This window comes from Myotis lucifugus, unplaced genomic scaffold (genome assembly GCF_000147115.1).
Source record: "Myotis lucifugus unplaced genomic scaffold, Myoluc2.0 scaffold_108, whole genome shotgun sequence".
Classification (NCBI taxonomy): Eukaryota; Metazoa; Chordata; class Mammalia; order Chiroptera; family Vespertilionidae; genus Myotis; species Myotis lucifugus.
Window position 1 is genome coordinate 183,565 of NW_005871156.1, and position 144,179 is coordinate 327,743.

The 144,179-nt window shown below is 43.8% G+C and overlaps 1 protein-coding gene and 1 long non-coding RNA gene across 5 annotated transcripts; both read left to right on the forward strand.

The window, feature by feature from the left end:
- The first annotated feature begins 21,547 nt into the window (after nucleotides 1-21,547).
- TGFA (transforming growth factor alpha) lies at nucleotides 21,548-116,942 on the forward strand. 4 transcript variants are annotated; one of them, XM_014459371.2, is made up of 7 exons: nucleotides 21,548-21,805; nucleotides 25,165-25,249; nucleotides 53,265-53,318; nucleotides 95,574-95,694; nucleotides 108,368-108,517; nucleotides 110,939-111,048; nucleotides 113,195-116,942. In XM_014459371.2, exons 2-7 carry the CDS (start codon nucleotides 25,231-25,233, stop codon nucleotides 113,200-113,202), a joined length of 462 nt encoding a protein of 153 aa, XP_014314857.1. In that variant the 5' UTR covers nucleotides 21,548-21,805; nucleotides 25,165-25,230; the 3' UTR covers nucleotides 113,203-116,942. The 4 variants fall into 4 exon arrangements, with proteins under 4 accessions (XP_014314857.1, XP_006093011.1, XP_014314858.1 ...); XM_006092949.3 differs by lacking the exon at nucleotides 25,165-25,249 and having other exon boundaries at nucleotides 21,552-21,805; XM_014459370.2 differs by lacking the exons at nucleotides 21,548-21,805; nucleotides 25,165-25,249 and adding an exon at nucleotides 50,531-50,597.
- LOC111826878 lies at nucleotides 29,328-32,534 on the forward strand. Its single transcript, XR_002830313.1, has 3 exons — nucleotides 29,328-29,387; nucleotides 29,808-29,876; nucleotides 30,696-32,534. It is a non-coding gene; the product is annotated as an uncharacterized LOC111826878 (long non-coding RNA).
- Nucleotides 116,943-144,179: the final 27,237 nt, after the last annotated feature.

Below are 144,179 nucleotides of genomic sequence, written 5' to 3' on the forward strand. Positions count from 1 at the left end.
CCTGCCATTTGTGACAACATGATAGACTTGAGGACCTTAGGCAAGGTAAAATAAACCAGACACAGAAAGGCAAATAATGTATGACCTCACTTACAAGTAGAATGGTCAAACGCATACAAGCAGAGAATAGAATGGTGGTTTTGAGGGACTGGGGGAGGAGGAAATGGGGAAATGATGGTCAAAGTGTGCAAAGCCTATGTTACACAAGATAAATAAGTTCTAAAACTTTACTGCTCAGCACTGTTCCTATAACTAACAATACTGTGTATTTAAAAGTTGCTGAGAGTAGATTTATGTTAAGTGTTCTTAACACACACACACACACACACACACACACACAAATAAAGCATGTGTAAAGACACGTTAGGAGGTGATAGACATGTCTATGGCCTTGATGATGATGATGGTTTCTCGGTGCATAATTATCCCCAAACTCAAGTTGTATACATTAAATATGTGCAGCTCTTTACAGGTCAATTTTACCTTAATAGTTTTTTGGGGGGTGAGGGGGGAGCACAATGAACACAATGTAGTGACTTAAAACACACTCACAATCATTTTATCTCCCTTGGTGGTTTTTGTGAGTCAGCAATGCAGGAAGGGTTTCGCTCTATGCTTCTGAGGTCTTAAGCAATTGTAGTTGGATGATGGCTGGAGCTCGAACATAAGAGGACTAGAGCAGTGGGGGGCTGGCCAGGCATTCATATAGTCTTCTCTTCATATAGTCTTAGAGCCTCTCTATGTAATATCTTCATATAGGCTAGTTTTAGCTCCCTCACAACATGATACCTCAGTGCAGTTGGACTGCTTCCATGGCAACTGAAGTCTAAAAGAGTGAGTATTCCCGTAACCCAGTAATGCAGCAGGTTGAGGCTGCATTGCCATTTATGACCTGCCTAGGAAGACATGCAACATACAAGCCCATCTGAAATCAAAGAAAGGAAAATTAGACTCCATGTATTGCTGGGGCAGTGGCAAAGTCACATTGTTGAAGAGCATGTGGGATTGGAATTTGGATTGCAATCCATTTTGGAGAGAAATGTTACCTAAACAATATTATGTGTTTTAATCCATGAACATCGTACATTTCTCCATTTATTTTGATGTTTAAAATTATTTTTCTTTTCAATATTTTGTATTTTTTCAATGGAGAGATCTTGAACATCTGTTATATTTATTTTCAAATAAATAGTTGATAATTTTTGAGGCTGTTGCGCATAGTAGTTTTACTTCATTTTAAATTATTTATTGCTAGTACATAGACATTAAATTTTTATATTGACCTTGTATTCTGCATTCTCGCTAAATCACTTATTAATTCTAATTGTTTGTACATTCTGTTGAATTTCATACATGTGCAACCATGTCATTACAAATAATGAAAGTTTACTTCTTTCTTTCCAAGCTTTATACTCCACCCATACTTTTAGTATTATGTTGAATAAAAATGGTGACAGTGAACATCCTTTCCTTCTTCTTAGTCTCAGCGTTTCACCATCTACACTAATAAAAGAGAAACATGGTAATTAGCGTACGACCACTACCCTTCCCATTGGCTAATCAGCATATCCTTATGCAAATTAACTGTCAGCCAAGATGGCGGCCGGCAGCCATGCACTGAAGCGAACAGGGAGGCTTGCTTGCTCCAGTGATGGCAGACTCCAACGTTCCCCGCCTCACTTGCCAGCCTCTCAGCTGCAACTCTCAGCAACTATGTTGCAAATATAGAAGCTAAACAAAACCCTAGAAACTGGCTTTCAGTCAGCCGGGCTTCAGCCAGCCGGACCGCAACACTGTATCAAATACAGAAGGTAAAGGCCAGAAACCTGCTTTCAGCAGCGAGGCCTCAGAGCTAAAGCTGGCCCAGAATAGAAAAAAAGAAAAAGAAAAAAAGGATCGGTTGGGAGCTTCAGTCACCCGCCAGCCTGAAAACGGCCCTCAGCCCCTCACCCAGACTGGCCAGGCACCCCAGTGGGGACCCCCACCCTGATCCAGGACACCCTTCAGGGCAAACCAGCCAGCCCCCACCCGTGCACCAGGCCTCTATTCTATATAGTAAAAGGGTAATATGCCTCCCGGCACCGCGATCAGCGTGACAGGGGGCAGCGCCCAAACCCCCTGATCGCCCTGTGGCTCTGTGAGTGACAGGGGAAGGTGCCCCACCCCCTGATCAGCCCTGCTCTGTGCCTGATAGGGGGGAGCTCCCCAATCCCCTGATCGGCCTGCGGCTCTGTGTTTGACAGGGTGCGGTGCACCAACCCCCCTGATTGGCCCTGCTCTGTGTGTGACAGGGTGCGGCGCCCCCAACCTCCCCCCGCCCCACGGGGCCCCTGCTCTGTGTGTGACAGGGTAGAAGCCATAACCTCCCCATTGGCCCTGCCCTGAGTGTGACAGGGGTGCAGCGCCCCCAACCCCCCTGATCCGCCCTGCTCTGTGTGTGACAGGGGGCGGTGCCCCAACTCCCCTATCGGCCCTACTCTGTGAGTGACAGCGGGGAGCTCCTCAACCCCCTGATCGGCCCTGCTCTGTGCATGACAGGGGGGAGCTCCTCAACCCCCTGATGGGCCCTGCTCTGTGCGTGACAGGGGGGAGCTCCCCAACCCCCTGATCGACCCTGCTCTGTGTGTGACAGGGTACGGAACCCCAACCCCCCTGATGGGCCCTGCTCTGTGAGTGACAGGGGGCAGCGCCCCAACCCCCTGATCGGCCCTGCTCTGTGCATGACAGGGGGTGGCGCTGCAACCTCCCCATCGACCCTGCCTTGAGTGTGACAGGGGGTGGTGCCCCAACCCCCCAATCCGCCCTGCTCTGTGCGTGACAGAGGGAGGTGCCCCAACTCCCCAATCGACCCTGCTCTGAGCCTGACCAGGGGCTGCACCTAGGGAATGGGCGTGCCCTCTGCCACCCGGGAGCAGGCCTAAGCCAGCAGGTCGTTATCTCCCGAGGGGTCCCAGACTGCGAGAGGGCACAGGCCTGGCTGGGGGACCCCCCCTCCCCCATGAGTGCACAAATTTTTGTGCACTGGGCCTCTAGTTAATTATAATATAAGCTATAGGGTTTCTGAGTAATACTTTAACCAGATTAAGAAAGTTCTCTTCAATTTTTAGTCTTCTGAGAGTTTTATCATGAATGTGTGTTCAATTTTATCAAGTTTTTCCCTTAATCTATTGAAATGTTTTTTCTCTAGTCTGATAATACATAAATTACATTGATTTTTGCAATATTAAACCAAGCTTACATTTCTGGGATAAATCCCAATTTGTCATGATGGCTGATCTTTTAAAATACATTTACTGGGTTCTATTTGCTAAAATTTTATTTATAAATTTTAATCTATTTTTATGAGCGATATTGGCATAATTATTAATAGTGCTCTCTTTCACTCTAAATAGGATAAATTCAACCACCCTAATAAATACTATGTCTTTTTGCATTTCATTGAATTTGTAACCTTCCTAAAATTTTTTCCTGGTTCTACAATAAATTGTTTCAAAGAGTCTTTAAAATCATATTCTCTTTCCCTCATTCTATAGATTTTTTTATTTATACCCAGTTTTGAAGTGTGAACAGTAGGATTTGTGTGGGAGGGTTTTCCTCATCTTCAACTAAGATGAAGTCTTTCTAGTCGAGATATTGGTCATCAGTCAGTGTAAGTGTGTTGCCCATGGCTATACTGTCAGTCCAATGTGTGATGAGCATCTTTTCAGGTTCAGAGTACAAGTTGACATGCATCATGTCCAGACCAATTTTCAGTTTCTAGCAAGTGTGCACCTAACATGGCTCCATTCAGCTGAGGTTACATACTCTCCCACCTGGTTCTCTCTTCCTTTGACCCACGGAGTCACCTGCAAAACTGCAATTGATAGTGTGTACTGCTATTAGAGACCTTCCTGTCCCCACCCTGCCTGCAGTGTTTAACTTGTAAATACTCTACCTCCCAGGATATAGTACAAAATTGCTGGTTCTCCTTCCTCCCGCCCCTCCCCCACATATATACACACTTCCTGACTAGTTATTTCCTGGGAGGTGCTACCTCCAAATAGATAGAATATTAGCATCCTCAAAAAGCAGCACTGCCTTAATAATAGTGTATTGCATATTTGAAAGTTGCTAAGAGAGTAAGATTTTAGAAGTTCTCAACATAAAAAAAAATTTTGTAACTATAAAAGCTGACAATGTTAATTAGACTTACGGTGGTAATCATACTACAAGGTATACAAATTATCAAATCATTTTGTTTTACATCTGAAACTAATATAATGTTACATGTCGATTATACCTCAATAAATCAATATTTTTTTTCATTTTTAAAAAGCAGCACTTTGATGGCATATGGGTACCCACGTAGTGTTCTACTTCAGCGGTCACCAACCGGTGTTCCGTGGACCACTGGTGGTCCGTGAGATCCGAAAAGTTGCTGACCGCTGTGAGTTGATACAGACCTTGGATCTCTCTCTCTGTAACAAAAGGTAGGGGAACTGGCTTTCCATTGACTTTTATTACCTGAGACATAACCTGCATAGGTTTGTACCAATTCAATGTGTCCCACTTTATAATTAATGAAATGCCCTATTCCTGCTTTCATAAATGCCATAAGTTGTGAGAGTCTACCTCATACACTTTGAGCCAAATGGCATTGAAAGCTGGAAGTCATTTCTTTGTGACCTATTTTATTTGTGTGTTTAGATCTGTCATTAGAGAGAAAGGCGAGATTCCAGAAATCTGTGAAATAGGACTGTCCTTGGTTGGGTGTGAATGGCATAAAGAAATAGAATCCAGACATCAGAGAATGCTGTTGTCTTCTCACTTGTAATGAGCTATTTACACGGGAGATGTTATTGTATTGGTTTCAGCACAGAAGGACCCTCATTCCGGTCTCTCCTCCCCTGGTTTCCTCGTGACAGGTCCCCTTTCCTAACCATTGAGCCACTGTCTTTCCCATCAGTTGAAACCTCCTAGAATGCAAACCTCCACTCAGTGTGTTCTCTGCAAAGTGAAAACTCTAGTCTTGGCTGCTTGTTTTTCAAGTCTCCTTGCTGGGTTTATTCTTTTAAAAACATTTGATCAGGCAGTTAAAGCAGGGAAAACTCAAGACAAAGGGTGGTATGGTAGGGCCCAGAAGAGACTGAGGTGAGCACTTGATTAAGGTACCTAATCCATAGGGGCTGAGGCCCACTCCTGGTAAAAGTGCCTTTATTCTTTTTTTAAAAAAAAAATATTTTATTGATTCGAGCCCACAACCCAGGCATGTGCCCTTGACCGGAATTGAACCCGGGACCCTTCAGTCTGCAGGCTGACGCTCTATCCACTGAGCCAAACCAGCTAGGAAAAAGTGCCTTTATTCTTACCTTTTAAAAACAAAACTTTTTTTAAAAATTGAGATTTTAGGCTTGCAGGGCTGACATAGATTTTTCAAAAATATGTTGGGCAGTGGAAGTTTTATTTTATTTTGGTAAAAGTTTCTGACAAGAGGGTTTGGGATTATTGGAAGATTTAAGGAATTTTTGAAATATTAATTCACTCATCCATTGAATTAAAAATTACTGGGAATCAACTATATTCTAGACCAGTGATGGCGAACCTTTTGAGCTCGGCGTGCCAGCATTTTGAAAAACCCTAACTTAACTCTGGTGCCGTGTCACATATAGAAATTTTTTGATATTTGCAACCATAGTAAAACAAAGGCTTATATTTTTGATATTTATTTTATATATTTAAATGTCATTTAACAAAGAAAAATCAACCAAAAAAACGAGTTCGAGTGTCACCTCTGACACGCGTGTCATAGGTTCGCCATCACTGTTCTAGACTGTACTAGGCATATAAACTTCTAGCAGGGGAAGATAGACATAAAACCGACAATTTTGGAGTTCTTATGTAATTATAACTGTGGTATGGTATAATCGTTATAAATTTAGATGAAAGAAAAGACATTTTGCTTTTCCTAAGTCAAATTAAATATTGCTTAAGAAGCTACTTGCCCAGGTTAGTGAAGTTCAGCCGGATGATTCCTTGAGCTGATATCATCCAGGAAAACAGGATGGGGCCCCATTCCTCAGGCTGGATAACTAACACTTTGGCTGACCCTCTGTTGGCCCATGTTGCCCTGCTGTGGTAGCCCTTTATTCTGGAGGTTCCACTCTTTCTATCCAAGTTTGACCATTAGAGTCCCACTGAAGGGTCCAAGTTCGCAGATTTAGTGCCTGAACTCCACAGCACCTCAACAGTTGTCTCCTGGAGGCATTGCCACTAGAGATGATGTCTCATGATCAGGTTCACAGAATCAGCAACCTTCTCCTCCAGCCCCAATCCTTCATGGTTCCAATGCCTTTGACTCCCATTCCCACCCAGGAGGCCCAAGACCTCCACATCCTTCTGGGGGATCCTTCCACATAATACTCCAGGATACTTGTAAACTCCAGAGAACCTAGTGAGGGGTAGGTTGGGGTGGGGTAAAAGAGTGTCTTTATCTTTATTTTGGGGGTTAGACAAAACACCCTAAGATGGGGACAAAGGAAATGCTATGAGGCCCCTTGAGAAGCCTGCAGGGTACTATCAGAGTTCGCATCTCTGTGTCTGGGGAATCAGAGGAGGCTGCCTGGAGAAGAGATTTTTTGGCTGAGCTGTGAAGGGGACTAGGAGTTAACCGGGAAAATTTTAGACTCAATGGCATGGAAGGGTGCTGGAAGCCGATCCACCCTTGCTGCTTGACGCAGTCGCTGCAGGGATGTTTCAAGGGACCTGGCGTATATGGCATACTGTTCTTAATATGTTTGCTCCCACTCTTAACGCTATGTGTTTTAAACAGGACCACCTCTCTGAGAAAGGTTGTTTCCCCAGGTGAGGATTTTTATCAGTAAAACCCCTTAACTAAGTGCCAGGCAGGTAGTTAATTAACTACGAACAATCACGCTTAAGCTACATAATCTTTACTTAGAATAACCTCCTTCAGTTACTCCCTTGTAGCTTAATAGAACAATAGAGTAACTTTGGAATGGAGATAAGAAACGCCCTGACATTTGAAATAGAATGGATAGGGTTAAGATCAAATAGTATAAATATAGATATAAAAGGACAATAGAGAGAGGAACCTGGCTAGGAGGAACCTGGCTATGATGATCACCTGAACGCTGCCTCCGTGTCATTCCTTCTTCGCCAACTCCGTCCACACCTATGGGGAACCCCTGGACCTGTTGGGGCTGGACCCCAACAGAAGGGCACACGTGTGTGTGTGTGTGTGTGTGTGTGTGTGTGTGTGTGTGATCTGAGACTGTAGTAAAGGTAAGACGTTTATTAATAGAATTAGGAGGATGATATTTTGATTGTGAGTATAGTTTGCTAAGTAAGGCCACTTCACTCACATTTAAATATTTCTTACCTTCTTGGGACTTTTGGAGACATTCCCAAGGGAACAGGTGTTGGTTTTTACTTGCCAGATGAATTCTGCAAGAGCCAGAAAATTCAGAGATGTCTCTCAAATTTTAGATTGTTTAGAATGATCTACAGAAGCAAATCATTAAATATGTTCCAGACTCTTCTTTATTCTGACTGATTTCTTTCAAATCATTCACCACCAGCATACATGTGAGGACATGTTTGGTGTTAAGATTCCTGTGTTGTGTGAAGATCTGCACGGGTAGAACCCCTCCCAAAGGGAGGACATACTTGTCATTCCTCATTCCCTTAATCACTAAGTTCTCTAGCTCCTTTATAGCTTCTTTTGGTTTAATGGTTTCCATAACAGTTTTTAAAAAGTGTTCCTTTCTCTCTTTTTATTACAAGTTTTTAAAAATAAGAAATGGGCAAAGCCAGCTTTCTTTTCAGAATTAAAATGTAGAACAAATGAGGAAATGATGGTACTTAATCTTCCCAATTTTGAGTCTGCACAAATAATGCAGCCAAGTTTTACATTTCCAGCAGCCCTTCTGTAGATACTCCATCTTCTCTAACTTGGTTCCAAGTTTTATCTTCATTACCAATTATGCTAATTCCATTGTTATTGGAAAAGAAAAGGCCTTTTAAAAAGAAAAGAAAAGAAAAGAAAAGAAAAGAAAAGAAAAGAAAAGAAAAGAAAAGAAAAGAAAAGGAAGAAAAAGCCTTCAGGGTTATTGTCAGAAACTGCTCTTTAGCCTCCCCCCCCACCCCCACCCCTCCACTAGCTAGCAAACTACAGAGAGGGTGGAGTGGAACGTGAACAGCACAGAGTGGGGTACAATTCATGAGGACCACTTGATCCTTACCGGAATCTGGTTGCTAGCATTTCTATCATCTGTGACAATGACTCCTGACTGTTATTTCCTGTGAGAAATGGGGGAATTCCTTTCTTTTTCATGCAAGTTGTACATAAAAAAAGCAATCTCATCAGCTGAGCTGGCAGGGAGACTCCAAAGAGACCAAGGAGTTCTGAGATCTGAATAATTAAGAACACAACAGGACCCCTTTGCCAACGACCTACTTTGATGAGGTTTCTGGTGGTGTCCTCTCCTAAAAAGACAGCCCTACAAGAGGGAAGGAATGACTTCTGTTTCACTCGGGGCAGGTGCAACAGGAGGCAAATGTTTACTGAGCCACTGTGAGCCCGGCCCTGGATTTGGCCTTCAGAAGGCCAGAGTTCCGCTTCTTGCTCTGGCACTTCCTAGTTATGTGACCTTAGACTAATCACTTAGTCCCTCTGAGTCACAGTTTACTCATCTGTAAAATGGGGATACGTTAGTAGCTTCACCACATGTAATGTAAGGCTCAAATGATATAATGAATGATTCAGAAGTAGTACCAGAAGGAAACGTTGGTTATCTTATTCAGTGTGATCCAACAGCAATACCACTGAACCTGTCTTGCCTAAGCAGTTCCATTCAGGGGAATTCCAAGGTCTTGTCCAACTGGAGAAGCAGATCATGTGGCACCAGAAGGGCTGTGATAGCTGGCAGGCCAGATCGCTAGTGATACTTAAGTCAAGGACACCATAGGCAGGCACACTTGCTCTTAGATCTGGGGTGTAGTTTCAGGACACAGACAAAGGCTGGGTCATGAGCAGACACTGGATCATGCTGAGCTTTTACTACTATATTTATGACCATGCACCATCAAGTTTATATAAATGCTCACAAGGAAACATATTAAAAACCAGAGGTCCAGTTATATGAGAGTAAAAAATAAAATGACAGCATCAAGTATCTTTCAAACAAGGATAGAAGTCAAAGGATTTTTGTTGTTGTTAATTGAAAATGTCATACACATTAAAAGTGAAAAAATTATGTGAATCATATCTGGGCAAAGGCCAACTGGATTTAAATTTTTTATTAAAAGAAGATAAAATATTAATATAGTCTCTTAAAACTAAGGACAAAATGTAAAACCTCACTCATTTAAATGAAATTAAAAAATCATTCTCATATTGCTGGTAAACAGAGGGAGAAAAGGAGAGATGGAGAGAGAATAAGGAAAAGAGGGAGGCAGGTTAAGGGGCACCTGTGAGGCAGCAAGGAGAAGGAGCTGCAGTAGAGAGAGCACAGAGAAAGAGCACTCAATACAAGGTCCTAAAGTTAGCGTGGAGCCCAAGAAACTGCTCTTGTCACTTAAAGCATGGACCTCCACAGAAGTTATTACTGACTTCAGTTTCTGATTATCTGAGTCGTCACTTCTACTCTAGAAATAGCTTATCTACCTGATTTAGGAATAAATGCTTTCTATTGGAATTTTGGAAATTTTTGCTGTGTGACGGAATGGCTTAAGTTTTAAGAGTCTTCTTTGTGTAATCTTAGTTGTATCTTAAAATGCATTGGCTTACTCTTTTTTTATGTTCCTTCTGGTGACTAATAACTCAGTGGATAAAAAGTGGGAGTGTCTGGCCTCACAGGCCCAGACTGCTCTGTCTGATCCTCGGAGATTCAACTCTAAACAACATTCCTAGAAGAGATGACTCAGGAATCCTTAGGACTTGAAATATGTCAAGGAAATGTCACTTCAGATACTTGCTTCCAATACATGTTCATAACAGGTAAGATTTGACAGGACAGAGGGTGATAACATGGATATAAATTAGTGGTCTCACCTTTTCTCTTTCCATGCCATTCACATATACACTGCACCCCCGTTGGGACATCTCATCGTCATTTTCAGTCTCACAATGCAAGAAGAGTACATCAGACTCTGAGGGTAGAGTCAGATGTGGGGTGCAAAATCCCCTCCCAAAGTTTCCATGTCCACCCCTTTGAGAGTTACTGGTACTATGGTAGTCACTGAAGAGTAAGCCAGCATCAGATGAAAACTCACTGACCCTACAAGCTATGCCTTCCATCCAACAGGTCAGCCCCATCTTCCCAAGCTGGGCAAATGCTACAACTGCCTGTTCCTAGGAGATGACAACAGTCGCAAGTCACAGCAGTGACAGCCACCCTGCATTGAGTGGTTTCCATGCACCGGGCTCTGATTACACCCTGAACACACATTGTCTCATTTAATTTTTATTAGTGACTCTATGTGCTGAGTGTTATGATTATCCCCATTTTATAGGTAAGGTTATTAATAATAAGAAAGGTTCAGAAAGCTGTCCTTGGGTCATAAGTGCCAGAGCTAACTGAACCCAGAAGCCACAAAAGTCCATACAAATGTCACCATCCACGGTGGCCTTCCAGAGCACATCCCTATAGTCTCAGGCGCAGTCTTTCAATGTAGAACCACCTTGACTCTATGACGTAAAGACTCCTATGTCTGATAAAACTTTTATCCCTTTGTAGGCCTAATTTCCTAGTTTTGAACGAGCCTCTAAAAGGAAAAAGAGTAGTCCACTGTGTGGGAGGTTCGACAGAAGGGAGGGAGGAGGCAGCATGGCCATGAATATGTGTGTGCTTCCCGCCTATACTGAGCTTATTGCAAAAGGTCAAAGGTCATTTGTTCCAGCTGACCAAGGTACAGGGAATGCCCCATTTCCTGGGTAATGAATGGACAATTCAGGGGCCTAGTCAGTCAGTGCTACTTCTTAGACTTTAAGCCACAAATCTAAAAAAAAAAAAAAAGTAATAATAAACAAGGGAAGTTCTTTAAGACTCCCTCAGCAATCTAGTCTGATTGCTTTTTATTCAGGGAAGATGCCAAAAAATTTCCCAACAAACTACAATTTCATTTTTTGTAAGACACTGAAAAGAGGGAAAACTCAAATGTTTTTGCTGTCCTTCACTTGAACATTTCTAATCCAAAGTAAACAGGCGACCTCTGTCCTTTGTGTTGGACAGCAGCAGACACAGGGCCCTTGTTGGAGGAGCATGGTATCGGCCCATCACAGGCCCCAGTGCACACTGAGGCCCCTGTGTCCCGGCGAGTGAGATGGGCTCAGGCTGGCCTCTGATTCCTGCCTATGCTGGTGCGGCAGCGCAAACGGTTGATATTCAAACTTCATCCCTGCCCATCCCCCATAAGCATCTCTACCTCCATGAAAGAAGAGAAACCCTCTCATCTCTCATTCTCAGCAACTCTGAAACCCTCCAAACTGCACTCTGCCTTTCTTTCTGAAAGAAATCGGTTTGTTTCTTATTAAGAAAATGAAATAAATTCATTGTAGAATATTTAAATAGGAGAAGTAAAGAGAAGAATAAACAGAGAATCACTCTAAACCACCCAGACCAAAGTGTTAATCATTTTGGTATATCTATGGCGTTTATCTGTTTCTCTAAGCATATATATTAGAGACAACATTTGGATCATACTGTTCCTTAAAAAAATCAATTGGATTAAAAAATTAAATGTAAAAGATAGTGGGATAAATACAGATGAGTATAGAAGGGGCAAAAGCAGTTTACAGTAATTCATATGAAAAATACAAGAATAAATAATAATAAAGAATAAACTCTGTTTCATGTACTCACAACTGTAAACCTACTTTTGTCCACCCCTGTATTTATATCAGATGTTAACCTGGGGTCCATGCATAAGCATCAGAGAGCCTGTAAATGTATATAATAATATGCACAATTTGGGATATTGATATATAGATGTAGATATAGATATAGACATAGCTGTATGGGGAGAGAGGAGAAGATGGTTCATGGTTTTCATCAGATTCTCCAAGGCATATGTGCCCCAAAGAACCAATGAACCAACATGGCTGGGGGTAAAATAACCAAAGTGGAAAATTGCCTACCACACAGCTTGTAAGAATTTTAAACTTTTCTGTAGGGTAGTTTGAACACTCTTATGTGTGTGTGTGTGTGTGTGTGTGTGTGTGTGTGTGTGAAAGAGAGAGAGAGAGAGAGAGAGAGAGAGAGAGAGAGAGAGAGAGAGAGGAGAGATTTAAAATAGCCATAAGATATTATAAAGTTAAAATAATTTAATTTAAAAAGCCTGGGAATGAGTGGGACCAAGAATATAAAAGATCTATGATATGATAAAGCTATTATTTCAAATGGGTAGGGAAAGAATTGATAAAAATAATGAGCATCAAAAACCTTAAGATTCTTCACCATCAAATCAAATTTTATGGAGAAGGTTATGGAGCAGTGGTTAGATTGGTATTCTTGTTTGGTTCCTGCCTCTAATAGGAATGCTTCTAAAGTTTTCACATGAAGAATTTTATAGATGGTAATTTGACATAGTTATTTCCTATGTTAATGAAGTAGCCTATTTCTGGTTAACTAGGAACTTTTCCCACAACTATAGAGATAATTATGTTTTATCTTTCATTTTTAAATCTTTAAAAAAAACTGTAATTATGTGTGGGATGGACATTACTTAGATGTATTGTGATAATAATTTTGTAATATATACAATACAATAATCATTACATTGTACATTGAAAGCAATATGTTACATATGTCAATTATATTTTAATTATTAAATGTAATGATTTATGTTAATAAAATACTATCTGAATTAGCAGAAAATCTCAACTTGGTCATAATATATTCTTTTTAATAACATTTTTATTTGTCTTCTTAGCATTTTGTTTACTTTTTTTCCCCATCATATCTTTGGTTTTTAGTTTGGTATTTACTTTTTGTTCATTTTTGCTTCTTTTGTTAATTTTAGTGCTTTAGTTTGAAAAACTGAAATGGGATACTTTTTATCCTTTTTTAATGTTCAGGAACACTTTATTTTTTAAAAAATATTTTTTTTATTGATTTCAGAGGAAAGGAGAGGGAGAGAGAGATAGAAACTTCAATGATGAGAGAGAATCATTGATCAGCTGCCTCCTGCATGCCCCACACTGGGGATCAAGCCCACAACCCAGGTATGTGCCCTGACCAGGAATCAAACTGTGACCTCCTGGTTAATAGGTCGACACTCAACCACTGAACCACGCTGACAGAGCTGTTCTGGAACATTTTAAACAGCAGGAACATTAAATTCCTTAAGGACTAAAAAAAATATACTTCATAACTCTGTGGAATAAACATCTTTTGCAGAGTAATTATTTAACAACGTTTCCATTTCTTCTGTGATTATTAGTCTTTTCAAATTTCTACTTCTTCTTAAGTCAATTTGGCAAGTGTATTTTCTAGAAAATTTATTCATTTTAATAAGATTTTTCAGATTTTTTAACATTGAGTTAAATATACCACTTTCTTATAAAAAATATTTCCCACATGCTCTGTCCCACTTTCATTTCCAACACTGTGCACTTATAATTTTCTCTTCATTCTTCATGATTAGTCTTACCATTTATTATTTTTTTCAAAGACACTCTTGCATTTAATCTGATTATTGCCTTTTCTAAGCTATTCTTTTTTGCTTTAATTGTGATTCCACATTTCTGCTTTTCTTAGATTGATTTTTTCTTTCTATTTGAGTTAAATCATCACTTTACTTAGTCTTATTATTTCTAAGTAATAAAAAAAATTGTGGCTACAAATGTTTCTTTGAATACATTTGGCTGAATCCCAAACATTCTGATTTGAAAGAAATGTGTTTATATTTATAGGATAGAAAATCTTGATTTGTGCATATTGAGTTAATTATATTAGATAAATTTTCAAATTCATCATAACTTTACTGAATATTTATCCTTTGGAGGTGCCACCGAGAGAAATGCTCAGGTTCCACAAAGTGTATCCATTATCTATTGCTGAATAACAAAACATCCCAAAATTCAGTGGTTTAGAACAGTGACATTTTATTATTCCTCATGATTCTGTGAATTGGATGGATTCACTCTTATAGCCAAATTCAACTGGTGGATTGGATGAGGGCTGGGTTCAGGAACGGTGTCTTGTCTCTGCTTCATATGGCCTCCCTTCCTCTACTAGACTGAATCAGGCTTCTGCCCAAGATGGCAGAAACACTCCAGGAGGACAAGCCCCAATGCACAACAGTTAAGTCCCTGCTTGTATCTTTCGGTTTACTGAATCCCACTGAACTAAGCAAGATAACATGGCCAAACCCAGACTCAGTGTGGGAGGGAACGGCACAAGAGCTTGGTAACAGGAAGTATGCTTCATTGGGGACCATTAATGTGATAATCTACCACATAAAGAGATTATAATTTGACTTTGTACTTTTCCTCATATTTCTAACAGTTTTGACCAAAATGATCCTGTTTATATATTAATTCCTTTTTGCTACACATTTTCATTTTCTCATAATTATATTACCTCATCAGATTTATTTTGGTTTGCATTTCCAGAGCAATTGTGTTTGCTTTTTATATCACTGCCAGGTGTGTTTCCTAAAGTCTGTAGTTGGATTTTTAAAAAATATGTTTTTATTGACTTCAGAGACAGGAAGGGAGAGGGAAAGAAGGATAAAAACATAAATGATGAGAGAGAAGCATTGATTGGCTGCCTTTTGCATGTCCCCACCAGGAACTGAGCCCGTGCGACTCAGGCATGTGCCCTGACCAGGAACTGAACCGAGACCTTCTGTTTCATAGATGAATCAATGCTCAACCACTGAGCCACACCGGCCAGGCTGGAGATTGTATTTTTCAAGGGGAGTTAAAATTATGCACATTTAATGGGAACATAGTTATATTTGTATTTACTTCTACCATCTGATCATATATATGTATTCCAGCCTTCACATTTCCTGGATTTTTCCCCATTCTCTCCTTTTGCTATCTATCTATCTATCTATCTATCTATCTCTATCTCTATCCCCTCCATTTTTTCCTCAAGAAATATGGATATGTTCTATTTTTTCTATTACTGGTTATCTTTAAATTTTTTAAATAAATTTACATATCTATCAAAGAATAGAATTTTACAGTAGCTATTAATTCTCGTTAACGAAAGATGACAAAACAAGTACATTTTTTCTTTCCCTTCTCCTATGCCAGCCTGTGCTCCCAGTTTCTATAACAATAATCTGGACCTTTAGATTTATATTATTATTATGATTTAATCCCAGCTCCTCATTGCTGTATATATGTTTTCTTTCAAGAATTCTCTTCAATAGTTTTATTAACTACCCAACCACACCTTCCACCTCACCTATCAGACTACCTGACCAACAGTGGCTCAGTCATTAAGGACATTTCATTATACCATAAAGACAGGCGGGAGAAGGGAGGCAGGTCCAGGGTTGGCTCAGCAGCTCTTCAATAAGCTTCCCGGTCCTTGGTGGGCATCTCTCAGATTCTTTTGGCTTTCTCACAGCTATAAGATGAATGCCACATTCCAGGTATTTCATCCTTAGACAGCCATCTTCAAGGCAGGAAGAAAAGTCAGACCATCTCACGTCCTGTCTTTACCAAAAAGCAAACTCCTCCCCAAGAAGTCTAACAGGAGACTTTTCCTGGCAGTTCATTGGCCAGAACTTAGTCACATGCCCATCCCGAGGCCAATCATCAACAATGGTCAGGAAATTGTCTTGCTTTATCCTGTGGGTCAGGGCATGTTGTCAGCCACACATAACTGGAATTCTGTTAGCAGGAAGGAAAGGGAAATGTTCACCCTATTGGCATCCAATAGTGAGTGCCACAGTCTATACACAATCAGGAGTAAGGCTCAACATTCAGTTTTATTGCTTTCATCAGTTCACTGACATTTCTTTTACACTATTGTATTTATTTGCTTGACTGGAATATCTTCGGTAGAGTCTTTTTTTTTTCTTCCCCAGTTGGGCTGCTACATGAATTGTTTACTTTTTTAATAGCTGCTTGTCTAAAATATCTTAGTAGAAAACAGAATTTTAAGTCATAATCCTTCCTCCTCAAAATTTCATGGATATTGCTTTGTTGTCTTTGGCATTTATATGACAAATGTCAATATGGGTTTTTTTTCTTTCACAGGTAACCTGAGGCTTCTGTCTGAGTGGCTCCATGAAGCAAAGAACACTTTACCTGTACATTGTCGAATCCCTAGTGCCTAACCCAGTGCCTGGAACATAACAAGCTGGTCATGAGCCAGTTGTCTGTGGAGACACCAAAAGAGCAGAGTCTTGCCTTCGTATGAAAGCGTTTTTCCCCTGCATGGTGTGACCACAGAAAGCTAGCTGGGAGCTGGTGTGGCTGCCCTAACCATCTCTGCCCCCTTGGCAGATTCTGCCTACGCCAGACATCAAATGTGATCCCTTCCCTGTGTGCACCCCGTGCCTGGGCACTTCCTGGATGCTTCAAGATGGGCATTTGCCCTTCCTGACTTTTTTGTGATTAACTTTAGTCTACGGCCCTTGTCACAACCAACCTGGATCTGTTGGGGGTCCCTCCCTCAAGACACCTTTTTTTTTCTGTGAGGTAAATTGAAGTTTGCCTAACCCCTACTCTCAAACCGGTCTCATCTGCATTAAGTCGTACAGAAATTCCTTAAAAAGTCTGGTATGTGGGCGGCATCTTTTTTTTCCTGTTTTGAACAGTGACAGATTTCCCTATCATTATTTATTTCTTATTTTTGGCTGTTTCAATGGAACTTTGGAAGAGAGGCAGGAGGGGAAGTTTAATGTGATGGTCTGAATGTCACAGAATGGAAGTTTAGAAAAAGTCCCCTTCCTCTTACAGACCTATGAAATGTACAACCCTCTCCTTCTCATCACTAGTCCCTTCTGTTTGGGGAACAAGGACTTTTTCTCCTCTATCAGCTCTGTGCTCCTTCTCTGGGTACTATTAAAAATATTTTGGATATCCTGATTTTGTCTTTCTCTGTCTCATAATTTATCTCTCTCTCTCTCTCTTTTTCCTTTTCCTGTGAGCCTGGGAAGAATTTTTTCAGTTTATCAGACAGATTGACCCATCACTGAAAAACAAATTATTAAACCCCCTTTATAGCTCTCACTCTTTCTTTGATTTCTCCTTCCTCAATTCTTTATATTTTCCTTTTCCTGTCTATCCTTTGCTTCACTCCATCATCACTACCCTGTTTCTGTCAACATTATTAGTTTTACTTGCCTAGGGATTTCTAGGCATTTGACTTAGGACTTTCCCCTGAGCACTCGGGAGAATTCTGGTGGGCAATCTTCCCAGTCTTCAGAATGGTGTGGCTGTATGGTTGAGGCTGCTGGGAGGACAGCAGCAAAGACAGCATTGAGCAGAAGTGAATGCATAGCTCCTCCTCCTCCAAATGGAATGGTTTGACAGGAGCTATGCTGAATCCTCTGGGTACCTCTACTACATCCAGTCATCAATTAACGAGCTGTATGAGATGAAAATACCTTTAGTTGCAGCAGCCATCTGGTAACTCCAAGTCTTATAGACTCAGCCTAGTAACTTGATGTCTTGGAGCTGATTGGATCACCCATGGAACCATCAACTTCCAGACCTCAACTGGGCTTTAGAGCCATCCTGTGATATCCCTTGAGAAGGAAGGATTCAAGCTTAATACACAACTTCAATGTGCATCCCCAAGGCAGACCTGAAATCTGGAAGACAGAAGATGCTAAGCAGAAGATCATACCAGTCTTTGGACAACAATGGACGTGACTATCACCCCAGTAGCTGAGGACAAAGCAAATGTTTCTTATGGCTTCTTACCCCACCCATTATGCCAGTGATGTAAACTGTAAAAATCGACCAAGCATAAGGTTTCCCATTTTTCTTTCAGAGATAAGGAGTACACTGATAGCTAAGTCTTCACAGGGAGCTGATACTTGGACAGTCCCTTACCTTGGATTAGATTTCTTTTCCTAAATCCCTTAACACATTAAAATCTCTTCACTCTGACTAAACACAGTTCCCCAGAGTCCTTTATAAAGTCTCTTTCTCATACACAGATGACATCTGACTTTTGCTCTCCTACTGTGCCAGTAACCCTTTCCTGTTTTCCCCTCTGAGTTGCCCTGTCTGCTGCTGCCACCCCACAAGGTCCTGCAGTCCCCTGAAACCAACTGTAGTCATTGCCCTATGAGGCTTGTCTGCAGGAATTGCAATTCCTTCAGTGCTGTGGCCCATGGCTGTGCTTCCTCCCGAAGAATGTGTAGGCTATTTACTCACTAATGTCTTGGGCAATTGCCCATCTGAACAGGCCTGAATCATTCAGGGAAGACTCCGGTCCTGGTTGCCCACAATCACTTCTACAGATGAATCAGGACGGAGCGGGAGGCTGATTACAGTGGAGAAGGGGACTCTTTAAATGCACGCTCTGTAATAAGTATGTAGAAGAAAAGAAAGGGAAAACTGACAGTGGGATTTTACTGGCCTCTGAGTAGAACATAACATGGTTCTCGTTTGCACAGGGAGGAGAAACTGTGATTTCAGAGCCGGCTGAAGCAAGTGTGTGCAAAGGCAACCCAGGCGGATTCTTTGTGAAAAGAATACTATTCATTAGGTTCCATGTCCACAGAGAAACAGGACCTTCAGTGGCCAAGAGAGACAGCTACAGTGCCTATAGCAGAAGGAATGTAGCTTTCTTCAGTCCTACATAGCTTTCAGGGCTACAACTGGAATTTCACTCAGCTCGGACAGCACTGTATTCCATACTGCAAAATACAAAAGCCTCACACCACCCTTTAGAAAAAAAATGGTTTCTTGCTCTAAATCACATCCTGTAATTTTTCCCTCACTGTTACACCACAGACTGAGAAACAAATGCTTAGCTCCGGACTTACCTGTGAAACTATCCCCTGTGGGAAGGTGTGTTTTGTGCATGCAGAGAGATATAAGCATATGCAACAGTGAAGTTCTGATATGAAAGTGATAAAATAAAGATGATGGTAGGAAATTGAGAGAAGGGAAAAGTATGGCCACCGAGGGAGTTTTTCTTTAAAGCATAGCTATACTAGTATTTGTTGATATCAAATGCTGTGCTAAGCATGCAAAAAATTCTTGCAGTTAGTTCTCACAGTAACTCAGTGAGTTCAGTTATTATTCTTATTAAAATGAGGCAGCATTGCATAGAAGCCAACACACAGGCCTTTGAACCAGCTCGTTTTGCTTTCAAAATTGGACTCTGCCACTCACTGGCTTTGTAACTCTGGGTAAGTTACTAAATTCTTAGGTCTCAATTGTTTTTATATTAAAGGGAGATGGAATCCATCTCATAAATTTCAGGAGAATTTCCCCTGTGAGGATTAAATGAAATACACAAGGTGCCAAAGGCAGAGTGTTAACATTTTAGGATATTAGGTGTCCTTCTAATTCTATAAATAAATGTTCAAAATATTATTTCAGTTCAGTTTACAACAAATGCTGTAGATATTTTTTTTAAAAAAAACCCCAACCCTTCGTTATCTGTTTGACTTGAATAAATTGGAAGGTTTATAAAACTATAGGTATGGACTGACTCTTGAAAATGCTGGGGGATAATCAATAATTTCCAAGCATTAGAATGTAGTTTGATTTGAATATTCTTTCATTTAAAAGATGGCAAATTATCTCTTGATTTTCCAATCCTGACAGGGACACATGCTCATTGGCTTGATTCTGCTGCTACGTCCCTCCACCCTGACTTTGTGTGTAGGCAGAGGATAGAGAAGGAAGAACTGCTGAACCTGACTCTGACCGGCTTGGACAGCCAACCCTCAGACACAGTGAACCTGATGTGTGTGTCCCAGCAGGAAAGGTGACAGGTCCACTCTCCAGTCCTAATGAGGGTCCAGGAGAACACGAGAGCCTGAAAAACTCCTGATTTCTTCCCTCTTGTAGCCAAGACAGGTTAGTGTAGGAAGGAGACAGACAGACGGCAGAACAGGTCAAGACCAGTGTAAAGGAGGTGGACAGAGATGCTGCAAGGGAGTCAGGAACCACTTACCAAAGAAGGTGTGAATGTGCCCAGACATGCATGGGTGTGGACATAGGTACCCCGGGACTTATCAGGAAACCCTCAGCACAGATTGTTAAGGGTTGAGAGAACAGCAAAGTATCCTCTGACAAATGTATTGAACAGAATGGCTTCTCAAAGTTAATTTACACTGCTCCCAAAATCCCTTTCCACTCTGGTGTGTCCTGCTCAAACGTTGAGGCCAATGGCCTGATGCTTTCTTTTTGAAACTAGGTCTCTCAGCTCATATGAAACAATCTTAGCAAAAGTCAACTCAGAGTCTGATCCTTGGGCCAAGGAAACAGTAGATTTCCCCTTAGTCTCCACCCTCACCCCACCAAGGAGAAGGGGTCTACCCAGAGCAGCTAGGCTGGAGGGGTTAGGAGAAAAGAATTAGTCCCCGAGCTCGGGGTATCTCAAGAATACCACGGGTCACGGTCACGGCCTGTCGGGGGCATACTGTCCCCTATGGACAGACCCTATGGGTCGATCCCAAGGAACCTATGAACGGTCCCAAGGAACCTATGGTTCTTCCATTCTCTGCCCAGAATGTCTTCCTTTTGTCGCCTTCACTTTCCCAAATTCTAGCATCAAGGGCCAGCTCAAGGCCATACATCCCGAAAGGGCCACCCAGGTAGCTGCAGCCATACACACCCCTCTCAGGGCCCACTTGTCAGCATGCTACCCCACACCTGGCCTCAGCGCCTGTAGCGGGGTGGGCTGGGGGTAGTGGTAGCTAATCAGGTGCCCCATAAACAGAGGCCCATCGTCATTAGCCCCAGGCCCACATGTACGAAGACACATTGATCTTAACAACGCGCCTGCCTGTGAACGTGGGGTGACTGCTCCAGCGGCAAGCGTCCGGAGAATCAAGTGTTCTTCCCTGGGATGGGGGCACAGGTGAGCAACCTGGATTAACAACTTCTTCGCTGGCTTCTAGGGAGCACTTTCCTTAGGCCAAGTCTTAGCAGGCGGCCGGCGAAGCTCACAGGTCAGGTCTCCTTCAGGGCCTCGTCCCTGGTCCCTGGCAGCTGCAGTGGACACAGGTGACCCCCGCCTGCGGCTCTGCTCCGCCTCCTAGAGCCTAGAAGCTGCCACTGCGCCTGGGGACACTCGGGCTCCGCAGCAGGCACCGACCCTGGCGCAGGGGCCGGACTGCACTGAGCTACTACTACTCGTCTGAGGGTGGTGTCTGAAGTCGGGCGCTTCCTGCCTTTTGCTGGTCCTGGGTGCCAAGCTCCTGCGGTGGGGCTCCGAGTCCCAGATCGCCCCGCCCCACCGCCCGCGCCCTGCACGGTGCGTGCAACGTCCCCGCCCCCAGCCCCAAACCTCCACCTCCTATGCCCTTAGGGGGGCACCCCCATCGGGGCGGGAGAGTGGGCCGCTGTGCCGGTCCCCGAGTGGCAGAGAGGTGACGGTAACCGCCTTCCCATTTCCGCCTAGCCGTGCAGTGGAGTGCGGGCCAGCCGAGGCACTCGGGTAGCCGAGGCGCTGGGTCCTCCCTCCGCCCGCCCGCGCGGGGGCCGGCCTTGCCTCGCCGGCGCCTTTTTCCCCGGCACCGCAGCGCCGCTCCGCCACTCGGGCACCGCAGGTAGGGCAGGAGGCTGGAGCGCCTGCTGCCCGCCGCCCGCCGCCCGCCGCCCGTAAAATGGTCACCTCGGCTGGACAGCTCGCCCTGCTCGCGCTGGGTACGTATGCCGCCGGCTGCGCGCCCCCTCCCTGCGTCCCTTCGGCGACACCCCGCTCTCCCCTGTCCCCTTCATTTCTTTTTCCCGAGGGCTTTTCTCTGCCCGCCTATTAGAGTGGAGCCAGGTTAGTGCTTTTCAAGGGTTGGAGGCTGAGGGGTATGGGGAGTCCATCGGGCTTCCTGGGGATGGAGGGGAGCCCATTCCAAAGAGGGGGGCCGTCGAACACCCAGGCTTTCCCCGCGAAGTGGCCACCTGGACCGTGCGCGAGAACACCGGCCCGGGGAGGGAATCGGGGTGTGCTCGGCTTCCATCCGCCGCTGTGTGTTCGTACACTTGCCCTCACCTCCCTGCTTACCTGGCTGCCTCCAAGCCCTTCTTCACCCTGCGCGTCCGAGTGTGCAGACTCCCAGAGGGTGGCGAGCCCCGACCCTCCCGCCTACCTTGCCTGCTTCCCTTTGGGACCCCCTTCCCTTCCCTGAGCCCGAGCAGATGTTCACGGTCCGGAGAGGTGCCTTCGCTCTTCTGACTTACAGAGCTCTTGAGCTTTGGAGTAGATTTTGGATTTTTGTGCGGATTAATTGTTTTTTTAATTAACTTCCCTGGGAGACGTGGTTTAAGAGTCAGCCAAGGTAGGAGTGAAACCCTGAGAGTTGTCTATTTCCTTTGAGTTTGTTCTCGGAGGGGAACAAGGGATGGGGGAAGGGAAGGAAAGTTAAACCCGCAAACCCGGGTCAGGTCTGCAGAGCGGGTGCGTTCACAGGTCGGTCTGTAAGTGATGAGGGTGCTGCTCCGCGCACCGCCTGGCGGGCTCCGGGCTCTCGGGAGCCGGGTCTGTCCCGTGTGGAGATAGCAGATCAACAGCCCAGGTGTCCTGGCTATTGCGGCAGCTTCTGTGAACTGAATTGTTCCGTGAATATCCCCTGAGTTTAACCCTGTAAAGCAAGTTGCTCGCTACATCTGAGTCTGAGAGAAGCTATGGAACCCCTCCCCTCAAATGCCCTGAGCCGCAGCCTTACCCAGTTCCGGGTACAGTTTCAGGGGGTTCGCGGACCCCTCTGTAATCCTGCCCATGCTGGTTAGGAACCGCATTATCCCAGGGAATTAAGCGCAGTGTGGAGCGGATGCACCCAGCGAGGTCCTCACCTGAAACTCACCAATAGGTGGCATGCTTATGGATCGCTCCCCCTACACACCCCTTTTCCTAAGACCTTTTTGTTTATTTTTTTGGTATTGATTATTGTTCTGATTTTAGATGTTTTCAAAGCAATAAAACATTACCAATACACTAGAAGCCTCCTATATGCAGTTTTCCTGTTGTGATTTTCTCCGCAGATTCTAGTAGTAGCAAGAAGAGCTTGAGCGTTTTACTCTGTGTCAGGCACTGTGCTAAGTGCTTGCCATGTATCAACTCATTTAATTTAACACCAACCTAATGAAGAAGGAATTACCATCCCCAATTATAGAGGAGGAAAGCGAAGCACACAAGGCCCTCCATGAGTAAGTCGTTGGTCCCCAATTATTAGAGTGTGGAAGGAGTGTGGTTATGAAGAGTCACCTAACTGTGGTCTCTGTGGGCCCATCTCCCAGGTTTGGGACTTGGCCTTGAGGAGAGATTATGGGAAATACTCTGGAACTTGCTGTTAAATGTTGTTGAATTCCTAGGATCTCAAGGTGGGCTTAAGTTCTTTAGTGAAAATTAGGGGCAGGACATGATAAAGGGAAACAAATGTGAGCACCCTTTTTGAAAGTTGTCTCCGCCACCCCATCATAGTATAATTGGCCATGAAGACTGCATTCATTCATCATCTAATTCTTCTCTTTTGCATGTGGCACTGATGGGTATTTGGCAATCTAGCAGAAAGTGAGTTCAACTTGATCTTTGTTTTCTTCTTTCGGAAAAAGATGTATGACTAGAAGGGGTCAATGGGGGAAATTGGGGGACATTTGTAATACTTTCAACAATAAAGATTTTTAAAAAAGAAAACAATGTATAAACCTAAAAGATTGATTAATATGTAAAAGCTGGCTCATTACAATTCCAAAATGTGACAAGTTGGGGGGAAAGTCAAGGAAAAAGAAGGTAGGAGTAATTTACACCAGTGAGGATTCCTTTTTATTTCTATTTCTTTAAAAAAAAAAATCCCACAGACCAAAGGGTCTCAGGTTGGATTCCTGTCAAGGGCACATACCTGGGTTGCAGGTCCAACCCTTGTATGTGGGAGGTAACCAATCGATCAAATAAATAAATAAATAAATAAATATATTTACTAGAACTTCTGCCTTCCATCTCACTTTCTAGATTGCTAAATACTCATCAGGGCCACATGCATCTTTCATTTGCCCATTTCCTCGAGTTGCTTTTCTCTCTGATTTTCTTCACGTCGTTGAAGGCAGTCCCAGGCAAATCAGGCAGTGTGCCACTGCTCACCCAGATCTAGAAAACCAGTATCTCTCCTCTCCTTCCCATTTTCATGGAGACACTCTGAGAAAGAATCAGTTAATACTCCTGATTACTTAGAACCTGAGCACTGATTGAGGTTTTGGCAGAGAGAGTGTGGAGACTGATGATTAAATGGCAACCCTGGAAAAGTAATCCAGATTCCTGTGGTGGCTGCCCTCCCATGTCAGGTTTCCATCGCTGGCAGAGCAAACCTCACAGGGGCTTGGCATCTCCAGTCCCACATCCTCCTTTGCATCCAGGGAGCAAGATGTGTAATCTTGGGCAAGTTACTTAGCTTCTCTGTGCCTTGCTTTTCCCATCTCTGAAATGGTGATATTAATAGGGTTGTTGGATATTTGTAATGAACATAGAATAGTGCCTGGCATGTAGTAAGATCTTAATTAATCTTAGCACCATCAAGTTATCCTTGCTATTAAGTGAACCCCATAGAATTTCATTGCAGGTTATGTGGATTCCATAACTGGGAGAGTGTCTGTCTTACTCATCTCATCTCCCTGCTCCCCATCCTTCTTAAGCCAGAAAAATACCACCCAACTTCAAAACCTGCCTAATGATTTTTGTGAATATCATTTGGCAGATGACAAATTCAAGCAAGTTTGAGAGTTCTTTTGCACATTGTGAATTCTTTAATTTTTGATGCAAAATATTTGTATTTCCTCCATTACATTTCATGGTCGGTTGTTTACTGAATTCAGCACTAAGTTCCAGTTTTCTCAACTGTAAAGTGGAAATAAAACTGTGCCCAGCTCACAGGTTATTATGAGAATCAAATGAGATGGAAACGTGGAAGCTATTTATAAACTATAAAAAAGAAAGGGTTATACACAAATGAAAGTGATATTGTGATACAGAAGTAGGTTTTATAATCTAGAAATAAACATTATTATTTTTCTGGCAGCTCCCAGGAGGAGGACTGGATGTAGACCTAAAGAAGGACATCCTAGGATGCCAAGTGTCACTAAGGATGTGTAGAGATGAAACAGGTCAGCTTCCCTGTGGGTTTGGGACTGAGGCCAGTAGGAGGCATGAAGTAAGACGTTTCTCCATTGCATGGAAATTTTGTCTTTCAGTGTAGACAGTGGGGGTTGGCCCAGAACACAGGTTTTCCTTCCTGGGCAGCCATAATTAGGGAAAGTTCACTTAGAACATGGCTGTAAAGGTGTATCTGGAGCCTTAGAAGCTGCGTTTCCCATATTTGCTTTTCCAAAATTTGGTTTCCTCAGAATTTTTCTGTAATACGCCACATCCCCTGCAAAGGGGACCTTTCTTGTACGAATAAATGATGCTTCGTGCCGTTGTGTTGCTATGGTAACATACAAAAACTAGGTGACTTTTTCCATTAGCCCTATCTCTGAGAGCCTTTTGAAAGCGTGTTTGAACAGGGTCCTACTCTTTGGGCTGCCCACTAAAAGGGATGGGCAATGGGAAGTGGAGGTTGGGTCAACCAAAAAAGGGAACAGCCTGACACGCTGAATTTGGGCATTTTGTGCTTGGTTTCACAAGCACAACCTCTGTAGCATCTTCCACAGCAGTGCCCTCAAATCACAACCACCTGGAGGGTTTGGTAAACCAGATTGCCAGGTGGGAAACAGGAGAGTTTGCATGGCTAACAAGTTCCCTGGTGTGGCTTAGGCTGCTGCTGGGGAGACAGGGGGGAACCACTGCTCTTCAGTCAGTTGCTGTTAGGGAAGCTTCGGGCTTAACCAATTGCATTTTATCTATAAGTACATTCTGACATTTATAAATGCCACTGTGGATTTATGAGCAACTATTAAAAGTGCTTGCCTCGTTGGCCAGGGCAGTGAGAACTCTTGCTGAAGTCTCTTGTTCTAAGTGTTCTTGTACTTTACCCAGGGGAAATGTGAGAATCCAATGTTATTAGACTTAAGCTAGCCAATGCTAATCATGTCACTCCTTCTTTCTCTTTTTGGATTGCCAAAATTGACTGCTGTTCTGCTTACCATTTCAAATATGTATTTTTTTACCCTCACCCGATTATATATTTTATTGATTTGAGAAAGAGAGGAAGGGAGAGAGAGGAACACTGATAGGTTGCCTCCCATACATACTCCAACCAGAGATCGAACCCGTAGCCTTTTGGTGTACGGGACAATATTCCAATCGACTGAGTTACCGACCAAGGCCATTTCAAATATTTTTAATCACCTCATTTTTAAGTGTAAACTTCAAGTATAAACTAAACGCTAATATGTTTAAAATTGCATCTAGAGATTTGGGTACTTTTGCTTTTGTTTTGCCTCCCTCCCCTCCCCTGACCATGAAATGTCAAGTATAAAAAAGCCTGAAATAGGAAAGCCTGAAATCTGGGCTACCAGAACCATCTCTTAGGAACTCTTCATTTCAAATGCAAGGCACATTCCCTTTAGACCAGTGGTTCCCAGCCTTTTTTTGGCCATGCCCCACCTAAGCATCTCTAAAATCCTGATGCCCCCCTGTGACATATAATTCTTATTATTAAAAAAGTGAACTCCTGTTCACGTGGAGGAAACCTAGAAGGCCATTAACTTGTTCTAAACAAGCTTCCAAAGAACATGGCATCCATGAAAGAGAAAAATAAAGGAACGAAAGGACAGTTGAAGTACTGAGGAAGGAATCACTAAGAAATTGTTAAAAAAAATAATATGAAGTGATATGAAAAAATAGCAAATAAAGTTTCAAAACATATAATAGAGAACTGAAATGCATAAATGTCACAATATATATTTATGTACTATATATGAGGCCCCTAGAACCATAAGAAATGCAAAAAAATTCACTGTTAACAGCTCACTCTCTAATTGTCCCCCTTAAAAATCAAATTACCCCCTGTGGGGCGTGTGCCCTATGTTGGGAACCACTGCTTTATACCAAATCTAAAAATCTGGGTAAATTCTTTTGAAATAGTATGGATTGGTTGTATTGAATATGACTTAAATAAATCATTACCTAGGCTTAAAGAACAAGTTGGAAGTTTATTGAAATGGAATTTCATGTATTTGGTAGTGCTTTCTATTAAGTCGTAGGAAACCATTTTCTTTCATGTAGAGTCTCTCCCCTTGTCAAGTGAAATCTCAGTACCTTTGCCTTTAATTTTTCATTGTCCCCTTACCTTGCAAAGCTTTCCATTTTCCCCACCTTCTCCTTCTTGTACTTCTCAGGTACTTGTAGATGCTTAGGGCTTCCTGAAGAAGGCATGTACACATAACTGCGTGTGTAACAAGCTTGTACATATAACTTAGTGGAATTCCAGCCTGCTTTTGTTTTTGTTTTAATCTTTGAATATGTTAATGTTTCTGGCTAGGAACCTCAGCAGCAGAGTTCGGCCCCTCCATGTCCTGCCTTGGATTAACCTTGGTTGGTACTTGCCCTCTCTTTTCTACTTGTTTGAGGGCAGAGACTCAGTCTTCATCTCTGCCCTTGGCCACTGTGAGCACAGGTGGAGCCTCAGAAGTGACTACTAGATGCTACGATAGCATTTGAAGTAAGAGGACCCAGGTTTGTGTGGGAGATTTGTGTTGTTGTTGTTTGCTCACTTGCTCTTTGTTTGTCTTTTGTTTTGTTTTGAAGATCACTACTTTTAGGTCAAAAGATTGGATTCTTACAAAGAGGCCATATCTCCAGCTTGAGTTTGAATGAGGTCAGTCAGTAAACAAGTCTCCTGGGCACTTAGAGATAGATGTACCTTAACTGCTCCTCCAGCATCTCTTGCCAGGTCTGCGGCATTCTCTGTGTAATTAATGTACTTCCAAGAGGTACCGGAGATTAACTGGCTAAATGGTACACGTAATTTGGTGACACAAAAGCAGCCAACACTGATAAATGAGAGGTTTGCAATTACACACTCCGCTCCCTCCCTCCGCAGGCCTTGGCAACCAACTGGGAAAACACAAACTTAGGATCCTTTTCTTAGTTGAAAGAAACAGCGGGGGTGGGGGAGAGGCAGAAGAGAGGAAAGGGGGAATAAATGGTGATGGAAGGAGACTTGACTTGAAGTGGTGAACACACAATACAATATACATGTATTATAGAATTGTACACCTGAAGCCTGTATAATTTTATTAACCAGTATTACCCCAAAATTTTTTTAATTTAATTTTAAAAAATAAGACATGGACACGGACAATAGTGTAGTGAAGGCCTAGAGTGGGGTGGAAGGGGGCAAAGGGTGAGGGGTGATGGGGGACATACTGTCAACAATTAAAAAAAGAAGAAATAGCTCAAGGCCTCTAACTTTTGCCGTGTCAGTGGCTCTGAGGAATTGGCATATGAACTATGAAGGGACATAAACTGTTCACCTTGCTTAGCACCCAGCTCAGATGGAAACTCTGGGCTTGAGCACTTCTCACCTTGGATGGCTCCTGGGTTATTATTTTGCATTGGAGGAGCATGTCATTGGGCCAGTTTGCATGCTATCCACACCCCCTGCCAACAAATTGAAACAATGACAGATGTTTTTTTGCACATAGCAGACCTTGGGTGTTATAATTAGGGTTTCAGGGGATGAATCATAGGTCCCTGAACTAGAATGAAGAAAGCAAGCCTGGGGCCTGAGCATTTTTTTAGGGAGGTGAGGTCAACTCGGACAGTACCCAGTTGGGGAATCCTCCTGGATCTGGACTCTCTCTGAACCTCATCAACCACAACCCTGCCCCCCTCCAAAAACACACAAAACACACACACTTATGCTGGCCACGGTGCAGGCCACTTAGTGTTCACAGATGCACACCCTCTGGTTGCCACCTCTCCATGCAGGCCATTCAGAACACACTTCTTCTCTGCCAGCCTCAGTTATATCCTACTTATTCTTTTTCCAAAATGAAGCGGAAATCAGAATCTACAAACAAAAGAATCTAAAAAACATACCCAGCCCTAGCCAGGTTGGCTCAGCAGATAGAGCCTCGGCCTGCAGACCAAAGGGAACTGGGTTCAATTCCGGTCAAGGGCACATGCCTTGGTTGCAAACTCCTCCCCAGCCTGGTCAGGGCTCGTGCAGAAGGCAACCAATAGATTTGTTTCTCTCACATTGATGTTTCTCTCTCTCTTTCCCTCCCTCTTCCACTCAAAAAAAAAAGCCCAAATTTGACTCACCGGAGGCATCCTCTTACTAGGTTTAACCAGCAGGTAGGTATCCTACCAGATCTCATTATGGGTATGGATACAGATATTTGTATATTCACTTTTTTTCCTTCAAAATGCCATTTAGTAGATTATGTTTCTAAATCTGCCTTTTATTTACAGTACATAGGGAAACTATTTCTGTGGCAAACAATATAAATATATCTTATCAACCTATAATTTTTAATGACTATGACACATTCCATTATAGAATTATCATTGTTTATTTATGTATCCCTTATTGATTGAGATGTAGGTTGTTTCAAACTTTTAAATACCCAAACCTGAAATGAAAATTCTTGCAGCTAAATTATTACTAGCGTCTTTTAATTATCTTCTATGGACTATTCCCCAGAGCTGGATTACTAAGTTCCAAAGGTACACACTTTTTCACCTTTTAACATGTTTTGACCATCTGCCCTCCAGAACAGCTGTTCAAATTGATACTTCTACCACCTACGTGTCAATACCTATTTATCAGCAACCTTGCCTATGGTGAATATTATCATTTTCTAGACTTTTCTAATTATGTTGGTAAATGGTATCTAATTATTTTAATTTGTATTTCTTTGGGTAAGACCAAAGTTTGGTAGAATTTAAAGATTCTTCACGTTTGAGTATTTGAATTTACTTGCTTGTGAATTCCCTATTTCTGTCCTTAGACCATGATTTGAGTAGGTTGTTTTCGTGTTGATTTGTAAGCAGTTTTTAAAAAATTAAATTGAAAATATTTTCTTCATTTTGCCTTTTAAACTTAGATGTATTGTGTTTGGGTTTACAGACGTGTGGTTGTGTTTTTACTTTTAAGGACTTAAAATCTGTTCATTATTCCATTGTGATTTCTGCTTTTGCATAATACTTAGTCTTGGGGTAGGAAGGCATTTCAATGACTGATCTCTCATTTTCCCTTGTACTTTTAAGTTGTGACTTTTTGGGTTTAAATTTCAATTTCTTGGGACTGTATTTTGGTGTAAGATGTGAGATAAAAGTCTAACTTGCCTTTTGTTAAGTAATGATCCAGTTACTCTAAATACCATTTGTTGAATAATTTATTATCTACTCACTGAATTCAAATCCCACATTTGTCACCTGATACATTCTTAGGAGTACTGGGTCTGTTTGTGGAATTTCTGTTCTTTCCACTAATATGAGGCTCACCCTGTAATGAATCATTCTTTTGGATTGGGAACATGTCATTGCCCCAGAAAGTTGGGACAGAAAATATTGAGAACTGGGAAAGCAGACAATGCATTATAGTGAGCATCACTTCACTTCTCCCTCTCATGGCAAGACTTCTCCTTCCCTCTCACCCAGGGCATGTTGGAAGAAGAAACACTTGTGGTGGTGGAGGAAATGAACATTAATGTGGTGACAGAGAGAAGGATTACTTACATGTTCAATCCCTGGGGAGAAAGGATGCCTTACCTCACTCATCCTCAGCTTGGCCGAGGACTGATGAGCATTGGGTCTCTACTGAAAGGCATGATGAACCTGCCTATGCTCTCCTATTCTTTCTGGAATTTGTGCTTTGCAGGATTTGGGGGTCACGAGGCAGGCCTACAATCCACTATGTGATATTCTGGTTAACAGAGACTGTATATTTTCATCCCCCTTCTCAAATGGGAGTACTATGGAGAATGCCGTGGCATACCTGGATCCACAGACCAAAACCAGCACATCTCCCTGAAATGAGGAATAATTAAAGAATCCAAAAGGAACTTAGCTGGCAAGTTAGAACATTTTCTGTATTAAAACATACTCAGATATATTAGTGAATAGAATGGAAATTGAAATATCAAAATTAACTTTTAGAACGTAAAACCTCAAATAAATTAGGGTGTGTTTTTTTCCTTTGTTGTACACTGTGCCCCAGACTCTAAAGGAATGGGTATGAGCTCCTTCCTTTTGCCATTTCAGGGATTTTAATTAAAATGTTTGAGAAATACTGTCCCATGTGGGTGACTAATTTTCAGATATTTAGAGTAGAACAAGATGATAACTGAAATAAATAACTTTATCATAGTCTCCTTACTTTGAATTTAACTTGCTTTCCTTTTTCAAACTTTTCCTAAGGTAAAAACTTAAATTATTGATCTTAGTTCTTTCTTCTTTACTAATATATTTATTCAATGTTATAAATTTTCCTCTAAGTGCTGCTTTAGCCGCATCCCACACAGTTGGATGAGTTGTATTTCCATTTTTATTTAATTCAAAATACATTTTATTTCTGAGATTTCTTCTTTGATCCATGTATTATTTAGAAGTGTGTTGCCTAATCTTCAGTATTTAATTCCTTTGTAGTCTAAAAGCAAACATTGAATGATTTCTGGGCTTTTAAATTTATTAGTGTGTGTTTTATAGCCCAAAATGTGATCTGTTTTGATAAATGCTCATGTGAGCTTGAGAAAGAATGTGTATTTGGACAAAATAGTCCATTATATCCAGTTGGTTGATGGTGTTGTGGAGTTCAATTATGTCCTTACTGATTTTCTGCCTGCTGGATCTGCTTATTTCTGATAGAGGAGTGTTGAAGTCTCCAACTCTGATAATGGATTTATCTATTTTTCCTTGCAATTCAATTAATTTTTGCCTCATGTATTTTGACATTCTGTTGTTAGGTGCACACACGTTAAAGATTGTTATGTAACTTCATCATTCTTTAATGATTCAGAAGCTACTTCAGGGTCTCTCAGTGCCTGAAGGTCATCACTAGTAAACTCTGATCCCCATATGGTACCTGTAATTATTGCAGAACTTCCATTACTACCTGTGAATTGTAAGTTCCAGTGAGTAGTTTTCTCCCTGACTTAGTTAAGCAAAATTCTGCTCTATTTTAAATTTCCTTTGGGGAGAAAAAAAGTACAAAAGGCATAACTCCAAGTTCCTATATTGGGATCAAATGCTATATCAAGAGAATGGGACCTCTGATGAAGGCCATCATTTCAAGTAAGTTCTTATTTTGAACCTTCTGTAGTTGTAAAAGGTTTTGGTGAATGAACTGGTTATGCCCCAGTGAATAACTTAAAAGTTAGAGATTTACGCTTAGGAAAACAACATCAACTCACTGTGTAATGTGAGCTTATTTCTCGTGAAGTGCCTCTTTCCCTTACTGTGGAAGGGAGGGGAAAATAAACAAAAGTCCTTTCAACTAAATTGGATTTATCTTTTATTTCTGATAAAAGGCAGGACTTTTTTTTTTCTTTTAACAGTAATAACAGAGGCATTCGGAGTACCTCCACTGTCATCCCATGTAGACTGTCTCCAAGTGAGCAAACAGTTGTGATTTTTGTAAGCTGGGGCTAATGCAATGTGGTTCTTAATTCACCAATGGCAGCCACTTTATTCACTTGATGCTGTATTATAGAGCTAACGGGCTGAATAACAAAAATAAGATTCATCAGCTCAAAGTGAGGGATGCTATTTATTTGTTTGTTGAAGTTACTTATTTTCTACATGGATTGTGCAGATTCTCTGCAGGGTTTGGTGATATTGATGCAGAGGGCCGTGACCTAGCTCTTGTGTCCTGCCCCTGAATTTTTCATAGCTTGTAGCAGAAGCAGACACATAGTTTTTCACAATATGATGAGATACACAGCGGGCACCGAGGGCTCAGGAAGAGGGTTCTTGGTGTGACAGGGCAAGGTACTCTTTGAGGAGATAATGGCCACCACTTAGCACAGTGCCTATATATGGTAATTTCTTTAAGTGCTTTATGTATTTCACAAACTCCTTTAACCCATCTAGAAATCCTATGAGATATGATTATCCCTATTTTTGCAGATGAGCAAACGGAGGCACAAAATGTAAAGTAACTCACCCGAGCTCCCATAGTCGGCAAGTGACAGAATTAGGATTTGAACCCAGAATCCTTGCCCGCTGATCTAGCCATCTCACTAGTGTGCTTCTCTGTGTCGGTCATGGAAGGTTCTGGATGCTGAGGTGTCTGGAGTCACTCACATGGGTGAGTGCCATTTGCAGCAGACATTAGGCTCAACGTAATCAGATTTTCAGACAGCCACTCCCCTAAATATTTACCAGATTGAGAGTACTTTCCATGCATGGAAGTGTCATGCTGGCTGAAAAGAAATCTTATTACTTTCCAACACTGTGAAATATCATAAAGAAATGAGTGTGGTAGAGTTTTGTTTTGTTTTTTTCTCTCCTTTGGTCAAGACTTCAGTTGTTCAGAAGACAGATCACAAGAGTTGTGCTACCTGACATTTTTTGTTGTGACCAGGGAACCTCTAATAAGAAATTCATTCATGGAGGCCTGTTGGTATTTCTGCCATAATTTTTTTAAAATATATTTTTATTGACTTCATTGAGGCAGAGAGAGGGAGAGAGAGATAGAAACATCAATGATGAGAGAGAATCATTGATTGGCTGCCTCCTGCGTGCCCCACACGGCATTGAGCCTGAAACCCAGGCATATGCCCTGACTGGGAATCGAACCATGACCTCCTGGTTCATAGGTCGATGCTCAACCACTGAGCCATGTTGGCTGGGCTCTGCCATAAATTTTTTAAAGGGTGTTGTTTTAAAGGATGATCTCTTCCATTCATGCCTGAAAGTCACAGCACGTGAACTGTAGTCTCTAAAGCCCTCTACTAGGGTGCTGGCTTCACCTCCTCTCACCCTGTTTCCACACCTCCCCAGGTGACATTCCCCCAAATAATAGCGGAACATGGCAGAGTCTTTAACACTTTTACTTTAACACATTTAGTTCTTCACAGTCCAACTAAAGATAGAATCTGGGTTAGCACATTTGCTAATAGCTGGCTTACTTTCAGACTCTTCACCCCCAAATTTAGCAATGACATGTACCCACAAAAAAGCACAGGCATTTCCATTGACTTGATGGAGTAGCTGATCAGAACAAAATAGCATTTATGGTTTCACCTGTCCATGGGGACTTTCTTCATGCAGTTGGCAGCATTTTTTGATGACCCTTGCACCTCTGAATAGATAGTTTAATATCTGGATCCTCAGGTGTTAGATTCTACCCATGTTTATGAAAGGTGATTTTCCCCCTTAGGTAAAGGTGAAGGTGTTGTACGCATTGGCAAACTGTATCACTAACCCGTGAAACAGCCAGTGGGATGGACCTCCTTTGCAATGAGTGAGCAGCTGAAAAAAAAAATGTAGGTTTTAAAAATCAGTGTCTTAGCCGAAACCGGTTTGGCTCAGTGGATAGAGCGTCGGCCTGCGGACTGAAAGGTCCCAGGTTCGATTCCGGTCAAGGGCATGTACCTGGGTTGTGGGCACATCCCCTGTAGGAGGTGTGCAGGAGGCAGCTGATCAATGGTTCTCTCTCATCGATGTTTCTAACTCTCTATCTCTCTCCCTTCCTCTCTGTAAAAAATCAATAAAATATATTTTTTTAAAAATCAGTGTCTTAATTAAAAGACCTTATTTGATAATCCTTTTCTGTAGTAATCTCCCTGTAATTGGTTTGCTTAAAGTGGATCGCCTCCACTGAAGTGCCCCTCAAACCCCCCCCCCCCAATATTGACTGCTTGGTAGTTATGTGAAAGCCCATCCTGCTGGCCCATGGGGGAGGAAATGCTGATGTTCTAGGGAGCCAGGAAACTAAATTATCTCCTGAGGTTTAAATACACAGATAGTAGCTCCTTATAAAAATTCCGTTGTTCTCAGAGCTGAGTGCCTGCCTGTGTTTTCCACGGGGCTTCTGCACACTGCCCCACAGGCTTTCTTGATCTTCACTTGCGTCACCTAATATCTAGTGACCCACTATCAAACATTTCTTTCTTGATTGATGCTCTTAGTTGTAACATTCAGCTGGAGAAAGAAAGGTTTAACCTTTTGGAACAGAACAGTCCCTAAGGGTCAAAATTCCTTCATCTTTTCAGCTTGCAACTCAGAACCCAAGGAACCAGAATTGCAAGGAGCTGTTCAGTGATGACAAGGAAAAGTCTTTGGTGAAATGAGCCTGCTCTTTCCCAGCAGAAAAGAAAATAAATGTGCTTCATCCCCCCTAGATGGGCTTCACCTACTAATCAGGGAACAACGCTTTCCGCTTTCCGGCTGTTTGCTCCTCTCTGAGAGGAGCTGCCTGAAGCAGGGACAGGGTTCTGCTCCAGGGGTGACTGTTCCCAGGCCGAGGGTGGAGACGTCTGTCTGAGAGGCAGCTCCCTCTGCAGAGAGCCCCGCAGGCCTGCCCTGCAGATGGACAGTTTATCTGAGTTCCCAGCCTTGAGAAGTGAACTAGAGAGGGGTGTGGGGATGTTTGTTATGCCAGAAAATGGGATATGATACGTGCCTTCCGTGGAATATACCATTATGCAAGGCAGGTACCAGCTGGCCTGTGATTGGGAGAGAGAGTCAACCCCTCCTATGTGCGTGGACACAGCCCAGAGCCTGGTTCTGGCTCAGCCAGGAATGCCCTCTGGGGGCTGTGATGTCATCTGACTCCACTGCGGGCTGAGCCGAGCAAATGTGGGTGAGCGGCCTCACTGTTTGGCCTTGAAGATAACAGTCATTAACTTTTGTGAAAAGGCATGTTTAGGCTCCCAATAGAAAGCATTAAAGAAATCTGGGTTGTCCTGAACTACCCACCTACATACCGTCCTTGGTTTTCTCCACTTTAGCCTCTTTCATAAATGGTTCAGTCATTGTTTTCTCCTGGGCTGTTTAACACCTGATGAGCTATTTCCAGAGGCTTCACAGCAGACATTTCCTGAAAATCTGGGGCTTTGTTTATATAAAAAACTTTGGCTTTGAGGAGGCGGAAAAATTGGGTAGAAATAGTATTGATATTCTTAGGTTCTACCTCCTTTATGCTGGGGGAAGGGAATCCACTTTGATTTTGTCATCATACCAACGGTGCTTCTGGATGGCCTCTTGCTCCATTGACAGTAATTGTGTGTGAGAGTGTGTGCATTTCATGTAGAGATTTCATTTCCTACTTCGTGGGCCTTTTCTTTTTCTTGCTCCTATTTTCAACTTCTGCGGTGCCTTGCTCAAAACCTAACATTGAGTGATTGACAAATACGTTTTTATTGATGACAAATAATTTACCCCCAGTTTCTCTCTTCACTTCTCTCTTCCTCCTCCCACCCTCGTTTCCAAAACTTCATTGACGTAGCAACAGATATTACAGGAGCAGAAATGGGAAATGGTTCCACTTTCTAGGTCAACTGGGATTACTTGGAAGTGGCTGTTCAGAAGGATTTAAGGTTGCACCTGTGGGAACAGTGCTGTGATCAATTAGTAATGTCTGCTTCGGGCTGAGTGTGGATGGGGTGATACATGTGCATTGTATTTGATTCCTGCTGGAGATGGTAAGACACTTTAAGAATGAGAAAAATATATGTGTTTTCAAGGAACTGGTTGAAAATGGTACGTACCACTTATGTCATTTACATTTCATGCCCTTTTTAACACACTACTCTGATTTTTAAAAGGTGTTCCATAAACCTAATACCATAACCATAGAAGTGTTACGGAGTCCTGTTAGGCAGGATTAGCATCCCAGCAAGGCAACAAGCCTCTGAGGGTGTGGACTGGTATGTCCTGTCATCATTCAGGACACGGGTGTTTGCCTCCCTTCAAAGTAAGAAGCAGAAAACCACAGCTAATGCTGGGTGACGAAGCTCTGTGGTGACTCAGGTCAGCCGGTCTGGGGCCCTTGTTGAGTTATCAGCAAGAGTGTTCTCGCTGCCTCCTGATTCACAAGGAACACTGACTTCTACCTGTTCTCGAGGGAAGGACTCCTTTTCCAAGAGGATACGTGGAGTGTTGAATGCTCAGCTGAGTGGCCAACTTAGGATCATTACACTTGCATCAGTGAGGGCTGCTGTCTGTTCAGTTCTCTCCCACAGGCATCATGGGGAGGGGGTGGGGGGTGAAGGTGGGTAGGAAGGGGTAGGAGCGGGTGGGCTCTGAGGAAAGTAGAGATCTAGGCTGTGCCCACAGGCGCATAAGAGATTGCTGCAGAGGCAGGGCATTTGGTGCAGAGAAACCTGGAGCAGAGAATAGCCTCTGAGTCTGTACATTTGCAACGTGCGCATGTGCTGGTCCCAAGTCAGCACGGAGCCTGTTCGCTTGGCTCCTTGTGTGTCTCCCAGGTGTGTCCGGGGTTACCTTAGACTGAGATTCTTAGGACCTGCCTGGAGATGACCCGGGAAGGACCTTCATTGTAGCTTGTGGCATCCCAGAGGATCTCAAGGGTAGTAGGCAAACCCTGGGAGGGATTTTATTAAAAGCTCTTTAGAGAAGTTTGAGATCATTAGGACCAAGATAAGACTGTGTGGATTTGACCCTTGTGGGCATTCAGCCTGCTAATGGATTTCTCTAGGCCTGTGTTCTGGTATGTTTATTCATTTGTTTGCTTTTTAACTTTTTGGGAGAAATGAGTGGTCAGGAAAGGTTTTTGAAGACATTGATGTTTGAACTGGCCTTGAAAGTTGAAGAAGGCCTGGGAAGGAGAAGAGAAGGCAGGAGAATGGTAGAGATGAAGATGGGGGAAAGAGAGCAGGTCCCTGAAGGAACAGGACCAAAGCGCACCTCCCATGTTCAGTCCCCCCAAGTTCAGTGAGTCCTGTCAGCTCTGATTATGTTATATTCTACATCCGACCACTTCTCACATCCTTCCCCACTGCCCCTCATCTTTCACCCGGACTTCTGCAGTAGTCTCATCTTCACTCCTTCCACTTCCAGTTTTGCCTCTGGTAGGGCCTCATCTGTTCTCAGTACCCTGGGTGAGCCCTTCGAACATATTGCTCCTCTGTTCAAAACCTTCTAGTAGGTGCTCAGCCTAAAATAAAATTCAGATTCCTAGCGCTCCCCATGAGAGAAGTCTGCCTTGGCATCTCTCCAGCCTCATTTCCCACCACTGTCCTGCTCCAGCCACACCAGCCTCCTTGTTCTTCTTTGAACAGGCTGAGTTCACTCCTAACACAGGACCTTTGCACTTGCTGTTTCTTTACCTTTGGATGCTTTCCCCCAGATATTTGCAGGACTGGTTCCCCACATTTATCCAGGTCTGTGTTAGATGTCACCAATTCAGAAAAAAACATCCACAATGACTCTATTGATCTATACACATACACACACACACACACACACACACACACACACACACACACACACATTTCCAGTGTCTGCATTATTTCTTGGAGATCTGTCATCACACACAAGTGTTCATGGTGTCTTATTCCAGAATAAAGAACCTAGATTCCACAAAGTCTTTGTAAATTTTTGCTGCTCAGATATTGACTTCTTTGGTTCACATTCCCTAGGCATCTCTAGGCAGGTTTGACTCAAAACGGAACTGAATTCATTTAACAAGTGCTGTTGAGAGCTGTCTTTGTGTCAGGCACTGTTTGGGCACCAAGAATACAGCAAACCAGAAAACACCACCTTTCGCTCACCCCCACTTGATCCCAAAAGGACAGAAAATAAACAAACATACAATAAAATGTCAGGTTGTGACAGAGCTGGGGATGGGGAATGAGCTGCTTGCTTCATTCCCTTGCTCATAGGTTTTCATAGAAGGAGGATGTGGGACACTTAAACAGCCCCCGGTGCTGTTCTGTTCCTTTCCTGCCTGAAGTGTAAGACAGGAGAGGAGGATGGGAAAGTTCTCTAACTGCAGCTTCATGTTGTTATGATGAAGGCTGTGCTTGACACTTACTGGGGAGCATACAGCTGGAAGGTCAAGCAACTGGATGAACCCATCTTTCTAGCAACTCTTATATTCTGCTCCCTCAGTCCCAGAGCTGACAGTGGCTGACAACAGATTGAAAAGTGTATTCATAACTTGTCCTTCTCTGAGAGACAGCACATCTAGGGAACGTCATCTATATTATTTTATTTTATTTTGAAGTATATTTTTATTGATTTCAGAGAGGAAGGGAGAAGGGGAGAGAGAGATAGAAACATCAATGATGAGAGAGAATCATTGATTGGCTGCCTCCTGCATGATCGGGAATCAAGCCCACAACCCGGGCATGTGCCCTGACTTGGAATCGAACCGTGACCTCCTGGTTTATAAGTCGATGCTCAACCACTGGGAAACATCATCTGTTTTACATGAGGGGCCACAGAAGCAAGGCCAGTTGCCCTGAAACCAGGTCCTGGGTTTCCTTGGTTGTTTCAGAGGCTGCTTAGACTCCTGGCTGTGCCTGTCAACCTCTCTGTTGGAAGACTTCTTTTGAAGACCCCTCACCCACTGTTCCTCCCTTCCCTCCCCTCCAGTCCCCTACCCTGCCTTCTCCCCAGCCCGTTTCCACAGGGAACACGATTCTCCCCTGCTTTCTCTCATCGGACATGCTCCCTGTTTGAGAGGGAGGCGCAGGGCACACGGCAGCCCAGCCCAGTCAGATCAGCTACTCACAAAGCTGGCCATTGCCCCTCCTGGGAGCCACTGTCAACGTTTAGTGAGCACATCCCTGCAACACATTTCACAACAGAGGAGAAATCAGTGTGCTCCTTGTACTTCCTAGCAAGTTTTCAGCTAGCCAGGATTCACAGTGATGGCAAAGGCTGGCCAGGAATTTAGCTCTGTTGTCTGTCTTTATACTCTGCCAAGCTGGTGGGGCAGCGATGATGCCCAGAGCCGTGGCTCCATGGGAGGCTGCACAGTGTCTCCTCTGACTTTCCAGAAAAGCCCAACCCAAGCTGCTTGTGCCAGCTTGGCCTTCCTAGGAGAAGGACGTTGTACTTGGACTTAGGGAAACAGTAAGACTAGACAATTCAGAATGTGGAGAAAATAATATGGCCTCGGAGGGTTGTAATTGTTATCAGCTGGGGTTTTAATAGACATTTTTAGAGCAATTTCAGGTTTATAGAAAAATTTAGTGGAAAGTACAGAATTCCTATATACTTCCTCATCCACCCCCACACAATTCCCCTTATTATTAACATCTTGTATTAGTGTGGCACATTTGCAACAATTGATGGGTCATTATTGGTGCATTATTATTAACTAAAAGTAATGTTTCTTAACTAGAGTTAAGTGTGAACTAAGGCCCCTAGTCTACATTAGGGTCTATTCTTTGCATTGTGCATTCTATAGTTTTGACGAATGCAAAATGGCCTGTATCTACCATTGTAGTGTCACACAGAATAGTTTCACTGCCCTTACAACCCCCGGTGTTTCCCCTAAAGCAGTGGTTCTCAACCTTCTGGCCCTTTAAATACAGTCCCTCATGTTGTGACCCAACCATAAAATTATTTTCGTTGCTACTTCATAACTGTAATGTTGCTACTGTTATGAATCGTAATGTAAATGTCTGATACGCAGGATGGTCTTAGGCGACCCCTGTGAAAGGGTCGTTCGCCCCCCAAAGGGGTCGAGACCCACAGGTTGAGAACCGCTGCCCTAAAGGCTAACCTTTCCTTCCCCCCCCCCCCCCCCCGTTCCAAGCCCCTGGAAACCACGGATCTTTTTACTGTCTTTTCCAGAATGTCATATAATTGGAATCACAGAGTCTCGGTCCATAGATTTTTATGAGTAGCTTCTTTCACTTAGTAATATGCATTTAAGTTTTCTCTGTGTCTTTTTATAGCTTCATAATTCACTTCTTTTCATTGCTGCGTAGTACTCCATTGTCTGGATGTACCACAGTTTATCCACTCACCTACAGAAAGATGCCTTGGTTACTTCCAAGTTTGGGCATTTATGAATTAAGCTGCTACAAATATTTGAGTGCTGGTTTTCTGTGGACATAAGTTTTCAATCATTTGAATAAATACCAAGGAGCTCAGTTGCTGGGCCACATGATAACACTGTGGTTAGTGTTGTAAGATACCACCACACTGCCCTCCAAGGAGGCTGCACCATTGTATCCGCTGATTTTGGTTCCTACCCCACTCTCATTGAGATGAGCCTGGTTCTCCTAAACAATGCTTCAATAATACCCTGAATGGTAATAATCTAAGACCCTTTTCTCACTGCACCCCTTAAACGTGCAGGACTGCCACCCACATTCTTCGTCCTGTCGTCCCCCTATTCTTGCTAGAGCTAAACCACGCTGGCAGAAACTTCCCCTTTTCCTGCTCCTTCTGCTCTTTTGTTTCTCATCTCTACTTGTCTTCAAAGAAGCGAATAGGTACAGGAGCAGGAGCAGAGTTGGGGGAGGGGGATCCACTCCCATTTTCCCTGCAAGAGCTACTGTGTCTTCCCCGGATTTTTGTCTTCCTTTCAAATGCTTTAAGGTGACACCACTAAAAGGAATCTGATGCTCCCTGCACCAAAACTGTGGGGCCTGTCCCTCACTGGTTTGTGTCAGTCCACGAGACTCTCCCCATTCAACTAAGTGCTTTGGGGGCATTCATGAACAGTTTTGCTACCAGAAGAACTTGCGTTGCTCTGAGGGAAATACATCAGGGGCCTAAAATAGGGCAGGTGGCCCAAGAGAGTCAAATGCATCACCTCTCTGGTCAGTTCCCTCCCTCTCGGGGCTCCTGGGAGTCTCTCTGGCACCTCATGACCGTAAAAGACTGGGAGTGGGTTTGTTTGTGGCTTGTCGGTCTTGTTACTTTATAGGTGGGCTTTGTATTGTGCAACCCAAATACTTTGGGTTAGTACAGAGACAGACAGATGAACATAAGAAAAGAGGGAATTACTGAATGGGGAAGGGAGCATCCCAGTTAACTGAGGGCAGGCTGATCACCGTGGTTACTCTACAACAGGGGTAGGGAATGTCTGGCCCGAGGGCCATATAAGGCCCGTGAAATCATTTGGTCTGACTCTGCCAAGGCATTAGGGGTGAGTTAATCAAATGTTTGACCAAGTACAGCAGGCTAGTTTTTAAGTTGATAATTTTGTATGGCCCACGAATGACGGTATAAATATCCAAATGGAAAAGATTGGCAAGGAAAAGATTTCCCACCCCTGTTCTACAAGCTTCCCCGAGACCGTTTGCAAGGCTCTGATGAGTGGCCCTGTCTGTTGATGTGACTGCCAGCTTGTTCCCTTTCCCCTGGGTTTGGGGTGCTTCTGCCCATTCATTTGAGGCTGAATGGCCTGCGGTTGAAGAGTCTTTCCCTGTTGGGGTCCAGAATTTCTTAACAGAGTGCACTATTAGCATCTTAGTCAGGACAAAGTCCTGTGCATTACAGCAATTTAGCATTCCAGCTCTCACCCACTAAATACCAGGAGTGCCCCTGAGTCATTGTGACAACCAAAAACTACCCTCAAAAAAAACTCCCCTCACCGGTTTCCAGATGTTCCCTAGGAGGCAGTGCCAGCAGTGCCTCTCCTGTCAGGGCTCAGGGTGGCAGGGTCTCCCAGTGAAAGGAGGCCAGTCTGAGCACCTCCTGCCCACCCCTCATCCAGGCCCTTCTAGCAGCTGCTACCTGCACTTGTCACTCAGGCCCTTTCTCACCCACGCTCTCCTCCTCTTCCTCCTCCTCCACCTCCTCTTCCTCTTTCTCTTCCTTCTCCTCTTCCTCCTGCCCCTCACTTCCAGGGCCCAAGAAAAAGAACATAGACACTGTCCCAGTTGGCAGCATGATGTGGGTTGAGAAATGTGGGGTTATCGGAACTTCACGGTGTTTTCCCCTTAGCTCTTAAACATCTGGAGTTCTGGAAACTTGTCTCCTCTGCTTGAACCTTGCTTCTCAATCAGTGGCCCTTATCTAGTCAAATGAGTTCTCCACAGGGGTGTTCTGTGGCCACCCCTGAAGACACAGATCACAGGGGAAACCTGACAGAGGTGATCAGCATTGGGCATCACTGTCCCCTCTGCCCCCCCCCCCCGCAGGCTGGTGCCACATTGATCTGAAATTCTGCCAAGTCACACAGGTATTTATCTTAGCCCAAACCCCAAGTTTCACAGTGCCTTCTGCAGGGTGGCTCCGGGGCTGCCCAGAGTGGAGCGGGGGAAGGGCTGAGTTTGTCATTACTAAGCTATTCACATGGAGGAAGTGGGGCAGAAGTCAAAGATTGCTTATTTTTTTACCTCCTCCCTGCTCGTAGCCTACTTCCAAGCCACTTGTAGTAAGTGATGTTTACATAGGGCCTTGACGGGGCTGAAGGATTCGCCTGGCTTGGTTGGTTCTGCTGAGACGCTAACTCTGCTGGTCTGAGGTCTGCACAGACAAAGCCCCTGCTGACCAGAGGATGGGGATTCTGGGGCCACCACAAGGCCAGGGGAAGCTGAGATGCGCCCAATGGGCCTCCCTGGACGGGGAGGGGCTTGCACCATGCAGTGGGCTCTTCCAGAGCTGGCATTGGGTTCCTGAATTTCCTGGCAGCCAGGTCTCCGCTCACTGGTTCACAGTGCTGAGGGGCCTGGGGCCTGCACATAGAGCCATTGTTTCTACCGCTTTATCCTGGCCTTATCTTTAGTACACTTCCCACCCCTTCTTTCCTCTGGGACTCTGGGGGTGTCCAGCATAGTCCCTTCCACAGACACCTTAATGCCTCAACTCTGTGTCAGTCAGCTGGAACAGCGTTTCAGAGCGCCTCGGCTTGGCCCAGCTTCTTGCGACCTCGGAGCTCAGACCTGGTACAGCCTGTTGGTGATTCAGTGGCCAGGGAACTCCAGCTAGCCCGGGATACTTGCCCTGCTGCTCTGCAACCTCTGGACGGGGGCCCTCAGCCCGCCAGCGCAGGAGCAGGCCTTGCGGAAGAGGAAGTTTGACTCAGGACCCAGCCCTTGGTCCAGGTCTTTGATAAGGCGTTAACTCTGCTGGAGATATGACTGCTGCCTCCGAACAAAAAAGGGTGTAGCGTAGATGTGGGGGAATGAGATCAGTCACCAGGCCTTCCTCACCCAGAGGAGATGCCCCGTGCATCCTGGTTAACTGTTTGATTGGAAGAGGTCATTTGCCCCTGTATGCTATTTGCATTATTGGCAAGGGTCCTTTCAGACCACCAGATCAGAAGACAGCATTGTTCTGTAAGGCTTTCAGGTGGGTAGGGAGTTGGGGAGAATGGCGAGGAGAGGTGTATTGTATCACCCTCTGGTCCATAGAAACAAAGATATCTCAATAAGGCAGCACCCACCTCTTCCTGCGAGGGTCTCGAGGCTTTTTTATTTAGCCATTTATTTTTTGCACACTTTCCTGGAAGTCAAAAGAGCACATGTCATCTTCCTTTACAGCTGCAACACTTCTCTGATGCATGTGGTATCTGTCCTGGGCATTAATTAGGCCCTCGACTCTACAGAACTCAAAGCACTTTATAAATATTCTCATTTGCCCCTTGAAGTGGGGAGAGAAAGGTAGTAATCAGTTCTCCTGAGTTGATGGTGGGAAATGAGGTCTGGGCTGAGAGGGACAGGGAAAACCCATGTGAGTGACTGGGGTGGGCTGTGCACCTGCCCTGCTGCTGACAGGGGTCAGTAGGTGAAAGGTGAGAATGCTACCTGCTGGAGTGGTCAGCAGGGCGTGTGGAGGACATGGGGGTCGAGCTGGGCCCGGAAGACTGGTTAGAAGTGAGGTCAGGGCAGCAGGAGGGTTTTCTAGGCGTGAAAAAACTAGCGAGTTTATTTAGGAGACCTGAGCCAGATACTCACATTTGGGTGGATATTCACAGAACACAAGTTAGTGTGTTTGCTTCCGTTGTGTCTCCTCATCTGGATCGTAAACCTGTGGCAAGTCCTGCCTTTGCCTGAGGAGCCCCTGAAGATGTGCTCAGCAACCTGCAGCTCCAAGCCATTCAATGAGCCCTACACCCCTTATCACGCCCTCTGTCTTCCCCTGCTTGGGGTCCGAGGTGCAGGTCTTCCTGTTTTCTCATAAAGTTTCAGGAGCGCCTACAAAATGAGCTAAGGATCTGAAAAGAAAAAACGTTTCAGGGGTCGTCTTATCAGTGACGAAACAACTGAGGATCATCTTGGCATGCGGTTCAGCAGCTGCACTCCCGGCTCAGAAGGGCGACACTTCCCCACACTCCCAGGGCCCTCTCTCCATGCTAGCGAGACTAGTTAACATCATTGTTGAAGCAGAAGATGCATTTTAACTCACCACCCATCTGAATGGTGGTGCAGCCCCACATTTGTAATGGAGTTCAGTGTAAATGGTTTCCAAGAATTGGAAGGACTCATTTCCATGGGACAAGTGCACTGCAGACGTGAGAGAAGGAACTGTTAGTCCTTTGCTATCTCAGCAGCACCGAGAACTGTGTCTGCCATGTGGTGGGTGCTCAGTGAGCACCTGTTGAATGAATGCATGCCAGGGTTTAAGTGTTCATTTCCACTGAAATCAGAATGAGAACCAAGACTTAGAGCTTAGACCTGTGGGGGTCTAGGATAGATGTGAGGAGTGAATTACCAAGGATCAGCTGGTTTTTTATTCCCCATGTGCACACTCTCAATACTCACCCCCTCCAACTCTGTGACCTCTTAGAGAAATTCAGTTCCAAAAACCTAACTAAAGTACAGGTGTTATGCCAGGTGTGAGGGTAGATATGAGTAAGGCACCGTTCCTGACCACACTAGAGGTCAGATGTGAAAACTTGAACTACAAGGCAAATCTAATAAGGACTTCTCCAAAGAAATGATTATTTCTGACGTTTGAGTGAAGCTTTGAGAGGCAAATTTGATATCCATGGGCAGAGGGAGGGGCCTGCCAACTTGAGAGATGGGCACAATACATGTTCATGGTAACTCTCTATAATAGCAGCTACCATTGATGTGCCACTCAACCTACTGCACATTTCTCATGTGTCCCCTCATTTCTTCTCTAACCCTGTGCAGGAGCTGGATTGCTTTCTCTCCTCTTACAGTGAAGAAAGCTAAGGTTCAGGCAGTGAAGCAAATATCGCACAGCTGCAAGGACTTGTCAGGTCCCCAGTGGTGTGAACCCAAGGCCCCAAGCTCTGAGTGAGGGCAAGTCATGTGCAAGGAAGGGGTACAGTGCCTGATGGGAGTGGTGGGAAGAGCAGGTGGAAATGGGGTTTAGGACCCGGACCTGCACCTTAAATCTCTGCTCAGGACTTGGACTGGGTTCTGTGAGCAGGGAGCCCTTGGTGGGGGGGTGGGGGTTAGAGGGAAGGAGTGCTATGGTCCAGCAAGTGCTTCAGGAAGGTCTCTCTGGCAGCAGGAGCAAAGTAAAAAGGCTGTTGGCAGGAAAATCAGTTAGACAACTATTGCGATAGCGCGGGAGAGATGATGAGGCCTGAACTGGGGCAGCGGCAGCAGAGGCAGGGGGATGGATGAGATGGACAATGCGGAGGCAGGTTGTGTAGGAGGCCTTGACTTGGATACCAGGTAAAGGAGAGGGAGGGATGGATGATGTCTGTTGGGCCTTCAGCCCCGCCCAGAAGTGAAGAGGAGGAGGTGGAACAGGTCAGGGGATGAGACCAAATGAAGTTATTTTTAAACACATGGTTTGAGGGCCAGGCCTCTGGAGAGTGGTCAGGGTTGAAGATGGTGCTTGGGGCAGAGGAGCAGAGGCAGTGCCTATGGAAACGGGGATCTCTGTGCTGCCTTTGGTACTCCATCTTCATCTGCCTTCACTGTGGTACAGAAGATTCCACTTCTCCCTGACTTTGCGTACTCCATTTCACTTCATAATCCTTGCAGTAGCTGTATGAGGAGGTGTCATCCTTATGTACATATGAGGACACCGAGTGAGCAAGATTGGATAACATAGCCAAGGTCTCACAAGAAAAGAGTGGCAGAGTCAGGATTTGAACCCAGGTCTGATGTCAAGGCTCCTTTCTGCTGAGTCAGAATTAGAAAATGGTAGAGGGTTGCAGTGTGGACACCCACCTGTTTATTTCTTCCACCTCCCTGATCCTAATGGTTCATGCTGAAAACTTTGGTATTTCCTAGCCACAGAGATACTGAGAGGGAAATGGAAAATACCTATGAGCATGCAGGTAGCACTGGCTTATTTTCCATGATGTCATAAGGCCTTAGCCTCATCAAGTTGGACTTTGCTGCCTATGGCCACGCCATTAGGAAGGGCAGCCTCGGGCCCCGAGCTCACTGGCCCAAGTGCATTCCCTCATAGGTGGTGAGCTTGCAATATATCGTCAAGCCAAAATCAAGACTGCACTGTGCTCGCTTCAGCAGCACATATACTAAAATTGGAAGATGACATGGGAAATGTAGAGATGGAACCTAGTTCACTTTTAGGTTCAGATTTAGGACCTCTTCTGTCTTCCGATATTTGATGTAAAGGTCATCGTGCTAAATTGAAAGACAAAGTTACCATCAACTGAACACACTCATCGAGACAAACACACATGACCTTCTTATTGTCTGATCCTTTTTCAAGGCAAGGGGTCCACCTTACAGAGAGTTGGAAGGAGGCCAGTGGTGGTCCCCCTTGCTGGTGCTCTGTGTGCTAGATGGTTCTGCCTCTCTCTGCCTTCCTCTCTCTCTAAAATATAAAGAACCTGTGAGTGAGAGAGGTGAAGTGACTTGCTAAAGGCGACACCATTCATGGCTGACCCTCGTCTCTGGGCTCCCCTTTAACTATGTTCCCCATGTCACAGGACATACATGGATTATGTCCAGGAGAGAAGAGGAGGAGGTGGTCTTTTCTAGCATTTCTGAGTTCTTTGCTGTACTTCACAGGACAAGCAGAAACAAAGTAAAGCCAGCTGGGCCTGTAATATGAGCCTGCAATGTCTGTCACTTACAAGCTGGGTGGCCTTGGGCCGGTCACTTCGTCTCCTGTACCTCCACTTTCTTACCTGTAAAATGGGAGCATAATAGTACCTACATCTTAGGACTTGCTTAAAGTATGGAATCAGACAATGCAGGGCACATAGTAAGTTGTCAAGCAGATGTTGCTGCTATTATTATTATTAATGCCATTAGCCACAAGGGCAATCCTATGACTGAACGATGTGAGGAGGGAGCTCAGAAGACCAGTCAGGCTCTGGTGGTCTTCCCTCCACCGCCTGCCCCTGGCCTAGAACGGTCTACCTGGTGAACGTGTCCCTTGCCACAGCTGTGTTTGGGCGCAGGGGTCGGGACCTCGCTTGTGTGGTTTGGAACTGAAAGCTGCCCCTCCCTGCATAGTTGGTTTCTTTGCTCCGTGCGAAAGGACCTGCCACCTGAAACACAACACTAATCTTTTCAAATAATGTCTCGATAAGACTCTCTCCTTGGGTAGCAGGGTCCAACCTGTGTTTTGAAAGCAGTGATCCAGATGCTGGGATGGTGAAAGAAAGAGCCCTCTGTCCAGAGCCCGTCTGCCCAAGGTGACTCATTCCTGTGTCACATGTTTCTAAACTCTCCTTGCCATCCCCAGAGTTTTCCTAATCCCGTCCGGCCAGTTCCGCCACAAATTCCTCTGCAGCTTTGCCTGACATCGTCTGAACTGAGTGTCACTCGAGTCGGTGAGCTGAGGCAAATGTGAAGTGCCACCTCCTCCAAAAGCAACCATGGCCTGTCTGAGGGCTGGCCTCCCTGTGCTGGGGCGATGGCGGATGCCCTGGCTGCTTTCTGCATTTATGGAGATTGTCACGAGGGCCGGCTTGTGGTCTCCTGGCCTCCCCCTGCTCCTACAACCTTTCTTCCTAATCAGTTCTTACCCTGCAACCAGCATCTTCACCAGGCTGTCAAAACCTCTTGCATTTAAAAAGCCTGTTAAAGCCATAAAACCTTGCAGTTTCTGCTATGCAGTTAAAATCCGGCCATGTTTGCAGATAAAATTTAATGTTGGGATGTAATTCCTGAGGGAAGAGGCCTTAAAACCTGTACCAGCAGGTCCTGGGTTCCATGTGACCCATTTACACATATGTTCATGCCCACGTGGCTGCTCCAGGGGTATCCCCTGTGGACCGCATGCTGAGCTGCGGGATTCTCGCCTTCTAGGGACCACCCTCCACTACCTGAGCTCCTCGCTCTGTCCCTCACGACCCCAACGCATGGTAGGAGAGGAAGGGGGGATCCTAGCTGCCCCCCAAACACCCACACTCCTTTCTGCATCTCGCTTGCCTGACTCCTGCTCCTCCTGCCTGCATTTGTTCTTTACCCATAAGCCTTTCCTCACCACCACCCCCTCTAACTCGAGGGCATCCTTCATCCAAAGGACCTGCTGCAACCTCTCTCCATCCTCCCCACATCTCCCTGACACCAAAACCTCACCTTCGCCCCCTATGTAGAAAACCTGGCTTAGGGAACCCAAAAATGGATGAGATGTGGAGCTCTTGATTTTCTCGGAGGACAGCGAGCTGATCAGCACTGTGGAGTGGGTAAGATCCTGGAAGCAAACACTGGCTGTGACAGGCCAGAGCCGGGCATGGTCCAGAGCACCAGAGCTGAGTGTCCACAGAGGAGACAGCCACCAGGCTGATGAGTGGGAAAGGATGGAGGGTGTCCCGTGCTGAAGGCACAGCCCAGGTCCCCATCCCGTGCATGAGTGAGTGGCTGCACAGAGGGGCTGGGGGAGGGCTCCCTGCTTTGTGGTCCAGGGGAGATGGGGGCCCAGCACCTCTCAACAGCATTTCCCATTGACGCCCCTGTGAGTGGGTTTCACGATGGCTCCATTATGTGTACTCACGAGATTAACAGCCTCGCCTCTCCCGACATTCTTTCTGCTGGAACTTCTTATTGCCTTTCTAACAGCTGAGTTGTAAGCATTGTAGCCCTTGTCTTTCCTGGAGGGCAGGTCTGGTTCCCACTCTGCGTGGGGTGGGGGTGATCAGCCTTTCATAAGGCTTTCCTTCCGTTGTGTGTGGTTTTCCCCTCACCAATCTCCCACCTTTTTTTTTAAGTCCATCATCCAGGGATTCCCCTCTTTGGAACTATTTAAACAGACCTGGGATGCTGGCAGGAGCCACTTAAAAGGATTCCTGCCCCAGAAGGAGGCTGTCTGGGTGGCCTGTGGCAGGAGAGGTCCAGCTTTGAAACTCAAGCGAGAGGTGCCTGCGGCTTCGGGCCACAAGCCTCTGTCTGAACTGTGCCTTGTCTCCTGCAGCCAGTGGGCGTGGCGGCTGTCCCAGGGCTGCGCTCTCCCCACACGGGTGCTCCAGGGAAGGATCGCCTGTGTCTCTGATGAGCCTCAGAGGCCACATGTTTCTGGAAGGCCTTCACAGAGCCAGGCTTTCCAAGCACAACCAGGGGTGCCGGCGGTCTGGACACCTGGGCCTACGCAGATTGGCAGTCAGGGGTCTGGATGTTCACACCCTTGCCCCTCAGGAGACCTTGCTCGCAGAGGGGGAATTGGAGGCCATGCAACTTCCCAAGAGGCAATGGATGTGGCCTCTAGAAGAGAGGGCTCCAGCTTCAATGCCAGACCTGCTGAATCTGTCGTTTGGACTCATTTCGGAGGCAGTAACTGGTGAATACACACCTACCAATGTGTCATGACAGGCTGTGGTCGGAAGGACTATTGTGTGTGTGGTAATTAAACGCTGTCTTGGGCATAGGAGTTGGACAGACTTGAGTTTGAATTGGGCTGCAGGAGCTTGGGCGCATTTCTTAACCTCTCTAAGTCTGTTTCCTCATCTGTAAAACCACGTGTTTCCACAGGCTGGACCAGAAGGCAGGGGGCTGGGAGGTGCCTATATTGTGGGTTATTCTGAGGACCCCATAAGACAACCCATGTAAAAGTGCTGGGCGGGAACTGGCACCTGCTCACTAAGTGTTACCCACCTACTTGAGAAGTGAAAGATGTGACCCTACTTTTTCAGTCTGGGACCTTCTTAGGGAGCTCACCACATGGTGAAGGGAAGCAGAGGCCTCACCTTTCATCACAGCCTTAGCTGGGTTGTGCCTCAATCAGGTTTATAGAGAGAAGCCCCGAGCACTAAGAAGCTGCTCTCCATGGAACTAGTCTTCTCACATTGCTCAAATTATGAATCAAAACCTAGCGTCTTTCATCTGTGGGACAAGGTGGGTTTGCAAACTCTGATTAGTTCCCAAAACACCTACGTCACACTCCCAGAGGAGGAACAGAGGGGGCAAGTAACATGCCCCAAGGCTGAGGGGCGGCCCTTCCCCAGCCCTGGAGAGTTAGCGATGCTTCTGCTCTGTCCTGGCTGCAGTTGGACGATATTTGCTTTCTTGTCTTGGTTTTGCTTACACAGAGGTTGACATGGAGCCCAGGAACTGGACTTTCGCTAACTTACGGAATATGGGCCCAGGGAGGGAAGTGGCAGGATAAATCATCCGTTCAGGGACAGTTTGTGACTGGCCAGTGGCACTGCTTGCAGAGAGGTATGCAAAGCATCCCCGCGTTGTTATGCTACTACAGGTCACTGGCTGGCTTTGGCCCTGAGTGGTTTGTGGTGGTGCCAGCAAAGTCAGTGTGACAGGTCCCAGCTGGCAGTGTGGAACCACTAAGGCTTCTGGCTCTGGCAGGAAAGCCTCACTTCAGCCCTTGGAGTGCGGATTACAAACTGAGCCTTTTACATATGTCCGGGGAGCCTAGGAGCTGTGCTCCCAAAAGTAGTGTGTATTGAGCAGCACAAAAGAACTGCATAGGGAAGACAGGATGATTTTACTCATCTTCTCTTCTTGTTCCAGCCCAAATAGCTGGTCCAGGCCTCGGTAGGAGCCTTTGGGAAAGGCCTGAAGGAGAGTTGTGAGCATGACTGCTCTTTCTGTTCCAAACGTGTTTCTCCACTGAGTGTCAAGGCTTCTTTGTCTATCCCCCGAGTGGGAGAGGAATACAGACCTCACAGGCATGGTGGGGTTTGCCGTGGTCCTGTGCAGTGGGGAGGGGGGGTCACAGTGAAGAACTGAGCTTGTTTTCTGCATGACTCGATTCATCTGCCTTCCAGGCTAGCCCCTCGGTGGCCCGGACTCTGTGCGGCCACCGTGGCATCTTTTGCATTTCAGTTTTAGGAAGTCATTGTGGTAACTCAGTTCATGCTGATTGCATAACTCGTAAGAGGTTCCTTTTTCATTAGAAATTTGCTGCAGTGTTTCCAGAAACCTCTGCTACTGTAACATCTGGGCACCCAAGGTCTTCCGTTGACAGGGGTGGCTTCATGGGCATGTGACTTGTGTAGCCGCAGTCTCACGCTCAGATGGGCCCTGAGCAAGTGATTGGTGCTGCGGCTGCAGTCTTGAAATTCTTGATAGCTTTATCTTTAAATTTGTATCTCATAAGTGAAGTCCAGTGGGACAGTGGAGTGTGCACAGGGGCATGTGATCCCACCTCCTGCTTCCCCTGGTGGGATAGGGACACAAAAATGGTTGAGGTTTGGTGCATGCAGCCATGGCATCTCAGGACAGGGCTTGGTGGCAGCTGTCCTCATGATGATCAGTGGATGACTAGATAGGTATGAGCCTCTCCCCTATCCCTGATTCAGGTACCTAGTACATCCTGGTGCAGAGGTTGTAATACCCTTCGGGGTCACCTATCCACCTCTGGTTGGGGCACCTGGCTTTTGGAAAGAAGAAACAACTGACTAGACTTTCGTGCCTCTACCTGGGTCACTGCATATCCACCCAGATGCTGCTGGAAGGGATACTGCCAGTCAGTGGTCGCATATGCCCTTGCACACTCTGTCACTGGGGACCCTGTGCCTGTGAGGGGCTCTGCTCGCCTTGCAATTATCCCCATACTTCAAAGACAGAAGTGACATATAGCAAATAAAAAATATCATGACATGCACAACAATGTACTTAATGCCCCTGAACTCTACCCTTTAAATGGTTAAAGTAGTAAATTTTATATATATACATTACCACAATAAAAATATTTATATGGTATAAACAAAAACAAGAAACATCATGACAGGTGGAGAGAGAGAGACCATGGAAGAAGGGAAAAGGCTTTCTGTTTAGTACTTTTAATGGCACAGTGTTCCTGCTCTTAGAACAAGGGTCCTGCATTTTCATTTGGCACTGAGCTCCCCAAATGATGTAGCCAAGCCTGCCTGTGGCCGCCTTGTAAAACTACCCAGTCTTTACCTTTCCAGAAAGAATCCTGCCCTCAAATCCTGAAAGGCACGTGCTGCTGAGCTGACTCTTATCTCTCTCTCTTCTTCCCCCACAGGTCTTGTGTTGGCTGTGTGTCAGGCCCTGGAGAACACTACATCTGCCTTGAGTGGTGAGTCCTGTCCCCTCAGCCCCTTGGTGTGGGATGGCACATGGGGGATGGGCAGGGAGCAGACCTTGGCCAGTTTGTGGAGCCTGAGCTCTAAGCTTCCCTCTGGGGCTCCTGCTGCTGTGCTCACGCCCAGCTGTGCCCTGAGCGCTCTCTGCTTGGCCTCCCATGGGCCAAGATTGTGCTGCTGGGAGATCTGAACTGCAGACCTGAGGGAGCTATTTCCCTGCTCGCTCAGGGCTCACCCCCTCCCATCCCTCTGTTCAGACAATCACTGTGGGCAGCAGTGCTGGAAAACAGCCTGCAGGCCCTGAGAACTTGAAACTAGCTCATCTAATAGTCCATCTAAAGAAGAGCCCAGATTCTTGAGCCCTTGTGTCTGCCTCCGCCTGTGATCTTTGGTTAGTTATGCTCTGGTTTGTCTTTTGACATTTGTAGTAACATTTCCCTTGTTTCATTTTAAAGACCCTAGAGAAACAGATTGAAAAGTTTGGGAAATGGAGGAGGCTAACCGCTCATGGTCAGAGTGCTGCAGAAGCATCCCCGTTACATTCGCACATCACTTTTGTCCGTGTGCACTAATAGTGAGGCATAGTGAGGAGACTATTTTGATTCCTGCTTTTTAAACTCAAGGTTTGGAGTTGTGCGCTTTTCCATGTTTCGAGAAACTTCTAAATTTTATCCTTTTAAAAATCACGATGTTCCATTAAAATGGACACGTGTAATTGAATTAAGTATTCCCCATTAGGTAGTTATGTTGCCTTCAGTTCAAGTTATGATGCTACATTTTTATGCCTAGAAGCTTTTTCCTTATTTTGGATACTTTCCTTAGGATATATCTTCAGGAGCAAGAATAAATATATTTATGATCCTTGGTACAAATGGCGAAGCCACTTTCCAAGTGAATTTGAGCTGATTTTTATACCAGTAATGCACGAGTCTGCCAGTTTCACAGTTCCCTCATTGGCATGGGGTATGCTCCCATCTCTTACTGCAGTGACCCCTGACCTGTCTGTGTCTCCCTAGTTATTTCAGGTCAATGTTGGTGTGTGTGTGTGTGTGTGTGTGTGTGTGTGTGTGTGTGTTTCACCCTTGGCTAATTCAATATGTAAAACCATTTTTAATGTTTACTAAGAAAACATTCATACTAGAAGAAGAGAAATGGTAATGAAATCAATCCCCAGATACCCATCACCCAGCTTCAACAATTAGCATCACTTTGCTATTTTTCTTTCATCTATTCTCCCATCTTTTTTATTTTTCCCTTTGCTGGGATATTTTAAAGCAAAGCCCACTTATGAATATTACTTTCATCTAACAGATAAGGACTTTTCAGAGCAAAGCCACAGTCCATTACACCACAAAAGCAACAATGATTCTTTTTTTGTTAGATTCTTAAATATGGAGGGTAGATGACGATGCTTTCAATTTTGTGACCCTTCATTTAATTTGCATTTCCTTTCATGGTTTCATATTTTGCTTTCTACTTATATTACCTTTCAGTTGAACACTGTTTTTTTGTAAAACATGCTCATTTACATACTGCGTGACTGACTTTCATGTCTGAATTCCTCCTAACCTCTTATACTCTGGCTGTCGGCGGGCTCATTTACTGAATCCCAGACTATCCACTCAGGTGTAAAGATGGGTCGTTTTAGGACAGAAGCGACAAGGGCTTAATCCATGGTGTAAATATGCAGGTCTCTGCACTCTGAGCATTGACAGGAATGAGAAACAATAGTGGATATAAGAAGGGTTTGGTACATTCCTGAGTGAGTGCTGGAGCAGGACTGCAGGCATACTCGGGATCAAGCTCAAACACTTCGATGGAGCAGCATGGAGAGAAAATTGCAAACTCCATGTGCCAATCAAGGGTGGTACCTGAGCTTAAAGGAATAGGGGCGGATCCCATGTGGCTTTCTTGTAATTCTTGTGGGGAAAAAATTCCATGTTCTTATTACTTGACAGTTAACCTTGGCTTGTCTTATTGAGGTTTTGTTGATTTCTTCCAGTCTTTCTCTCTTTTAGATCCCCAAATGTGCAGGGCAGATTATGCCAGAGGCATAGGAAACTGACATTATTCTCATCAATAAATGCTTCTCAGACATCTGCTTTGGGTGGGACTTGGAGGGATGCGTGCCTTGGGCTGGAGGTCAGGAATCCTGGGAGTTGGGCCCAGCTGGTCTCAGTTTTACCAAGTCCTGGAGCAAGTTATTATTCTGGCTCCTATTTGGATCTTAGTTTCCTCATTTGTTGGACTTGCATCAGGAACGGCCTGTAAGATTTTTCACATGTGACCATTCTAATGAATTGGTGGAGACTCCTTGGAAAGCTTTGTTGAGAAGGATTATTAGGCTACCTTTAGGCTGTTAGGAAATACAGGGGTGATCCATAGGCAATGCCTGCCTTGGACCCAAGGTAGGGAAGTGATAGTGTGACTGTCATGTATTTAATTCTCTTAGAACCAGACGCTATTTTACACTCAGGTTTCAAGACTCTCTTGCTGAAACTATACAGTCCTTCTCTGTCCTTGTCCTCAAAGGGCCCACCATACAGGTGAAAAGGCAGCATGGGAACCCATGAGAGCCTCGTCATGACCTAAGGCTACACAGGAGTGAAATCAATAGTCTGGGGGTTAGGACAAAAAATTTTATCTGGTCGGTTGTCAATTTGTAAAACATGCAGAGAAACATTAGCTGGAGGCAGGGTGAGGGTGACAGCACCTACGGCTGAGAACATCTGTCACACCCTCCCGGGGAAGGAGTTATGACCTGTCTTCAAAAAGCACCTTTTAATGTCCCTTAAGAGGGACAGAATGCACCCGGTTAAGTTGTTGGGTGGCTCCTTGCTTAACCCTCCTAAATGTTGCACAGTGCTCAGGCTGCCCATCTGGTTCTCATGTTTTCATGAGACTCGCTCTAATGACTGAGGGGTGTGGTGAGGGCCTCGCTCAGGCACCTGGGAGCCAGGCTCCAGGCTTCTCTCTGCTATCTGTCTTGCATGATCACGGTACTTAGGGCGGTTCTTTAAACCTCTGAACTACTGCTCCTTCCTCTAGCCTGTGTCTAATCCACCCACATGGAATCGGGGAGTGTTTGAAGGCTTGCTTAATTTAGTGTCAGTGGTGGTGATGAAAGAACACGGAAAATTCACAGTGGTGTCACTCCTGGGAAGGTCACCATTAGCAGCTTGCTTGAGGAGGTGGTAGTCAGATTTTGATGGTGACATTAGGCTTAACTATGTGGAGAGGGCGAGTTTGGGCTGGAGGTGCACAGGGGGAGGGCAAAGCAGATGATAGGAAAAAGTCTTGGAAGGTGTTACTTGTTGGGGAAACAGGTAGAACATGGGTCAGACAGCAAGCCAGGGATCTGTTTATTGCTCATCTTGCCAAACAAAAGCTTCTCAGAATGCAAAGTGCTTCCCCATTCCATTATCTGGAGTTTTCCCATGTAGAGCTGCAGTCATTCTAAAATTAGAAGGCTCACGTGTTCTACCCAGGTACATGGTGCACTGGTCCAATGTGTCTTTAGCACAAGAGACTTGGTGTGTCTTAGTTTGAGAATAAAAGCATATATATCTGTGTGTGCCTGGACTTGCTTCCATGCTTAGAGGAATGTAGCATCTCAGAGAAGGAGGGACACTCCGTTCTGCTCTAGGATTTATCCTTGTCATCCAATTCCTCATTTTAGCTTCCTTTTTATTTTCAAATATGTTTTTATTGATTTCAGAAAGAGGACGGGAGAGGGATAAAAACATCAATGATGAGCTAGAGGCTACACAGTTATCACTGATCGGCTGCCTCCTGCACACCTCCTACTGGGGATCGAGCCACAACCTAGGCATGTGCTCTGGCCAGGAATCGAACCATGACCTCCTGGTTCATGGGTCGATGCTCAACCACTGAGCCACACTGGCCGGGCTACCTTCCACTTTTTGCAAAGGAAACTGTGCTGGGTCAGAAGGAAGGTTGCTCAGGGTAGTAGACAGGCCAGAGGATATGGAATCAGGGACCATAGTTCTGACTCACTATCTGGGTGACCTTAGTGGAGCCCTCTTAAATCGCCCTGCACCTCGGTTCTCCCATCAACAAGATTAAGGAGTGGCATTAAGGCATTGTCTTTTCAAGCTGTGAGTCACGAAGTCACTTTAGTGGGTCATGACCAACTTTTTTTATGTGATTGAATAGCTTAGAATAGAAAATTTTGGAGTGCATTATATGAAGAAAGGACCAGTATTGTACCATGAGGCTCTTGTTTTCATTATTGATGGATTCCTATATTCAGCATCATTTTACTTGTAAGAGCTGTACCCATATTACACCTTTATAATTTCCAGATTTTATTTCTTTAGTGAAGGAACTTACACACTTGCAAAGTAAGTGCCATAATCCTTCTAGACCTGTATATTTTCACCTCCCCCTGCTCCCCCCACACACACACATACCCACACCTGGTCTCTAGTTCTTATTTATTCCTAATTTCACAGTTATTTTAATCTACTCACCTTTATCAAGAAAGTCTTCCCAAGCATTCAACTTATAATAGAAACCACAGCTCTTTCCTTATGAAAAGACATTTCATTAGTTTACGTAATAAGTAATTAAATTACGTAAATACAATAATGAGTGCAACTGACAAACAGACTTGGAAATAAACACAAATGTCCTTTGGTAAATAGACAGCTTACCTGGTAAAAACAGAAATGGGCTAGAAAACTAGAGTAGCCAACTAACTGAGCTAAGGGTCTAGATGTTTTAGCAAAGGAAAGGAGAGGGTGGAGTGGGTAGGTCAGGCTCAGTGAAGAAAGCATCCACCATCTTTGAAAGAAGCACAAAAGTGACACAACTCCATGATTTTAAAAAAAAAAAAAAAACAACCTAGGCCTATTGAAGCCTTACTGTTCTCCCACCTTTTAGTGATTTTTACATTTATTTAGTGCACATTAATTAAGTACTACCTCATACCAGGCGTTGTGCTAGGCTCTGGAGATACACATGAGGATTACAAATGAGGCCCACCATCACAGGGCTTAGGGTCCAATTGCTAATGTTGGTGATTTTTATATACCAACGTCAATCATAAACATAGACAAAGTCCTGATCTACCAAGATGGATTTCTTTGAAGAAAAGACCTGCTTCTACTATATTCAGACTTCCCATGTTTAATCCAAGTGGCAAACTGTCTCATTTTCATTCCCTTTGTTACGTTGCATCTTACTCTGTTTGGCCCGTGGTGCTGGGCTGTTTTTCCAGCTGATCCATCACTCTTCTGGTTGCCGTGGTCCATTCGTGAAGCTGGCACAGAGGGTATTTCTGCCAGGAACCTTGCGCTGCAAGAGCAGAACCCAACCACACATCAGCCTAAAAAGGGGTTGGTTTTAAGGAGTCAGCCCTTAGAGAATCCACGGCAATGCTGAGCTGCCTGCCCACGGGAAGTGCAGGAGCCAGGGTGACCGCTCAGATCTCCACTGCGGCAGTTTGTGGCCATTTACTCCACACCTACCATAAAGATAACAGCAACTCATCTCAACTCATCTCACTTTTGTGCCTCTTAGCTCATAGTCTCGAGGGAGAATCTGATTGGTGTGTCTTCCTTGGTTAGTGGTCACCCAGCAACTGTGGCAGGGTTGGGAAGAGAAGGCTACAGGGTAACAAGGTGCCAAAGTGCAGTGTGGGACTTGGGCAGGGCAGAGTCCCTTATCAGACCTGGAGGAGTCAAAGACCAGCCTCCCTAATCCAGAGTGATTCTTTGAATCACTCATTCAATCACATATTTATTGAGCACTTACTATATACCAGGCTCTGATCACAATAGAAAAAGGGCCTTTTCTCAAGGACCTTCTACTCCCCTAAGAAAGATAGACATATTATGTTTTAATATATCAAATCAGCATATTTTTGAGAATATCAATATTGAATGGTAGTGCATGTGAGGTAAGGTGGCTGCGTATATCACTAATGGGTATAGGTAGTGTTTGCTGAGAAAACAGATAAGAATATAGCCCCGAAATCTGAACTTTCCGTCCTCAACCACATTGTGCTAAGCCTGATGGGAAGAAGCTGAGGGACACATCCTTATAGGCTGAGGTGCCTTCCCCTGAAGGCAGCAGCCCTTCCCCGTCCACGGAGCTCTCGCTCCTCCTCAGCTGGACAGTGCTGGGTTCTGGGAGTCCGTGAAATGTCTGTGTTCCAGGACTGACTTTCCAGCATTCACTCCGGAGCTTGGTAAAGAGAATCACAAACCTCGGAATGTGGGCCATCACCTTAAAGCATCCTCTTCCCTGTCAGCCTTGCTGTGATGAAAGGGAGGCTTTGAGGTACAGGCATCAGCTTTGTTAGCTGAGAGCCCGAGCCAAGTTTGAGGATCACCCTGGAGTGTCTGGTTATTTACTAATGAAGGGACCTGTGGCTATTTTAATCCAGCCAGGCTCTGGTGTCCGCCTTAGCAGGCTCGGCACCTGTTTGATTTACAGATTCATTCTTAGCTTTCCTGTCTTGGAAGTTATGGCCCAACTCCCTTTCCTGTCTTGAAAGTTATGGTCCAACTCCCTTATCAGAATGTGCAATGGAACATGACTTCACACATCTGGCCATTTTATTACCAGGTTGCATTGACTAAAATATTTCCTAAATACCAAAACACGCTAGTGTTAAACAAGGCGGGGGGGGGGGGGAGGATGGAGAAGTTGAAACAGACTGGAGGCCTGTTCCATTCACATGCCAGTGCCATGAGGCCTGGGTTCAGAACACTTTTCTTCCCCGTTGTCACTTAGCGACCAGGCTAGCAATCTTTTTCTTTTTTTTCTGAGCCTATTTTCATCCTGACTTTTGGGAGCTTGGGATAGAGTGAAATCTCTCTCTGCCTTACACAGTAGGTCTAGAAAGGTACTTTGGGAATCTTGAAAATAGAAGGTGTTAGATCCTCTATGAAATCTGCTACAAGGGAATCTTTCTGGTGCTCCGTAGCACGACAAATGGAAAAATAATCATGAATCACGTAAAACAGCCCATGGAGCCCCTATAAAATTCTGGGTCTAGCAGGCTTTCCACTTGATGTGCTGTTAAATAAATGCAGCCCAGCACAGGGAAGGGCTCTAGAAAGCTAGATGCACATCTAACCAAACGATAGCCAGATTATAGTTGTCAGTGGAGGCCATTTCCCAAGGATTGAACCCTAGGCCAGTACTTCCCAACCTTTTTCAGAGTAAAGACCAAAATTTTTTAAATATATTTTATTGATTTTTTTACAGAGAAGAAGGGAGAGGGATAGAGAGTTAAAAACATCAATGAGAGAGAAACATCTATCAGCTGCCTCCTGCACACCCCCTACTGGGGATGTACCCACAACCAAGGTACATGCCCTTGACCGGAATTGAACCTGGGACCCTTCAGTCCACAGGCGCACTCTATCCTCTGAGGCAAACCAGTTAGGGCAAGACCAAATTTGAACATCAACAGTGTTTGAGGTCTCTCAGATAGTCATTGTGCCTTTCGCATTAAATTAAATAAATAATGTGACATAACAAAGCTGCTATGAGAACTCAGTAACACTTGAAAAGAAATTTGTATTTTATTGATCACAGTAGAATCCGCATAGTAATAGCTGAGCTAGAACTTATAATACTCTCACTTTATACTGGCTACTGTTCTATATAGCCTCATTTAGTTCCTACAGCTCTAAGAAGAAGGTAATATTATTAGCCTCATTTTACAGTTGACAGAACAGCAGCAGAGAAGTTAAGTAACGTGTGGCGGAGCTGGGGTTTGATCCCAGATAACTACAGAGGTCTAAGCACTTCTCCTCTGTGCTTTTAAAAATGCACACATATATCTCATTCCCACCACAGGTATTGTTTGAGGGGACATTTACAAACACCTGCACTATTAAGTAACTGTGATTCTCTTCTTTCCCCTTCCACAAAACAGATTGGGAACTACACTTTCTTGGGTTTTTAATCCTCCTTGCCACTAAAAATTAGACATATATCTTAAAGCAAAGTATGGGCATGTGTGCATATGTATGCATGTGCATATGTGAGCATTCCTGTGTGTACATGTATGTATATATAATCTCTAATCTTAGGTTCTTAAGACGAAACTGTGGAATCTTCTTTTATACATTTATTCTTCCATCCATCAAAGACTGACCCTGTTCCTACAACGTGCGAAGTGCCAGTGGAGTGACTAAGACATCGTTCCTGCCCTTGAGAAGCTCCCCGTCTCACAGCAGAACTGTCTGGCTAACAAATAATCATACTCCTGTGTGGCTTGCCTGCTGTCAGGTGCGGTGGGAGGGGCAGAGGGAACCCAAATTAGTTCCTTGGAGGGCATCAGGGAAGGCTTCTCAGATGCGGTGACTTTTCAACTGAGTTTCGGAGGCTGAGGTGCAGTTAAGCAGGCTGGCTTTGGGGGAGGGGATGTGCCTGCAGGGGAATAGAGGTGAGGCTGGAAGAAAGCAGCGGCCGGCTGAGGATGCCTGTGCATGGACGTTGTTCTGAAGTGTATACACCATTATTATTGTAAATGTTTGCCTACATCTAGTCACAGGTCGGTGCTTCCTGAAAAAATCTTTTCATAGGTTTCTGTGAAATGGCTGTGTTACTAGGCTTCTGAACCACAGAGGATTAAGCCGATAGGGCTCCAAGTCACAAAATCCATGTAGATAATTACACGGCCCTCCCACTCTTTCGCTTTATTATGTGCAGTGTTCCCCGTTTGCCAGCTGCCTTGGGTGTATATCCAGTGGGGGGTGGTTTCTAGGTTAGAAATTCTCACATTATTCTGAGAGCTTCTGCTTTACTTGATTTCATCTTCTCATTAGCAGGTGAGGGAATTGTGTCTTTTTTATCTATTTAAATTTGGCTTGATGGAAAGGTGCCTAAAAATAAAATCATTAGAATCTGATAGCACAGTAGTTACAGTAGAGTTTAGAGCCAGGTGGCCTGGGTTCAAGTTTTAGCTGTGCCCCTTGGGGGCTGTGACCCTGGGTGAGTTACTTAACCACTCGGTGCCTTGGTTTCCCCATCTGTGAAGTGGAGTTAACAATAGAGCCTACCTCATAGGGTCATTGTTCAGATTAAACAATATGACATATGTAATGTGCTTGAATAGTGTCAGGTGCACAGTAGGATCTATTTGTAAGATTTACAAAGAGAGAGAGAAAGCAGGAACAAACATGTAAGAAATAGTATCTGAAATACCAAGATGGCCTGAGCCAATTGGTGGCAAGGATATGATTGACGTATAAAGACAGAAAGGGCTGTGACAGAGTAGGCCATATACTAGGTAACTCAGTGCTCAAGGGCCTGCGTGTCCTTGAAACTTAAAGAGTGGCTCAGAGGACGTCCCCCTCTGCTCGTCAGGAAGTGGAGTCATGAAACGTGCTACTCTAGCCGATGCAAAAAAATGAAGCTTGTCTTTTAGAATTACTGTACCCAAAGCAGAGCAGACACAGTCTGCCCCTTCGGTGACGGTTATGGGAAACATGGAATGTTGTGCTCTATTCTGAGCAGTGAGATTTAGGAGGAACAGAGAGCAACCACCATGTGGAAAGGCTGAAAGCCGGTTGAGGCCCAGAGGGCAGAAAAGGAAGAGGGGAAGCACAGAGAACCCCAAAGAAGAAGAACCCCAACAGGCCCACACCCAGACACATCATAATTAAAATGCCAAAAATTAAAGACAAAGAGAGAATCTTAAAGGCAACAAGAGAAAAGAAAACTGTTACCTACAAAGGAGTTCCCCTAAGGCTGACACCTGATTTCTCATGAGGAACTCTACAGGCCAGAAGGGAATGGCATGAAGTACTCAAGGTAATCGAAAGCAAGGATCTGAGACCAAGATTATTATATCCAGCAAGGCTATCATTCAAAATAGACAGTCAAATAAAGAGCTTCCCAGACAAAAAAAGGCTAAAGGAATTCATCACCACCAAGCCAGCATTATAAGAAATGCTAAAGGGATTGCTATAGTGAGAAGAAGAAACAGAGAGAGAAACCTAGCCATACAGAATTAAAATGGCAATAAATAAGTACCTATCAGTAATAACCCTAAATGTAAATGGATTAAATACTCCAATCAAAAGGCATAGGGTAGCTGAATAGATACAAAAACATGACCCAACTATATGCTGTCTACAAGAGACCCACCTCAAAACAAAAGACACACACAGGATGAAAGTGAAGGGCTGGAAAAAATTTTTCCATGAAAATGGAAAAGAAAAAAATGCTAGAGTAGCAATACTCATATATGACAAAATAATGAAGACCATCACAAGAGACAACAAAGGTCACTACATTATACTAAAGGGATCGATCCAACAAGGATATAACCCTGGTAAACATATATGCCCCCAATATAGGAGCACCTAAATATATAAAAAAAACTTCTAGAGGACTTTAACGGAGAGATGAAAAGGAAGAGTGAAGTCTCGGCTCCCGGTGCCCAGGGCCCAGCTCATGTCACAGGGCCACAGAGTGAAGACAGCACCCTCACTTGCTTGAGGAATTCACATCCCCACATGCTACTTGAAGCCCTTTGACGCGGTTGTTTAAAATAAGATAGAGCTGTGTTGCTCCTCCCTCATGAGAGGGTTTAGGGCAGTGGTTCTCAACCTTCCTAATGCCACGACCCTTTAATACAGTTCCTCATGTTGTGGTGACCCCCAATTTCATTGTTACAAATTGAACATAATTAAAGCATAGTGATTAATCACAAAAACAATATGTAATTATATATGTGTTTTCCGATGGTCTTAGGCGACCCCTGTGAAAGGGTCGTTCGACCCCCAAAGGGGTCCCGAACCACAGGGTGAGAACCGCTGGTTTAGGGAGAGGTTGATAATTACATGTGGGGACTATTTATAGCAATTTATATGAGAAGAGTTCACTCCTGTTTCCCCTTTTGATTCTAATGAGTTAGAAATGTATAAAGATGGGGAAATAATTAGATAGTTAAACGAGGAGTATTCCTAATTGAGAAACTGAAGCTGTTGAGATTAAATGGCTCTTAGGATTAACCATCAGATGACAAAATGGAAGAAACTCCATTTTTTTCTAAAAGAGAAGGAAAGTTCTCTGGGACCCTGGAGAAAGAGGATGATATACTAAAGGGACCATTGGCCCAATTTGAGTTGACTTACTTTTCTGATTTTTTTATTCTCATAATTCAGTGTGAAGGCTGATTGCAGAGGGCTGTGCTGGGCATCATAGATGGACAGGATCACTCCCTGCCCTCATGGTCCCTCAAGTGATGGGAGTGAGGAACAGAACTACAGACCTTTAGAAGAGAATGCAAACCATTCAAACCTTTAATGAAATGCCTGTCCCCCAGAGTTATAAGTCAGTCAGCGTCAGGAAGGGCCTGGCCGGCTGTCCTCTGCCTGAGGACACTGAAGGAGGCGCCTGGGGAGGGCATATTTAACTGTGTTCCACCCTGGACGTCCTTCCCAGCTTGGGAATCAGCTTCAGCAACGACAGGACGCTTGAAAATGTGTGTTGGGAGGATCCTAGGTGTTCAGGAACCAGGAGCTCTCGTCCGTGAACCAAGGTAAAGCAATAGGAGCCGAAGTAGGAGACATGTGACCTGGATCTTAAAGAGCAGGTTGCCTAAGCAGAACCTTTCACAGGTGCAGGTGACATGTGAAACCACTGGGCCGCTGGGCTGCAGCAAAATAATGGGATGAGAGTGAGGAGAGATGACCCCAAATCTTATTGCCTTAATAGCAAAAGTGTAATTCTTACTCACCTGAAGTCCACCTTGGGCCCTGGGCGGCTCTCCAGGGAAGCTGATGGTGCTGGTTGAACCTCAGTATCAGCAAGTGGGATGCAAGGTCTAGTGATGGCAGCTAACTGCTCTCACCCACATATGTGTCACTTTTTAGTGCTCACATTTCATTGCCTGAAGCAACTCGTGTGACCATAACCTGACTTCAAGGGGCTGGGGATGACCAAGCCTTCTGTGTGCCCATTAGAGGCGTGCATATACTGGTACACAGGCCACATACAAATCTCTGAGCAGGGCCTCAGAATCTAGTTTTAACGTTGGTGTTCCAGATCCACACTAACATTTGAAGACCACAGGGTGAGACAGGAGTTCTGAACTTTGGCTGCACATTGGAATCACCTGGGAGTTTTTAAAACGGATGCACTGGACTTTCCCCCAGAGACCCCAATTCATGGGTGCTGCGCTGATGTCTAGGCATCCCTTTTTTTTTTCAGTCTCCCAAGGGGAGTCTAATATGGGGCCAGGGTAGAGACCACAGGTGTGGGGAAAGCACAAGCAAGGCCTGTGGAATCCCAACCCTAACGCTGCCTGAGATTCAGTTTGCATATCTGTCAATGGCAGTGGAGATCAAACATGTGAAAGTACAATACTGAACAAATACGGGCTATTATGTGCTGGCAGGTGTGAACTTCTTTATAAACCGGATCTGGGTACACTCTTACACACGCATGACATTTCTCTCCCTCCCACAGAGCCAGGAGAGGAAGGAAGGTGCCCTATAGTCAGTAAGTGGGCAGTCCCTGCTCCCTCCTGGCTGCTTATCTTGGGGATAAAGGCGAAAAAAGGAGAGGAAAAAAACTCCTTCCCTGACTCTGTTTTCCTTTCCCTTTTCCAAAACCCTTAGCCTTTCCCAGGCCCCTTTCTCTTCACTCTCCATTCAACCTGAGACCTATAATCCCCTACAAACCTTTCTCCAAACTCTTCCTGTAGCTCATTCCCCACTGACGCCCTGGTCCCATGCCAGGACAGACAGCAAGCACCTGGCCTGGGCAAGGCCCCTTCCTGCTTTCTGATGGTTGAGCAGCATAGAAAATCCATATTTTCAGATAATTCTTACCCAAGGCATGTCCCATAGCGGTATTGTTAGGACTGGCAGGTTCAGCGGCACTCCAAGAGGTAAAGTATGCAATAAGTGAGGTCAGCTTTTGTGAGCTGGTCGGGCACTCTTACCTACTTTTTATTTTGTGTCAGGTTATATCCTGAGATCTAGCCAACTGATTTGCAAACAACCTCTTCAAATGCTACCGTTCTATAACCTGGAAATTGCCTCAGAAGTCAGTTTTCTTTAGTTATAAAAATACCGCATTGGCTTTCTTTCATTGACAGAGTTAAGAGTTAATGGTGGAATAAGCTGTTTTTAATTATTTTTCCTCTCGTGTCTAAAAATTTTCAAGGCAGAACAATGCAAGAGTACCTCATAAGATATAAATGCAGCACTACTTATGAAAACACAGATTTGTGCATTTGATATGAATTGCTGACTTTATGAAAGGATCAAGAGACTCCCCCACCCTAGACAGCTATGATATAGGTCCTTATTGGTAATGCTTATACGACTGAGGTCCTTGGCAGTGAAGGTTTTATGTCACGCATCCTGTTATAAACCCAAAAGCTGGAGCCCACTACCTTCCTACCCATCAGCCTGACCCTCCCCTCACCGTCAGCCCTTAATCAGAAGTCGGCAGGGCTGGAATTCGGTGTTTCCAAAGGAAAAGATGCTGAAGGAGCTGCCCCCCTCCTTGTTGGCAGGGGTCACTGGAGCAGCTTTTCCATATCTTCAGTGCTTCATGCATAGTAGGTGCAGTTGGTGTTTAACATTGATATATGCATGGTGTTAGGTCTAATCTAGACATTAGAGGTTTATTGAATTAAATAGAAATGCTTAGCAATCCTAAAATGAGCCTCCTTAGAGAAGATCTCTGTGGTATACATTCTTGCAAGTGAAATAGTTGAACATGTATTTGAACTTCTGGTTTAAGTTGCGCCCAATGCAATTTCTACCACTTAACCATCAATTATGAAAACCACAGTATCAACATGCTGTCAGAATCAGACCCAAGCACACTCCTGCCCTGAGAGGTCCTGCTGTTTGCAGCCCCACCTCCCTCTCCCGCTGTAGCTCACACTTCTTTCCTTTTCACTCTTTCTGCTCCAACTCTCTGGCCTCCTTTCTTTTTCTCAGATGTGTCAGACTTTTGTCTGTCTCTAGGCTTTTGCACTTGCTGTTCCTGGGATTCTCTTTCCCCAGTTTTCTTCATGACTCACTCATTTGTGTCCTTCAGATCTCAGATCTGCTTCCCCTTCTCAGAGGGGCCTTCCTTGAATGGCGACCTCCTACAACTGCTCTCCATCACACCTCTGTTCACTTCCTTCATAGCACTCACTGCTGTCTGTAATGATTTCATTTGGTTATTTACTTATCATGAGCCTGCCTCCCCAGTAGACCTAAGAGTGGGATCTTGTCTGTCTAGTCCTTCCACGTATCCCCAGGGCCCAGCGCAGTGCTTGACAATAGAAGGCACTTGGTATTTGGTGAGTGAGTGAATGAAGGAATACGAAGTACCATCCGAGTGCTTTACATCACCATTCATCTTTACAACATTCACTGTTGATACATGGGGAAACTGAGGCCCAGAATCAGTAACCAAGAGGCGAGATTTGATCTCAGTCTACCTGTCTGCAAACGTCTGTGCCAGAATCAGTTATGAGGTTATGGTTCGATCTTAAGTTTTTGCCTTATTCTGACCTTCATCGATTTAGTAGTGGGAAGTATTTTGTTTATTCCTATAACTTTAAACTTTTTGTCCATGGCCTTGAAATAGGGCATTACCCACAGTGTTCTACAAAAAAAGTAACAAGCAAGTGTTCCGGTAGACGCCTATTTGGGGGAGAGTTGTAGATATCTGCTTGAGCATGAGGATTATAGATGATTCTTATTTGAAAAGTCATACACATATTAAAGTCTAGCTTTTGGAAAAGAAAACCAATAAAAATAAGGATGGCATCACATGGAAAGCAGGGCCAAGCTCTAGACAGCATTGATGATGCTCTGGTAACAACACCCTTCCCCCCGAGGCAGGAGCTCAGAGGTTGAGCGAGTGGGTGTAGCGGCAGCTCTGCAGTGTTGCTGAGATCTGTGCAGCATCCAGACTTAGGCTAGAACACTGTCACAGGGTGCTCAGTGAGCTAAACTCTGCTTGGAAAGGCGATTAAATCACTGTTTTTACAAAGTATATAATTATATACCTGGAAAACACACACAAACCAGCTGTTGGAAATATTAAGAGTGTCTAATAAGGTGCAAGTAAAGAAATAATCAGTGGTTTCCCTATAAACCATCAATAACCAATTATAAATATACTAGGCAGGATCACCTGCAAATAGTTATAAAACAAACTATAACCTAAGTAGGAACTATAAAAACAACAAAAAAGATGTGTTTGAGATCTATTTGAAAAAGACCATAAAACTTTCCTTTTGAGGTAATGTATTTGACTAAATAAAGAGGCCTGTGCCGCAATAGGAAAATACAATGTTATAAACTTGTTAGTTCCTCCCATTACTACTTCAGAAACTTAAGGCAGTTCTAGTTAGCCTTTGGATCAGAATGGGTAAGTGGGAATTGGAATAAATGATTGTAAAGTTTACCTTTAAGAATAAGGCACAAGAAAATGTTGATTTAAAAGGTGGAGGGATCTGTGCTATCCAATATTAATAAATAATATAAGCTGCACTAATTGAAACACTGTGAACTGGCACTGGCACAAGAATTCTTGGAGCTCCAGTAGAGAGCCAGTTACACATAACAGGTTGACGTGATAAAAAGTGGCACCTTGCATCCCTAAGGAGAAGGGGATGATGTCACAAATGACTCTGGGGTCCCAGGTTAGACACTGAATTAGAGATAATGTTAGACATGAAAACCTAATGACATATTAGCTGATTGGGATATTTTTTTAAATGGAAGCATAAATTTTCTCTAAGAAAATATAGGTGAATATTTATATAACTTACCAAAAAAAAAGGCCAGCTAATAAGAACATTAAAGACAGAAACCATAAAGGGAAATAGATACATTAAAATCCTAATTTTCTGAACATCACAAAAAAACCACTATAAGAAAACCCATACGCAATATTTGCCAATATTTGAATCTTAAAGTAGATTCATATCTTTAATACATACATTGCTCATACAAATCAGTAACAAAAGATTTAACACCCCAGTAAGAGAATAAGCAAATTATTTGAATAGATAAGTCATAAAACAACTACCTGTGACCAACAAGCATAGAAAAGATGTCCTACCTTGTTAGTCATCAAAGAAATGCAAATTAATTTGAGATATTTTCATTGATCAGATTAGCAAAGATAGAAATAAGTGTTGGAGTACAATGTAGATAAGGTTGGAGACTGGTATTTTTGGGTGTGCAAGTTGTTACAACTTTTGTGAGAGCCATTTGTTAATACTTATAAGGCTTTAGAATGTCCTGTTTACTCACTGACCCAGAAATACCACTTCTAAGAATTTATCCTAAGGAAATAAGCATGGGTAGATTTGTGTAAAGACAACTACAATGATGTTCATTGCAGCAAGATACTGATCAGGAAAACGCCAAGCATTGATATGGTAAGAAGTGCTGGGGAAGTTTACAATTGCTTTGAAACTGATGGATAGGACCTGTGTCCATATTACTGGAGCACACAGAATGTTTAATGCTCAGGTCACACATGTAAATGGCAACGATGCATTTGATGATGTATTGTCTGGGGAGGGGAATTTTTTCCCCATTTTTATGGAAGTTTATCAGTTTTGTATCCTGCAAGTTACTGTGAATTTGGGGCCACATTTCTCATTTACACTTTTGCTATTGGACACCTGCTTAGGTTTGGATAGTACTAGTGGACATAGTCATTTGCTTGAATTTCTGACTTGTGTTGGCCCTTGGATTATAAGTGTACAATTAGTGTGGATTTCCTCTTCCCTTTTCAGTTGGTGAGGTAGACTGAATAATAGTCTCCCAAAAATGTGTACATCCTAAGCTCCAGAACTGGTGACTCGGTTACCTTACACAGCAAAAAAGGACTGTTAAATTAAACACCTTGAAATGAGGTGATAATCCTGAATTGGAAGTTGAAGGATTAGAGTCAGAGTTGGAGAGGAGATAAGAGAAGCAAAGATTGGAGAGATGCTGCCATGAGTCAAAAAATTCTAGCAGATTCAGAAGCTGGAAAAGTCAAGGAAGCAGAGTCTCCTCTAGAGTATGTCAAAGGAAGCTGCCCTGATGACACCTTGAATATAACTCTATAGATTCATTTCAGACCTCTGACCTCCAGAACAATAATTTGTGTTGCTTGGAGTCACTAAGTCTGTGGTAATTTGTTACAGCAGCAATAGAAAACTAATACATTTGAAAAAGGTGAAAAAAGCAAACTTATATTTGAGCTGTAGTTATATGTTAGTTGGTCCCTGATGAGACGTTCAGAGACTTGGATTCTGGTCACAGCCTGGAGAAGCCACCTCTCTAGATCTCAGTTTCTTCATCCCTAAGGTTCCCTTCTTACCCTACAGTTCTTTTCCTCCTTAAGCGTGTGTTTACCATCATTAGCTACGTCATTGTTTTGACACCGATGTGTATGGGCGAGGCTGCTGAGTAGATTTGAGTTTGTTTTGGAAGCTGGCTACACTATTGTTAGCATTTTCCTTTTTGGGGTGTGTGCCTGGGTGTGTGCTGTGTTCTCGTGTGGAGGATCCTGGAGCAGTGCAGTGAGCCCTATAGAGGCAAGTGAGGACATACACAGGTTAGAAGCTATTAGAACTATGACAAATGGATGGCAAGGTGCACCTGAGATTGGGCATGCAAACCTCAGAGAGTCTCTGTAGTGATCTGAGATCATTCTAGAAGGATGTTCTAGAAGATCCCTCCTACTCAGACCCCTACTCCAAATCGATGCAAAGTGTTACACATACAGAATGGGAAGTTTGAGGTTATACTGTCACATCAAGGCCCTGTAGTGGAGCAACCCAGGTGTCCACATTCATTTGCCCAGTAGACCCACAGGACCTGTCCAGAAGAGAAATCGGGCCTCACATGGGTCTGCTTTCTGATCCACAGAAGGGACACAGTAAATGTTGCTGAAAAAACTGTTTGAAACATTAATAGTGACAATTTTCACTTAATACTGCTGTGTATGCATATTTAATAACTTGGTATGTGGGCATTTTGGAGTTTTATCACATACAGTCTTTCTTCTACAAATAAGCACAAGAACCATAGTAAGTATCCATTACTGTTTGAATTTGAATAGATAAAAAATAAATGTATACATGTAGTTTTCAAATTGTGTTTGTGCCTATAAGGGATCAGAGCTAAGTTTTAAAATGAGAATGAATTAATCTTATCACCTTTAGAAACAAACTCCTGTGAAATTCAGCATTCACACCCAAAGGAAAGCTGTTTTTATCAGGGAATGGCATGAAAGGCACCTTTGTTTTTCAGAGCACATTTGAAGCACAAGTGATGATTGAGACACATGTGAGGCGTTCATAGTTATAACTTGTTATCTCAACATGTGGAAAGGTTGTAAAATGGAACTGAGGTTTTGAAGTTAAATGTGGGAATATGGAAAACCCCTACTTTACCCAGATTCAGTTCAATAATCAAAAAGGATATCAAGAAGCAGCAGGTGAACAAAACAGCCTAGGACAGTGAAAAAGTAAAAACAATCCCAGACACTCTTGGGTTCCTGCCATGTACTAATCAGCAGAGTGACCTTGGGCAAGTCACTTAACCTCATGAGTCTGTTTCCTTGCCTATTAAGTGGGGAAAATAATATATACTTGTCTGGTGGTGCTGAAAAATAGGGGTCATGGCTGACACATTTAGCCACTCATCTTGTCCACACCTGGCCTCAAGGGATGCAAAATCCAGCTGAGAAGATGCCAGGGCCATGCTCAACTGACCATGATCAAAGACAGAGCTCATTAGTCCGTGCTCTAGAATCTTCTCCCTTCAGCCCCACCTTGGCCAGGTGTGAAGAAGGAAGTACCACACGGGAGTACCTGTCCAGGCCCATGGTAGGCTGTGGAAGGCTCCCGTAAGTATTAGGTAGGCTCTATCACTCTTCTTCCCCATCTCAATCCCTTCTTGTGTTGAGGCCCAAGGTTTCATCTATAATCTTCCTTCTTTCCTCTCATCCTTCTTGGTATCTTTGTTTTTCTCTCCTTTGTATCACCATAAAAGGGGTATTAACTTCACCCAGGTATGCGATCCTGGGAAGGTAGGGCATGACTTGCTCATGGTTTCTCTCTTCTACAGCAAGTTTTCTCTTCTATTGTAAGTTTCCCTACCTAAATAAAGAGCTCAGTTAAGATTTGGTGAAAATTTTTATAGAATTGAAGGTCTCACCTACAAAACACTGGAGATATACCTTTGTGCAATTCATTTCCTGAGCTTCATGAACTCTTAATCCATGCCATGTGGACTGGTGCCCTGGGCATGTCCAAGGGATGAGAGTAGGGAACCGACCAAGCTGTGGTATCTTTGACATGACACGGAAGCTGTATGTGAGCCTTTTCTTAGGGGGTTGGAGGATAACAAAGAGGAGCTTGCACTCACCAGAGTAAAACCCTCCCAAGAAGGAACACTGTTATGCTACTGTCTCCAGGAAGGGGGCCCGGCTAGCTGGGGATAGGGTGAGAGGGAGACTTCCGTGTACACTTGTGTTCCTTTTGAAAATCAAGAAGGTAAAGTGAATGGATATTTTTTAAAACCAAGTTTCCTTTAGCCAGTTTACAATCCAAGGAAGACCACGGAAGCACAGGTGGGCTTTGGTTGCTCCATCTTGAGTAGAGTAGGTCTCTTTGCACACACGTGGTGGGGTGACTTCTGGATCGTGCCAAGCCGGAAAGTTTGGTTTAGGTCTGGAGGATTGTTGGTCCCCACACACCATAAAACTGAATGCCACTTGCCCTGGCCAACCTCCTGACACTTCAGTGTTGCCTGCTTCAATGTGGGTTTATCCAGGGGGGTTCCATTCCAACCCCATTCCTGACCCGGTCTAGCTGGGGGCCGAATAGCCTGAGAGAAGCATCACCCAGCAGTTCAGGCCCTTGTCCTCAGCCCCACTGTCAGAGAACTTGCTGGTGGGGCCATGGGAGCTGACAGTGTTTTCTGTAGGAGTTCAATTAAAAGCGGGTGGGTGGGTGGATTTACTCACAGGTATTGAAAGTATCCACAACAGGTATGCAAACCTAGAGACCCTGGCAGTCTTTTCATATGCATTAAAGAAGGAGAGTTGCTCTCTCCCTCCGCAGTATTTGGGCCTGCATAAAATGAGCCGCACATTTCAGGGAGATTTGACACTGGATCCTGAAACAGCCCATCTAAGTCCATTATCTCAAGAGATAAGAAAAAGTGTGACATATAGGGCCTAGCTGTCCTATGTTCTGAGGATTTGATTTTGGCAGGCATTATTTGGAGGTAGAAACAGGTGCATGGTCCTTAAGTGTGTGTAAGGAATCTTGCCCCAGAAATGCTCTATGTCACCATCTCCAAGAAATGGCTGCTGGCAGCTTCAGCTCTGGACTCATACATTTGTCACATGGGATTCAGTAAACCGCGAACGGATTGGCATTTTTCTGCACTACGAGTTGGGGAAGGTTCATTTTATAATTTGGAATATAGATCACATTTGTATACTTTCAGTGAAAGTTTTGCAGAAAAAACGTATGCCCTATTTCTCTATCCGACCTTCTTCTAAATCACTTACAATGCGAGTAGTCAAAGATGAATGATGAACCACCTTGCAATCTATTCCATGTGTTCTACTTTCTTCCTGTGTTAATAGAGAGTAATTGTAATAAAACACCCAAGTACATTAAAAAAAAAAAAAAGTGGTGGGTTGAGTAAGTAAACTCCGTGCTGCCTCTGGGCTTGGAATACTGAATACTGGCCGTTTTTTCCACTCTCAGTTCCCAATGAATATGATCATGTCATATGTAAAACCTGATATGATTGGGGAAACCTGAGCCAGGAGTCACTTTAATGAATGGCTTGAATTGAATGGCTTGAAATGAAAGGAAAGGCGCTAACTGCTACCCAGACACGTCCACGCATTGTGTTGGCGTGCTCCAGGACCAGATAAACGTTCGAAAAGCCCAGGAAGCCCCGGAAGCCTAGACTTGGCTTTGGGCTGACGTGCTGCCTAGGTGGCTGAAACGTTAGGGCAGATGTCTTTTCATAGCTCACCTATGAGTTGAAAGCAAAATAAGGCAGGAAGTCAGAGAGAGACCCATTCATACCCCCTTGATTATTTACTCAACATGATGCAGAAAGACATTTGTGTTTTTTGGAAGTTCTATTCCCTGGCAGTGAAATAAAACCTCCTTTCTAGGCTAGAAAGATTGATGTCCAACTACATTAAAGGACTGTGTGAGTAAAAGGAAACTCTGTCTTCCCAGATGAACACAAGAACTTCCACTGTTCTCACGTCAGCGTAGTGCGAACTGCATTATCAAACCCAAGATTTGCAACGCAGAAATAAAATTGCTCGGATAAGACTGAAGCGCAAAAATATCCCCGCTTGTGATGTTTTGAAAATTATTGTATGAGGAGAGTGTTTTTATTTTAGTCACAAGACGGGAAGAAGATAGGAGAGGGGAAGTGTTATCTTCTAACTTCACCGAAGACTAGGATTCAACCTTGTTTTAATTTTTTTTCTTTCTAACTACATCATTTTTGGATGCTAGATGGTAAAAGTACATCAAATCGGTGATTATATGTTGAGTTTCTTCTCAATGAATTTTGCCTACTTGTTTGCAAAACTTTCTATGATTCCATTTATAGAAAGGAAGGGATTTCTTAATTTTTTTTCTTTTAATCTATTTCTATGTGTACTAGACCAGTGGTTCTCAAACTTCGCTGCATATCAGAATCACCTGGGGAGTCTTTAAACATCCCATTGTCCCAGCTGCACACCAGACAATTAAATCCATCTCTGGGGGTGGACCAGGCATGGATGCTTTTCCAAGGTGGTCCCCATGTGTAGCCAAGGTTGAGAAGCAGGAAACCAGAGCCGCACTTGTCAAACTGTGATGTGGACACAACCCTGGGGGGCGGAGGCTGGTTAAAATGCAGATTCTAACTCAGCAGCTCTGGGTGGGGTCGGATATCCTGCCTTCCCGGTGAGCTTTGGGCAGTGCCACCGCTGCCGGTCGGTGGACCATACTTTAAGCAGCAAGATCTCAGACTAGAGAAGACAACTTAGAGCTAAACACTAGACTGTAGACACTGATTACAAAGCGCTGCACAGGTTCTCACTTGTCCCTTGACTGCTGTCCCCAGCTTTGTAAACAGCAAAGCTGCTGGAGTTCTTTATCTTCCTTTTCCTATAAGGTTTTATTGTTGTTGTTGTTGTTATTTGCAAACCCCAACAGAAAAGCCCCTCTTTCTCAGACACTGCCTGATGGTCTTCTTTACCTTGAGAACATCAGTCCCCCCTGAGGTGGAGATTGGGGTCCTCCCCCCTCCCCCCCGAGTGGGTGGCACCCCATGTTCTCTGGTCTGGCGGCTCGCCCGGTTGTGGGAACATTCCCCAGGAGTCCATGGAGCCCTGGTCTCCTGCTCCGTCTGATGGGGAAGAGAGATTTTAGTAAACACTGCGTGGGAAGAGGAATGAAATGGGCAGAGAATGAGGTTAAGGAATGGGTGTGTGAACCGCCAGGTTGAGGGAGGCCAGGGTGCCTGGGAGCAGCATTCCAACACCCACGTCTCTAACAGCTGGTGGGAGAAGGCGCTCACCTGCAGGGGAGGCAGGCTGTGCAGGGCACCAGGACACATGTGCCCGCGAGGGTGACAGGGCCCTGGCCACTCAGGCATAGCTCTGGGTGCACGGCCCGTCAGAGCCTCACTCTGGGCCTGGGTGTGGAAAGATCATCTTGCTCTCCACGCCCTCTCAGCTCCTGGAAAGGTCTGATTCAAGGCCAAGACCCCTGAGTTAATTTACCTGGGTTCTCTGACCACCTTTGGAGCAAGGAAATCTTGGGATTGGGCCGCACGTTCTGCACTAGGCTCTCTGTGTGCAGAGCGGGTGGATTCTATAGAACTGCCACTCAAGACAGAGCTAAAAGAAACATATATAAAAACTGGCTCAGCCAAAACCGGTTTGGCTCAGTGGATAGATCCTCGGCCTGCGGACTGAAGGGTCCCGGGCTCGATTCCGGTCAAGGGCATGTACCTGGGTTGCGGGCACATCCCCAGTAGGAGATGTGCAGGAGGCAGCTGATCGATGTTTCTCTCTCATCGATGTTTCTAACTATCTCTCTCCCTTCCTCTCTGTAAAAAATCAATAAAATATATTTTTAAAAAACACACAAAAAAACTGGCTCAAACTCTGTTGTCCTACATCGTTGCTCTCTAGACAGGAGTCTACCATGGTTCCTGCTCTCCAGTCGAATCACATCTAATCTGCCTTCTCCCACCTCCACCCCCTGTACTTCACACATACGTTCCACATTAGAGGCACTGATTTTAATATTTGCTGTGCCTTTAAACATCCCATGTTTAAGCTCACCTTCTCCAACAAGTGTTCTCAGATTAAACCAGCCACATTTCAACAATCACTCCTTTATTCTGTATTCCTTCAGCATCTAAGCATACCAGTAATAATAGGCGTTACATGTGGATCTCTGTGTGATTCCATCCTCCTCTAAGGGCTCTCCCATCTGCCATCTCACTTTTGATAGAATGAGAATTTTAATAGGAAAGGAACCTTGGCTGTATAGGGGGAACCCATTTTATAGAGGAGCAAACTGAGACTTGGCCAGAGTCATCAGAGTGGATGTCCCAGCCACTACTAGGGCCCAGGCTGCCAAGTCGGAGTGTCTTGTGTTGCCATCCTTCCTGCCCTGGCACACCCTTGCAGCCTCCAGCGCATGCTAATGCGGCAGGCCAGTGTGGCTAGAGGCCTTTGCAGATCCAATCAGGGATGGTTAACACTAAGCCGAGGGCATTACAAGAAACAGTAAGTCCAGCAATTGTGTGCACAGGAGTTCCATGGAACTTGACTGCACGATGCACAAAGGAGATTTGGATAAATGGGAAAGCATAGCATGTTTGTGACTAGGAAAACTTTATGTGCAAATGGGCCAGTTACCTGTAGGTTAATTTATAATGTCACACTCTTCAAAAGATTTGGATATGGGGAGAGAACTTATAAATGATTCTCAAGTTCATCTGGAAAAAATAAACAGATGAGAGCATTCTGTTTTTTAAAAACGAAGGGTGGGGCAAGGGTGAATGACCAATTTGTGCAACCAGACATTAAGTCAAATGACAAGGTTACAATAAATAAAATGGTTTTGTACTGATATAGGAATAGAAAGAATCTAAATGGAACTAAACAGAAAGACCACAAATTAAGTACTTAGTGTATGACAGAGATATCATTATTTCAAATAAATAGGGGCATGATGAACTATTCAATAAATGATATTGGGATCATTGGTTGTCTGTTTAGAAAATAATAAAGTAAAATATACACTAAATTTTAGTGTATACACTATACACTAAAATAAATTATAGATGGCTTAGGATTAAAAGTAAACAACAAAGCAGTAGAAGGGAACCTAGGTAAATATTTATATAATCTTAAGGAAGGGAAGGCCTCTAACCATAACGCTGAGGTGTGACTTCTGCATAAACAAAATGAAGACATAAACCACAGATTGTTTTATATATATAGTTATTATTTGTTATTATTTAGCTCTTATTGTTTTAAATATCTCTTACAAATAAACAAGAAAGAACATATCAATAGAAAAATGGGCAAAAGATATAAGCAGCTAATTAACCAAAGCTGCAATACCAGTGCTAATAATCAGGAGAAAACAGTTGGCATCATAAGCATTCAAGAAAATACAAATTAATATACCTCCATGAGATTGGTAAAGAGGGAAAGGAAAGATAATATCCAGTGTTGGGAAGGATATGAAGACACGTTCATCTCCTCCTCACGGGAGTATAAATTGTTACGAATGTCCCAGCATGCATTGTCTCAGAAGTCTTAGCATGAGCATTCCTTTGTCACACAAATTCTGCTCCCAGAAAAATAATCATAAGTGTGCATGAACAGAGATCTATGTAGAAAGATATTCCGTTCTGTATCATTTACAAAAGTGAGATGTTGGGAAGCTATCACAATGTCCAACCAGAGAAAACTGGAGAAAGAAAAATGTCTCAATAGCAACGCAGCCAGTGAAGATGACCTTGTCCTATAACACTTCCTGAGTTGGGGACGGGCTCATGGTAGTGTCATTCATTCCCGTTGGGGACGGAACGGGGGCACAGCATAAAGGCTATATGCCAAAGTGCTAACAGTAGTTGTCAGTGAGTGGTGGACTTACAGGCAACTTAGGATTTTTTCTTTCTTTGTGCTTTTCTCTTCTCTCAAGTTTTCTGCCTTGAACATATGCTGCTTTTGCAATTTCAAAAATTATTAAAGTGAAAAAAAGAAAGGTGTGGGGTGCAGTTGTAAGAATCTGGGTGGGATTTACTCAGGTGATTTTGAGAAACCTCTTAGGCACTTCCAATTGGGGTCTGGTGCCACTAGGAGAGGGGCATCCTAGAGGTGCCCAAACAATGATCAAAGGAGATAAAGTGTCCTGCCCTTACTCCTGAGCCCTCCTTCCTATAAGGGCTTCAGTGGAATAGATCTGAATGTTATTGTTTCACCATCTATTCTAGGTCTACAGAGGGCATTATTTTTGCTATGTTGTCTGAGGGCAAAATATAGACCTTCTCCATTTGCAGGAAATATCTCAAAGATGGGTGCACACAAAAAAGATCTACTTCAGTGGGCAGTAAAAAGCAACGGCTTCCTGACTTTGCAGGCTAGGAAATACAGGCTCAGGACACATTAATTGGGAGACTTTGCAATGTGAGCTTTTGCCTTTCAGATACTATCTCCTTGACACCTGGGAGAGTAGACGATCAATTCCAGGAGGAGGCAGTGTGGTTGTGAATTGTGACTTCTTGTTGAAGGGTACGATGTTGACCGTCTTTCTGAGACATGATGGAGAATGGCCATGGCAGCCACCCAAATTGGGTTGTTGCCTATGTAAACATTATATACAGAAAACTATGATCATGGCCTATAAAGATTCCAGCAAGAGAGACTATAGCATGTAAAGACAGGGAAGTAAGTACATGTTTGGCAAGAGAGCCACCCAGCTGATCAGTTGTCCTTAAACAGAAATGTGCTGGAGAGAAAGAGAAAGACAAAAGGTTGTAAAGCCAGATACTATGGAGAGAGTGGCCAGTGCAGTTTGAAAACTAAGCAGCATTCAGCCCTCTTGGATTTACTCTCAATTCTGTTACAATCCTGAATTTATTTTTAAATTTCACAAACCATTAAAGAAGGCCATGGAGTTATGTTTATCAACTTAGGAAAGGAGAGCTTAAATTAAGAAAAAAAACAGTAATAATGTAAAACACAGCATTACTATAAATAATTCTTAAGACCCTGGATAACTATATATTTTGAGTTCACATTAGGGGCAGTGAGTAGATTAAATTTGAAATTTTTAATCAAGTTTACATCTTGTGGGCTTGCTAAGGAAATGTTTTTGAAAAACTGAAATACATGGATGAGTCCAGTGAGCTGAATGGCCAATTCCAAGACTCTGTGGGCACTGGAGACTTGGTGGGAAGGAGTATCATTGGGATAAGTCACTGGGAGAACATGCCTTGTTCTGGAGTACATTGATTGTAGCCGGCTTACTTACATAAAAGCAACCTTGTTGGAAGCCCACAAAATCAGCAAGAAAGCTGGAGAATGGAACTTGGAAATGAACAGTAACCCAGGTGGATCCAGGGAGCGAGGAAATGGGAATTAGAGAGCCCACTTCAGAACAGGAACTGTGCTCAACATGCCACAGTGGTCATGCATGAACTCCACCCACATCATCTCTTTGTCTTCTCAAGATTCAAATTTTAGGGAGAGAGGAGGTAAGGGAGGGTGGGGCATCGTATTGTGGCTGTAAACCCATGGTGGAAAGGTAATTTTTTAAAAAATCTGGGAGCTCTTAGGAGGGGGAAATGTTTGCCAGGCAGCCCTAAATTGTTGAGCACAAGCTAAACAGGGATGCGGATATTTGGTTCAAGCGGAAAAAGAGGAACTATCAAAAGTAATATTATCCTGGATCCATTCTGTGGATAGATGGCTTATCCAAGTAATTAATACTGTCGGGATCCTGATTGCAAAGTAGTCATAAGGATAGAATGTGGTTTGACAGCAAATGTCAGATTGGTACCTTTTCTGGAAACCTTAGCATGCCACAAATTGAGCACCTAAAAAATTCCTTACATACCTGTTGGCTGAGGTAGAGAGGGCAACAGGGACACCTGCTTTTTTGAATGCAGCCTTACTAATACGGTGATATCTGTATGTATCACTTTAAAGTTTGTAACAGCAAAAGAAAGAAACACTAGGCATAGTTCAACTTCAGAAAAGCACTGTCTACAAAGATTCAGAGAGATAAAAACAGATGTGATCCCATGAGTAGGATTCTAAAAGGGAATATGGCTTGGGGAGGTCGGAAGGCTATACTTTTGGTTTCCAATTTGTACTCAGGGTGCATGAGAAAGACAAAGAATAAACATTTAAAGAGACTCAATTACATCTGTAGAGGGAGATCTCTGGTGTACCATTTAAGGAGTAATGCAGAGAAGATCAGAAGAAAGACATGTCCCAAGAGGTAGAACAGCCCTACTGAATAGCACTTTGTTGAGTGAACAAGCAGGTTGGTGCCTCCCTGGGAGAAGGTGTTGCTCTGCAGACTGGCAGATGTTTAGAGAATGTCAGGAAAACCAAAAGGACGGAAGAAACTGAGGGGTGACCACATGAATATTGAACACACACACACACACACACACACACACACACACGCAAGCTTTTTAAAGCTATATTTGGGAACAAACACGTAAAAAAAAAGGAAGGAATAAGTTCATTCCTTGGAACAGATGGAACAATGTTAGTGCAGAACCAGGAAAAGATTAGGACTATGATTTTGTTTTTATATTTTCTGTCAAGAAGGAGCTTCAAACAAGAGGAAATAAAACATAGTAAATAAGAAATAGGTCTTCTAGTAAAAGACCACCTAATGCCATAAATTAATTTTCAAGGGTACAGATGAATTATAACTCAGTATTCTAAGGAAGCTTGTAGCAAAAAAAAAAATCTTTCTATCCTTGCTGGTAATTCTTTTTTTTTTCCTTTTCTTTTTTCTATTCTTTATTGTTTAAAGTATTACATATAGTATTGCTGGTAATTCTTAAGAAATAATAACAAATATAAAAAATGCTCAGAGAGTGGAAAAAGACAAATATGTTTCTGACTTTAAATAAGGAAAAAAAACCTGAAGATTCTTTAGAATATAGATAAAACTTAATGACACTCCCAGGAAAACTCTAGACCAAATTATTACAGCAGATAGAGAATGAATATTTGGGCCCCTGAGTGAATTCACCAGAAAGAGTCATAACTTTATTTCTTTTTAAGTGTTACAGGACTGGTGAGGGAAATGCTGCCAGGGTAATGCTATCACGACAAGACAATAAGATTTCAGGAAGGAACATGACAAAATCAAAGTAGGCAGTAAAACAAAATGGAGAAATAGGAGTTAAAAAGGGTGACTCGCAGTGAGATGGAACAACAGTGACCTTGAATGAACGACCCCCAAGTATACCCTATACAGGTTCACCTGTTAGCTCTGGGGAAGGGCAGGATGTTTTTAACCAGGGCATCCTCAGAAAATGTTCACCGATGTATCCATTGTATTCATGTTGACCTGGGAGGGGGCCTGTCGGGTGTACCAGTGGGATTGTCCTCCTTTCCTCAGAGAATTTTATGAGCAAATTGAGGAAAGATATAGAAGACAGATTTATGAAATGGAGAGGTGACAACGCCCAGAATGATAGCTGAAAGTGTTGTTGAATGGTAGAATATGCAAAAGTATTGAGCTAGAGTGATAGATTGAAGCCAACCAACCAGTTAAATTGAACAATGACACATTTAACAGTATTTAGGTTAAGAATAATGATTTCATTAGGAAGGATATGAGGCCAAGTTTGACAATAGTTTATGTGAAGAAAAGTTAGAGGCTGCAGTTGACCACAAGCTTACATAATCCAACCGCATTCCAGAACTGCTAGAAAAATTTATGGAGAATTAAGTTACAATAGTGTAGAAATCAACTCATAGGAGATGAGTTTTAGTGTGGGCTCAGAGGTCACACTGCCTGTTTTCGGATTTCCTCTCTGCCTCTTTCTAGTGCTGTGCCTTTGGGCAAGGGCCAAGGCCCTAAACCTCTCTGAACCTGTACTTCTCATCTGTAAAATGGGTAGAATAATAGAATTATGTCATAGGGATTTTATAATTAATTTTATAATTAATTTGGATGGTCCGTGTAAAACTCTCAGCACAGAGGCCAACACCTAAAGCATTGGTCAATGTTTTTATTATTGGCGTTTCATTGTAACATTCTAGTTACTGTTTTAAGAAGGTCAGAATCTGCCCGGCTCAGTGGTTGAGTGTCAACCTATGAACCAGGAGATCATGGTTCGATTCCTGTTCAGGGTACATGCCCAGGTTGTGGGCACGATCCCCAGTAGGGGGAGTGCAGGAGGCAGTTGATCAACAATTCTTATCATTGATGTTTCTATCTCTCTCTCCCTCTCCCTTCCTCTCTGAAACCAATAAAAATATATTTTTTTAAAAGTCAGATCTATCCTGAAGTGTCAAGTTTATAGACTCTCTTGCTTAAAGAGGTTGTGTAGGAACTTGGAGCACATATTTGTTATGTATTGCTGTATAACAAATTACTCCAAAATTTAGCAGCTTAAATTAATAAGCATTTATCTCATATATTCTGAGAGTCAGGAATTCAGAAGCAGCTTATCTGGGAGGTCTGGTCCAGGATCTCTCATAGCGGCTGCTGTCAATATGTCAACTGGGGCTGCAGTGTCACCTCAAGCCTTTACTGGGAGCCAGATAATGGCTCACTCACACAACTTTGGGCTGAAGGCCTGTGTTTTGCCACATGGACCTCTCCACTGAGTATCTTCATGACCTGGCAACTAGCTTCCCCCAGCGTGAGTGATCCAAGAGAGAGAGCAAGTAAGGCAGAAGGTGCAGTGCCTTTTGTGACCTAGCCGGAGTCACATACCATCCATATTCTATCCATAACAGAGACCAACCCTGAGACAGTGTGGGAAGGGACTTCACAAGGCCATGGATACCTGGAGGCAGGGATCGCTGGGAGCCATCGTGGAGGCTGGCTCTTACAGGGAGGATATCACCACAGGGACTCAGATTTGGTGGCTGACAGCAGATACATGAAAGGACCATTGTACAGACCAGGAAGACTTACTCTGTGTGGCTTCCAAAAACAGAATTCAAGCCAATTGCCAGAGATTTCTTTAGAGCTTCATTTATATTATTTTACTTTTGATGGGGAAAAAATGTTTCAGCAAAATATAAGGTCTCTGTTCCTGAACCAGTATGGCTTAGAGAAACTATTGACCTTGATTTTGGGGGGGGGGCGGGGGGATCCTATAATATTTCTCCTTTTAAGAACAAAGTTCTGATGTGGTGGGTTTACACTTAGGCCACGGGTTTTAAACCAGGAATTCCCAACTTTTCATGAGGCAAAGCCTTCAGATCATGGAAGGAGCAGGAACGTGGGCACTGAGTTTTCTCTTTGGGAATCCCAGCAGACCTTGGAGAGAGGGATGAGGATGCAGCTCTGGGGGATGTTGGCCAGGTCGGGCTCACATCCACCAGGGGAAACCAGCCTACAATGTGAACATATGCAAAGGACTGCTGACACTGGGCTGGGGGTTCCCATGTAGAGAACTGAGGATGCACTCATGTTTAAAACAGCCAAGGAGAAAGTTTTTAAATGGTTGGTGGATGTGGTGAGGTGCTGTATATTGGTCACCCTGTATACATATAATGTAGGAAATGCCTAGAAGAGAATGAAGTTCTTCCGGGAACATGAAGGGAGACCGTAGCATACCACTTTTACTCCTCCTTTCTCCCATCTGCCCTTGGACGCCCATTGATCTGAGTGACCACTGCAATATGAAACTTTTCCTAATCTTATATCAGTACTCGAAGCTCTGAGGAATTTCTGCCACTGGATGTACAGATACAATTCATCCTGCCCCAATGCAGTGACCACTCCTCTAGGAGGTGAAGAGCCCAACCTTGGAAGGCCAGGGTATGGGAGTGAGGGCAGGCCATGTGGCAGTGGAACTGGGGGAGGTATATCTGGAGCCTATTAGTGCCCCAGGAAAAGACACCAGTCAGGGCTACACTGAGTAATGAACTCAGCTCTTACTCCTGACATGGCATGGGTGCCGGGCAAACAAAGGAAGGAAAGAAAAAAAAAACCACCTTCTGACCCAAAGATACAACCCTCTGTGTATTTGCTTAGTCTCCTGCTTCTACCAAACAGATTCTTTACCTACTGAAAGTCTTTTCTATCTCTATTTGGGCCCAAAATATTGAACAGGATCCCACAGTCTCTGATGGAACCTCCCTAACTCCCAATCATACTTGACCCAGTAGATTACCCTAGGACTCTCATCACGGACTTCCACCTTGTGGTTAAAGAAAAACCTACAGCTAGTTTTATTATACTCCTTTGTAAATAATCTGTTTTTATTTTCACCTCGATGCTTATGAGACTTTTTCTTTGTAATGAAAACTTGTCTAGTTACATGGAAAGTCAATGTTTTCAGTCTTAAGGAAAGTCTTTTTCAGCTTAAGAAAGTTCTTTTTAATTATTTCTTTGATAACGATGTGAACCTTAGTTTGCTTTCTTTTCTTCTTTTGGCATTATTATTATCTGTATATTGGATCATTTTGTTCTGTTTTTCAGATTTCCTTTTCTCCTCATGATTTTTGTCTTTGTGTCCTCCTGCGTTTGGGGAGAAATTTCCCAAGTCATTTTTTTTTTCATTTCACTGATTTGATTTACTGTAATAACCAATCGGTTGCTCATAGGTCCATTGTGAATTCAAAACTGGTTGCCATATTTTTTCATTTCCTTGCAGCATTTCATAGATGCAATGTCAACTTCTGTCTTGAAGACACAAATTAGGGATTATCCAACATCTCCCATTTCTTAGGAGTAGAGAAAGTTATTGAAATGCCTCAAGAATGTTCTTATATAATGAATCTTTTCATGTGGTCAGTAATTTCTTGCATCATCATTACAAAGACAAAGCAGTAACATGATTTATCTTACCTAGATTTAATTCTAGATTCCTAAAAGACCACTCTTTTATAAAACTACAGCTAGATCTGTGAGTAAAACAATAAGAAGAAAAAGTAGTTTAAACAGTCAAGTTTATAATGTGAGGTTTTAATTTTAATGATGTTTATTTTCAAACTCTAAAATGTTCATTTTATAATGTTTGGAAAATTATAAAAGAAAAAATAATTGCCCATATCCCACCACACTCTACATCTCAGTGTTTTTCCTCTGGAAGATAATCTTAACTAAAGGGCAGCCAAAAGTCATCAATATAAAACTCAAATGAAAAAGGAAGAGTCATATTTTTGTCATGGGACAAAGTCCCAGTCACAAACTCACAGCAGTGTTTTTAAGGGTACTGAGCTTTGCCAGAAATTTACTTCTGGATACCTCAGTTTCCTTGCTTCAGATGAAGAGATCCTTCATCCATGCAGACTACAACCGCAGACTATAAATGAAAAAGGCATCTGTCAAAAGTTCTGAGAGCATAGATTGTTCTAGAAAAACAATTGTCCCGGTAGTGCTTACATGTATTTAGTGTAGAGTGTTTGAAGGGATTATGGTTCAAAGACTCAACAAGAGGAAGTATTTTTTCCTAAGGGTAAATTAAGGGTTTCCTGCCAAAAACTTCACCTAACAATTTTTATATTAATAAAAAAGAAGAACAGAGACACTCAGATTCTGCAAAGCCAGGTAGCCCTGGGCTCCAACGGGGTTCTTCCTCCAACAAAGCCAAACCAGAATTCCCCGTCCAGCAGGACTTGGCTCCAGTTCCCAGAGCCGTTCACGTTCTGGTTCAACACTGGCTGATGAGAGCCAAACATAGATATCCTTGTTTACTTTGTAAATAGAAATTTGAAGTGAATTATTTTCAAAATGCCGGTTGACACCCAAGAGGATGTAATTAGAATAAGGGACTTTCTGGTTTGAAGATACAAAAGAAAGAAATGATCTGTCTCTTTGAAATGAAATTATTAAATAGTAAAAGAGAGAGAGGAGGTTTGGTTTTAAGTCTTCAAAGCAAAATCATGACCTGCAATTTTCTTAATTGTTTTTGGGGGGTTGGGGGAGTCTTAAAATTACTAAGGCCAAAGCAGGGATAGAAGGAGCAACCTGGGAGCTAGAGAGTGGGTTCATGAGGAGGAAGAGGAGCTCAGTAGGGAGGAAGCAGTCATCTGTGTCTGGTTCATTTCCCTTCTATTTCCATCCCATTTTAACCTATGATGGATCTAGAATGCAGTTTGGGGGCTACCTGGGGTATTTCACATGTGCCTCTCCCTTCCTCATGCCCCTTGAGGGAGGAAGTAGTGTTATTGGTTGAGAGCTGGGTGCAGGTAAGAAGCCAAGTTGAAAGCCATGTATGCTTTGCATCTTTAGATGAATTATGCCCGGATTCTGGTTTTATCCCATACAACACATGATTTCACTGAGATTTTAGATTCCTAAAGTCTCTACTAATTAAAGCCATTTTGCCTTGGGACTTTTAGCTCTTAATTCTAAAATAGCCCTGAGAATTTCCTGGTAATTTCTAATTTTTTTATGGTGCCCATAAGGATTTCTTAACCCTCAACTCATTCATTCATATTATCTCTCTCTCTCTCTCACACACACACACACACACACACACACACACACACACACACACCCTCTGAGGTGACAAGGTGATGTATTAGAAAGAGCAAGATCTTTAGAGACAGGCAACCATGAGTTCTGGTTTCGGTTCTGCCATTTACTAACTTAGCAGCACTGACAGCCTCAACTCCCTGGGCTTCACTTCCATCCGTAAGACAGGGATAGCAATGGCTACCTCACAGGATTTTTGTGAGGATTAAGTGGAATTCTCTATATACCGGTCAAATGCTAGGCATAGTGCTTGCAGTTAGTAGACAATTTATTAATAGTAACTATTATTCATCATAATAATAATCAGCAGCAGCAGAGTCCGGAAACTCAGAAAATCCACATTGGGTTAAAAGCTCTTAAGTTCTTTAGTTGGAATATGAACCTAGCCAAGTATATCTATGTTCATGTTACCTGATTATCTCCTCCCTGTAGGACTAGTAAAAAGTACCAAAGGTGATGCAAATGCTGCCTTTGCCTTCAAACTAAGCACATGCAGGATGAACCCTGTTGCGGTCAAATACCACTGGTGACTTTCTCTCTAAATGTGTATCTATTTCCCCATCACACACACATGCTGTGTCACTAATAACCATACCTTTGTAGGAGAGGAGAAAATATGTTGTCTGCTTCTTTACTGATACCTTTCTTTCAATATGGTTCCCTACCATCCTATACCCCTTGGGTTTTATCCAAGGAGAAATGACCAGAGGGAATTAAATTAACTCAGATGTGGCTTTTTGTTTAATGCTGCAAAAGCAATTCAAGAGTCTGTTTGAGCACTGCTGTGAGCCAGAAGCCCCCAGTGTCTTGGTCATGAGTACCATGTAGCCCAAAGGTTGGGGGCTCTCCAGACCAGACTTTGTGGGAACCACCCTACTTGCAGCTACTCCTCAATTAACCATCATCCATAGACGTATAGAAATCTCTTTGTCATCTGTTTATGTTTTGCAGCCGCTGCTCCCTTGTGGGAATGATAAGTTCCATATGTACAGTTCCCCACTCCTCCCCCAGATAAAGCAATACTTCCTGTTTCTCCTAAAAGTGCCCCTTTCTGATGACCAGAAGCTGCCTAACAAGTGTTCCCCTTCCTCTGCCACATAATTTGTAGATTTTGATTACATGCCTTCCCATCATTTGTCTTCCTAGACTTGAATAGCATCCTGATTTTCTACAGCTCTTTATTCTCTTAAAATCAGAGAGAACTGAGATAAGATTCCAATTCTAGTACTTTCTAGCTACGTGTCTGTTGGCAAGGTTATCCAAGCTGTAGTTTTGTTTTCTCATCTGAAAAATAGAGACTGGTAATGCTGCCCCATAGGTTGGTTAGAGGTTTAATGTATTAGTACAGTATCCATGCCTGTAAGTGGAGGTAGAGGGGCCTAAAGCCAGTTTAAGATCAGGGTAAGGTTAAGGTCAAATAGGATCAGAATTAGCCAGTGTTTGAAAAGATTGCTGAAGAAATTAGTTACTCTGTGTTCAGGGATCAGGTTATAGAAAAAATATGTATTTTATAAGTATAGGAGTTACTCTCAGGAAATTGAGAATCTTGGGGTGAAGAATGGTAGTAACAAAAATGGCACTACCCTCCCCACCCTCATCAGGTGGGCGGCAAGAGGAATTGCAGCACTACGAGTTACTTTTCTCTTTCATTGCTTAACTAAAATGAATGTCCCTTCTCTCTTAAATGTTGGTACTGTGAAGCCAAACCGTTGTCAAATTGCTTTATATCTATTCTTTTTAAAGTACTCACTGTTCTTGATTTTAAGAGGGTATGAGTTGAGTGATTATATTTATCTCATTCTACCACTGCACACATCCCCAAAACAGTGAAATCGAGTTCTCCTTGTTGGTCGGTAGTCCTTGAGACTGAGACGAGTTTCCCACTCCTGCTATAAATGTAACTGGCATGACTTTTCTGCACTCTGCTGACTTCCACTGGTCATTTGAAAACTGCCCCCTTGCTCTCTGCCCTCTCACACAGCCTCGGGAAATGCCCTTATTGATTAGCTTTCTTGACAGGCATTCCCCTCTGTGCTAAAGGTCAGTATGTTGCCACACTTGGTACTGACAATGCTCTTCCTCTTTGGGATCATTTGTAAAACTTCTCAGAGTTCTTATTGACAACCCTCCTCCCCCAAATGCCCGGGGACCAGGGTGCCTGCTCACCAGTTGCTATCTGGAGAGGATGCTGTACCATTGGCTTAGCACTTCCACCACCCTGGGTGGTACCCCTCTGTACCAGCCTTTTCTTCACACGCTGGCCAGTTGTGAAGGTTTGTGCATTGTCTCCCGTGAGCTTGGAGTTCCATCCCTGTAGAATGGGCCACTGGTGGCCTGAAGTGAGCCTTCCCCATCCCAGAACTGAGCCTAGCACTATGTGTGATTCTAGCCTGGCCCTGCGGTAGAATGGAGGCCTTGGTACCTGGGAGCTTCAAAGAGTAGATGTCAGCTGTGTACACTCCCCTACTGTCACCAGGGGCTGCTTGCTGACTCCCATCTTTGTTAAGTTAATCTACTGCCTTTTCTCCTAGACATTCCAGCAACATTCATTGGCTTTGCCTTTGTAGTGTCTAAGAGAGAAATTATTCAGTCCAAGGTCAAAAACCTTGGCTGAGAGTTCCTACTACAAAGCCAGGCGTCGTTATTAAATTGTCAGGAAATTATGAGAAAGTTAGTCATGACATTTGAGGAAGTAATGAAATGGCTATAAATGATGTAAGCTTCCTAACGGACTAACATGTTTGCAACTTCTGACATCTAGAGAAGAGAGTGAGGAGCCGCGGCCTCAGCTGGCCGCCATCCACCAGCCCAGCAGAAAGTCCAATTAGGGCTGCTTTGAAAAGGAGGTGACTGTACTTGGTGGTGTGGATGCAGTTCCCTGGGGAGCAAGGCTATCGGAAGGAGCTGTCCAGATGGCTGCCTCCCCAGCCCTTCTGAACTGGAGAGACCCCTCCTATGAATTGATTCCATGGTTTCCCTGCCCCTTGATTGCTATTCCAGACCCTTTTTCCCATGAGTGAAGCTGGGCCCCAGCCCTATTAGTGGGTCCGTGGTCTCTGGCCATAGATTTTCACAGCTTCCCCAGGAAACAGTGGTGTCTACAAAACATGCGTTTGGTTAACATGTTCGAGGCCTCTTGTAAATTTCAAAACAACAGGAACTGAGCCGCTTTGAAAAACTCTCGCTGCCGATGGGCTCAGTATGAGGTCTTTTCTGAAAACCGGAACATTTGAGTTTCCAATACGCCCCGAGTGCTCATCAGACTTGGTGCCTGGAGCAGCCGAGTGCAGGGGCCAGAGCCCTGGGGAATGGGGCCAGCTCTTCCCTCTGTCTGGACTTCCTGGGGGCCTCGGAGTTTCCCCATTGACTTTCACTGCCTTCCTTTTCTAAGTCAGGGTTTTTCCCCTTTGAGGTGTCTAGGCCTTTCCTTGCTTCACTTGATATTTCCTGGAGTTTTGAGAAAGAAAAATTAAGAAGGAGAGAGGAAAAGAGTGGAGGAAGGTAGAGAAAATATAGGGAGAGGGAGGAAAAAAGAGACAGAGAGGCTGAAAGAGTCATTCTTTGGGAAGATGCTGGGAATTTGGGGATTTCCTTGTAAAGGTCATTGTTACCTAAGTTACTGAGCAAATCCACAGTGACCACCTACCCTGTCTGGATTCATGAGACACTGTAAGGACAGCACCTGGCACTCAAAGTGATAACCCTCTCCTCCCCTCCTCAACTTCCCCAGAGTCTCATTCCTCCTGGGCTTCCTGAAGCTTCTGGGAACATCAGTAGGATGGTTTTGTCTGCCTGGCCTGACCATGCTGCGGTGTGCATTTCCTTTGCCTAGTCTGGTGCTATCCGAGACAAACCCCTTTAAAAGCCCCAAAACAAGAACAGTCACTCCCCCCTCATTGTGACGTGGTCTGCACTTTGCACAGAGCTTTTAGGTGCATTAGTCCACGAGGCTATCCACGAGCGCCCCGATGCCACCCCTTGTCTGTGGCTGGCTCACCCTGAGGCAGCAGTCAGAGCAGAGGCCAGAATGTGGCTCACTCTTGGAACTGCTGTCGGTCCTCTCCTCCCTGTCCACATCCCCCAAAGCTGCAGAATGTGCTTTGGAAACAGGACCCGCCCTTCACATCACACACATTAAACTTCTCCGGGTTAGAGGCCAGGACCGCACCCTTTGCGGAGTCTTGAACTAAACGCTCCCTTTTAAGATGTTTGTGGTTATAGCAGGGGAGAGAAAGACATGTAGCAGAATAGGAACAGTTAAGTTGCCATGAGTGAGTGCATTGTGTACTTACACATTTCTAGGTGGTAGATTAGAGATGAAATGTATCCTCTAAGATGTTGGGTGTTTTTGTTTTTTTTTATTCCACACTGCCATTTACAAAAGGTTTTCTACAGCGATTCCTTTGTAATCAGGAAAAAGATTTTAAAAATCAAGTGAGCATGCTCATCGGCTAGCATCGAGCTCCCTCGGTCCCTCAGCACCTTTGGTTGCGTCAGACAGATGAGATTGTAGAGGACTAGGAGCCCCCGTCCTCGCCTGGTCTGTGACTGCAGAGAGCAAAATCAGCACGTTAACTGCTGTTGCTGTGACGGTGGCATGGAGTGTCCTCGTCCGCTGGCCTCTTTGGCTTCTTAGTGAGCTGTGTGAAGGACGGAGATGGCTTCCATTGGCGGATGCCTCTGCATTGTCTTTGGGAGATGGTGAAGGATGTCATTCACCACGGCACATGAAGTCCCCTTCCGAAGCAGCCACAGAAGAGATAGTTGCTCTCTGACCATAGACTTGGGCAAAGCTGAGCCGGTCCTGCCCATGCAATATGGATACATTTCTATCTAATGCACTGTATGCGTCCTTGCTTAGACTGCGAGGGGCCACAGAGCTGGATCCACCACTCAGCTTCGGCACACGCATGTGATTTTCTGATGCTTGTCTTTGTGCATGGCCTGATACCTACCTTTATTTTCCTTTGCCCATTTATCTTCATTCCTTTCTCACTACCTGTGTCTGTCTCTGTTTCTTCCTCTCTTCCCCCTCCCTCCCCTTCTTTGCCTCTTTATATGCCTCTCTCCCTCTGTTGTCTCTGTGCCTATCTCCCTCCTTCCCTCCTTCCTTCCTTTTCCCCTTCCTGTGTGTGTCTCTCCTTCTCTGTCTTCCTCTCTCTCTCCCCCTCTCATACACGCGTGCACGCACACACACATGCACACACTCATACACCTTTCCCATCTGCATCCTCTTTTTATGGTAGCATTTTTATAAAGCCTCCTCAAATCATTAATGAGAAGAGGCAAAATATCCATCTATATATATATATGAAGCTAATATGCAAAGTGTCCCCATGGGAGTTTGACCGGGAGACCGGGAGTTCTATAGCTTGCTATTACGTGTGCTGACCACCAGGGGACGGCACGGAATGAAGAAAGGCGCCTGTCAGCAGCCAGAAGCCAGGGAAGGGAGGCCCCGGCCAGCAGCCGGAAGGCCCCAATTGGCCCTGATCGCCCAGGCCTAGGGACCCTACCTGTGCACAAATTACGTGCACCGGGCCTCTAGTAAATACATAAGACAATGACAGTGAGCCTACTCCTCACCAGTTTGGAGAGCAGTGCTCCCAAAAGATGGATCCAGAAGTTTTCTTTCAGGATATTCTATTGAGCTGACACTTGACCGCAAAAGAACTTGAGCAGGTTCAGGCTTTCGTGCTACAGGAGTTTGAATTGCTGGAAGATGATCAGCTCCTAAAAGGATGCCTTTAGGAACCCCTGTCATTTTTGTCTCTAAGAGGCCTTTGTCTCCACCTTTTTTTTTTGTTTTTTGTTACTGTTGTTTCCTGTGTAATACAAGCCTGTGTCTCAAACAATAATGAATTTCCCGGAGGGCAAACGGTACTGTACATGAAATCTATCTCAAACCTGACTTTTAAAAAAGCATCTGGAGAGCATGCCTCACAGATTCCTGGGCCCCACCCAAAGATCCTAATTCAGTAGGTCTGGTGTGGGGCCCAGGAACTTGGCTTCCTAACAAGCTTCGGAAGGTGAAGCTGCTGGTCGACAGAGCACACTTTGAAGAGTCCAGCTCCAAGTCCTGGCAAGGGACGCCCTCCAGCCACGCGGAGGTGGTTGTCTAAATGGCCTTTTGTAGAGCTTATCAAAAGCCTTTTTTAAGGTCTAAATCGAATCAGATTCGCTAGTCTCTAGCCCCTTCATCTTGCCACGTTCACTCCATGACAAGTTTAGTAAGCACAGAGGAGCCAGTTATGTGAATTACAGCAGACCTTTCCAGTGTCTACTCTCAGCTAGTGCCCAGCCTTTTATCAACCACCCAAGGCTGGGACTTGCAGGTAACTGATCGGCCAAGGCAGTTGGCCCTCGTGTCCTGCAGGCTGCTGCTGGACAGGGACGTGCTGCTACCAGGAGGAGCAAGGCCGGACGGCAGCCCTGGGTGGACATCTCCACCTGGCTTTGGGCTTCCTGTTTTGTCCTCACATGTGAAAGTAGCTATCCTTAAGGGCTAAAGGGGACATTTGGACTTTTAGTCACACTATACTGAATTTATGGAGGGAGAGGGGGATTATGTATTAGAGTTGGGGGCGGGGGTCTTATCACATATAGGACTTCATTAGCATCTTGGGTTGTCAGTGATGGTAACAGCAACACTAACAGGTGAGTGATGTGTAACAGGCAGTTGAGTACAGTATGGATCAAGCTTTGTCTCATTCAGTCTCAGAGCCACCCGTAAGGCAGGTGGAGTCCCCATCTTGTAGAGTCCCAAGCAGGCTGGAAAAGATCAAGTACTTCCTCCAGGTCGCAGAGGCAGGATTCAAACCTGTGCCTCTCTTTCTCCACTAAATCTCTCTCACCTTCTGCATCAAGGATTCTGTTGTAGTTTGAGCCTCTGCTTTTTCCACTGGAATTATGAGATTTCCAAAATTGATACTTCTAGAAGCCATTCATGAATAGAAAGGCAGCAATGTGACATTAATACTCAGTGGTGGTCTAGAACCCCACGATATGAAATGATCTGCCTTTTCTCAAAGAGCAAGAGCTCCAAGAACATTTTTTCCAAAAAATGAGTGGGAAAGACCCACTCCCCAAGTACCCAGAACACAAGCATAAGAGGACCTTTTGAAAGAAGCAACAGAAGCCATCTACCATGTCATCTTGAAATAGCTACCTATCTCACAGGTTATGTGGACAAAACGAGGCTATTGGAGTCTAATTCGATAAATCCAAAGTGATGCCCTTTGGGCTGGTCCATTGGTATGTTCATGTGTTTTTCCTTACAGTGCCCCTGGCTGGCTATTTTTATTCCTTCCTGAAAGCCAAGGAAGGAAAACCCTGAAAGGTTTGGTAATGCCCCTGGCTCTTTTTTTTTAAGTCTTTTTTTTTTAATTGATTTCAGAGAGGAAGGGAGAGGGATAGATAGAAACATCAATGAAAGAGAATCATTGATTGGCTGCCTCCCGCACGCCCCCCACTGAGGGGGATGGAGCTCGAAACCCAGGCATGTGCCCTTGGCCGGAATCGAACCTGGGACCCTTCAGTCCGCAGGCCAACACTCTATCCACTGAGCCAAACCAGCTAGGGCTGCCCCTGGCCCTTGAGAGTTATGGGTGTCAGGGCTGTGAGTAGGACCGGTCTTGCCCCCAACTCTGTTCTCTTTCCCTCCCCGCCCCCCTCAAAGCTTTCCCATTACTGTCTGTGCTGCTCCCAGGTGGACTTCTGTGCCTAAGTCATCTTCATGGCATAATCACCCATGCCCACCACCTGAGAATCCCTGCTACCATTTGCATGTATACCCTTTCTAGCCTTTATGTTTGTTTCAGCACAATCATACTATACAGACCATCTTGAAAATGCACCTAATTTCCAATAATGTATCATGAACATCTTTTTATATCAGTAATGGTTATCTAGTACTCTTTTGTACCTCTCTTCTGGTTTCTTGTGCTTAAAACAAATTTTTATGAAGGCTATCTTTAAAATTTGGTCACTGTTGCCCGGCCAGTGTGACTCAGTGGTTGAGCATCTACCCATGAGCCAGGAGGTCACGGTTGGATTCCTGGTCAAGGCACATGCCTGTGTTGCAGGCTCGATCCCTAGTAGGGGGGCATGCAGGAGGCAGCCAATCAATGATTCTCTCTCAGCACTGATATTTCTATCTCTCTCTCCCTCTCTCTTCCTCCCTGAAATCAATATTTTTAATTGTAAAAATAAAATTAAAAATGGTCACTGTCACTTTGCAAAGCAAAATTGGGGTAGTAGGCTTTAAATAGTAAAATGGCTCTGGTGTCTCTGACTCACACAGAATCTGGTGGGGAGGTTGTTTTGTTTTCTACAAAGGTAAATAAATAAAGCCCTGCTGGCAGGCACACGATGTAGAAGGCACTAGCCCTGGACTGGCTGGGAGAGAAGTGAGAGCTGTGGAGGGGATGCCGGTACGAACCAGAAATCCCAGCCGGCCCCTCCTGACCAGTGGGACCAGCAGGTATGCCTTCCTGTACTGTGGATCTGAGCCAAATGTCTTTTCTCTCCCCAGCAAATCCACCTATGGCCGCAGCTGTCGTGTCCTACTTTAATGATTGCCCGGATTCCCACAGTCAGTTCTGCTTCCATGGAACCTGCAGGTTTTTGGTGCAGGAGGACAAGCCAGCATGTGTGTAAGTGTCCCCTGGTGTCCTGGGGTTCTGGGGCGGGGGGCAGCCCGGCAAACGATTCAAAGAACATTTCCCTCCACGAGATTCCTGGAGCCTGACATGTTGGAGGGTCAAAACCCAGCTGGTGTAAAAGCCCAGTCCAGAGTTACTGAGGCAGAACCGCCTGGGAGCCGGGAGCCTGGTAATCTGCATTTTAACAAGCATCTCAAATAACTGCTACTCAGTTCAGCAAAGTCTGAAAATTCCTGGGTTCAAGTTTAATTCACAACATAGAAATGTTGGACGGCAAGGCACTGGGTTGGATCTTTAGAGTAGTCAGAGTCTCTAAGATGAGGTCTCTGCCCTGTAGCATCTTTACATGCAGCTAATAAAATAAGCAGAAGCACATGCAAAGGGTTAGTGCATATACGTGGCAACAGAACAAGGAAGAGCCTGGAAATAAAGACGCACGCCAGGGCACGGCGGTTTCCACACTAGGCTGAGCCCCCTGCAGCGGCTTCGTAAAGAATATCTGAGCCCCTCCCCAACCTCCTGAATCAGAATCTGTAGGAATGCGACCCGGGAGTCACATTAGTTAGGAGCCACCAGCCATGGTCAGCCGGACTGGGGAAGAAAGGCTCTGAGGAAAGCTTCCCAGACCAGGTGTTGGGGCTGTGCTGGTGGGGAGAACAGAGAGGTTACTCCAGGCTTGAGTGTCAGGGACCTGCTGTTACAGGTCAGAGCAGCTACAGCAGGGAGGAGATGAGGCTGAAGACGAAGGGGAGGCCAGGGCCTGTTGGAAATGAGCCTTTATTCTGTAGGCAGTGGGAGCCGTTGGTTTTGGAAAGGGATATTTTAAGAAAATTGATCTGTCCATACTAGAAAACTGTTAGGTGGCCTTATACCCAACATGGGCACTATTGATATTTGAGGCTGGATAATCCTTTGTTGTAGGGGCTGATCTGAGCATTGAAGGATGTTAGCAACATCCCTGGCCTCTACCGACCAGGTGCCAGCCAGTAGCACCACCACTTCACAGTCATGACAATCAAAAATGTCTCCAGATATTGCCAAATGCCCCGATGTGGGCGGCAAAACCACCCTTTCCCCCGTTAAGAACCACCCATCTATATGAAGTTACCATTCTAAAGGTTGAAAATGGTTGAAAGTCAGCAAATTCAACGTAATAGTTCCAGTAAATAATACTAAATGTTCATAAAAGCTAGCATTTGTTGAGCTTTTGTTCATGCCAGTCACCATTCTAATCACAATCTATGTGTTAACTCATGCAATCTTCATAATGATCTCGTGACGTAAGCACAGACAGGCTGAGTCCATAACCATGATGCTTAAGGATGTCAGATGTGCCCCAGACTCCTTCGCCCTCATTAGGGAAGCCCCACTCACCTTACTTGTCCCCCTGGAGTGAAGAGAGGCCCCAGTTTTGAGTGTTGTGTGACAGTGACAGTGTTGTGTCGCTGTGGTCATGTTGATTAGTTGAAGAGAATAAAGGGAGTAAGATTTTTTGAAAAAGAAAAGAAATATCAAATGCATTAGCCAGGAGAGCTGTGGCAGTAAGTGGTGGTAGGTAGGGCTTTCTGCTTCCTGAGGTGTGGCTGTGTGAACTGAGCAGGCCCCTTGGGGTGCCTCCGAGCCTCACCTGGAGAGGCACGCTGGCCACCTTCCTCCTGGAGGAAGGACTGTGTGAAGCTCCCAGGTCATGTCTACAGAGCTAGGAGCCCTTCCCACCCCATAAATACAAAGCACAATGATGATAATAGTCACAGTCATTATTCATTATTATCATTCTCATTAAGGTACACGGAGGGGCTCCTGGGGGACTGATGGGGTTGTTTTTGTTAGCAGCCTGGTCATTGTGGAAAAACACTGGCCCTGGAGGAAGTGTTGCCTCTTGGCCCAGATATCAGGAAAGCTCCCAGGACAGCAGGTAGAAGGCATTCTCCCCTCCAAGTACCCAATGCAGGACCTCAGGAGGCTGCCCCTGGCTGTGCATTGAGAAGATTATCTTCAGAGAGAGAGGGCAAGTCTTCGCTGAGTTCTGATCAATTGTGTCCAAAGCTCATTTTTTTCCTTCCCACTAGATAGGGGGGCGGGGGGCTGGTATAAACTTTCTGAGAGCTGGCAGGCTCCAGCCTGGGTCAGCAGTTAAGCCAAAGCGATAACCTCATGTGTAGCTCAGACCCCTAGCGCTGGAGGAAGCCTTCTCTTGTCCTCCTCAGTCTGGATCCCAAGCCCTGCTCTTGGCCCAGGGAGATACTTGTCCCTCACATTTACACACCATTACATTGCTGTCTCTTCTCCATTCACATTATAAATATTACTATGTAGTAATCTCTCAATAAAGGCCGTAGCTAGTGCCAGGCATGGCCACAGTACACCACATACAGTGGCTCATGGAGTCCTGACAGCTTCCCTTTCAAGTAGGGATTCTGGCTTTTATTTTATAAATGAGAAAACCGAGCCAGCACAGGGATTTTAAGCAACTTGCCCAGAGTCCCGGGCTTGTAAGTGGTAGAGCTGGGAACCAGGTGGTCAGTTCCAACCCGAAACCCACGTTTTCAGTCACTGCCCCGGAGCGCAAGCTGCCTCAGCCTCACAAAGTTCACCTGAGATCATGAAGCTCTTTGGTTTCCAGGAAAGGTGTTGGCACCTTCTCCCTGCAGGTAAACCTTCCTCCAGAGAAAGGCCGGAGTCACTTCCAAGCTGGTTGCCGTGACCACAGACTCCTAAGGAGTCCTTCCTGTGGGCCCAGTGTGGGGTCTATGGAAACAGCCAAGACAGTTTTGCAGTTTGGGAAAGCTGGCCTTCTGTGGGGAGGCGCAGCCGTGCAAGCAATGACCAGTTTCCCCACTGGATCTTGGTGGCACTCAGCCCACAGACATGGTTTATGTGGCAGGAAATGACAGCCCACGTTGTTCTTTGGTGGTTTTACTTAGTTGTCAGCATTTGGGAAGTCAGGTTTTACATCTCCATGCATAGGCCCAGCTTCTCTAAGTAAACACAGGGCTTGCCCTCTCCAGTTCTCCAGTCTCCACTTCTGTGCAACAGGAGCTTGTAAGCTCGGTGAGGACAGGACCACACCTTATACCTGTTGTATTTATAGTACCTAGAAGATGTTCTCATTAATCAATTCCCACTAGACCAGAATCTCAGCCCATACAGAGAAAGCAAAACATTCTGTCCCTGATCTTAAGACCTGCCCCAGCTTTGGGGCGCTGACAAACACATTCTGGTCAATAAAACTGACATACCTTGAAATAAGGCCTCATCTTTCATGGCCTTATAAAGAAAACCCACAGCGACCCAAGATCATATTCTCAAAAGAGGAAGTTCTTTCTATAGTACTGTCATCCTTAAGCTTTGTATTCCATAAGACCAATAAATAGTCTTTAGGTTTCCAGAGAATCTCAAATGACACCTCACACTAAACTATGAGGTCAAGCAAAGAAGTTCAAACAACTCAGATAGCCAAAGGTAGTGAAAGCTGGCCTTAAACATTTATGCTTCAGATGAACCCTAAATTTGTATTGTATGTCTCCCTTTAATAAAACTCTGCTGGTACCCAACCACATCAGGAAACAAGTGGGAAAAGAATTCCCAAGACAGTAAAGCCATAGAAATGCGAGCTCAGGACTCGCACATTATTTTCCCTGAGGCAGATTCCATACTGTTGGTCTGCTGCCTGCAGAAGCCTTCAAACAAAGGAAAACAGTTGAAGGAAGCCACCCAAGCGACACAACACGTTTTAAGGGTTCTCCTGTCAGCAGCCAGTGGCAACTAGTTTGAAGGTTAAAGTTTCTCACCTGTTCAAAACAGCTCCTCCTTCCTCCGTGACTGAATTCCCTGACAGCTTTCCCACAGCAAAGTGTGAAAACAAAGCCCTGTCGGCCAAGGAAAACATTCCATATGACCCGGCCACAGCACATTCCAGTGGGACCTGAACAGAGTCACACCAGAGAAAAGTGATTGCCCGTGTGACCAGGAACACACCTCCCAGGAGACCAGGGTTGAGAGGTTTACTTGGTGCTTGAGCCACTTTATGTAGATCAGTTCTCACTTCAACAGCCAGCAGGTGGTGGGCCTCCGGGTTAAGAAGTTATGACATCACTACCATCCACATGTCTGGAGAAAGTGTATGTCCTCATTCTCTGTCTACTCCGCCAGAAGCAGATACTGAGGGTCACACACCAGGAGGGATAGCACAGCAGTTAAAGGCACAGATTTGAAGGTCAGACAGACCTGAGTCTCAAGTGACTTAGCCCCATTAAGCCTCAGTTTCTTTGTGTATAAAATGGGGACATTAGTACTTCACAGGATTGTGATGAGGACCCAGTGACCATAATGCAGATAGAGCTATTGCTGTTCAAGACAAGAGACATTAACAAAACAGCCAAGGCTATTTAAAGTGATTTGTTTCTCAGTCTCTCTAGCCACGTTTCCCTTTAAAATATTTTTATTGATTTCAAGAGGAAGGGAGAAGGAGAGATAGAAACATCAATGATGAGAGAGAATCACTCATTGGCTGCCTTCTGCACACCCTCTACTGAGGATTGAGCCTGTAACCCAGGCATGCACCCTTAACCAGAATGAAACCTGGGACCCTTCAGTCTGCAGGCTGATGCTCTATCCACTGAGCCAAACCGACTAGGGCTCAAGCCACATTTCAAGCACCCAATACCTCTAGAGGCTGATGTGCTAGACATCATAGATAGAGACTGTTGCCATCATCTCAGAAAGTTCTATGACACAGCGCTGGAGAACATTCAAGCCCAGTTCCCAGCAGAGCATAAGAGCAGTTGGCAACAGGACTAACTCCATTGTGATCAGGTTAGTGTTGCCATTACCACAGCTGAAGGACGTTGAAAGATTCTGCTGAAAGAAGCAGTGAAAATCAGGTAGACCATGGTACCAGGTCTGTCCCATGAGGCCTGTAAATCAGAGCTGCAAAGGAAGTCTTTACTCCATTCAGCCCACTCCTCCCGAGCCCCAGAAGCAGAGAGGCTATAGGACTTGGCAGATCCAGTTCTAAGGAGGCCAAGAATGGGTGAGGCAAATACAGATGTCCTTGGGCTCAGGGGCCTCACTCCCACCCCTGCCCTGTGGATTTTCTCCATATTACAGGCAAGTTGGTGTAAACATATTTCTGAAACCAAGGTCCTTGGCCCTTAGTCAACTTGGTCCTTGGCCCCCATATTAAAGACTTTGTCTTGGGACCTGTGCCAAAAGACTTGGCTAAAAATCAGAGCATTAACCTCCTGCCAGAAAGGACATCATTGTTTATGAAGACAGTGTCTCTCAGGAGCCTTAAAAAACGCTCCCATCCTTTATTTACATCTTTAGCACTTAGACAGCACTTCCTTTGTGCCAGGCACTTCAGAAGACATTCACTCATTTAGTGCTCGTAACTACTCTGTGAGGTGAGTACTGTGACGATCACATTTTAAAGAGGCGGAATCGATGGCACAGAGTGATTCAGTAATTTGCTCAAGGTCACACAGGCATTAAGTGGGAAATGGGATTTGAACCCATGATAATTTGGCTCCAAAGTCTGTACTGTGTTGTACCAACTTGTAGGGCTCTATCCTGAGGAAGTAATACCAAATGCAAACAGACGGGTACACAAAGATAATCACCTGGCTTTATGCATGATCTCAAAATTGGATCAGCCTAAATGGTAAGGATTCGGTGAAGCAAACCGGGTACATAAATTACTATACAATCATTTTAAACGACTTTTGCAGAGTTTCAAATGATATAGTAAAATGGTGACGAGATGTTAAATGAGGAACTGATACAAAAGTATAAAAAAAATCCAAACTATTTAAAAAACTACATAGAAATAGTCTGAAAGGGAACATGTTCATTGGACTGCCATTTGAAGAGATGGGTATGTACCAATGTTGGCTTTCTTTTCTTATTTTTCTTTCCGCTTTATTATCATTTATATACCTTACAATTTGCTTAGAAACATTCCTTTACTAGTTGGGGAAATTTTTTCTTAAGAAAAAAATTCAAGAGCACAGCTCAACATGCTTTATCGTATTTCTTTAAAGTTTAAAAAGGGTGCTCGCTGTGAACCACGTACAAAAGGGACTTGAGGGGAAAACTGAGCAACTTGACGGGACTGGAGGACTCTAAAGCCCTCGAACAGAGGAGAATGAAAGACATATCATAGATACTTCTTCTTGTTAAAACTGAGAGACCTACAGCCACAAAATGTGCTTCTAGGAAAAGCACCAAAGTAACCTCCAGACTTAATCAGGAACAAAAATACGAAGGCCTCAGGGACTCCCCCGGCTGGAACATGTTGCCTTTTATCTCCATCTACACTTGCTCCATTTGCAGCTCAGACAACCTCCTTTGCAGCTCAGACGACCTCCTTGCCCTCCTGGGCTACACTTCCTTTTTTTATGCACTTCTTTCTTTTTGGTCCTTTTGGGAAAAGAGCCTGAATGTAATTCCAGAGCCTCATTTTCAGCATTATGAAGACAAAACAGCATCCTAGAACCTTGTTTTTGGCAAAACCCACTCTAGACAGATGAAATTGAATGGTCAAATGATATTTTTAAAAAGTTCAGTCCTACACATTTCCCATTCCCCTCTGATAGACAAAATAACTGCTATTTTGTTCAGATTCCTGTTGTAAATAGGGGTGCAACATCTGTTTCTCCTGTACTTGATATGAAGTGGCCCATTTTATAGCCACCACCCTGGGGAAATGCGCTGGGGGGAGGGGGCCTGGGGGGAGGGGAGAGAATGGGGGAGGGAGGAGGAGAAGTAGCAGATTTTGAATTGTTGGTCCTTGATTCTCTGTACTTAAATGATAGTTCTACCTCAGTGGTTCTTAGACCTGACTGCACACTAGAATTGCCTGGGTACACAGAGCAATGGGATGGTCATCTCCTGGGGTGTGACCTTGGCCCTGGCATTTCCCAGAGCTTCCCAGGCGGTTCTTATGTGCAGTCGGGTGGGAACCAGTGCCTACCTGAGGTAAAGGAGAGGATAGCAGCTGAGTCAAGTGTCATTCATTTGTGATCAGGTGAAGTGACTCTTTCCTTCCTTGTGTAACTTGTATCTAAAATAATCAGCATAATTAAGTCTAATATTAGTAGAAGCTTGGGATGTTTAAAAAAATACCAAAAAGATAGTCACCAAACCTTTTCTTTTTTCCCCCAACTAGGAAGCATCCCCATTATTAGAAATGATTGGGAAGGAGAAAGGACCTCCTCTCCACCCCAAGGCCAGAAAGTCTAAATTATGGTTCTTAACGTTGGCTGCCCAGTAGAATCATCTGAGGGCTTTAAAAATAGGGATGCTCAGGTCTTATCCCAGAGATTCAGAGTTGGTCTAGGATGTGGCCTGGACATCATGATTTTTTTCAACCTTTCCAGGCAATTCCAACGGGCAACTAGAGTTGATGTCACTGGTAAAACCTTCATGGTAGCTGTCAACTCGGCCTTCATCAGAATTTCCTTTGGCCTTTTTTAAAAAAAAAAAAAAAAACACCCCATTTTCAGAGTGATTTTGACCTGGGATGTCCTGGGGAAGTCCAAGCATCTAGAACAAGGCTATTCTGCCTCTCAGCTACATTTGGGCTGCTTGGGGCTAAGTCTTGCTATTCTCAGAGCTCACCTAGGCCATGACCTGGAGTCTTACCCATTAGGCAGTCACCCAGGTGCTTCCTTGCCTCACTGGGTAAGTTTTCATTGAGAAGCACGTTGGGCTCCCTAACCCAATGAGACTGAGATTTGAGTATAGTAGACCCTTGAATAACACTCACCCTCCACACAGTACAAAATCCACATATTAACTTTTGACTCCCCCAAAATTTAGATATCCCTGGGTATCCATAGGAGATTAATTTCCCACCAACATTAAAATCTGCAGATGTTCAAGTCCCCTATATAAAGGCTGTAGATGAATGCATATAGTTGGCCCTACATATCGGCGAACTCCCAACCAGGGATCACAAACAATACAGGTATTTATTGAGAAAATGACACATATAAGTGAACCACATAGTTCAAACCTGTGATGTTCAAGGCTCAGCTGTATTTGCAGCTGTAACACTAAGGTGACAGGCAATAGTGTTGGCATGAAGACATTCTTAATGTGCTAGGGCCATTGCTAGGGTTGTTTTGAGGCAGGCAGAGCTGATTGTGAAGGACCCAGAACACACAAATGTTTCTCTGGGAGGAAGAACGCGGAAAGTCAACAAAATGTGGCCCGGCCCAGGGTGTTATCTTTCTCCGGGGCATCTGGGGCATCTTTGCAATTTTCCATACTTGATGGGCAGTCAGCAGCCCATATTTCTTTTTGTTATGAGGTTTGTGAGTTTGTCATTAAACCACTATCCCAGAGTATCATCCAAACTAATTTGCATTACCCCAGAAAGACAGCCTTCATAGTTGAGAGTATTAGTTTTTAAACCTCTAGACCAGTGGTTCTCAACCTTGGCTGCACATTAGAATCACCTGGGAATCTTTTTAAAATCCTGATTTCTGGGCCCCATCCTCCGGAAATTCTGTTTCTTTGTGACTAATGTTGTGGCCCCATTAGTAACAAAGAAACAGAATTTCCGGAGGATGAGGCCCAGAAATCAGGATTTTAAAAAGATTCCCAGGTGATTCTAATGTGCAGCCAAGGTTGAGAACCACTGCTCTAGAAGTTCCCATTTCCTAATCTGTAAAACAAGGTAAATATAGCCCTGACCTTACATGCTCTGTGATTGTTGGGATTAAGAGGTAATTTGCCCTGACTGGTGTGGCTCAGTTGGTTGGGTGTCATCCTGTGCACCAAAAGGTCACCAGTTCAATTCCTGGTCGGGGCACATGCCTGAGTTGCTGGCTAGATCCCCAGTGGGGGGTGTGCAGGAGGCAGCAGATCAATGTTTCTCATCTCTCATCAAGGTTTCTCTCTTTCCCTCCCTCTCTAAAAATAATAATAATAATAATATAATAATAATTATAAGAGGTAATTCATATAGGAGTTGTAATTCATATAGGAGTTTAGCCTACTGCCTTGATAAATGATAGGTGCTGTAATTAGCACCTGGCTGCCACTCTTATTTAAGTGGGATTTCTTAGAATTCCCAGCATTCATTTGTTAATTCATAGGGTTTTCAGAATCAAGTGGTTGAGGAGGTGGTAGGACCAGTCTTTCCCACAGCCTGAAGATTAAAGGAGGAACATTTCAAGTCACATGAAATTGCCTCATAGGTGTTCACCCACCTATAACCTGGACCTTTCACAAATATTTATGCTAATCCTCATCACTACTCTTCTCTAGGAGGAAGCTGCACTAAGACTGTCTACAGAGAAGTCCCATTGGCTTGGCTGCAACTCCTGGTTAGAAATCTAACAATTCGCCACAAAGCCCAGGCTCCCCAGCCCATTCTGTTCAGTGGTTCACCAGTTTTTGTAGAGCTAGGTCTTGCCCACAAGAGCATGGAGTCTGCCCTACAGTGAGGCTAGTGGAAGGGCAGTCAGAGAGGTGGGCATAGTCCTGAAGGCATTCAGAGGAGGATGAGAGGTTAAGGGAGAGCCATGGAAAGAGCTATGAAAAATGAATGGATGGGTGACTGCGTCTGTAAGTTACATCTTTTTAGAGACTGTAGTATTTGAGATGGAATCTGAGGAGGAGAGTGAATAATAATTGTCCAGGCAAAGAAGGTAATAGGAGTTGAAATGGGCAAGTGGGAGGGTAGTATTCACTCATTAGGCAAGTGTGTCCTAAGTGCCTATGTGTTGGACATGCGTTTATTTGACACTAGACTAGTGAGGAGGGTGGGACAACTTGGATTAGCTGGAACCTTGGTGATGGGTAATAGAGAGGGTAGGTTCTGGCCCTGCAGAAATAGGGTGTCAGATACCAAATGGAGGAAACCCAAAACTCAGGTGGGAGCCATCTGGGTGTGGGCCAGAGAAGGGACCCTTTGCAGGGTTCTCTTTAGACACTGACAGCTTAGCTTATGCATCGCCAACATCTGCTGCTCATCGCCTTTCAGCCCCCAGTCCAGTCTGCTGTTAGCTTCCCCCTAGTGAGAAGGGGCCAGTGACTTTGTTTTCACAACCGATAGGGTGAGCCGTTTCTTGACTTTTGCCTTCACATAATGTTATTGATACCAAACAAACAAACAAAAAATCTGCCCCGTCCCATAGCCCCTCGGTCTTCTCCTTCCCAGCCCAAGTGTGTGAGAGCCAGGGTTCTCATTCAGAATTCTGTGGTCCAGATCCTTTGTCAAGAAGAGTCGTCTTCCTAGAGATCCCCCCTCTTCCACTTTGTTCAAGGGCCTGCTCTCTTCTTCTCGGGTCTATAGCGATCCCTTTGTGTCATTTTCCATCCTAGTTGGCCCACCTTAGCTTCCTTAATTACCAAACAATGAAAACCCTCTGCAACCTTGTGGAACCTCAGATCTTTTACCCTATCGCGATTGGAGGCTAAGCCAAAAGCCAGGTTTGATCAAGAGCTTAATCTGTGGCATTCTCTTCCCAACCTGTTTAGTATGCAGGGGAAGCAGCCTGGTGAGTGAGCAAGAACCCAGACTCTAGGGTCAGCAGACCTGGGTATGAATTTCTCTCTCTTCCCTAGCAGGGTGGGCACAACCAAATGACTTGACTTTTCTGTGCAAGGATTAAATGAGAAAGGGCATGCTAAATGTAAAATAACCCTTAATAGAAAAGCAAGTGCCTGAATTCAAACTAAAAACATACCTTTTTAGATAGATAACAGTTGGGCTTTGGGAGAAAGAGTGCCAGTGTTAAGACTTCTGTTAAGCAGTGTTACAGACAGAAGCTTGTATGCCATGGTATTCCAGGTTGTAGTCTTAATCAGCAATTTTTGCAGCATCTACTTAACCCCATAGAGCAGTGGTCAGCAAACTGCGGCTCACGAGCCACATGCAGCTTTTTGGCCCCTTGAGTGTGGCTCTTCCACAAAATACCGACTTCTGCACATGGGCCACGAAGTTTCAATCGCACTATACGTGCGCGTCCGCACGTGGTATCTTGTGGAAGAGCCACACTCAAGGAGCCAAAGAGCCGCGTGTGGCTCGCGAGTGGCTTGCCGACCACTGCATAGAGTATCTGTTTCTTTAACATTAAAATGATTTTTTGTTAACATTGAGCAAAACCTATGCTCCTGGAAAATGTACTGTACAGTAAGTTCTCACTTAATGTCATTGATAAGCTCTAAGACTTTATACGAAATGGTGTATAATGAAACCAATGTTGCCATAGGCTAATTGATATAAATAAGAGTTAAGTTCATTAACATCATAATGAAATAGTTATAATGAAATAGGTTATAATGAAAAAGCATCATATTCCCAAAACGAGGGTTTTCATTATCCAAGGACCTAACTCCAAGGGCCCTTCTGGCATGTGGGGTCTGGCAGCCAGGAGCACAGGGTTAGGGGACTCACAAATGGAATGCCTCTGAGGCAAGCGCTGGCACAATAGGCTGGCACACCACGACCCTTCACCGCCTTTTCATTTTTCCTTGTTCCTCAGATGTCTTAATCTAAAAGTGAAGGTGGCAGGCTATCTACTTCATCAAAAAGCACTCTTAAAAAACAAAAGTTTAGCTATCATTGCCATGTCTGAGGGGGGACAAAACAAAACTTAAAACCAGGGTGTGATGTTTGGTGCAAGGCTGCTCCGGGGAAGTTCCCTGTGGGAAGGAAGGCTCTCCACCTGAGAAGGCCGAGGTGATCAAACATTTTCATCACAATTTGAAAGTCACCCCCAACAAAGAGACCAATGTGTAAGCTAAGTATTTTCTATTGAAAAGAATCATATGCTTTGAAGAGGGGAAATGCCTGCATCAGAAAATGGCCATCTCTTCCTATGGGTAGAACATGTCCTAAGGAATCATCACGTGAGAAGCACTTGTGGCTGCCCCAGAATCGGGCTGGGGGATGGAGGTGGGTAGGACAGGCCAGAGCGAGATGGAAGAAGCAGCATTCGCCTTTAGCACATAGGAGGAGGCTGTTACTGAAATGAATGATGCCAAAGAGCCTTGAATAGTAGCAATGCCCGTAATAACAGTGGCTTGTGTTGATGTTGCCCTTAAAGATTACACGCAGCTCACGAACATGACCTCTTTTGTGCCCTTACTAATCCTCTAGTGGAGAAAGGCCAGCTGTTGTTGGAAATGAGGACCTGGGTTCACAGGAGATGAGTAGCTTCGCAAGTCCTACAATTACTAGTTAGTAGTGCTGGCTCTAATGTCAGTACGTGCCTCATGTGCTGGGCCACCAGGTAAATGCTTGCAGAGCTAATTAAACTTAAAGATAAGCAAACCACAGCCTGTGTCTCCTGCTGGTTTAGTGTGTTTTCTTAAGCTCATCATCAGAAATTCTGAATACACACATTTGGTTTAAAAATAACCTGAATTTTTATGAACTGCCAAAATGAACTCCGTGTCATAAACACATTTGCTGCCTCCTTCATTCCCCCAAGAGCTGGCTTGGTGACAATAATAATAAAGTGCTTCAGTAGCACCTTTCATCCCCACGTGATAAAGCTGGTTCCTTACCTCTCATTCTCCAAGCAAGAGGTGCCTGTGCAGAGAAGTGGGGGTGACTTTACTGGAGGGGTCCCTTTGGGCTTTTCCTGGGGCTTGGGGGAAACAAGCCTTCTACCAGAGAGTGTGCTGATGTCCCTTTCTTTCCCAGCTGCCACTCTGGGTATGTCGGAGCGCGCTGTGAACATGCAGACCTCCTGGCCGTGGTGGCCGCCAGCCAGAAGAAGCAGGCCATCACCGCCTTAGTGGTGGTTTCCGTCGTGGCCCTGGCTGGCCTCATCATCACGTGTGTGCTGATACAGTGAGTATTTGCTGCCCTAAGGTCAGGTCTCCCGCCCTCCCAGGGACATCTGCAGCATGCCCTGATAACAGGGTCACCTCAGCAGTTTGTTGCTGTGATGTCTGATTGGTATCAGCTAAGCCAAGAGGAACTTTGGTGACAGCCAAGCTGTCAAAGGGCACATGTCCTGGGAGGGTCCCAGCAGTGGGCCTGTGCACTGCTGGAAGCCACGAAGAACAAAGGCACCACCCCACCCCCCCCCCATTGTTGGGCTTGGAGCCTTCACTCTTTCGTGAAGGAACATCCAGGTGCCCCAGAGTGAACTGGAAACAGCTCCCAGCCTCATTTGGGCAGGAGCTCTTTGCAAATCCTAAAGCCATGTCTAAGGCCACTGTTACTATTATGACAAGTTAATGACAGCCCTTCCTCATTTTTGCACTTCTCTGCCCTCCTCATCCTTCAAAACTCAGTTTCCACCTTGCATCTTCCAGGAAGCCTTCCTGAGCCCAGACCATTAGAGATTGTTTCCCGATGTTTCTTACCCCCATTTGCTTGCCCATATCTTCCCTGGTTCTGGCAATGAATAAAATGGGCTTTAGAGCCCCAGCTCGTTGACAGTAGCCACAACCTGCTCACATCCTTCTCCTGGAATAAGCCAGCATTAAGTGGTGAGAGATGAGGTCTGAACTGGGCTGGCCTTTCCTTCCTCTCCTAGCAGTATCTGTTCCATTCCCGTCTGTCTTAGCAAAACATGTTTGTAGGTAGTGGACAAGCAGCCCTGGTCCAAGCTGGGGCAGAGCTCAGGTTCTGCCACTCATGAAGACCCTCCCTGGGGGAGCAGTAGCAACTTAATGGACTACTGGCATCAATTCTCATGGCTGGCTAGCTACCTGCGCCCACCCATCACGTTCACAGTCCTATTTCTGTGGCAAGGAGGGTCCTAGAGCCTCAGAATAAGACTGAGTGCCCACGTGGGCCTCTCTAGAGGGACTTAAAAGTTCATTTTCACCAGATTTTTTGAGACAAGAATAAACCAGGATACTGGACAGCCTCTCTCATTCCCGGGGAGGCAGCCAGTCCCACTTCTCTGTCCTTTGCCAGCCCGTCCTTGCCAAATACCAACTTCAGAATCTCTGAGCCAGAGACTAAGCCCTCATGCTTGCCAGGCTGCTAGATGCCTGGGCAGGGGGCCATCCTGAGTTGCAGAGCTGGTTGGGACCAACTCATCCCCTGCCAGAGAGATAAAGAGACTTGGCTCTCACTGCCCTGGGACACTCCTGGCTGGGGCGTGACTGGGGCAGGCCCGCCTGGCTAGCTGACTGCAAGACAGCAATCAGTGACGGATCTGGAATCAAGGCCTTCAGCATGGGATGAGCTGGTCCCAACCTGGACTGTGTAACTCAGGAGGGACCCGTCCAGGCAGACTGCTGGCCACCGTGCCAGACAGGTTGGGCAGAAGTATTGCAGGGCCCCTTCTCAGTCTGCTGCCCAGAGATTCAGGGGTCCCAGGAACCTTCCCAGGGCTGAGGATCGTGAATTGCTACCAGGCACCAAGAGGGAAGGAAACACAGCAACAGGCTTGTTTCCTTGTCTGTTCTCGGGCTCATGTCAGCCAAGAGATCTCTCCCAGCCCTGGTCAGTGGATTCATAGATTATATATACATTAAGGTTAGGAAATGAGGTCTTCTATGGGACTTCCATGGAAAACAGCCATCCGTGTCTCTAGGTAATGTATGACTTAGTGCTTCTCCTCTGACCTTCTGTGAGTTCTCGGATTCTTTTTTCACGCTAACTCTACCAACTGTTCTTTCCTGCCCACCCAAGGAGGCAGGAGCGGTCATAGCCCTAATGCGTCAGGACTCTGGGGAACACAGGTTCACCAGGAAGTTGGGTTTGCCCCAACTACAGGATGTTAGTCCTCAGAGAAGGATTCAAAGCCACTGAGATCCATGCCTCATTCTCGTTCTTTCCATAGGTCAGTTCAGCCCATCCACATTCCCTGCTTTGCTGCTGGAAATACCTGATGGAGGGCTGCCCCCCTCCCAAGCCCTCACAGCCCTGCCAGCCTGAAGCGGCTGCGCTGTCCCAGTCCTACTCACGGAATTACCCTTCTGCTGCTTTATGGGGAGGGCAGATGGGTGGGTGACTGGGCCTCTCTGACAGTCAGGCAAGCTGGAGCCCAGTTGCCCTGAGCAGAGCTGCACAAACAGCGCTGGGGCCTTGGGGTGGTCAATGGGTATCTTTGTTGTTGGCCAGCATCTGCCCTAAAGGCCACCACCCAGCCGGGCCCTCAGTCCCTTGCTGTGTCTGTCCCTCTGGAGGCCCCCACGGGAGGCTGGTTGAAAGCCCAGAGCTGCCCAGAAGGCCCCTCAGGCAGACATTGCACCAGCTGGGCACTCCTGCCAGGCTCCTGCCTCGACCGTGTTCTCTGTGTCTTTGCAGCTGCTGCCAGGTCCGAAAATACTGTGAGTGGTGCCGGGCCCTCATCTGCCGGCACGAGAAGCCCAGCGCCCTCCTGAAAGGAAGGCCTGCTTGCTGCCACTCAGAAACAGGTAAGGGGCTGCATCGAGGAGGGGCCTTTTCCCCTTTGGGGGAGAAAATGACACCTTCTCCAGGTCAGGGCAGAAGTTCTTGGAGGATGAAGCCGGAAGAGGGAGAAAAGATGATATTTATCTACCAAGTCAGGTTTAGTTTAGCCTAATGCAGTGATAGTGAACCTTTTGAGCTCGGTGTGTCAGCATTTTGAAAAACCCTAACTGAACTCTGGTGCCGTGTCACATATAGAAATTTTTTGATATTTGCAACCATAGTAAAACAGATTTATATTTTTGATATTTATTTTATATATTTAAATGCCATTTAACAAAGAAAAATCAACCAAAAAAATGAGTTCGCGTGTCACCTCTGACACGCGTGTCATAGGTTCGCCATCACTGGCCTAATGTGTGTTTTACTCAAAGGGAGCTCTTTTATCCTTACTGGTGACTGTGTGACTTTTAACAAGTTACATAACATCTCTAACCCTCAGTTTTCTTATTTTAAAATGTTGTGCAAGCTGAATAAGTACAGACATTAAGCATCTAGTATCGTGTATCCCCAACTGTGGATATGCAATAGATGTTCATTTCTTTCTCTTAAAAAAAAAAACAAAAATCACTTCCCTTTTCTCATCTGTGGAGTGAGCGATTCTCCTATCGAAAGTCTCTAAGGACTCTTCAAACTCTTCGATCCTGTGACCATCATTACGTTTTTCATTGTTTCATGCATGTTTTCCAACATCCTTAAAGTGGACTGGTCATCTAGACGTGAGCCAACACACATCTCAGGCGCCCGCATCTGAGCATCACTAGCTTGGGGCTCATGGAGCCAAATTGCTCCTTTATCCAGATAAGCTCTGAGAAATCTCACATCAGCCATTTTTCTGCAATGCTATTCAGACCAATTGAGCCCATCATAAAAGTTTCTTTATAGGAAGTAGTGGGTCAGGAGGCAATTGCCCCAGGCTGATCCACCCAAGGTGTTCTTCTCTGTAAACGGTTGACATTCCAGAAGCTCAAGGTTGCATGGAGAGCGTAGGGAGAAAAGCAACTGCTGTGTTTGTTAAATCTCATGGTATCTGACCTGGAGGGAACAGAAGGCCCAGGAGCACCATATATTTGTTTTTCATTTCAAGAACCACAGTAATTGTGCCAGGGCAGTTCTTTTGATCTGGGAGGATACTAATCCATTAATCCTCAAAATAGCCTTAGCGAAGAGGAGGATTTGTGGGTGATATAGGTAAACTGAGTCTGCCAAAGGCCTTCTTGGATCCCACCATGAGTCCGTGGGAGGAGAGGGCACTAGGATGAGAACCAAGGCCCCTGAAGGCCTCACTCACATCTCTCTTCCACTACTTCTGGGGCCATCCATTGAGCTAATGGAGGTAAATTTTATTTTGTCTTTTAGCACCAATAAAAAAGTTATTTACACCTTTTAAGAAAATTCATAGTAAATTTTGTACCATTTGTCCACACCTCAGCAGAGTCATTCGGAGCAGAGTTAGGTTTCTTCTTCTTACTTCTTCTCGACCACATTTGAGAGAACGTTAGCCTTGAGCCTGGGGATAGATCTGGCCACTGAGACTGAAGCCCATCTCCGAGATGAGGCATACCTCCCCATCTCCGCAGGGACCTTGAGAGGGACCAGGGTAGGAAGTTGTCCAGGCTGACTGGAGAGCTGCTGGGAATGAGGTCCATGCTGCCTCACCACTACAGCCACAGAGGATACCCTCAGGGCCCCCCACCCATTGAGAAACAAATGGGTCCTTTCTTGTATGGCCATCGGGGAAGTGATCCTACCGCCAGAACCCTACACCAGCTCATGAATTGCCCACTAAACCATACTTTATGAGGGAGCTAGCCACATGCTGGGTCAAATCACTTCCAGTTGAATTGAGGCCCACAAAACAGGGTGCATCCCCATTTCTCTTCTGCCACAACTCATTTCACTTTTGGTCAGCCTTTTCTTTGGCACTGAAAACACAGTTTCAGTAGCTGCTTCCCCTGAGGTTGAACCTGCAGAATTTGGACTTGGGTCTGAGTGCCCAAGAGAACTTGGTGACCTTGGCTGATGCATCTCTAAGTTTCTGTCTCAAGCCTGTTTGGCCAGCGTGGCTGGGGTCTGGCCCACTGAACTTAACCTGTTTTTCCTTCCTCGCAGTGGTCTGAAGAGCCCAGAGGAGGAATTTGGCCAAGTGACTAGGGCAGCCCTAATGAAGAATGGACTTCTTCTGGACGGCCCAGCAAGGGATGCCTGGGACGTGCTAACAGACCTTCCTACTCTGCTGGCAATCACCTGTGCAGCCTCTTGTCTTGTGTGGGCCGTCCTTCAAAACTCTGTCAAGAAACTGTCTGCTTGGGGTTATTCAGTGTGACCTAGAAAAGAAATCAGTGGATCACAGTTTAAAGGCTGGTCAAAAAAGAACTGCAAGGGGTGGACTTCCTGTTTACCTATACAAGATGTGTGTGTCAGTCAGCGTCTGAGTCCAGGAGTAGTTGTCTTCTACCATTCATGGATGCCAGGCTGTGTTTCTTTTTAATGGACCCACAACAGCATGCATCCTGCCCAACACCGAAGATTCCTATAGTTGTTACAGTTTTTTCTCATCCATTTATTGGGGAAGAAGGTGGAGAAAGGGTAACTGCTTTTTGTTATGGGAGGATGCCAAGTTTAAGAAGAGCTGCGTCTGTCCTCTGTCCAGTAGACCCTCAACCAGCCCAACGTCCTCCACAGACACGCGATATTGAGGACCTTCCCAAGTCACCACCACCCTTGGAGATAACTTCTTATTTATTAGCTGGATGATGGTTTTATTTTTAATCTCTCAAGTCAATGTAAAAAGCATAAAAACTCTTTTAGACTTCTACATTCATGATGGATGTCTTGCTGGCTGCAGAGTTATACCGATTAAAAATGTCTGGCCTCTTTGGGACAGCTAAGGCTTAGGAAAAGCTACCCAGAAGGTACAGAGATGGAAGCAGAGGTTGAGTTGCTGATGGGAGCAAAGATTGGGGTTCAGACATTGTGCCATTTAAGACACAAAGCCGGCAAATGCCCCCGGGTACATTCTGTGGAAAGGTTAGCCAGTCCAGCAGCATAGATGTGTCATCTCAGTCGGGGAGAGAGGAAGAATGCTCCTGTGTGTGGGTCTGCACGGGTTAAACACAAGACTTGCTACACTGCTCAAAGATTAACATGAGCCCTCTGAGAGCCACGGGCATTTGGGGCCACATTCATGAAAGGGGGGCTGGTCATTTATTTTCCATTTTGTCACTTGGTTGATTTGTTACTTCATTTTTAAAAGGAAAAATTCAACTTTTCTATTGTTAAGCATGAGGAGAAATATTTCAATGATTTGTTTTCATCCGGAATGCTGGTTTTATTAACAAAAACTCTAACAAGCCATGTCTACTGTGAGAGTCTCACTTTCCCCTCAGAAAAGGGCGGAATAGTTCTCCTGGGCATTAGGGTACATTCTGACCCACTGGCCTGCCTGTGGGAAGCACTGCCTCCCTCCTGCCAAGTAGTGGGGGGGTTCATCCCTAGGAATTTTCATTAAAATTCAGGACCTGAATAACAATGAAACAACGTACAAACTCCTTACATGAGGAAAGTCTTCTTCACTAATATTCGGAAAAATGAAAGATTTCTACCAATTAACCCTTCAGTGCATTGAGCTCCTCACATCCTGACAGTGACCAGTTAATTTTGTCCTCCCCTAATTCTTCTTCCCCAGTCTGTCTATTTCAATGAATCTTCTCTCCCTTTCTTACAGTTGAGACAATTATATGACCCATGTCTTAACTTCGGCACTTTTATTGAATCATGGTACACCCAAAGCACTGAGAGCAGAAATAGGATCTGTTTACCAGTTGGCCCCTAACCCTGTAATTGACACAGCTCACAGGTTTTAATTATAAAAGAAAATAGGTCTAAGTTCGCATTCCTTGGGCCAGTCCTACAGATATGTGGGCTGAAGCTGGTATATGTAGCATCTCGCTCAGAGACCAATCCAGTTGATGCCGGCTTATAGACCCCAGTGTGCCCTCACTTTTCCCCTCAGCCTCTGACAGTCTGAATGGTCTAAAGAGACTAATGGAAGTGGAATAGTGTTACTTGTTAACTTGAGGTCACATTTTTTTCTTTAGGATGATCTTTCCCCAGTCTTTTAGAGACTCTTTGAGGTCTGGTTGCCTTTAAAAGGTTTGGACTGATGTGAAAATGTTTGTGAGGCTTTCTTCACTAGTGAATGGAAGGATTGGTATCTGGTCTTTAGGCTTCCAAGAGCTTTTGCAGAGGTGTGAGAAGACATGGATGGAAGTGGAGGGAACCTTCTTGCTCCCCTGTGGGGTCTTTGAGTTTAGTGTCTGTGAATGTCCTGGTCCTCAGATCCAAGGAGTCACAGCTGCCAGCGCCCCCTTCCTTGTGCCTGTACAAGCATACAATGAACAGGCTCGATGGGCGCTTCCCTAGACATGCCTCTGGGGTCAGTCCTCTGCAAACCAGGCCTAAAAAGAGTTGGAGCCAAGTTCAGAGTCAAGGCAGGCCTGGTTGGACCTTTGTCCACTTCCCAGGATATGACACGGCCTTACTTCTTTAGGTAATTTCTAGAAATCAGATGGCCAACAAGCTTTGGATCCCTGAGCCATTTTATGGCATTGATACCTCTTTGGTTAGCTGTAAAATGCCCCCATTTCAGGATAAAAATGTATCTTCTAATCCATCTCTGCGGGTTCCTTGTGTTTCCTTGCTTTTTAGAAAGCCAAGTGTTCATAATGATCAGGGAATCATTCCCAAGCCCTGACCTGATAGGTAGCCACACTTCTGGGAGTGGGAAGCACACTGTTTCCCTGTCTCCTTCAGGAAAAATGAGGAGACTCCATTTTTAAAAGGGGAGGAGATGCTTCCACGTCTTTTATGGAACCTGCTCTACAAGCCATAACTTCAAGCATATTAGCAGAAAACATTGTCCTCTAGATTGAAGACATACAGCAGCCAATCCTGATCTGGAAAACATGTCCAGACACATGTGGAAAAAACAAGCTATGAGCTTGCCATTGTGTTCCAGCAGAGGAGGTGGGCAGAATGCCCCCCAAGTCTATTTTCCTGAGAAAGGAGGAGGAGGTAGGATTGACACTCCCCCACCCACTTTGGTGAGGGAAGGGAGAGTGTGGTTCTAGAGCTTCTTGGGAGACTATTCTCTTCAAGTAGAAAAAAGTATCTGGCATCTCCAACCGGGTCTTCCAGGGCCAGGTTGTCTCAGTGCACATGGGCTACTGGTGTTTTTCCAGGCAATTTTGGCAAGAATGGGTCAACCAGACTCCAACACTGCTCAGGGGACCCTGACCCTTTTAGTAGGATCTGGGCTTTGATTTTTCCCAACCTGCTCAGTAAAGAGGGGTAGGGGGGATGATTCAAAAGCCCAGGGCCATGGGGGACATCACAGAAACAGATAAACACCTATGTTTGCTCTTAATGTTCTAACATAAGACCTATTTTCTGTAGCCACTGATTTTTACAGACTCTCTGAAAGATCCGGTGGTAAGCACACACACAGGACTGAAAAGCGACCCCTCTTTCTAATGTAATAACTGACTGAAGTGTTCAACTTTTCATTCTCTTTATTATACAAACCTGATACTTTTTTTTTAGAACTTGTTACTCCGACTTCTGTATATGTTGCACTGAAAAGGTTAATATTTAATGTTTTAATTTATTTTGTGTGGTAAGTTAATTTTGATTTCTGTAATGCATTAATGTGATTAGCAGTCTTTTCCTTAATACCTGAATTATTTAAAGAGTAGTGAGCAATAGAAAATGCAGTTGCATTTTTTCATTAATGTGCATTGTTCAGTTGTACTGTACCTTGTTTGAAAAAAATGAAGGAATGAACTTTTGTTTTCCTAAATCAAGACTGGAACTTTTCTTTCATGAGCATTTTTTAAATTTTTTCAATTACAGTTGACATATTATTTGTTTCAGGTATACAACATAGTGATTAGACATTTATATACCTTACGAAATGATCACCACAGTAATTCTAGGACCCATCTGGTACTATACATCATTATCACAACATTATTCACTATATTCCCCATGTTGTACTTTACTATTTTTATAACCTTGGGCATTATTTTAAATTTCTCCCAGTGATTTAATCCAGTCCCTATCACCCTTTGGAATATACCAGGCCCCAGGGAGCAGATGGCATAGGAGAGGTTTGATGCCTGGGGCTGCAAGTACCTCATACCCACCCAGGGCATCCCACCTTGGCCCATACTTGGGTATCCTTAATGTCCAACAGATGTTAGCCCCTGAGCACTCTGGAAAGCTTGGGCCTCCTTTCAAGTGGGATCATCAGAGGCAGGGAAGTGAGAAAACACCTGTGGCAACAAGGGCCATGAGGAGTACCATATGGCTAAAGCTTGAGGTCATACACAAGTGGGTGGTGGCTTTTCCGGGAGCCAAATTTTGAAATTGGGAATTAAAACATAGCGACATTTATGCTGAATGGGAAATAGGAGAGAGGGGGAAAGTCCTCTTTCGGTTCATTTGCTCCAATGGGAGCTTCGGGCTCTTTTGTGCAGCTGCACAGCTAACCTAGGATGAGAGGGGCCCCTGCTGCCATGAAGTCTTTGTGGCAAGTTCAAGTCCTTTGAGAGAGGCCCTCTCAGGCAGTCAGAAAGACGGAATTGAGAGCTGGGCAAGGGAACAGCTCCACTAATCTGAGGGATGGGTACAAGATGCTGTGTGCAGATGTTTTATTGAGTTTTTCACTTGAAACCTGCATCATTTTACAAACCAATGTCACCCCAATAAATTCAGGTTTTAAAAAAGAACAGGTTTACACCTCACTCTCTGTGAAGCCTACGAGGAGCCCCCATGGAGAACCTTCCCAACTCACCCAAAGCACATCCCAAGTCCATAGATTGGAGACTTCACATTATTAAGATGGCAATACTCCCCAAATTGGTCCACAGACTCAAAGCAATCTCTGACTTTGTAGAAACTAATGCACTGATTCTAAAATTCATATGGAATTACAGGTTATCTGGACCAAGCAAAACAAAGGAGAACAAAGTAGGAGGACTCACAGTTACTGATTTCAAAACTAACTACAAAGGAATGGTAATTAAAGCAGTATGGCACTGGCACAAGGATAGCTTAAATTGCTTTAAAGAATAGATCAGTGGAATAGAATTGAAAGTCCAAAAACAAGCCATATACCTATGGCTAACTGATCTTTGATAAGGGTGCCAGGACAATACAATGGGAAAAGAGTCGTCTTTTCAACAAATAGTGTTAAGACAACTGGATGTCTACCTGCAAACTAAGGAAGTTGAACCCTTATCTCATACCATATGTAACAATTAACTCAAAATAAATCATAAACCTAAATAAGAACTAAAGCTATAAAAATTCTTAGAGAAAACATAGGAGTAAATCTTGTGAACTTAGGCTAGAAAATGGTTCTTAGATAGGACACCAAAAGCACAAGCAACAACAGAAAAAATAGATCAATTGGAATCCAAAATAATTAAAATCTTTTGTGTATAAAAGAACACCATCAAGAAAATAAAAAGATAGTCCATAGAATGGGAGAAAATATTTTTAAATCATATATATAATAACAGTCAAGTATCTGAAATATATGAAGAATTCATAATTCAACAATAAAAAGACAAATTAATTTAAAATTGGCAAAGGGCCTGGCCAGTGTGACTTGGTGGTTGAGCATCAACCTTTGAACCAGGAGGTCATGGTTCAATTCCTGGTCAGGGCACATGCCCAGGTTGGGGGCTCAGTTCCCAGTGGGGGTCTTGCAGGAGGTAACCAATTAATGATTCTCTCTCATCTTTGATGTTTCTGTCTTTCTCTCCCTCTCCCTTCCTCTCTGTAATCAATAAAAATATATTTCAAAATGATAAAAATAAATAAATAAAAGGGAAAAGGATTTAGATAAACATCTCTCCAAAGACATAAATGGCCAATGTGCATGTGAAAAGATGCTCAGCATTATTAATCATCAGAGAAATGCAAATAAACCACAGTGATATACCACTTCACACCCACTAGGATGATTAGAATTAAAAAATCAGGTAATAGTAAGTGTTGGCAAGGAAATGGAGAAATTAAACCCTCATATATTGCTGGTATGATGCAAAACGATGTAACCACTTTGGAAATAGTTCCTCAAATTATTAATCATAGAGTTACTATATGACTCAGAAATTTTGCTCCTAGGCATAGACACAAGAGAAATTAAAATGTTCACACAAAACCTTATGCATGAAGTTCATAGCAACATTATTTGTTATAGCTTAAAAAGTAGGGGGTAAACAAATGTCCACCAACTGTTAATGGGGTTTCTTAAATGTGGTTCTATTTTCATGAAATGTCTAATATATAAAATAGGCAAATCCATACATTAGTTATTGTCTGGGGCTAGGAGAGAGCAGAAAAGAGTGTCTGCTATTGAGTATAGCATTTGGGGGGGGGACATTAAAAGTGTTCTAAAATTAAGTAGTGGTCATGGTTGCACAACTTTGTAAGTATACTAAAAACTGCTTAATTGTATACCTAAAGAGGATGCATTTTATGGTATATCAAATACATCTCAATAAAACTATTACTAAAACAAAAAAGACAACTAAAGACCCCATTACATAGAAAAGGAAAAAACAAATCATTTGAAAAAGTCATTGAACTAAAGAAATGGACTGAAATTTTTATTGTTTTTGTCTCAACACAAATATACATTTGCCAAAAATACTGTTGCTCAGCGTGATGCAATCAGGTTCAAAACATTCAAGACAAGTTAGTTGAAAACAAATAATTTGTCATATTTTTCTTATAACTGATGAGAGCATAAATCTGAATAATATCATATGGTTAGCTATACTTATTCATGGAACCCAGTAGGTGTTAATGGTTTTGGCTTTGCAGTTTTTAACATAAGAATTTTGGGACATGTGCTCACGTTAGACAACATTGGGAAATAAATTATTTTGCATTGAGAACATTCTTGAAAAGTTTAATGTAGACAGGTCATAATTAGTCAGCATAATTGCTGTGATGTTGATGTTAACATGGGACTATCTTATGAAACTTACTTCCACGGTGGCATTACTCAGCAAGGAAGCGGAATTTAAATTCGTTGTGTCATTCCCCAGGAATGTCTTTGTTGCTAAAAGAGTAAGAAGAGAACACAAGATGGATGTAATAGTTAACTCTATGTACTAGATTCCCACTCCTGCTTGACCCAGACAGTTCAATGCACAATGAATTGGCTGTACAATATGGCTGGCTGCTGCACTACACAGAGGTTATGTGGCTAACTAGTGTCTTGATGTAAATGCAATTTTGACTATGGGGAGAGAAATTACATCGTTCATGAATCTGAGGAAAGGTCTCCACCTCAAACTCATCGATTAAAATGGAATCAATTCTTGGTATTTTTCTTTGTCAAGATAATATCTTCAAAATGACTGAAGAGCATTCACAAGTAGTTCCTCAAATGTATGATTTGCCTTGATTGTCCTAGAGAAACTATGACTTTGGAAAACTTATGTGACAAGAAATAACCTGGCTCACTTTCCTCCACATTAAAAGAAAATGAAACCTATCTTTGAATCGATATGGGGGGAATTAAAATTGGAATTCATGTTCTACAAAAAAGGAATAAGAAACTATGAGAAAACAAAAATATTTCTTCTATTTAATTTGATATTTAAAACAATTGTCAATATCATTTATATCATAGATGCTTTTCTTCATAGATCAACAAAAATAAAGTTTAATAATAGAGCAGCTTATTTTTTCTATTAGGCTTGTTTTACTCAATTATGTAACTTCCCTCATTCCTGCAGGCAATTTTACTCTTTTGTGTAGACTTATACAAACATTTATACACATATCAGAATTTTTTCACAAATAAATGGATATTATAAATTTTAACTATTCAATTTGCTATTTTTTACGTAATAATAATACATCATGAACATCCCTCAACATCAATAGACATCAGTCTAAATCAGCTATTTTCAACCTTTTTCACTCATGGCATACATAAACTAATTACTAAATTTCTACAGTGCACACAAACATATTTTTGGCTGATCTGACCAAAAATAGGTGTAATTTTGATACATTCACACCAGACAGCTATTGTTACGTTGGCTGTTGTCATTTTTTTATTTGATAATCTAAGGGAAATGAAATCAGTGCCCCTGACTAAGTAGCCAGGTAATGAATGTTTTAAAAATTCTTGCAGCACACCAGTTGAAAATTACTGGTCTAAATTATTCTCTCATAGTTAAATAACATTTAATTGTGTGTATACACTCCATTTTATTCAGCCATATGACTATTGATAGACATTCAATTTGTTCTTAGTTCTCTGCGTCCCAAAATGATGTTATATATACATCTCTAAATACAGGTACTTTCATTTATTTAGGATGGAGTCACACATAGGAATGGCTAGGTCAAAAGATATATATGTATCTGATTCGAAGTATACAGGATGGGGCAAACGTAGGTTTACAGTTGTGAGTACACAAAGCAGAGTTTATTCTTGTATTATTACTTATTAATTGTTGTATTGTTTTCCATATGAACAACTGTGAACCTACTTTTGCCCAATCCTGTATTTGGTGACCAGTGTCAACACTGTTCCTATATTATTACCAGTCCTAATAGAGGCTTAAACAAATAAGGATTTGGTTTTCACACATAACAAGGATCTGGAGGTAAATAGTAGTGGGTTTTTGTTGAGGACCCCAAGCTCTTATGTTCTTCTGCTCTACTATCCTTAGCATGTTGGCATTTTGCTCCATGCTTGTCTCTTCATGGTTACAAGATGGCTGTAACGACACCCACAGTTGTACCTTCCCACAGACCCTGCAGCAGTCTTTGCCTTATATTTTATTGACCAGAACTGGGTTATATGACCACCGCTAGTTGCAAGGGAGACTGGGACATTGAGTAACTGGAAAACAACAGGATTGTCATTACTTAAATTAATTACAATTTATCACCTTGCTTCCAGCAACAAAATTAGAATTCTAATGGCCAGGAAGAAAAAAAGCTGTGGATAATGGATAGATAACTAACAGTGTCTGCCATACTGTGTATTTTATCTTTTTAATTAAATTTATTGGAGTAACTGTTTGATAACATTATATAAGTTTCAGGCATACAATTTTATTTTTTTATTGTTTTATTGCTTAAAGAATTACAAAAAGTATTACATATGTCTCCTTTTTTTTCCCGCCCTTGACAATCCCCTGGCCTCCCCTACCCCCAGTGTCTTATGTCCATTGGTTATGCTTATATGCATGCATACAAGTCCTTCGGTTGATCTCTTACCCCCCTCCCTCCTGCCCCCCAACCCTCCCCGGCCTTCCCGCTGCAGTTTGACAATCTGTTTGAGGCAGCTCTGCCTCTGTATCTATTATTGTTCAAAAGTTTATAATGGTCTCTATTATCCATGAATGAGTGAGATCATGTGGTATTTTTCCTTCATTGACTGGCTTATTTCACTTAGCATAATGCTCTCCAGTTCCATCCATGCTGTTGCAAATGGTAAGAGTTCCTTCTTTTTTACAGCAGCATAGTATTCCATCGTGTAGATATACCATGGTTTTCTAATCCATTCATCTACTGATGGGCACTTAGGCTGTTTCCAGATCTTAGCTATGGTGAATTGTGCTGCTATGAACATAGGGGTGCACATATCCTTTCTGATTGGTGTTTCTGGCTTCTTGGGATATATTCCTAGAAGTGGGATCACAGGGTCAAATGGGATTTCCATTTTTAGTTTTTTGAGGAAACTCCATACTGTCTTCCATAGTGGCTGCACCAGTCTGCATTCCCACCAGCAGTGCACAAGTGTTCCTTTTTCTCCACATCCTCTCCAGCACTTGTCGTTTGTTGATTTGTTGATGATAGCCAGCCTGACAGGTGTGAGATGGTACCTCATTGTTGTTTTGATTTGCATCTCTCGGATGATTAGTGACTTTGAGCATGTTTTCATATGTCTCTTGGCTTTCTGAATGTCCTCTTTTGAAAGGTGTCTATTTAGATCCTTTGCCCATTTTTGATTGGATTGTTTATCTTCCTTTTGTTGAGTTGTATGAGTTCCCTATAAATTTTGGAGATTAGTCCCTTATCAGATATGACATTGGCAAATATGTTTTCCCACGCAGTGGGCTTCCTTGTTGTTTTGTTGATGGTTTCTTTTGCTGTGCAGAAGCTTTTTATTTTGATGTAGTCCCATTTGTTCATTTTCTCTTTAGTTTCAAGTGCCCTAGGAGCTGTATCAGTGAAGAAATTGCTTCGGCAAATGTCTGAGATTTTGTTGCCTTTGGATTCTTCTAGAATTTTTATGGTTTTCCATCGTACATTTAAGTCCTTTATCCATTTTGAGTTTATCTTTGTGTATGGTGTAAGTTGGTGGTCTAGTTTCATTTTCTTACATGTATCTGTTCAATTTTCCCAACACCATTTATTGAAGAGGCTATCTTGGCTCCATTGTATGTTCTTGCCTCCTTTGTCAAATATTGGTTTGGGCCGATTTCTGGGCTCTCTATTCTATTCCATTGATCTATATGTCTGTTCTTGTGCAAGTACCAGGCAGTTTTGAGAACAGTGGCTTTGTAATACAGCTTGATATCTGGTATTGAGATCCCACCTACTTTGTTCTTTCTCAGGATTGCTGCAGCTATTCGGGGTCTTTTTTTATTCCAGATGAATTTTTGGAGCGTTCATTCTAGATCTGTGAAGTATGCCGTTGGTATTTTAATGGGAAGTGCATTGAATTTATAGATTGCTTTGGGTAGTTCAGGCATACAATTTTATAATGTCATCTGTATATTCCATTGTGTGCTCACCACCTAAAGTCTAATCTCTTTCTGTCGCCATATAATTGACCCACTTCACCTTTATCTTCTCTCCACTTCCTTTCCCTTTGGTAACCACCACACTGTTGTCTGTGTCTGTGAGTTTCTTTTTTTTTCATTTGTTGCTTTTTGTTCTATATCCCACATGGGAAAATATTTATGGTTTAATGTGAGGGAAAAGTTAAGGTGCAGAACTGCATGTATAGTGTGATTATGTTAAAACAACTAAATTGTGTCATTTAAAGAAAAACACAAACCAAGTAATAGTGACTATCTAGATTCTAGTTTAGATGATGTTATAAATAATTTACTGTTATTTTCTCAATTATAATGGGAAAATAAACATTTTTACAATAACTGATACTTGAATGACTGTGCTTAAGTTTTTTCTTTAGTTTATAGTTAATTCCCATGAACATGTTTTCATGGTCAAGTACATAGGCTGATTAAGTCCTGCCTCCACCACTGAACTTTGGGCAGGTTACTTAATTTCTCTGCACCTCATTTCCTCATTATTAAAATGAGTGTATTAATTGTACCTAAACTCAGGGAGGTTTTGTGAGGCTTAAATGAGTTAATACATAAAAGCTTTTAGTCCAAAGATTGGCACATGGCAAATGCTCAATAATAACTATTGTATTCATTATTATTAACAATACAAACAATTTGCATTACATTTCTATTTGCTTTATTGTTTTCACCCTGATTGATCCCTGGGAATCATGTTATATACACACAAAGCAAGATCTCACTCATCACAGGTGTGCTGTGAATGATCTTTGAAGCGGGTTCCCACTACCATGTCAAGTGCATGTTAAGAGAACACAGTAAAGATGAGGGGAGCCAAGTGTTTGAAGAAAGCTGGGCCAGCCAGGTGTCATCATGCCAGCTGCCTGGGAAATGCATTCAGACCTGTGCCCAGCGACTCAGCAGTCATTGCACAAGGCACAGGGAACACGCCCTCGGGGAGGTGCACGTAGTCACAAAGCAGGTATAGTGTGTCTGCCAGGGCCCCCACCCCTAAACCAGGGGGCAGTGAGAGGTGACAGACACAAAGATGAGACTCGGAGGCCATGTGACAATGTCATTCCTGAGGGACTCAGCAGGCCCTACACACACACACACACACACACACACACACCTTTTGGTTACACACACCTTTTGGTTGCCCTGGAGGCACCTGCCCTGGAGAGGACAGCCAAAGGGCCTTGAAAGGCTGACTAACCACCGGAAATTATGGTTCGGTGAGTACTTTGCAGCAGCTTTCCAGAACTGGGCATAGGCTTGCCTGGATCCTTTCTTCCATTCAACATTTGCAGGAGTGTAGAAGCTTCCTACCCACTCCCAGAACCCCTAAGGCAGTGGTTCTCAACCTGTGGGTCACGACCCCTTTGGGGGTCGAACGACCCTTTCACAGGGGTCACCTAAGACCATCGGAAAACACATATATAATTACATATTGTTTTTGTGATTAATCTCTATGCTTTAATTATGTTCAATTTGTAACAATGAAAATACATCCTGCATATCAGATATTTACATTACGATTCATAACAGTAGCAAAATTACAGTTATGAAGTAACAACGAAAATAATTTTATGGTTGGGGGTCACCACAACATGAGGAACTGTATTAAAGGGTCGCGGCATTAGGAAGGTTGAGAACCACTGCCCTAAGGAGTCCAGGAGCTTTTGTGGATTAATATTTATTTAATTAAACTTTCCTCAAAGGACTCATGCTCAGGGCACGGCTTAAGTTTTATTTTAGTTCCACCTAAAGATCTGCAGTGACTTAACCTTGGCCATCTCCCTAGTAAATGCTGGTTTTTCTTTTCCTATCACCCCCCACCCTGCTCCCAAGGGTGGGATGCAGGCATTCAACCACTATAGTAGGACAGGAGACAAATGAGCCCAATATATAGGAATAAACACAGCAACCAGCCAAGACTCAGGAAGGACTTTTATTCTGACAGAATTAGAATATTTAAGGTGACACAAGACAAGGCCCTGACACTGAACCTAGACATCACCATTCGAAAGTAACTTTGCAGAGAGCTTTTAATGATGAGGGGGGATGCTCACATTCTAACATCAGGGTTGCAGGCTTGATCCCCAGGAGGGGGAGTGCAGGAAGCAGCCGATCAATGATTCTCATCGTTGATGTTTCTCTCTCTCCCTCTCCCTTCCTCTCTGAAATCAATAAAAATATATTTTTAAAAATGGTACAGATATACAATGGAATTCTATGTAGCCATTAAAAAGAATGATCTAATCTACAGAGTTGGGAGATGTCTAGGATATGTTGTTAAATGAAAACAAATAAGTAAAGCATGGCTTCATTTTTAATCATCTTTTGTACGTGCAGAGCTATACAGATATACATGTTTTGTATACACAGAAAAAGACACTAAACCAGTGATTCTTTTTTAAATGTTATTTTTCAATTATAGTTTACACTCAATATTATTTTGTATTAGTTCCAGGTGCACAGCATAGTGGTTAGGCAATTTCATACTTCAAAGTTTTCCCTGATTATTTCCAGTACCCACCTGGCACCATAGTTATTACAATATTATTTACTATATTCCCTATGCTGTACTTTACATCCCTGTGACTATTTTGTAACTACCAGTTTGTAATTCCTAATCCCTTTAAGTTTTTCACCAAGTCCCCCAACGCCTCTCCCCTCAGACAACCATCAGTCTGTTCTCTGTATCTATGAGTCTTAAAACGGTGGTTCTTAAAGTGAGGTCCACATACCAACAGCATCAGCATCCCTAGGAAATGTATTAAAAATGCAAATTCTCAGGCCCCGCCCCAGACCAGCTGAATCAATCTCCAGGGGTGAGGCCCAGCTATCTGATTTATAATCCCTCCAGGTGATTCTTCTGCTCACTAAAATTTGAGGCTCAGTGCTCCAGAAAAAAAGCATTTATCTGGAAGTGGCGGAGACATAGCTTAGGGGAAATTTTCTACTCATTTATTCACTTCTGTCCTGTTGGGGAAAAAATTAATTATATTAATGAGGGATGTTTCTCAAAGTCATGTACACATCTTATTAGGTTGTACTAACTTATCAGCTGAATCAACTTCTGCTTGTGGAAAATCCAACATGGAAAAATTCCTGTTTGTGAAGCCAATAATGTAGGAAGATAGCTATATTACTAGTTCCTGACATCACTGGAATAAAATAAAATGAACATATGGGTCAGGAATTGAACTTGGCTCTGCTGTGTAAGCTGAGGGAAGAGAACTTAGACTTGGAGTCTTGATTGCCTCATCTGTCACTGAGGGTGACAGCAGCCGCCCTGTCTCCTCACAGGTCATGGGGAGGAGCAGTTGACACACAGACAGCATACTACTTACTGCCTTATTATTAGTACCAAGGTTTCCTGAAACACCAAAATGCCTCCAACAACTTAATCAACTCACTCTGTTTTACAGAAACATCATCATTGCACAAAAATTGTCCCCGAATGATCCTCCTAGGAGAAAGGGCTCTTCCAGAGAGCCTTGACACATCCCTGTCCTGACCACTTTTACTACTGAGACGCGTGAAACTTGATGAGCTGGTGAATAAGTGCAAGTGATTTCTTTCCACCCATTCCCAGCCCTCCCGCCCATCCACCTCGAGCCTGCTTTGTGTGGTGTGTCTCTTTTATGGTCTGTGAAAGGCCTTCTTCTTGTCTCTCACCTCTCTGTCCTCAGACAACAAAGCAGCCTTTTCTAGTTGCACAAAGTGCTCATTGCTTTCTTGACCCATGAGAAGACGTGGAGCAGAACAATAATGTGCTGCTTCTTTCTGCTCCAATAAAAAAAGTTATGAAACAGGAGCCTGGGGCCAAAGCAGGCTCCCTGTCGTGTGTTTTGACAAAGAAATCGTTTCTGTACGCACAGTCGCTGGGCAAATGGCAGCGAGTCCATGTGGCACAGATCACGGAGCTCCTGCCCTGTTGATGGGACCCAGCTAGGTGCTCAGAGTAGCAGGCAGGACTCTGGCCTTCCATTCAGAAAACCTAAACCCACGCCCATAGAAGAGGGTGCAAAGGTCTGCCTGTAGCTGCATGGGATTGGAGGCCCCTGAGAACGGCCTCAGCTTCCAGCCCTGTCCCACCAGGCCTGCAAGGGTCTCCATCTACCTACAGGGAAGCTATTGAGTCCCCCTTCCCCTCCCCCTGAAATACTGATTTAGTAGATCAGAGGAGAAATCCTGAAATTGGCCTTTTTAAAAACAAAAAACAAAAAAAAACAACCTTTCTTAATTCTGATGGTCAGCAACATTTAGGAACCAGTCTTACAGCCATCTAACATGTTTCCATCTCTGAAACCTTGACTCTCCCAGGCACAATTGGTGTCACCATCCACCTTGGTCTTCTCTGTTCTTCACAAGGGCCCTCTAAGGGAGCCCGTGCCAATATGATTACTCCCCATACACACCTTCTCTCATTCCCCCAAATGAGTAGGGGTCAGGTCAACTGCATCCAACTCCAAGTTGGCTACTTACTAGCCCATGTACTTGGGAAGCCGACTTAAGCATTTGAGCATCAGTGTCCTCAGCTATAAAATGGTTGCTCTTCTCTCCTATCCTCCTTTCCTTTCCATTTTTCCTTCTTCCACTCTGCTTCCCACACCTCTCCCCTCCTTCGCCAGAAACAGCGCTGGACTGAGGGCAGGTGTCCTTATGTTCTAATCCTGGCTGTGTAACCAACCAGGGGTGTGACCTCAGGGCAGTTATTCGGGATTCTGGACCTCATTTTCCTCATCTGTAAAATGAAGGGATCAGAATAGACTTTGTCATTGTCTCTAACCTCTAGTCAATCTCTTCTTCACTATGGACATTCATAGTAGCCTTTGCTCTGAGAGTCTAAGTATGACTTCACCATGCCTACCTACCTTCTCAGAACAGAGAAGGGAGACCAGGCCAAAGTGTCTGCATCTTCCCTGTAGGTGATTTTTTAATGTATTTTTTGTTGATAGTATTACAGATACCTCCCATTTTGTGATGATTTAAAAATAAAAAGAAAGAAATACAGTGGGGCCTTGACTTACAAGTTTAATTTGTTCCGTGATGGAGCTCGTAACTCAAATTACTCATATGTCAAATCAAAAGTGAACGAGTGAGACACGGTGATGCTGGGCTGATGTTGTGGCATTCACTGTGACGTTCGCTGCGCCAACTAGCGGTGGGGTATCTGAAGCTGGCTCGTAACCCGAATTTTAGCTCGCAACTCAAAGCAAAAATCGGCCGAGAGACGGCTCGTATCTCGAAAAACTCGTTAGTCGAGATACTCGTAAGTCAAGGCCCCACTGTAGCTTGAAGAAATTTCATTCAGAACCTTCAATGTTAGTGTGAATTGGTAGTGAACCTTTTTGAAGTTTCCAATTATAATTGTGTATTTATTTCTTCTTTCCATTCCATCAGTATTTGCTTTATATATTCTGAAGATCTTTTATTAGGTATATATATACTTAGAATCATGTCCTCTTAATAAATTGATCCCTTTCTTATTATGTAACATCCCTCTTTTTTAAAAATATATTTTTATTGATTTCAGAGAGAAAGGGAGAGGGAAAAAGAGATAGAAACATCAGTGATGAGAGAGAATCATTGATCAGCTGCCTCCTGCACACCCCCACTGGGAATTAATCCTGCAACCCAGGCATGACTGGGAATTGAACCATGACCTCCTGGTTCATAGGCCAATGCTCAACCACTGAGCTACACTGGCCGAGAAGTATCCCTCTTTATATCCAGTAATAGTTCTTCCTGTTCATCCTTTGTGCTACTTTTGTCTAGTATTTTCCTTCTGCATAGGTTATAAACCCCCAAGCAGGTTTCCTTCCTTACCTCTAGTATCGGATGGCTTTTACTTCTACCCCTAGCCCAGTGGTAGCAGCTCTTTGCCTAGGACCAGGGAATAGGAGAGTTTCCTTCCTCTCCTCATCCGCTATGTCAGAAGCATGTGGCTTTTGCTTCATATGATAAGATCTGGGAAGAATTGGATTCCATGCCTGTGCAATACAGTGGGGAGAACACTCCCAAGTCTCCTACTTCACCCCCAGTCTTCTCTTGGTAGAAGCTCATACAAAAGAGCTGACAAGTATGGGCTCCCCTTGGGTCTGGAGTTTCCAGGGATTCTAAATTTTCATTCTAGAACCACAGTTGGCCCTCAAGAATTCATTAACATTTCAGCTCTTGACTTCTTATTTGTTGTTTTGGCAGCTCCTTTCCACCATACTGTACCAAAGGTGAAACAGTTCACCTCTCCTGTTTCTCCTCAGAAGACCTTCCCATCCCCTGGAATTTAGTTCAATTGACCAGGTTGAGACCTCAGCTTTCTAATAGGTTCAAAATATTTAATGACCTTTTTTTAATCTTTGTCCAACTTTTTCTCATTACTAGTATGTATACAATAACCCCGTGTGGCTTCTTTGCAGTCTATAAAGAAGTGAAGTTTTATTATATTTCTTTATTGAAATGGAATTTAGGAATTACCTTAAGCTGAAATGTGTTAGATACAACTCTACTTTCATCTAAATATGTAGAAAAGCTCTCACACTGAGCAATCTAATACTTTGTTCTTGCTTCAAATCTTCATACATGTTTTCTAAGCATCATTCAACAATTTTAAATATCATTTTCTGACAGATGAAATATCGTTTTTTGTCATTGTTTTCTGTGTATTTCAGCCAGAAATTAGGATGTATTTTTCCAATAGTATATGGCTTTTTGTCTTTTTCTATTGTGCAAAAAACCAAGAGATTTTAAACAGATATTAAGTTTATTAAAATTTCTTAACAGGACTGATTTTTTATGACTCTAAATGTTTCTGAAAAACTGTAGAGACATGCCTTCGTGTTTTGAGTGCTCGGTTTTTAAATATGTTGCTAAATGTGATGGTTTTATATACCCATTAAGTATTATCTCAAAGCACTGTAGTCAACTTAGGAGGGTCACCTTACAGATTATGGGTGTAAACTCATACTTCAAACCGTCTTTACCAATTTTCTGCTTTTACCAACTTCTCATCAGATCTGATTGGATGGCCACTGTTTTCCTTTATAACATGTCTGGCTGATACAACTCACTCCAGGAAGGGAAGTATTCCCCTACTACCTTTTGGTTACTTATACTTAAATTTCAGTATTATTTTCAACACATGGCTTCTTTGAAGCCACTTGTTTACTTTGTGAGGCTTATTTTGAAATCTATAAATTCTTTTGTGTCCATCACGGTTTATCTTAATATACTAAAAATGAACAAATGAAAGCCTGAAGGTGCCACTTCTTTGTGGTCATAACCTCCATTCTACCCTCAAGATACCGCAGATTCTATGTATGAAGGTGCTAGTCTCCATTAAATGCTTAATTTCTTTATTTATTGGATTAGAAAATAAATACAAATTGAAGTCCTAGTTATGTTTTCCTGCTCTGCCAGATCCTTGGGGATCTTGCACCCCACTTTGGAGAGTATTGGCGTAAAACACATAGTGGGTGCCTCACACATAATGGGTGATTAATTAATGCAAATGTTTCCTCCTGCTCTTCCTGAGGGAACAGGCTGGAAAAAAGATACTTGGGCTGCCATCCAGTCCTCATATCTCTCTGGTGAATCTTGGGGGTTTATCTGTATAGGCAGGGAGCTGAAGGAAGGACAAGGAAGGGGTCCAAGTGAGGGGGACACTCGAGGACTCTTAAGCCTGGATGAAGCTTGCATGAAACCAGAGTCTGAGGACAAAGGATGAGAGCCACTGAGTCACCGCATTGGGGTCCTCACCTAGGCCCTGAGCATGGGGATGGCCGTCCTCAGGAGCAGCTCACTCCGATGTCCTTCAGTCCTTGGAAAAGGAGTGCAGACTCCGATGAAAGAGCTCAGGTCCCCACCCAGGCAGTCTGGACCCTGAACCACCTTCAGCTGACAGGAGCCATGAAGGTCCCATGGACAGGAGCCTCCATCAGATTCCCAAAAACATACAATGTCCCTGACTCAAAAATGTTCTCTTTAAAACAAAGCCGATGAAGACACAGCCTAGGGCTTCTGCATCTCTAGATGTGACCATGAGTATTGCTCGTCTTGCCTGCTGTTTCTGGGGATTTGGACAAACCCCATTGGCTTCCTTCTCCTCCTTCATCCTCCTCCCTACAGAGGGGATGGAAAACCCTGTGGCTCCTCTGAGGGGCAGCCTGACAAGGAGTCTCTGTGCCCACACAGGAACAGCTCTGTGTGTCTGGCTGCAGGCCATGGCCTTTGATAAAGCCACAGGGGGGAAAACCTCATTCAGGCAACAAGCATCGCTAGCAGAGCATTTATTGGCCCGTGGAAGCCCTGTGATGGTAAGTCATTGCCTCCTCCCTCCAACCCACTTCAGAGGCACAACTTAAATAACGGCTTTCATGTTAGGCTCTGAAGTGAGCCAAGATTTGGGAAGCTCCTGGCTTTTAAGATGTGGCTTTCCTCCTGTTTTGAATGGTCTCCTTTGACTAACCCTTAACCAGGCTATCAATCAACAAAAAATTATTGAGCACTTGCTATATTTCATTTGACTGCAACAAACATTTTTTAACACGCTCAGTGGTACCCAGCTACAAGCAAAAGCTTCACATAAAAGAGAGATAAGTAGAAAATAGAGGCATGAGTCTCAAGAGCTAGAAGAAATGGTAGCTTGACTTCTATTTTAAAGGTGACAAAACAGAGGCCCAAAAGGCTAACGTGCCTAAGGGCTTCCTGCTAGTCCCAGTTAATAAGCAGCATTAGAAGTTGAGTCATGGACTCTTAGAATGGGGAGGAAGTTCCTAGTGTGTTTTATTCAGCAGGACTTGAGCATAAGTTTGCAGATTCTCCCCCAAGATATGTTGATGCAGGAAATCTGGGTCAGGCCCAGAGATCTGCATTTCTAGCAGCTGATTCTGTTGCAGATGGCACTCTTTGAGAAACAGTCTAGTCCAAATTTCTAGTAAATGCCAAATTTCCAGGAAGGCAGGTCACCCGAGTTGAAGCAAGTGTGTAAGACAATACACACTTCCTGGGAGGCCAGCATATTCCCCTGCTGGATGGCTCTTACCATGAGAAAGATCTCCCTTTAGATAACAGTGTTTCAGGGAGGTGCTTTCAGGTCCAGGGGAGACAGGTGCTCAGGGGACCCTAGGTGATGAGGGGGTGGTGTAGGCCATATGCAGAAGGCGGGATTTCAGGATAGGACTCTGAGCCTGGATTGCAAGGGTCCCTCATGAGGAACTGAAGCAAGGGCCAATTGTCATTCGGGTCCAATAAGCTCTCCCAGGGACCCAGTGGGTTGTCTATTCTCAGAAGCTGGCATTTGTTCTTCCCAAGAGAGAAAATTGGGTCACTTTGTCATTATCCATGATTAATATGCATATAGTTTGTAAAGAAGAATCCATTTAATGGAAGAGTACTGAAAATATTTTATTGATATGGGTGAGCTTTTAAAGTTTGGGAAGTAGAGCTTTAAAGCAATAAGGAATAAAACTAATCCCTCTTTCACATAATACTTCTTAACATTAGAAGACAATAGTCTGTCCCTCCTAGAGGAAGGGAGAGAGATAGAGAGTTAGAAACATCGATGAGAGAGAAACATCGACCAGCTGCCTCCTGCACATCTCCCACTGGGGATGTGCCCGCAACCCAGGTACATGCCCTTGACCGGAATCAAACCCGGGACCTTTCAGTCCGCAGGCCGAAAGCAATAAGGAATAAAACTAATCCCTCTTTCACATAATACTTCTTAACATTAGAAGACAATAGTCTGTCCCTCCTAAATAATCTTTTCTTCGGGAGAAGCACCCTCAGGTTTCTCAGTCAGACCGGCTACCAAGACCCTTCACCAGCCCTCACTATGTTTGTTAATTTCCATGAGATGATATTTGGCTAAGACCCAGAGCCACTCACCTCCATCACAAGTTCTTAAAGAAACTATGTAGAGCAAGCATGTCAAACTCGCGGCTGTCAGGCCACAGGCCTCGTTTATTTGGCCCATGTTAGCCTTTTGAGTTTGACATGCTTGATGTAGAGCAGCAGTTCTCAACCTGTGGGTCGCAACCCTTTGGCAGTCCAACGATCTTTTCACAGGGGTCGCCTAAGACCATCCTGCATATCAGATATTTACATTATGATTCATAACAGTGGCAACATTACAGTTATGAAGTAGCAACGAAAATAATTTCATGGTTGGGTCACAACATGAGGAACTGTATTTAAAGGGCCAGAAGGTTGAGAACCACTGATGTAGAGGAACATGCCAGGAACAATCATTCTCTTTAATTCAAATATTCATTCATGATATGTCTATTGAGTACCTACATGTACACAGTTTTAGCTCTGGATATGTAATGACAAAGACAGAAAAAAGTGCTTGCTCTCATGAGCTTACATTCCAGTAGAGGCAATAAATATATAATAATGTTACATAAGATGTAAGTGCTATGAGAAGAAAATAAAGCAAGGTCAGGGGAGAGAGAGCCATGATATGGGCGGCTATCTTAGATAGGGTAATCAGGGAAAGAAGCACTGATAATTCTTAAGACCTGAATGAAGTGAGGGAGTGAAACATGAGCATGTGGGGCAAGTGTATTCTTGGTAGAAAAAAAAACAGCCGATGCAAAGAACCTGAGGAAGGAGTTGAAAAGAATGAGGCCAGTTAGTTAGGAGAGGAAGGAAATGATGTCAGAGAGACTGGTGGGGTTGGATCAACTAAGCCAGTGAAATGTGGTGACGAGTTTGGATTTTATTCCAATGTGATGAAAAGTCAGAGAGTTTTGCACAGAGGAATGTTGTATATTTTAAAGTAGGATTTGCATTTTAAAAGGTAACTCTAAGTTAATATGTGAAAAATTGAGGAGCAAAAATAGAAGAAAAGAAACAAGGCTATTACAATTGTCTAAGCAAGAATTGTGATGTCTTGGGCCAAGTTGGTATTGGTGGAAGTAGTGGGAAGGGGTCAAGATGGAGATGAATGTTTTAAAGTGAGAGTCAGCAGAGCTTAGCAATGGTTTGGATGTGTGTTGTGAGGAAAAGAGAGGAATCAAGATGGTTAACTGGCCTGAGCCCATGAATGGTAGACTAGTGAATAGTAGAGCCATTTCCTGAGATGGGGATGACTGACAAAGGAATGGGTTGGGGCTACAGTTTTAGACATGTTACGTTTGAGGTGACTTTAGCCATCGACTCCTGGGCCCTTTTTCCCAAGGCCCACATCTTAAACTCAGTCCTTTCCCAAAAGATAGAGGGAGCTCTTTTTCCAGCAGTTTGATCATTTATTTATTGCATCCTTGTTACTGATCTTGAAAATAACTTGTGGGGGGTTTTTATTTATTTATTTTGTATTCGTTTCAGGTGTACAGCATAGTGGTAGACAATTATACTTCACAAAGTGATCCCCCCAATATTTCAAGTACCCACTGGTACCATATACAGTTATTACAATATTATTGACTATATTCCCTATGTGTACTTCGCATCCTCATGACTATTTGTGACTACCAACTTGTTCTTCCTAATCCCTTCACCTTCTTCTCTCTTAAGGTCAAAGTAGAACTGAGGCACCTCATGCTTTCCCAGTTTCTCACACAGACCACTCAGGAAAAGGACAGGCTTCATCCAAAGAGAGGCCAAGGCCCCATCAGGAAGGCTCTGTAAGTGTCCCTGCTCAGGATCCACATCCCAGGGTGTCTGAGATGAGAGAAGGAAGCTTGGATGTGCCCTAGAATATGAGAACATTCCTATTTGCTTGCATACTGGAAAGCCAGGCCCCTGGAACACAATAGAGAACAGAGAAGAGAACAGTACAGTGCAAAGGACAGTGGGTTACATCATAGCTACACTGCTGCTGTCCGTTCAGCCTAAGATTATGAGCTGTAGGTTTCTCAGTTGCTAACTTCGAGCGTGTGCAAGAAATATTTTATATGACTCTGTTTCTGATTCCATGCCCCTTCCCAACAGAATGGCAGAAAATTTAACCTGGTTATCCTTGGCATATTCTCCCCTGGGTGACACAAGTTTCAGGATTTTATGCGGTCAGTACCAGGCTATCAACTGGGGTAGGAGTGAAGGGACCCATTGGTCATCCATCTGTCCCCACAGGTTTCCCCTGAAAAGCTCACTGTTCCCTGTTCCCACTGGCCTGTGGGTCCAGGGACTCCCTGCTAAGACTATGCCTCACACAGGGCAAGGGATCCTTATTTAAGGCCACCTAAAGGCCCATGTGCATAGTCCCCACACAGCCATTCTCTGGGGCCTCGACATTTCCTGGCTAACTGCCATGAAGAGAGGACCCCAGATCCAACTGCTATCTCCCTTTCTCTTCTGCCCACGGTCAGTCTGGAAAAATCTGTAGCCTGGGGGAGGATACCAATCTCCCCTGACTCTGCCCTTCTCCCTTTGAGCTCCTTGGACCTGTTCCCCTAAAAGATTAGGCTTTCTGAAAACTACTTGCCTAATGTAGGGAAGGAAAAGAGGAATATACAGGGTGAAAAAAATTAAAGTCTGGAAATATTCAGCTATTATCTACTACATTATACATCTCACATTGAACTTGATGTCATCAAAATCCCTCAAATCTTTTTCAAGTCTACAGTTGCTAAGCGTTAGCCCTCACATATTACTGATTTTATATTACATAAAGTGCATGACAACTTTTTTCCCTCCTAAATTGCATCTTATTAATTTCAGTTAATTGCTATCAGGATGGACTTGAAGTTTGATTCTGTGACCCAACGTAGTATATAAACCACCATTCTATTCTGCCTCTATTCTAAGATACTGGATTTTTCAAATTTTAATGTTGTGGAAATCAAGATATATCTTACTAACAGCATAAAAAGAAATTTCACCAGACAGAGAACTAAGTTAAAATGTTATTAACCATACATGTGGGAAATGATCCATGAATAGAAGTTATTTGTTCATCTCTTATCTCAGTTGAATATTTACATTTTTAGTGCCATTCACTCTTAAATTTGTATCCCTAATTACCAATTAAAATACCTTTGAAAAAAAGATTACATTATATGAAGCACTGAAGCATAAACCTGTTATACAGAACTTTTCCTGCTACACACAAAGTACCTCAATTACATAGTCCCTCAGAATAGACTCTAGAATTTAACACTAGGACAGATTGGAGTGATCAAGTCATGCCTGTTACGAGGAATTATCCATGAGGTGCTAAACATCCATCTGTTTAAAGCTCCCAGTTGACTTTCAGAAGACATTTTTAATTTCCAATATTAACGCAAAACAGTTGAACTAAACTAGGCCATTTAATTTAATTACGTGCTATCTGTGTTGCCCCTCCCATTTCTCTTCTTAGTCCCCAAGGTCCAAGATTTCCAATTATGAATAACCACCACCACCCATCAAGGGTACATTCTATTTGGCTTTAGATAATTATGCTGGTCTCCATCCCCCGACAGAGATTGGTTTCAGGGTGGGCTAGTCACCCCATCCTTGAAATGAGAAAGAAGACAGAGCCAGGAATTCTAGGAAGACTCCTCCGTCCTAAGAAATAATGTCCCCTTTGTATCTGGACATTGTGCCAGAACTGCTCCACCCCCCACCTGCCAGCAGCCTCAAGGAGAAGCCAGTACAGTCAGGGAGGCAGAGTCAAAAAATGGACAAGCTGGAACCTTGATGACACTGTTAAGTAGCTGAATCAACTAACCCTGAAGCATGTTTGACCTCAAAACTTGCAAACATGTAAGATAAATAAATTTCCTCACTGCTTAAGCTGGGAAGTAAGGAGAGGGAGGGAGCCTGCCACTCTGATCACTATCCATGGATCAGAGGGATTTAGAAGAACAATTACGTTCTGAATGTAACATAACATTTTGTTTTGGTCTTTGCAAAAGTATATCAAATTAATGATGTGGCTCGTAAGTGGTGGTGTCTTAGAATCAAGGAAATACAGCATACTAGACGTGCTGCTCAGAAGGAGAAGATTCGTGTTGGAAGGATATCAATTCCTTCAAAATAATTTGTAAGTTTGTTTTGACACCAATTGAAATACAATGGAATTTTCTTGAAAGTTGACATCATGATTTGGAAGTACAGCTGGAAAATAACGGATAAAATAGCAAAGAAATAGTGCGAGATTCATTTAGTACTCACCCTATCAGATATTAAAATAGACTACAAAACTAAGAGATCAAGAACAGTGTGATCTGGTAGAGAACTAGATCAACAAATCAGCAAAACAGAAAAGTCCAGAAACAGATCCAAGTGCATACTAAATTAGATATGATGGTGAATCAGCTCAAATAAATAGTATGAAGCCCCTGGATAAACCACTGGGGGGAGGGGAACAACTATACCCATACTTTTTACCATATATAAACATATATCACAGAAAGACTGACGTGTATAAAATGAACTTATGAAATAAGTAGATACACATTTATGCAAGTGTGGTGAATTTTATTAACATGATAAAGAAAGCAGAACCCTTAAAGAGAAAAAGATTGACTACATTAACATTTAAAATATTTTAAGGGGGAAAAACACCTTAATTAAGTTGAAAGGTACATAACAAACTGGGGAAAACATTTTTAATATATATGGCAGTCAATATATAAAAAGTCTATAAGAAAAAAAAATAGAAAGGGGACAAAGAAAATGAACATGTTACTGACAAAAGAAAAATAACTGCCCTAACCGGTTTGGCTCAGTGGATAGAGCATCAGTCTGCGAACTCAAGGGTCCCAGGTTCGATTCCGGTCAAGGGCATGTACCTTGGTTGCGGGCACATCCCCAGTAGGGGGTGTGCAAAAGGCAACTGATCCATGTTTCTCTCTCATCGATATTTCTGACTTTCTGTCCCTCTCTCTTCCTCTCTATAAAAAACAAATCAATAAAATATATTTTTTAAAAAAAAAAGAAGAAAAATAACCAAATGGTCAAAGACATTCAACCTCATAAATAATGAGAGACACTTTAGAGCTGTGACTAGGAATGACATGTAGCAGGTGTTGCTTGTAAAGCCATACTCTCGATTCAAGTAGCAGCAGGCTACCTCAGACTGGCCAGTAAAGAGCTCCTGCCAGAGGACCCCTGTCCCCCCACTCCATCACCTGCCCTGGCACCCCACCATCCAGCAAGTACAGGGTTGATGTATGACTGGCAGAGGATCTCCAGGACTCTAAGCCCTGTTATGGCTGGCATCTGTTCCCTGATATTTCTACCTCTGGTTATGACATAGGGCATAACTGAATTTGTAAAAATAACAAACAATACTTGTGTTGGTTACGGAAAATGAGAATTATCCTACTCTACCAGAGGAAGTGTAATTTGGCAAAATGTTCTTGGAGGGCAATTTGGCACCATTAAAGCCATAAAAAATAAGTACTTCCTTTGACTCAGCAATTTCACTTCTACGAATTTATCCTGAGGAAGTAAGATGTACGTGAAAATATAAGACAGCCCAAGTGAAGATCAACCTCTCCAAAAACTGAAGAACTGTATATTAATATAACAGGGAGACACTAATTTTCCACCATCGAAGTGATGATTTAGGCAGAAGGCCACCCCTGGTGAAAGAATGGGGAGTGCTAGGACCTCTCACTACTAGTGGAAATGTGAATAGACACAACTTGCCTGAAGAGCATATGACATTGCTTTTAAATATATATTCAGCTGTTCCACTTCTAGAAAGTTATCCTGAGAAAATCATCATGAATATGAGAGAAATTTTAGCCTTAAGGCTGCTCACCAAAATGTTTATAGTAGCTTGGACGGTGTGGCTCAGTTGATTGAGGGTTGTCCCATGCACCAGAAGGTCACCAGTTTGATTCCCAGTCAGGGCACATGCCTGCATTGTAGGTCCCACCCCGGTGGGGAGTGTGCAGGAAGTAGCAGATGGATGTTTCTATCACTCTCTCCTTCTGCCTTCCTCTTTAAAATCAATAAACATTTTTCAAAAAATGTTTATAGTAGATGAAAGCTGGAAACTACACATATATCCATCAAAAGGGAAATGGTTGCATTATAATACATCAGTATTATGCCATTATGTGAAGTCATTAAAAATGAGAGATAAGGATATTTAATGACAAATTTGTGTCCCAGTTGTTTTATTAAATGAAAAAATGGATTACAAAGTAGTATATATTGTACAATTCTGCTTTCATTAAATAAACATTCATTGACACAAATGTAAACATTCGTTGACACATACAGATTTTTTTAAGTGAGATCACCCATGTAAAGCATTTAGAATAATAACTGTCATGTGCTAAGAATTCAATAAATAGTAGCCATTATTTTTCAATCCTCCCATCCACCCTATAAGGGAGATACTTTACTATCCCCATTTTACAGATGTGGACAGAGGCACAAGGAGATGAACTTGCTCAAGTTCACACAGCTTACAGGTAGTGGAGCATCAACATGTGGTGCATGGGGAAAATGACTGCAAGATATTAAGCACTCCATTACTTTATAAATATTGCTGGGATCTTGTAAAAGAAATTACAACTGAATATTATCTTTTCATGGGAATTTGTGAAAATGTGTTCTTTTCATCTCTACACTTCACCGTGGAGAAACCTACTGATAATTCCTTTGTTTATTCCTGAGCCCTATATTCTCTCTCTAATCTTTCCTCGGTGCCACGGTGACCTTTAATTTCACAGCCTTCATAAAAGTCATCTTTGAGGGCCCAGAGCCAGGCACAGGCTGACTCCAGTAGATAGGGCATCTTCTGTACCTGGCATCTGGCCCAGAGTACAGGGATGATTTCTAGGAACAATTAACTTCTCCTGCTGGATTTTAAAACTGGACATTGCTTTCAGACTTTCAAACTACTTAAATTAATGTAAGTGCAGACACGAATTATCTTGTGATGGGTCAGTAAGGTGTTAATACCTTCTAACACAATGCCCGTTACTTTTGGGCCAGAAACTGGTTCCCATAGCCTCCTGGACATGGCTTGCTCTCCACTGACCTAGAGAGTATTATGCTAAGTGAAATAAGTCAAAATAACAAATACCATGATTTCACTTATATGTGGAACCTAAAGAACAAAATAAATGAACAAAATTGAACGAGACTCATAGATACAGATAAACTAGGAATCCATTATCTACCTAGAACTGAATGCTGTGGAGGATGTATGTTTCCAGACCTCTTTATGCATTTTAATGTTTCCAGCTATAAAAACAAAACCCAATTAAAAATAAATTTAAACAATAGGAAATTTAACTTTTATAACAAGTCATCCATCCAGAGTAGGGCAGCTCCAGTGGTTCATTCAGTAGCTAAACAATGTCATCAAGGCTTCGGATTGCTTCCTCCCACCTTTCCTTCCTACCATGCCCAGTGGGTCCTGCCCAGACCATCTCCCCTCCTGGTTCCAACAGAGCTGCCACAGGTGCAGGCATCAACAGGCATCCAGGACAATAACTGGGAGGAGAAATGGGACTATTCTGTATCTACTTCTTGACTTGGACTATTCATGATTTACTCTATTGAGCCGAACAAGGGGCCCCTCTGAAGACATGGAAGGTAGACAGCAGAAATTAGGGACATAGCATCATCCAACTGTGTCTGCTCTAAATACTCTCACTTGTAGTTTCTCTTGCTGCTTCCCCTTCCTCATTCTGAGGACCCATAAGGAACAGTGTCTGTTCACAGTTCATGCTACACTGTCCTCAGCTCCTAGGAGGAAATATGTGACTCTAAGCGTTAAAAACCAAAGGCTTATCTTGCCTCACAATCACAGGTACAAAGTGTACACTTAAGTACCTTTTGTTCAGGGTGAAGTGCACAGGTAAATCAAATAGAATTCTATCTTGATTGACACCCCTTGCGGTGAGAGCTGATTTGCAGGTCATTGCCAATGGAGAAATGGGAAAGCTCCAGGAGGGAAGTGGGGATAGCATTCACCATTTATCAAACTGAAGAGTGGCTGCCACTCATCTCTTGGAGCAGAGAGCTGGCAGGCCAAATCCAGCCCACCACCTTTTTGTGTATGGCACAAGCTAAGAATGGTTTTTATATTTTAAATGGCTGAAGAAGACACTTCCATGACAATTGTATGAAATTCAAATTTCAATGTCTTATAAGTGAAGTTTCCTGGCACACACCTATGGTCATTTACTTACACATTGTCTGTGACCGCTTTCCCACAAGAGCAAAAAGCAGCCATTGGCACAGACGGGGCTCGCTCTTCCTTCCCACCTAAGCATTAGAATCACCTGAGAGCTTTTTTGAAAAAATAGCAATCTTGGTCCCCATCCAGAAACAATTAAAGCAAACTCCCTGGGGATGGGCCCAGGCATCTGTGTCTTTCAGAAGCTCCCACGTGATTGCAAAGTGCAGGCAAGTTTGCGCACTAATGCTAGAGGCTTGTTTGCCACAGTCAGGCCTGGATTCTGGAGCTTTTTCTAAGCAAACACCATCACCCACCCTCAGGCAGGTGTCTTTGGAACAGTGAACACCATGCTGGGATGGAGTGGGGCAAGAAGACAAGGAGAAGCACCCTGTGGTTAACCCCTACCTTTCAGCATTTTTACAGGTGTACAACTAAATGACCTCACCCGGGTACAGGTGAGTTCCTGAGGTTTCCCAGGATGGGGAGTCCCTGCCACCAGAGCTCTCCCCATATCTCATGCCAACTCTTGGCAGAGAAGCCACAATGTCTCACCCTAATTGCCACTCACTGGTTTATTTTCTTTCATTTAAGAGAGGTGCAAATAAAAGCCTGGTCTCTGCCCCACCCAGAGACAATGTAGGTGCACATCTTTTTCCATGGCACCAGAGACCTCCCTTCCACTTGATGTGTAGTTGGAGAAGATTATAACCGAAGAACTAGCTCAAAATAGTCCTATCCTGTTTGATGAGATACCGGGTTGCTTTTCAAAGACAATAAACCAAGACCACAAGTCATGCAGCCAGGGTAGGCATAGAGGAGAGAAATTTTACCTCCAGCTGCACCCAGAACCAAAGTCTCACCCACCCATGGAACCAGAGGCCCTGGACACAACTGGAACTTAAATACCAGAACCCTTTCAGAAACCAAGGATCCACTGTCCAGTTGTGTTGACACACCTTTACCATGAATGTCCAACTTCCACGGGCCTCCAATTAACACTTGTCCCACCAGCATTTTTGCATACCTATTTCCCCAGCCCCTTAAGAACCTTAACCTAGTATAGCAAGCAAGATGGATTTGAGGCACCATTAGGTCTCTCATCTTCTCTGTTGGTGCCTTCTCAATCAATAAACCTTTCCTTGCTCCAAACTGACATTGAGTTTTGGTCTTTTGAAGCTGATACCACATGGACTTTGGTTCAGTAGCAAGATGAGCCACATGCCTTCTTCACTCACTCAGCAGCACCAACAACTTACCACACACTTTGGATTTAAGAATACAATGATAAGTGGTCAAGTCATAAAACTTCTGTCAATCTCATCTGTTGGGGTCCAGCCCCAGCAGGTCCAGGAGTTACCAAAGGTGTGGATGGAGTCGGCGAAGAAGGAATGACACGGGGACAGAGTTCAGTTGATCAGCATAGCCAGGTTCTTTTTCTATTCTCCTGTTACATCTGTATTTATACCATTTGATCCTATAAGCATGCCTCTATAGTCACATCATGGTATGTTTTTGGTCTTCCCTTGACCTCCTACAGTTCCTTGTTTCAAGTCCATAGTTTCTTATCTGACCTTTGCCAAAAATCCTGTCTCTATCTAGTTCTGTTGATTTTAATCTTGTCTAGGTTAATCTCTGTGTTCCATTATAAGGGCTATTCCAAGGTCACTATTCTACTGCTCTACTGATAAGCTACAAGGAAGTGACTGAAGGAGATTATCCTACCCAGTAAAGGTTATGTCCTCCCAGCCCCACTGCTTGCCTTCTCTGGGACTGCCCTATGTCAGTGGGTCTCCAGGGGTATAAGGGTTGGTGCTTTCCCTGGTGGGTAGACCCCTGGGGATGTGGGCCCAACAAGTCCCAAATTTATTGCCAACAGTCTTAGTCCAAGTAGTACATGGTATTTCTGTAACACTAGGGGGTTTTACTGATTCATTCCCCTCCCCAGTCCTGTCAATCCCCAACCCCAGTCCCATCAATCCCCAACATCCCCACCTGGGGAAACAACCTTTCTCAGGAAGGTGGCCCTGGTTAGAACACATAGCGCTAAGAAGGGGAGCAAACATATTAAGAACAGTATGCCAGGTCCCTTGAAACATATGCTGTGCGGATGTTTCTTCCCTGCAGCGACTGTGTCAAGCAACAA

What these genes read in the sequence shown, in the direction of transcription:
- TGFA (XM_014459370.2), top strand. Translation starts at nt 50,546, where the DNA reads ATGCCAGACCTGCTGAATCTGTCGTTTGGACTCATTTCGGAGGCAGTA. An exon ending in CATTTCGGAGGCAGTAACTG is followed by an intron (nt 50,598 to 53,264) that starts GTGAATACACAC and finishes CTTCCCCCACAG; the next exon opens with GTCTTGTGTTGGCTGTGTGT. An exon ending in ATCACGTGTGTGCTGATACA is followed by an intron (nt 108,518 to 110,938) that starts GTGAGTATTTGC and finishes GTGTCTTTGCAG; the next exon opens with CTGCTGCCAGGTCCGAAAAT.